This window comes from Talpa europaea (genome assembly GCF_964194135.1).
Source record: "Talpa europaea genome assembly, chromosome: 1".
Classification (NCBI taxonomy): domain Eukaryota; kingdom Metazoa; phylum Chordata; class Mammalia; order Eulipotyphla; family Talpidae; genus Talpa; species Talpa europaea.
In genome coordinates, this window is record NC_140073.1 from 130,384,455 (window position 1) to 130,528,633 (window position 144,179).

General features: G+C 42.6%; 2 protein-coding genes across 2 annotated transcripts; both read left to right on the top strand.

Annotated features, from left to right (window-relative positions):
- Positions 1-229: 229 nt before the first annotated feature.
- On the top strand, positions 230-14,382 carry SGO2 (shugoshin 2; the record flags this gene model as incomplete). The annotated part of the gene is made up of 7 exons (XM_084259428.1): positions 230-368; positions 2,149-2,324; positions 3,362-3,439; positions 5,968-6,053; positions 8,310-8,542; positions 10,003-13,170; positions 14,228-14,382. Exons 1-7 carry the CDS (start codon positions 236-238, stop codon positions 14,380-14,382), a joined length of 4,029 nt encoding a protein of 1,342 aa, XP_084115554.1. The 5' UTR covers positions 230-235.
- A 7,389-nt stretch (positions 14,383-21,771) lies between these two features.
- On the top strand, positions 21,772-94,676 carry AOX1 (aldehyde oxidase 1; the record flags this gene model as incomplete). Its single annotated transcript, XM_084259433.1, has 35 exons — positions 21,772-21,855; positions 28,525-28,582; positions 30,773-30,869; positions 33,331-33,439; positions 35,249-35,375; positions 37,112-37,173; positions 41,305-41,394; positions 42,056-42,136; positions 42,701-42,845; positions 43,811-43,903; positions 44,721-44,872; positions 45,049-45,142; positions 46,745-46,854; positions 47,850-48,034; positions 48,987-49,149; positions 50,781-50,873; positions 52,260-52,429; positions 52,751-52,877; positions 54,869-54,991; positions 58,864-58,960; positions 69,982-70,106; positions 71,517-71,650; positions 72,866-72,953; positions 76,936-77,022; positions 77,843-78,034; positions 79,678-79,905; positions 83,279-83,374; positions 85,511-85,639; positions 86,259-86,333; positions 87,721-87,773; positions 88,954-89,068; positions 90,752-90,817; positions 92,980-93,168; positions 93,581-93,748; positions 94,626-94,676. 35 exons carry the CDS (start codon positions 21,772-21,774, stop codon positions 94,674-94,676), a joined length of 4,056 nt encoding a protein of 1,351 aa, XP_084115559.1.
- Positions 94,677-144,179: the final 49,503 nt, after the last annotated feature.

Consider the following 144,179-nt stretch of genomic DNA (forward strand, 5'->3'; position numbering starts at 1 on the left):
TGCCTGGCACATCAATATAAAAATATAGTTTTAAGTGAAAAAACAAAGTTAATGTACCTTTTTTGGATTCTACTTTAGATCACTGGTGATTGCATTCATTCTTCCAATTTTTCACAAAAGGTTTTACAAATACTTATGTAGAATAAACATGATCGTTACTTTTTAGAATGTATTTTTCTGTTACGCCTTTTTATTAACACTAAGGTTTCTTTCTTTTCTTTTTTTTACTTCAGTGATGGAGTACCCAGCTATGGAAACTGGCTCACTTTTTACCTCAGGAATTAAAAGACATGTGAGAGACAAAAGAAATTCAAAGACTGCCAAGTTGAATGTTTCTCTTGCTTCAAAAATCAGAACAAAAATATTAAGTATGTGCCATTAGTTTTGAAGTATACTCACAATTTTAGTTTTCCTGGGGAATTGACATATTTAATACTTTCATCAAGTGTAAAAAATTACTTTGTTAACTGATACTTTTTCTCCATTTAGTCCTTCATAACTCCTACTCCAGTTAGTTGGGTAGTTTTGATGACTAATTCCTCAGCAGTGACAACTGAATTTTCAGCAGTAGGACTGAGGTAACCCAAAGCAGCTCCTATACAGCAAGAAAATACCAATGTGACGTGTCTGGAAAAAAGCTGGAAGATGTAACAGGTTGTTCTGGAATGCTGTAGCAATTGGATAATTGGTGACCTACATACAGTAGATGGTGTCTTAATGGGTGATTTTATATAAGCAAAGGTCAGCAAAGACATTGAGAAGTTTGGAGATGGGGTTTTATGAATTCAGAAACTAAGATATCAGAAAGGCAAAAGTAAGTGGAAAAACTCCCCAAGGATATTTCTCTTTAACTCTTGAAAATATCTTAATTGTTCATACCCATTTTAGCAAGAGCAGGAGAGGTCTCCTACTAACATAGCACCCGTGAAAGGTAATTGTGTATACCTTGTAAAATAGCTGAGCTTCCTGAGTATCTTTAAATCACAATGTTGTTTCTATCCAGATCCCGAGGACCACATTGTATGTGAGACTACCTCCTATAGTGGCTATTTTCTGTTCTCTTTGACAGGACCTCTGTACATCCACTGTTATTAAAGAATACACTGAGTTTGAGGAGTACAACAGGAAAATATTGTTATCTTTTAGCTTCTGGAAGACCTAAGTTGCTGCTTGTCTATTTCCACTTGCTCTGTCAAGCATGACTCTCTGAAACTACCTTCTCTGTGCCAAAGATAAAGTACTTTTTTGGCCCTATTTTTTTAGGTGCTCAGGCTTTCCTTGAGTTAAAAATATGAGTTTTATAAAACACATTTTACACATGCTATACTTTTATTCAGTGGAATATGTTATTGAATAGTGACATGTAAATCAAAATTATGAAAATATAATTATACTGTAAGTGTACCAAGGGAACATACTAAATTTAAACTGAACTTTTCCAATGAATTCACAATAAAATTCCTTTACTATCAAAAAAGCCTTTCTGGTTTAAATTATATTTACATAGTGCTTATAAAGAGATCAACATTAGATTGCTTTAAATGCCTAGAAGTAAAAGGTAGAATGTAGTGAAGGTAGTAGATCCCACAGAATTTAATAATCTACCCAACATCACACTAAGTGTGTTACTGTACTTGCTATACTAAAACCCTTTCACTCAAAGTTTTGAAAAATGGACTTGATCATTTGTTTAGTCACGGAGCCACAGAAGTTAGGTTTAAAATTTTCAGATTGTCTCTGCTGATTCCTTTGGGATACCCAGTTAGAACTGTGGGATCAGCTTTTTCATTCTACCTTCCAGTCAAAGGTAGGAAGGGGAAGGTAGGGCAACAAGCATCATGATTTAGCTTTTGTGACAACTTAATTGTCTAAAATATTGTGTCAATACTAGAGTCATTTCATTTGAACTCTGTATTCATAAACACTCTGTATTCTTCACAACTCTTATTCTTCATATTCTATATTTTTTATTTCTTTAATTCCAAACTTGGTATATATTTTTTCAAACTATGTCAGTGTTATTCTCTTTTCCTGCCTTCAGTTAAAACTTGTAAAGTGAAATACATTTTGTCTAAAATAGTTTTATAAAAGAATATGAACATTAACTGAAGTTTATGTTCAATACTAACTCTAAAAATTTTTTTACAGACAATTCTTCTATTTTCAAAATTTCTTTAAAACATAACAACAGAGCATTAGCTCAGGCTCTTAGTAGAGAGAAAGAAAATTCTCGAAGAATAACAACTGAAAAGATGTTATTGCAAAAAGAAGTGGAGAAACTGAATTTTGAGAACACATTTCTTCGCCTCAAGCTAAATAATTTGGTATGGAAGCTACATCATATTTGAAATCAAAATTAACTAAAATATTAGCTATTTTAGAGGTTCTGAAAATCTTTTTCAAATCTCCAATTATTATAAGAAATTACTGAGGGCCTCCCCAGTGGCGCAGTGGTTGAGCGCTGGGTTGCGAAGCTGCCCGGAGCTTCTGCAGCGCTGGTTCGATCCCCAGCCGCCGGGAGAGGGTCCCACATGGCACGCAGACCTCCCGTGCCGCCCGCTGCTCCCCTCAGCAGTGTACTTTGTCACTCTGCCTGTTCTGCTCTCCATTCAGGCTCTGGTGAATTCTCTCACCATCCCATGCCTCTGACTGTACCCAGTGCTTGTATAAATAAATAAATCTTTAAAAAAAAATTGCTTTAAAAAAAAAAATTACTGAAACTATGTGCCATATTAATGGGTAGATTATTCACAGATAGTAAAATAAGTATCTTGAATCTATGTTCTAAATTGTGCTTGTGTAGTGTAAAAGCATACTGTGGCTCAGAAAACCAGTATAATACCTCAAGCAACTTTGATTGTTTCTCATAAGCAAGACTTGGTATATGAATACATCTTAAGAAGATAGGCATAATTCCATCTAAGTTATAAACAGTTCTAGTGAATTGAAAGGAAAAGAGTCCCAGAGTGTTATTCTCTAATCTCAGCAATTCAATAACTGCGAGCCAAATAGAATAAGATATAGTTGTTTGCTTGTCCTCCCTTCTTCATATCTGTCAAGATAGTGCACTGCCGCTGCATAGCCAGGCTGCAACTACACATCTGACTTTAAAATGAGTAAGAAATTAATGTAAAATTGGGAAGTGACCTACATGAGAAAATAGAAAAATGTAAGAACATTTATGATTGATAGCTTAAAAGCTTTCAGAGTGAGAGAGAATAATGCTATTTGAATTTATAAGGTAGCACCTTTTTAGCTCTATGTGATTTCAGTTATTTTCTAAATCTTTTCAACTTACGATATTTGTAAATGTATGATCAGTCTCAATTGATTACAAGGGTTATTTATTTTACATATACAGAATAAGAAGCTTATAGAAATAGAAGCACTCATGAACAATAACTTGATAACTGCAATTGAAATGAGTACCCTTTCTGAGGTAAGTAGAATTTATGTGTAAGTAGGGTAATATTTTAGCATTGTTAAGGATGACAGATTAGTTATATAGCATCAAGGTTAGAGACTCATCTTTTAAACTTTGTACAAAGAAGTGATGATAATATCAGTTTTAACTGACTAATAATATATTCTAATTTGGTATAATTATTGAAATTATTAGATGTAAGTTAGATTTTGATTACAACTAACACAGGTTAGACAGTTCAGTAGAGCATAGTAGCCCCTAAGCAGACTCAGAAACAAAAGATATTAGTAGAAAGGTGGTATTTCAAATTAGGAAAGAATTTGTATGCTTAAAAAAAAAAAGGAGGAACACAAATAACTATGGGGGGATGAAAATAGAAACAGATCTTGCTTCTGTTTTGGAAATAAATTTTAAATGAATTTGAATGTAAAAAGGCAAATCATGTAAAATGAGAAGAAAATACAAATGAGTTCACATTAGGTTTGAGAAGCCTTTCTATACCTAGAAACAGAGATAGAAACCATAAAGAAGTTGGTGGATTTTCTTAGAAAAAAATTGTTAGATATCTAAAAGTAAAAAATAAAAGATAAATAGCAAACTGGGAAAATTAAGACTACATTCATTGTTTTCCAATCTCATCCATTGCCTGATACTTTCTAAAAAGTGAAACTCCTGTTCTTTTTCTCACCATACTACTACTTTCCTCCTCCTGCTCTTCAGTCTCTTCAACAAACAATGCTCCCTTCTCCTGTTCCTCAAATATAGGCCAGCTGCCACCTCTAGACCTCTGTACTTGTTCACTTGCTTCAAATCTTGACTCAAGTAACTCATTGAAGTCTTCCATGGCAACCCTGTATAAATCTAAATCCACCAGCACCCCTATCCCAACATTTTGTGTTCTGCTTCTGCTCTTTAATTTTTCTCTTTAGCACTTAACGCTATCACATACAATTTTATTGTTCTTCCCGTCAGAATATGTCCTTTTTGGATGAAGGATTTTTGTCTATGCCTGAATAATGTCTCAAACATAATAGAATGCAATAAATACTTATAAAATGTTGGATAGTGTTTTCCTATTAAGAATTTTTTTTAAGTGTGAGGTGTAGGTATTTATTCTGCAATATTTGTTATTGAACTTTTAAAATAAAAAAAATGTTAAATAATATGAAATCCTTTCTTTTTTGGCATCTGTGGTGATGATCAGTCCTATATAGTCTTTCTTTTTAGTTGATTTAGTAGCTTTCTAATTTTTAACTTCAGGAATAAATTGCACAAATGATTTATTGTTCTTTTAATGTGCTCCTGAATTCTTTTTGCTAGTATTTTGTTTGGGAACTTAATTGTTATCCAGAAGTGAGGTTTCCTTGAAGTTTTCTTTTTGTGCAGTCATTAGGTATTGATAAAAATGTTTTATGGCCTCTGCTAACACCAGGATGACAGGACTAATGATAGAGGAGAGATTGTTACCATTGAAAATCCTGGTTCTCTCTTAGATTCTTCTGTTATCATCCTAGAAGAGAGAGAAGAGCCTCTTTGTTAGCAAGTGAGAACAAATGTCCAGAGACACCACATGTTCTCCACAGACACTGCTTGCTGGGGGAGGGACTCATTACAGCTCTTCCCTCCACAGCTTCTGACAGCCCTTTAGGTTTAGAGGGGAGTATTGCTTGAGTGTGAAAGTCTAGTCTCCCTATTTGACTTTTGCTTCTTTGTCAAAAAGTAATTGACCAAATAGGTGAAGGTCTTTTTCTGGACTATTTCATTAATCTATTTTTCTGTCTTTATGCTAATACTATAATGCCTCAGTTACTATACACTTCCAACTTTGTTCTTTTTTTTTTTCTTCCAAAGTTGTTTTAGCTATGCTACGTCATTCACATTTCTGTGTGAATTTTAAAATCAACTTGTTAGTTTGGCCATACTCCTGTTAATGATACAGGCTAACATTGTAGTTGGAAGATATTGTTGTAAGGTGCCTAATTTTAGTCTTTGCTAAATAATTAAAACATGTTCAGAGACCATATCAGAAAATATAAAATATAGACAAGGAAAACCTAAAAGATTTTGAATTTTAAATGGCTTTTAAAAATATATATTTATTTATCTGAAGGGTGTGATCCTGTACTGCTATATCATATACAGTGTCTTAAACCAATGTTACCTCAGTTTAAAAAAATGTATTATAAAATCCAATAATATATTACATAACACTTACCTAGACATAAGCAAGGTATATGTATTTACAGAGATATTGTATATGTGTGGGTATATATATTTATATTTATTCCTAGACATAAAAGGATGGTTGGAAAATTATACTAAGATATTAGTGCTGACTGTCTTTGAATGGCATAATTAAGGATGAAATATGTTTAATATTATCACATTCTCATTCAACTATTGAAGTCTAATCTGCTTGAAGTCCAAGCAGATATTGTTCTATTACTCTTGGTTTCCTTATGTAATTTGGTACCTTAATAATATGATTTAATGAGATTAGAAGTTTTGTTGCTATTCATTTTCTTTGTTCTTTTCAAAAATAGTTTCATCAGAGTTCCTTCCTCCTGCCAACTAGCAGTAAGAAACGAGCTAGTGAACAGTGCAAATTGATGCATCTTCCATTTGCAAGGTGATTACATCAAAACTTGGTTAAAATAATGACTTGCATGATTCTACCTGACTCGAACTTTGAATAGTTGTTATGAAGAGAATCACGATATATGACATTTTGTAATTGACTTTTCTCTCTTTGCATAACATTTTGATTGTACATCCAGTTAGCATGTATTACTACTTCATTCCTTTTTATGACTGAATAATATTCTGACTGAATAATAGTCTTTTGTGTGGATATACTACATTTTGTTTATTCATCAGTTAGTGAACACGTTTCCACTTTTGTACTATTGTGAGCAGTGGTGCTATGAACATTCACATAAAATTCTGTATGCACATACTTTTCAGTTCTGTTGTTTGTATACCTACAAGTAGAATTGTGGAGTCATACGATAACTCTTATGTTGAACTTTTGGAATTTTCCAGAGTTGTTGCACCATTTTATATTACCACCAGTAAAGTATTGGTTCCAGTTTTCCACTTCTCCAACACTTGTTATTACCCATCCTTTTGGTTGTAGCTATCCTAGTTGATATGAAGTGATATCTCATTGTGATTTTGATTTGTATTTCCCCTATGATTAATGATACTGAGCATATATTCATGTGTTGATTGACCATTTTTTTAAGATTTATTTATTTGTGCATGCAAGAATTGGGGTACAGGCCAGAGGTGTAGGGTGTGAGAGGATTCATCAGAGACCGAGTGGGGAACAGAACAGTTGGGTTGACTGAAATGCACTGCTGAGGGGAGCAGCAGGCGAGGCAGGAGAGGTCTGCCGTGCCATTGGGGCTCGAACTCGTGCTGCAGTAGTTGCAGATAGCTTCATAGTGCTGACGATTAACCCCTTGAGCCACCAGGGAGGCCCAGATTGACCATATATATGTCAGGGTCATTCTCTTTTTCTCTTGAGTTGGAATCATGTTTTTCTGTTGCTTCATAGCTTGAATAATAATACGTGCATAATGCACATTGTAAATCCTATGTTCTAGAAAATCTGAACTCGATTTCCCCAAGTTTGATGTTTTTATTGTAGCAGATACCGTGCCTGAACTCAAACTTCTTACTTCCCTGTGATAAGCAACATATAAAATCTTGTTTTATTTCTTTTACCCTCACTTGATCTGTTCGGTATCTTCTGTGTGTGGGTGTGTGTGTAAGAGGGAGATTAATTCAGGGATCAGCAAGAGATTAGGAGGGATTTTTCACAATATTTGGGCCTTTTCTACCTCTCCTATTATTTCCCTGTTGTAGTTGTCTTTATTGGTTCTTGTTGAACTAATAAGACTGGATTTCTAACTTTTTGAAACGGTAGACCTGATTAAGGACAGTGGGAAATTAACCCTTCTAAGTGTCACCCCCGCCCTTCTGTATCCACTTGCTTTTTTGTTCACTCTCCAGAAATTTCAGGTAGTTTTTGTTGTTAGGTTATCTATGATTTGTTTGGCATGCAAGGCAAAAATCTTTATCATTGGGGTATAATACTCTTCATTCTTTGAATTTGAAAAGGTTAGTTTACCAAATTATTTCAGTGGGATTCCATCTTTTTCTCTCCTTAAATTTTTTTTAAAGATGTATTTATTTATGCATACAAGAGCTGGGGTGTAGGCCAGAGGTGTGGGGAGGGGTGGGTGAAAGCATTCACCAGAGAGAGAGAGTGGGGAGAAGAACAGGTATATCTACTGAAATACACTGCTGAGGGGAGCAGTGGGCAAGACAGGAGAGGTCTACTGCACCACGTGGGTTAGCTCCCTGGCCAGAGATCGAACTCATGCTGCAGTGGCTGGCGATAGCTTCACAGTGCTGAGATTTAACCCCTTGTGCCACCAGGGAGGCCCTTCTCTCCATAAATGCAACTACTCTAGGAATATGACTTTAGTCAAACTCTTCCACAGGAAGAGTTTTTTTGGCTTCCCACAGAATTAGTTATAGGAAAATTAACATTATATGTGAGTATATTAAGTATATTTGAACTTTATTCATTTCACTATTATTATCCTAATAACCCAACCAGTGATTGTATAAATTATCTATCTCCTTTTGGGACCCCTGAGGCTATGGAGTAAAAAAACATTCTTATTTTACTTTTAAGTTCTCTGTTGTTAGAAAGTGCCTATTTCCTATCTGATTGTCTTTATTGAATACAAAAAAGTACCAGAATGGATTTGTGGTTGGATCTTAAATAAATGAAATAGAGAAAGTACTATACTTGTAATTTTCTTAATAATTTTTATAAAATACAGAATTTTTCATTCCCTTTTATTGTTAGGGTTCCATTAACTTCAAATGATGATGATGATGATGATAAAGAGAAAATGCTGTGTGACAACAATGCCGTATCAAAGACATCACCTGATATTCCCTCTTCAGTGTCAACAAGACAATCTTTATCAACTCAGAACAATTTGGAGTTGTTATTTCTTAAAGAAAATAATCAGAATGTGTGTGAGTTAGATGACTCAGAACATATTTCTTCTTCTATTGTCGATATATTTCCCAAAGGTGAGTTTTTTTTAATTCATTTTTAATATCAAAGTTACATTCATCATATTTTCTTCTTGAGTTCAGTGGTGTATAAACAGTTAATAAATTGATCTCCTATGTTAGAGCTTTGCTGATTTCTACCATTTAAAACTCTTGGCAGGAAATCTAATAATTAGAAAATAAGCTGACCAATGTCAGGCCTACAGCAGTGTAATACTGTTATTTTGAAGGCAATATTTAGATGTGATGAATGGAAGGGTACCATATATTTATTTAGTTTCACCTTCTTTTCCCAGATGGCAAAAATTGGGGGCCTATAGAGGTGTAACGATTTTTTTCAAGAGCCTAACCAATTAGAGATAAAAGCAAAAACTTGAGTCCAGGTAATGATGGACCAAGAAAAAAAATAATGACACCTGTATTTTAAATTCATGATATTTCAAAATATTAATCCTGTGGTGTACTCTGGATTATGCATTTGTTACAGATTTTCAGACTGGTATATGGAGCCATAACTATAATGAATTATGGAGTTACACTTTTTTTTTTTTTTTAAGATTTATTTATACAAGCATTGGGTACAGTCAGAAGTGTGAAAGGTGAGAGAATCCACCAGAGCCAGAGGGGAGAGCAGAGCAGGCAGACTGACGAAGTACACTGCTTAGGGGAGCAACGGGCGGCAGGAGAGGTGTGTGCCCCTTGTGGGACCCTCACCCTGCGGCCGGGCATCGAACCAGTGCTGCAGAGGCTGTGGGCAGCTTTGCAACCCAACGCTCAACCGTTGCACCACCGGGGAGACCCTGGAATTACACTTTTTTAAAAAATAATTTTTAAATAATTTTTTTAAAGATTTATTTATTTTTATACAAGAGCTGGAGTACAGGCCAGAGGCACAAGAGGGTGAAAGGATTCACCAGAGATAGAGCGGAGAGCAGAACAGGCAGACTGACAAAATACACTGCTGAGGGGAGCAGCGGGCAAGACAGGAGATGTCTGCACAAGACAGGAGAGGTCTGCCACGCCATGTGGGATTCTCGCTGACTGGTTGGGATTGAACCTGCACTGCAGAGGCCGCGGAGAGCTTCACGGCACTGTGCTCAACACACTGCACCACCAGAGAGGCCTGGAGTTACACTTTTATTTGGGTTCATTTGCTGCTCTTCTCTCACTCTAGAAATATGTTAATGGCTCCATTTTACTTTCGGTATTAATGCAGAATGAATTATCAGTGTATGTTTTCCATAGATACAAATGGAAAAGATAACTTTTGAATGTTCTGATCATTTCTGCTTTATTTTTTATACTATTTTTATAAAGTATAGATTGTTTTTAATAAATAAAGTATAGGTTCTTTATAAATATGTAAACTACATTATCAGAAATCCTTTGTAAAATAACTTGATTTATTATCTAATTTGTTTAAAATAATAAATTCCTTGCTATTACTTATTTCTGAAAATTATTTCCCTTTATTGTAGAAAACCATTCTCACTCAGACCAAAGTTCCAAGATTTCGCTAATGAATGAGATGAAAAATGTCCAGCCTGTCAGCCACATAAAGGACAAACCATCTCTTAGTAATGTGACGAAAAGGAAGAAACGTGTATCATCTTGGGAGCCAAATAATCCTTCTGCAGATACTCCATGTGTCGCAGATTTACATGAACAACAGATTTCATGTCCAGAATTAAATTGGAATAATGAGATGAATAATCATACTAAGGAAATAAATGTAAGGATGCAAAGCAATAAACAGTGCCTTCCTGAGTCTTCTGAGCCTACAAGTGAACCTACCACAGAGGGCATGAATGAGGTTCAGGGTAGTGAGGACTTTCAATTGCAGAAAACCGTGTATGATGGGGACATGGATTTAACTGCTAGTGAAGTAAGCAAAATTATTGCAGTATCTACAGGAACTAAAAATAAAAGTAATAAAAAACTAAATGATTGTGGAGTGAAAACTTTTAGAAAAGTGAAAGATTCAAGCTCTGAAAAAAAGAAAGAAAGATCAAAGAGAGAAGTGAAAAATAGAACAGATGTGGATATTGAGACAACACTTGAAAATGAACAAGAAAGAAGATCTGTTGTCCTGGATGGCAAAGGGGATTCAGAAGATCTGAATTTTATGTTCCATACTGAACAGCAGGCTCAACAACCAAGTATGCTGAAGAAAATAACATTTCATAATGGCTTTTATAAGGATGACAGACAAAATACACAGTATCATAAAAAGAAGAAAATACATGCAACAAATGAGCAAGAAGAAACATACTCTTTCCCCCAAAGTGCAGATAAATGTCAGCAGGAGAGCAAATCTGATATGTGTCAGAATTCTCTAGCTTGTAAGAAAAGTAAGACTTCTAGAAAGACATTTGTGATTCAGACATTAGAGAAAGGTAACTTACTCCCAAATCTAAAGGATAAAGAAACCATTTCTGAAAACCTAAAAGTCACAAATAAATTTCAAACAGCTGATCTTCCCACCAAAGACAATGGGAATTTATGTGATTATGAGACCCAAAATACATTGGATATTAAAAAACATGTCACTGATGTGCAGTCTGCTCAGCAAAATGAATCAAAAATAAATAAGAAGCTTAGGCGGAAGGTAAATCGAAAGACAGAAATAATTTCTGAAATGAACCAAATACATGAGGACAATCCTGAAGATGTACATGGCCCAGGAAAAGGTAACTTTTCCCTTCAAATCCAAGAGGGTGAAGAAAACATTTCTGGAAACCTAAAAGTTTCAAATGAGTTTCAAAAACATACTCTTTCCATCAGTAGTAATGGAAACCTGTATAATTATGACACCCAAAATATGTTGGATTTGAAAAAGCATGTCACTTATATGCAACCTGCTCAGCAGAATGAATCAAAAATAAACAAGAAGCTTAAGCAAAAAGTAAATCGGAAGACAGAAATAATTTCTGAAGTGAATCGTTTAGATAATGACAAAAGTGTGTATTGCCCCAAAAGGAGTAACACTTTCTTTCTAATGCAGGATAAAGAAATCTCTGAAAGCTTAGAAGACCCTAGTGAGTTTCAAGCACTTGTTCATTCTACCAAAGATAGTGGAAATCTATATCATCTTGACACTCAAGATGTTTTGGGAATGAAAACGCCTGCCTATGATCTGGAACCTTCTTCTCAAAATAAATCAAAACGAGATAAAAAATCTAGGCAAAAGGTACATAGGAAGACAGAAATAATTTCTGAAGCCAACCAAATATTTGAGGATGACATGGGCATGCATGACTCAGAAAAAGGTGATTTATTTTCTCTAGCTCAAAAAGATAAAGGAATCCATAAAGACCTGAAAGACTCAAATGAGTTTCAAATTGTTGATCCTTCTTCCAGAGATAATAGGAACCTATGTAATTATGAGACTCAAAACGTTTTGGGAGTGAAAAAACATGTTACTGATATACCACCCGTAAAGCAAAATGAACCAAAAATAAATAAAAGGCTCAGGCAGAAAGTAAATCGGCAGGCAGAAGCAATTTTGGAAGGGAACCAAACAAATGAGTTTAATAACAAAGGTTTGCATGATCCTGAAAAAGTTAACTTCTTTCCCCTAATCCAAAAGGATAAAGAAACCATTTCTGAAAACCTAGAAGTTACAAATGAATTTCATACAGCTTATCTTTCTACTAAAGATAATGAAAGTTTATGTGATTTTGAGGCTCACAGTACGTTGGATTTGAAAAAACATGTCACTAATATGCAACCTACCCAGCAAATTGAATCAAAAAAAAAAAAGCTTCAGCAGACAGTAAATCGGAAGACAAGACTAATTTCTGAAATGAGCCAAATATATGAGGATAATACTAAAGATGTGCAAAGCCAAGAAAGCCATACAAAAGATCTTGATTTTAAAATAAATAAATCTAAACAAATGTTCGAATGTGTAGGTATTACCAGTGGATACAATATGAAAATCAGTAGTAGTGAAAAGGAAAATTGTGACCAAATTTCAAATCATTACAAACTGGATAAAAAACATGGGAAAAAATCACCAGGCAAAGCAAAGAACGTTTTGGCAGAAGGTAAAAATAAACCTAGTTTGAAGTCACCAAATTCTTCACAAACATCTATCTCAGAGTCAGACTTAAAACATAATACTGATGAAGCAGATTCTGATCGTGGAAACCAAATGAAACCACGTAAGAATCCAAAGCAAAGCGCTACAACTCTGACTAAAAAAGATACTCCCTTTGTGGAAGTGACAAAAGAAGACCAAAAAACAGATAAAGAGACATCCAAATCAAAGAGAAGGAAGACCTTCATAAATCCTACTCATAGACAGGAAGTATTGGAGATAATACCTGACACCATTCAGGGACTATCATTTCAATCAGAACAAACTGATAAAGAAAAAGCATTGGAAAGTGAGAAAATTATCAAAACAAAGCCAGACTTTTACACAAAGGTGTTTAAATCTTTATCTCAGATATATTCGCCTAATATACATGATTCTTCCTTTAACAGTGTTCATGAAGGTTCAATACCTTTGAGTATTTCTTCTAGTAAAAATATAATGAAAGAAAATTCTGCCCAGAACTCACCAGTCAGTGATGATGTAAATGAGAAGATGAAAGAAATGGATTTTAAAATCAACCAGAGAACACAAAAATCAGGAGTAGGTAGGTCAATACCTGAAGTGCTCAAGTTTTAAAAGTTATTTTTACTTAACCAATATTTTCTATTATAACTGATATTTTTATGAAATTTGAAATGGAGGAATTGAAAGAAAGTTTAGTATTTTAAGTAGAGTAAGAATATCTTGGGTATTCATAACCTAAAAAACTAATTTGACCTTTGCCATAAAGTGTTTCATACATTTGAAGAAAGTCGAGTATTTTGAATAATACTTAATAACCCTGGTTTGATTTTACAAAAGACAATTGCAGATTTCTTAAGAGTAGTACTCTCTCAAACAGCATATATTTAATGTGATCAAAACATTCTTCTAATTATCACCTGGTAGAACTGGTAGAACTGCAGTGAACTTTTGGCATATGGACTTGAATCTTTGGACATTATATACTTGAAATCATACTACACATAACATTACTTGTCCTATTTGTTTTTCTTAACATTCTCTCCTAATGGTATTAGAAATATTGTAACATCAGACATTCCCATGTCAGTTAATTTTCTACTAGGAGCCTATATGCAAACATTAGGCTCCCAGTTCATATATATATATATATATATATATATAGAATACCAGGAATTTGACGGACAAGGCTATTCCGGGTAAAAATATTGAAGCAAAAGAAATACAAAGATCTAAAGATGCAGAATATGATAGTGCACTCATGAGCAATATTTCATCTCTACACTTATGATGTTTTTCCACAGAATATGCAATTGATGACCTGTTGAATGAATGTGCTATAATTTGGGTGATTCAGTAAATGGCTTGAATTTTGCTCAGCCTATGTGTGATTTCAGAACTAAAATGTTGCAGGCTGCTTTCGTAGTTTGCTTCAAATTCTAAGACTCTTTCCTCTCAGTATCACTGGAAAGCAATTAAACTGATTTATAAATATTTTCAGTGCTACTGCTTAATATTTAAAAGTTATAACTTGATTCTGTTTAAAAATTGGCTGCCAGCAACTTGCAAACCACTATAGATCCCATATCTTTCCATCTATATATTTTGACAAATATTTATGAAAATAATTTTCTTTTCAGGTGATAGGACACTACAGGACTTGACAAATACCAGTTTTGTTTCAAATAACACTGCTAAATCTGAAAATAAGTCAGAAGACTTGTCATCAGAGCTGCCAAACCGAAGACGAAAGTGTGCTCCTCTCTGTTTTAAAGAGCCAAGTCTCAGAAAGTAAGTTTTCAGTGATAAATGCTCCAGCAAGGTGGAATCTTATCTAATGAAATGCAATCTCAGAATTAAGACACCACATCTCCTTGCCATATTCTATTGGTTAGATGCAAGTCACAGCTCCTATTCGTTCATACAGGGGGATGGACACCAGTAGACAGATCATTGGAGTGGTTTTTTCTTAAAGTCTGTGTGTCTTCCAGATCATTAATCTCAACAGAAAACTAAGGAATATATGCATATATACTAATCAATTCATACTCATTTATCTGTTTGTGTATAGAAAAAACCATACACTAAAACTTCTGATTCCAGTCCAACTCCCACAGGATTCATTTCAGCTTTGCTAATTCATTTCTTTCTCCATAAGTGAGAAGCTGGACATTCATTATCTGTAATATATTTTATTCAATTGTAGCATGCACATTGTTTTCAGAATTGCTAACCTATATCCTTGTGAGAAACAACATTTTAGTATGATCTTTTTGTCACAGGTTAATAATTTTCACACGCATCCCTTTCAACATAGTTAATCTGTAACTCAGGTACATTTATTATTGTTTGTATTCCATTTTCTTTTTTTTCACATCTTGGTAGGTTTGTTGTTTATTTTGGGGGGGGTTGATACATTTCTTGGGTTGTACAAGTTAAAGTTATATAAAATGGCATATGCAGAGAAGTTTCAAATACTTTCATCCCTGCTACCACATTCCCATTACCCCTTTCTGTCATATTTTCACCTATATCTTGTGGTTTTCTTTAGTTTCTGGTTTGTCATTCTTGTATTTCTTTTGCATAAATAAGAAGGTAGGTGTATATTCTCCTTTTCCTTGCATAAAGGTACTATACTGCAGCTACTCTATTGGACTTTGCTTTTTTTTAATTTAACAATATTTTCTGGAAATCACTCAATATCAATTCATTTTTCATCTCTGAAAAGTCAGATTTTTCTCTTTTATAACTAGATAATATTTAATTGTATATAGATGATGTACTGTAGTTTATTTAATCACATTCCCATATTTGCACATTTAGGTTATCGCCAATGTTTTGCAGTTATAAATAATACCATACTGAGTAGTCTTGGGCATATATCTTTTCATATTGTTGGGGAATTTAGATAAATTCCTAAAAGTGGGATTGCTGGGGTAAAAAATACATAAATAGTTTTATCGGATATTGCCACACTTCTTTCCAAAGACCTGTACCAGTTTACATTCCAAGTATCAGAAAAGTACCTACTGGAATTAATAGGAATGATCCTATTAATATAAAAGTCACACGTAGAAAAAAACCAAACAGTATGCTTTTTAGTTGTGCAACTGATCAATAGTAAAAACTATGAAGTGAAGCAAGAGAGTGATTAACAATAATCTAGTATTATGTGATTAACAACAATCTAGTATTATGTTCTTAGAGGTTTCTGGGGCACACAGGAAGCCTCAGAGTAGTAATATTTTCTTAACATTTGTCATAGGTGCTTTGGAATCTATTTGATTGTTCTTAAGTTGTACACCTTCATATATTACATGTATGCTAAAGTTAATAATGAAAAGGAAATATGTAGTAAAACATGCAGTATAAAATCTACATTGATTAATTTTCCTTAAACCTTATTTATAATCCCCACTGTTACAGTTTTTTTCAACATATGGCAAAGTTTATGGTTTGAGGAAACTGCTTCCTACTGGTAAGAGGCAGCAATTTTCTCCTCCATACTGAAGGACAAAAGCATTTAGTTTGGAGTTGTTATTATTGTTAATATTCCATTTTTTTCTACTTTGCAGGAAGATGAGGAGATGAGGTGAATTTATGGATTCTGGTTTTTCTGAATTCTCAAAACATAACGAGTCATTGCAGGGATCCAACTAGGATCAAACAGATGAAAAATGGAATGAAGAGTGTTGCATTTTTTTGTTTTGTTTTGTGCCTTCTCATGGAGTGCTGACTTATTCATGTTTAAATATATGTGCACAAAATTGCTATTTTGTAATACTAAATTTTTCAAGTCATTTTGGCCATGCTATAGCTTATCTTCCTGTTCATTTAAACTTCTTTCAACTTAACAGCCTTTAATTAAACAATAGCTGTTATCCTTTTAACCAAATAAAGTGTATTCTGAATATTTTTGATTATCTTGTTGCATACCTAGCTGCCTTGTTTTGTTTTAACTATTAATGTGAACACATCTATAAGAGTTTAAAAGTTGCCTCCTGCCCTGGCCAGTTTTCTCTCACACTTTATTCTTCTACTTTCAGAATGACTTGTTAGGTGTCCACCTATATATTACTTCTATTATATTGTGATCTGTTTAGTTGTCGGGGAGGGGGGTGGTTAACCTTTCAAACTCTTTGGATTGAGTTTTTGTGACTTTATTTTAAAGATTGCTTACTATTCCAGTAATAAGGAGTAAGTATATTAATATCTGAGATCACTGAACATGAAACCATGTTCAAAAAAGTTACCATAGTGAAATCCTATTATGCCTGATGAGAAAGCTTTCTTAGACAATACCTGACAAGTAAAAGGGTGGACCCAGAAATCTGCATTTTTAACAAACACTTCGGGTATTCTAATTCTGGGGCAAATTGTCCTAACTTTGAGAAACTGATGTAGTAATACAGAGTCCCTCAGAGCTTACTTATAATATTTGCAATTTTGGCTGAATGGAGGCTAGAATCTTTATTAAAAAGGAACACTTTACAGAGCAGTTAAGAGTTCAGTACTCTGAGATCAGGATAATAAATAATTAAAAAAACAAAAACAAAATTAACAGGTCACTATAAGTCAGAGACATTCTACAGAGGTGGGGGAGGGAGAAGTAAGAACCCAAGAGACTATGGTGGTGGTGTGCGGGTGGTTTGATGGTGGGAATTTTCTGGGGACTACACCTGAGAGGAAAAAGCAAATATTGTACAAAAATAAACGATGTAAAATATATACAAATAAATTTAATTTAAAAGAAGTTAAGTACCCTGATCATCTTTTTTGTATCCTTTCCTGTGCTTCCATTACTTTTAAGACTTTGGGCCTTTTAGAGTCATTCTCTGGTTATTATACTTTTGCTTCTATTGTTTATGTCTATTTTTCCTGCTTTCTATGAGACATCTTTTTATCCCCTTTGCCATGAAAATTATTTTTCATTATGTCCTCAAATTTATCAACATTTTCTTTTGCTGATGCTGAAAAATAGTCACAGTAAGAAACAATCTTTCTATTCCCAACTTATGTTTACCCATGATTTCATTTTGTTTTTACATTTATATTTCTTATTCATGTGGATTTTGTTGGGTGTGAGGTATAAATGTCTTTTGACCTTGTCCAGATAATTCCCCATTACTTAAAAAGCTCATGTTTTCCAGTACTGCCACCTTTTAAAATATATTTTCATATATAGTTAAAATTATAAATTATTATATACAGTTAATATTCTCTTCTGGTCTTTTTATGCCCTAATATACTTTTTCAAGTTATATAAACTTAAGGGAGTTTCAAAGTTTTCCCCCATAGATGTTTTGTATAGTGCTTGATTAATTTATGTGTAGGCATATTACCCTTTTTCTTGGTAATATAAAATGGAATCTTTCCTTCATCCTCTTCTACTTATTGTTTGCTTTTATGAAGTTTGCTGGTTTCTGTAACTTTAGTTACTAAACTGGTATTATTTGTAATATTTTCCAGGTATAACTCTTGAATACCAAGTTCTCTCTACCTCTTTTTCCCCAATTCTTACACTTCTCACTTCTTTCTTGTCTAATTGTATGGCTGCTATTTCAAGTGTTTTAAATGTAGTGGAAATAGTGCATATATTTTTTCTGTTCCTGATTTTCATGGTAATGCCTCTGGTTTTGCCCCATTGATGGCTGTTTTGAACTTGTTATTTATATTTCTAATCACATTAAAATATTTTATTGGGTGAGTTTTTAAAAAATTATGAATGGGTATTGAATTTTATCAAGTCACTTTTGGCATTGATGGAAATAGTATTAGCATCCAACCAAGAGACAGAAATTATTTTAGAAATTATTAACCATATTATTAACCATACACTGGAGAACTGAATAAGAACTAATAGACAAAAGGGACACATGTATCATAGAGGACATAACTACAGGAAGTACCTGCCACTTCTGAAGCTAACAGGAAAAGGATGGAATTACTGAAACTGACTTGGAAGAAACACTACAGGATTTTGGGGGACTGTGCAACAGGTTGGTGCTGTTTCCTTGCGGGCTATGACAAGACTGGTCTAAAGTAGAAAGGCTGTAAACTGTAATGTGGAAAAGGAGCCTACTGTTGCTATTGAAACCAATTTTTCTGATGGAGTAAACCATTTCTGTCATGATGCCAACAGGAACCATTTCTGTCATGATGCCAACAGGAATGAACAAATTTTTCCTTTCTCCTCCAGTTTGCATCTAGTACTTTTTTTTTTTTAAAGATTTATTTGTTTTTATTTATACAAGCACTGGGTACAGTCAGAAGCGCGGGAGGGTGAGAGAATTCACCAGAGCCAGAGTGGGGAGCAGAGCAGGCAGAAGGACCGAAATACACTGCTGAGGGGAGCAGCGGGAGGCAGGAGAGGTCTGCGCACCATGTGGGACCCTCCTCCGGTGGCCGGGGAGCAGCTGGAGAGCGAACCAGCACTTCAGAGGCTGCGGGCAGCTTCGCAACCCAGCGCTCAACCGCTGCGCCACCGGGGAGGCCCTGCATCTAGTACTTTCTATCACTAGAGATAAAAGGGAAACTGGCAGGGCCTGATTCCACCACTCTCAGCCTCCCCAGATGTTTAATGCATCCCAGCCTATCCTCTTCCTGCCCTTCAATCAAGACCTACCTTCTCTCATCCCCACTCCTCCAACTAAGCCAGAGTGCTGTGAGAACTCCTGTTTGCCTGCCTGGGAAGCCCCACACTTCTCAAGGTGGTGATGGCTGACTTTCGCTGTCAAAAAGTAGAGCTTATTTCAGTAAACAATTTTCACAGAAGTTATTAGTTCAGAGAGCAAATACAGCACTGACAAGAACAGGCGTGCACTGAGAAAAAACAATCAAAGGGAGTCAGGCAGAGGAGAAATGTGGTTTAAAGGACAGCTCTTAAAGTGGAGTAAATAAGTGTGGATCAGCACAAAGATGATAGATGGTGGTTCTCCTTCGATATATTGCTGTGGTGAACTATATAGATTTGTTGATACAGAAATTTGCTTATTTTTGTAGAGTAAATCCCACTTTTTACTGTATACTAGCTGCTCTCGCAATTGTTACATCCACCTCTATAGTTTGCTGTGTGATTCTGACCTCTGCAAATCACATTTTGCTAGCTGACTCCTTTATAGCTTCCGTCAGTAGGGGGCAGTAGAAGGAGACAGAAAATCATGAAGAAGGAAAAAGGGCTTTCCCATTCCCCTTAGCTTGTTTTCCTGTCAAAAGCACCTCAGCAGTAGTGCTTCACTTCGGGTAGCAGTTGGTTCCAGTTGTCAGTTAGCTTAGCATTCCTAGACCCAGCGCCAGTATGCCCCCTTGGAAGCACCAGCTGCAGCTGTCTTGTGCCCTCTCAGAGACCCCAGGCCTAGCTCCTTTTGCTACAGGCCATCCTTAGAGATCTGAGTTCCGACTCTTGGAAACCTTGCCCTAGCTCATAAGGTATTAACAGTGCCTGGGCAGCGCCCACCTCTCAAAGGTTTCCTCCAAGCTCGTTGGTTGTAATAATCCCAGCCTCTTAGTATTTTTTTTTTTTTAACCCCAGCTAGTCCCTGTACATTGCTGCAGGGAATGCAAAATGATACAATCTTCAAAGAAGATTTGGAGACTATCCAGCAAAATTACATATGCATATAAAGTCATCCGACCCAGCAATCTCACTTTTTGGAAAGTATACTAAAAATTTTCTTGAAAAAGAAAAAAATCTCACCTAACAGGAAAAAAGAAACAACGTAAGTAATCATCAACAGGGGCCAGCTAAGAATGCCACCTGAAATGAATGAAAATTACTTTGTCAAATTGGGAAGAAATACAGAGATACCTCGAGCTTAGAAAAAATAAATTTGTATCTTTAGTACAGCATACTCTCAGGAGTCTAAGCTTTCATTCACTAGCCTCATTGCTGCCATAATACTGATGTGATTTTTTTGAAATAGCTCTAAAACAGATTAAAGCAATTAAAGTTTCAGTACCAAGACTTTTGGGATAGGAGAAAAATGCAATTATAAAATCCAGGAAGGTTATAAAAAAAAAAAAACTGCAATCTTAAGTTTTAGTTAGAAATGTTAGTGTGAACTCATACTTTTTGCACTCTTTAAAAGTATGTCTTCTAGCTTAGTTCACTGAAAATGTCTAGAAATAATGATAACTGACTAGCAATGCCACCCAGCAATACAGAGGGACCTGCCTTTTCCTTCAGTGCCTCCTTTCCCTCTGTGAATGAGAGCAGTTTCAGGTTACACCTCAGTTGTGACCCAACAGTTTTCATACACACACACACACACACACACTAAAGTAGGAACAACGCAATACCTGAGATTGGCATTAAAATACTCCATTAAAAAACAAAGGAGTATTTTATAATAGGGACAGAATGTTCATTGCTGTGCTCTTCATGTTTATGTGGAAATTCTCGTAGTAAAATGTGCTTGCATAAATGAAATAACATCAGAAAGTGTTCTAGGAATGTTAAGTGAAAACAAATCTGGAAAACAATAAGTCCCATTTGAGTTTTTAAAAGATGTTACTGAGCAGATTTCAAAAATATAAAGATAGATCCAAAAAGCTAACAGAGGTAAATACTGGGTGATTTTAATTTTTATGATTTTCGGTATTTTCCGAGTATTACTTTTCATAGATGTTTTATGATTCCATTGATATTTATCAGGTAAAGTTTGTGGTTATTTAAAAATAGCTCATACCAAAGTGGCAATTGATTTTTTAAATAAACAGAAAGAATTTAATGCTGTCAGATAAAACTGCGAAACCATTCGCTGTCTTTAAGCTCCTGCACAGCTGAACTAAGTGTGGTTGTTTATTAGAGAACAAGGCTGCAGAGGGAGTGGTGGGAGCAGAGGTACAAAAAAGACCAGCGTTAGCAGGCTTCAACTCGAGCTGAAAAGCCTCTTCAAACGTACCATAAAAACTACCAAAGAGATGTCAACGAGCCTGCAGAGTTTGCCAGAAGGAAAGGGGGCGGGCACAGACGCCAAGCAGCACAGGGGAGGAGGAGAAGGGGTCTCGCCCGTAAGATCAGTCCACTCCCAGCGCGCCGGTGACGCCCTGATACCCGGGGGAAGAGTTTCCTGGCGAGGCGCTCGCGGAACTTCGGTTCTGACTCAGGACTTGCTCCACCGGGTGCGTGGACTTCAGGCTCGGCCGCCGCGCTCACTCTCGGGGCGAGCGTCTCCGGGACGCCATGCCGGCCGCTGCTCCCCAAGCCCCGCCGGGCGCCGGCCAGGACCGCGCGGCCGAGCTGCTCTTCTACGTGAACGGCCGCCAGGTGAGTGCACCTGCTGGAAGCGGACGGCGGGGAGCAGCCCCTGCGCGTCCCCTTCGTGCCTCGATGCTCATAATGCCCGCACCGGCATCGTTATTACTCTGCATTATTATTATATTACTGTGGCTGGGGAGAGATTTGCCTGTTGCGCCCGCACGTCCACCCTGGGGCAAGGTAGGATGAGTTTGAGGGGACTGTCCTGGATATTTGCTCCCACCCACCCACACACACACCTTCCTGGTACTCATTTCCCCTGTCCTTCCCAAACGCACAAGCTGGTTACCAAACTCACCTTACCCCTTAAATAAGAGAAATGGCTATTCTTACTTATCGAAGTCAGCACCCTCGAAGCTTTCCTTCCTCCGGCCCCATCGCTAAAGGGAACTTCTCTCAGTAGATTGCCCTCGCTTGGGCTGTTTAGAGGAAATGGGGAGCCCTGGACCATGGACACGGACCAGTTCAGATCACCCCTCTCATTTCGCAGGCAACATGTGTGACTTTACAGAGTCACACCTTGTTTCTGGGTAAGCTGAAGGAAAACTGAGTTCTGGGACTAAGGGTCTTGCTGGGTGTCCTGCTGGCCCTGCGTCTAACTTCTCAAAACTGGGCTTGGTCTGCTGAACCTCTGGGAGAGTTCCAGACAGTGTCCCCAAGTTTGGAGGCCCCCTTTAAAACCTCCTGAAGGTGGTCCTAGACTCTGCTCTTTCAACTTTACTCCAGCATTTTGGCACCACTTTGGGAGGGGAAAACAAGCAGGAAGGTTAAGGGGCTTCCTTTAGGGCAGACTCCCACACGAGGACTGGGCTACCTACCTTTGAGTGGTGCCAGCGCCAGTGGTTCCCCCCCACACACACCTAATGCCTGCTTCTGGGTCAGGGATAGCCACCTACCACACTTTCCTAACTGGCAGAACCTCACCAGATACCCTTCTCCACCCCCCCACAGTACAAGTTCTAGGCCCCCTGAAGCATTCCGTCTGCCCCTGCTGCCTGGGCTCCACGCAGCTTAATATGAGTTTGCTTTCCCTGATCTGTGCTGGGGACAATTAGGATCTCCCCTGTGTTAGACCACTCTGGAACCTCAGGTGAGGAGCTTAACATCACTAGCCTCAGTTTCCCCCTCTGCAAAGTGGGACTGTGAGCACTGTCATGTTCACACTGTGTCACTTTTCTTCTTTTGCATAACTGCATCGTACATACAACTCGGATCTTTCTCTTTAGACAAACAAGGATTCAATTCCAGCTCTGACCTCTCAGTGCTGTTCCCCTGTTAAAAGGGGGTAATGCTGTTTACTTCCCAAAGTGTGATGATAAGTGTGCCATCTGTGTATTTATTACGGGCTTGCTGTATGCCAGGCAACACTCTCAGGGGATACAACAGAATGTGAAAATGGCCCAGCCCCTGTTTGTGTGGAGTTTATTTGTGCTGAACAACCCAACCAATATAAATAAACAGAGTGTATAATGTCAGGCAGGGATAAATGCTAGGCCAAAAATAAATAAATAAATAAATAAATAAAGAGAAGGGTGGGGCCAGAGAGTGGGCAGGAGCTGACACTATAGTTGGGGTGGATGTTTTGTCCTCTTTAAAAGGGTGACATTGGAACAGTGACTGGTATGAAATGAGGAGCAAATAATGCACATTGGGGAGGAACATTCTAGATGGGGGATGGCAGGTGCAAATGTCCTCAGACACAAAGATTTCTATGTGCTCAGGGGGTAGCAAGGAGGTTGATGGGGTGGAGATGTGGCCATAGTCAAATTACTAGGACTTTGTTGGCCATGGTGGGCACTTTGCTTAAATGAGGAAACAGATATTTGAGTCTAGTTTGTCCCCTGCCCTCCCTTGCCTTGCTCCAACCAAACTAGTGGAATTTTTAACTTCATGGCCAGCAACAGTTAGTGCCCTATTGATTTTTAAAAATAGGTTAGCTGATTCTTATCTGTGGGCTTGTTTTATCTATGTTCCAAATACCTTGTGATCATTTAGAAAGTACACCCCAGAGATGTTGATTCAGTTTTTGCAATTACCCTGTAAAAAGAAATTGTGGCAGCCTTTCCCTTCCTCTACATGCACCCCACCCTTTCCCCTTCCAAATTCTGTTAAATGTGTGCCTCAGTCTTGGCGAGCATGCCTGATTGCTACACAAACAGAATTAGAACAAAGTCTCTGGGTCAGGGTAAAGGGCTGTTGGGAGATGTGAGAAAGAAAGACCACCAGGGAAGGAGATCTTCAACTCAAGCATGATCCCTAGGATTTCCAAAGAAGCTTGGAATCCAACTAGGAGCTGCTAGGTGATGGGACTAGTCTCTGGTCTGTGTTTTTTGCAAAAGTCCCCAGTCACCAAAAGGTGTCTTTAGTCGGGGGCTAAGGCCATGCAGAGGGAAGGCACATCTGTCAGAGATCTACTAGTAGAGAGATTTCTGATATTTTGCTTGCCTCAGAAGAACAGCTATCCAATTAACAAGGAGATTGAGGGAGGAAGAAGCCATGAATAAACAGTACCCTAGAGAACGCTCACTAAACTCAGGTCAGAGGCTAAAGCGTTTCATCTGTGAGACAGTGAGGCTTGGAGATGGGAGTGTAGGCTTTGGGCTAGTTAGGCATGGGCTTGAATCCTGAATCTTGCTCTGCCACTCAGCCACCCTGGGGCCTCAGGAAAGGTGCTGAACCTCAATTTCCCCCTCTGCGAAATAGGGCTAATAACCATTCCTTCTCCCATGGAATTGGGTGAGGATTAAACTCCATGAAGAGTGGTTGGCATAGTCAGTGCACAGTGCTTGGCACACAGTGAGCCCTGGATGTCTGAAAATGATTGTTGCTATCTGAACGGAAAGATAATACTGCTTCATGGCAGAAACAGAACCTGCCCACATAGTCAAGGAGGATGAAAAGTAGTCACCAAGGAATATTTGCTCAACAACACATCAGATTTTGATTTTGGTGTTATTATTGCAATCTAGAGTGAGCTATCCATTGGCTAGTGTTTCCTGGGGTCCTTGGTGTGCGGGGCTGAGAGAAGACAGTTCTGGGCTACTGGGACAGCTATAATGATTCAAAGAAAAGTGGAAGATTGGAGGTGCTTTGGCAGGAATAACTAATGATAAAATGAATTTAAAACAACCCAAATCTGAGGCAGAATTGTCCTTACTGGCTGTGCCCTCAGGCTTCCTCATCTGCTCTGGGACTGCTTGGGTTGTTGTTCTTTGCTACTGTATCCCACAGTATGGACCTCTCCCTTCCCTCTTCCACCTCTCAGCCGTGTCCTGTCACATGTACTTCTCTCCCTGCCTTAGTTTCCATTTTCTCACCCCTTTCTCTCCTTCTGATTGCCTTTCTTCTTCTTTCTTTCTGTCTCTGTTTTGGATTTGGCAAGTTCCCTTTGGCACTAGACACCACCCTTGCCCAGAAGAAAGTGATTTCTCAATCTTGTGCAATGTGAACTTGAAACCTCCCAAGGGACTGGTGGAGATACACAGAGAGAGAGCCTACCCTTGCAACACCTGAGTCTGTCCTGAGGTGGATCGTGCAGGGACCCTAACATGAGAATTGGCATCATCTCTTCAAATAAGAGTCAGTGAGAATAACTCTCCTCCACTACCTCCACATCCCCCACCCCGGTCAGCTTCTTAGCCCTGATCTCCCTGTTTCTCTCCAAGGCCAGCTAGGACAGTTTGCATGCAAGATTCCTGTTCCCTCTTCCCTCCTCCAAGTCAAGAAAAATAAATGCATTTCAAGTGAGTGACACTTTGATCAAGACCCCAGTCTCTTGAGACATCTGCTAGAACAAATACCAAACAAGCAAAATCTGTTTCCTCCATTGATTTCATTCCAAATCATATAAATGTACCTCAATACAAGCCTAAAATGCTACTCTTTACATTCTAGGCTACCCAGATCTGGTCTCTCCATTAAGCTGGGCTTCTGTGGATTCTTCATCATATGTATTAACTTAGTTTCAGCCGCAAATGGCACAAACTCGAACCAGTAGTGGTTCAAGCAAGTTACAAGTCATTTTTTCATAAAGGAGGTCTGGGGAAAGACAATGAGGGACTGATCCAGAAGCTTTGTGGTATCCCCTGGGACTTGGTTTCTTCTCTCTTTTTTCTCTTTTGCCATTAATGTGTTGTCTTATGGTCTAAAAGGGCTGCTGGAATTCTAACCATTTTATCTCTATTCCAGGCAGCAGGAAGAAAGGGAAAATGCATGCTGGGATAGACAACCAATAGTGTCTGCCTTTATTGGCACTTCTCTATATTTCTTTCTTTTCTTCTTCTGTTCAGATACCCCAGCCTGTGAGACATCATCCCTCTCTCCTCAGTATTCTCAGCAAATTGTACATATCATGTTCAGATCATTCCTTGAAGTTAATTCATATTTATTACATTTCTATGACATAGCCTCAGCACCTAGTTTAGCACTGGACACAAAGAATAAAGGTGAGTGGTTTTTATCAGGATCAAGAGACACACATACAGGCCTCCCCTGGTGGTGCAGCAGTTGAGCGCTGGGCTGCGAAGTTGCCTGCAGCCTCTGCAGCACGGGTTCGATTCCCGGCTGCCGGAGAGAGTCCCACATGGCATGCAGACCTCTCCTGTCTCGCCCGCTGCTCCCCTCAGCAGTGTATTTTGTCAGTCTGCCTGTTCTGTTCCCCGCTCTGGCTCTGGTGAATTCTCTCACCCTCCTGCACTTCTGACTGTACCCAGTGCTTGTATAAATAAACAAACAAACAAACAAACAAACAAACAAATAAATAAATCTTAAAAAAAAAGAAACACACATACTTGTTATGTGAAAGATGTGTGGAATTGGACTACGGAGACACAGAGGAGATTACTTAATTGGAGTAGAGAACAGGAAGGTATTCAATGGCAGCACCCACTACAGGGGAGAATATTTGAGCAGGGCTCTGAATGACATACAAGATTCTGGCAGGTAGAGAAGAGGACCTTCGGGAGAAAAGTAATCCTCCATGCAATGCAATGGAGGGTGTAAGTTCTTGTTCTGCTGGGCCTGGTACGTTCTCCCTTTTGACTGTGTTTCCAGATACATTGGTTGAATGACAGAAAATGTTGGGCAGTTTATCATTTAACTTGTGCATTTTGCCAAGAACTTGTGCATTTTGCCAAGGAGTTTGACTTTCTTCTTTTATTCTAGGAACTCTTTAATATAAAATTACCTAAGACCCACTTGGTGTGCTCTTTAAAGGTACACCTTTTCTGGTTCCCTCTCCCAGAAATCCTAATTCCATAGAAGTCTAATTTTAATAAGCTCCCTGAGTGATGCAGAAATGTGCAGCATGGCAGCCAGGAACCAATGTTGAATGTCAGCAGATGTAGGAAATGATCAGACTTGGTTTTAGAGCATTCCCTCTGCTGGTGTGTAGAGGGTAGTGTTGTGGGGGCCAGGAATGGAGTCAGAAGACCTGTTAGGAACAATGGGCATGGTTCAGGTGAGAGTCTCTAAGGGTTGACTCTGGGAGGTGACAGTAGATGTGAAGGGTGTTTAGAGAATCATTATGGAAGTGTAAGTGGCAGGACTTGGTGGCATTTGTTTTGGTGGATTGAAAGAAAGAAAGATTGAAAATTATTGATAACTAGGGTTTTTTTTAAACTTAGAAGACCTGACAGATGATGAGGCTTTTAAGCAAGCCAGGGAACTGAAGGGAGAAGTACATTTGAGAAGAGAAGAGCTCCACTTGAGCACCAATTAAGTTGGGGTGTTTGGGGCCCTCCACATTTTCCCTTGTATTACAAGATGTATGTGCACACACTATGCACACAATCACTTCTCCCTTGCTATATTGCAAACTCCTTTAGGGTGCAGACTTGACACTTATGATTGGTATTTGACCTCCTAAAATATAGGGTGAGATGGCATAGAATAAGCATATTACTTCTCCTCACTTACTTCCCAAAGAGAAGATTAGTATAACATAGTGAGAGATGAACCCTACTTGTGAAATTGTGAACTGAATAATGTTTCTATTTGCTCTGTGAATCTAGAAGAAATCCAAACCTTTAAACAGAATAAAGATGTGACCCCTTTATAAAACATAACCAATCATGACTTTTCAGTCAAACCTGCCTCAGGTGTTGCTGTTCTACTGCTACACTGCTCAGTTTCCCATATAAACTTGCTTCTTTCTTAACCATGTCCTTGCTTGTAAATCTTTTCAGCATTTGGCCAATACTCCTCTCTTTCTTTGATTTTGGCATCCTGGTTGGTTATAAAATGTTCCTTCTTTGAACATGATAAACAATTAAGTCTTAAAAAAACTTATCAATTTTCAGTGGATATTCATTCTAATGGATATCTATCCATCTGTCTATCTATTCTGGTCTATAGCTTTTTCCTCACCTGTTTCAGACTTCCTAGGAAAAGCTAAGCAGGTCCACAAGTGTCCTGTTGGAAACAACCACCGCTTGAGAGAACAGTGACAATTCAGGACCAAGGACAGTGACAATACGATGGTGGGACTCAAGGTTTAGACTTGCTGTCTATAAGAGAGAATTTGCCTATCACAGGTGCTCCATAAACATACATCAAGTTGAAAATATGAGAAGTTAATAAGCATTTTCTAAATTTAGCATAAGCTTTTCAATATAAATATCACGCTAGCTCTTTCAACTTTGTGTGCATTAATTAGCTATTATTTTCCTTCTACCACAGGTTACAGAAAAAAATGTTGATCCTGAAACAATGCTCTTACCATATCTGAGGAAGAAGCGTATCCTTTGCTTTGCTTTGAGTTTGTATGTATGTGTGTATAACTCTTATGTCTTCATCAAGTGATATTTCAAATATCGTTTTAAAACCACACTGAATCATTTTCCCGACGATTAAGGTTTTATGCTTATCTTTGAGAAAGTCCTACATCTTAGTTTTGTGGGCAGTGCTAACTGTGACTTATCAGAAGAACCAAGTACTTTGTAACCTGTGTCTCAGAACTAAATATATTGTACAAAATGAAGAAATAATGGGAATTAAAGCAATGGAAGTCAAATGAAGCTAATTAAACATCTTTCAGAATTAAGAGTCACAATATTGATATCCTGTCTTAAAGAACTAATCATCATGCCTATTAGAAAAAAGAGGGCCCAAAATTAACCTGAAATAAAAGTCAAGAACAATGGAGAAATTAAAAGCTTACCTTAGGAAAACTTTCTAAAAGTGTCATCTATGGAATGGATTCCTAGCCTCCTGTGCATGAACTCCAATTGGCTTCCTGAGATCTATAGACCCTACTAAATTATATGTAAAATTGCAAGGCTATCTGAGTTTGTACATTTTTTTTCTTCTTGGAGTGAAATTTCTAAAAGAGTACACAACTTAACAAGCATTAGTGCTATCTTCTGAAAGTCATTCATGATCTTTGGACATAAAAACAATGAAAACCAATTTCCTGGTTATCCTTGGTACCAATGGTATATTTAAGATTGTGTTCACTGGTAGGTGACAGAAGATACCAAATAGCAGTAAACAAGATAGAAGTTTATTTCTTTCTAACTTTGTTAGTTCAGGTTCTCTGGGAAGCAGACACCACAAGATGGGATTTAATGTGCAGTGTTTTATTAGGAAAAAAAAACCTGAGTGAAAAGAAATAGGAAGGGAGCCAGAGAAGGATCAGGGAGCCATTAGATCACAAAGCAAGTCTGACCTAGAAATGAGAAAGGGAGAGAGGGTTGAATGGAGGGAATCTTAGATTTCTGTACTGTCTATCACAAGTTCATCACATCCATCGGGCATGGTTGACAAGGATGCCCATATTTCCATGGCACAGAGCCATCATTTAGGAGCAGCCCACCCATAAGACATGGCCTTAATGACAAATGGAGTGATAGAAATCAAAGTGCAGCAGCTGTGGCTCTTGGCCAATTACCTTCCCTCTTGAAGGAGGTCTGTGAGGCATATTTTCTTGGCTGTCCTATTCATGTGTAGGTAGGTAGTAAATACTTGGAATACTTGTATCATATTATCCATGTCTGCCATATTTCTCTGCTTCCCAGTGACAGAATCTTCTAATTATTTCCCAATATCTGTTCATCTGTTCTCTCAATCTTAATAAAAGATTGTAAAGATAGCAAAGATAGTAAAGCACTATCACAACATTATAAGGGATGGAAGCTCATTCTATGTTGCTTCTCCACCCTCTCAGCATGCAACTTTCTTCTCATGATTCCAGATGACTGATTGAAGTCCAGACATCACATCTGAATTCTAGAAAATAGGAAGAAGGAAGTGATGAAGGGAACAACCCCTTCCTTTTGAGGACATTTCCCTTCTGAATTGCATGCACAATACTTATGCCCACATTAATCAAAATCGTTAATGACCCTGACCCCAACCAGCTGCAGAAGAGAGTGGGAAAATGTATTTTTTTTAAATTCTGCACAACTATGTATATAGCTAAAAATGGAGCTTTCTATACAAAGGAAGATTGAGAGAACAGATGAACAGATATTGGGAAATAATTAGAAGATTCTGTCACTGGGAAGCAGAGAAATATGGCAGACATGGATAATATGACACAAGTATTCCAAGAATTATTTGCAATCTGACATCTTTCCATGTATGTTATCAGAGTCACAGATAATGGTGAGAACAAGTATGCAATGTACTCACACTTCCAAATACTAAATCCCTTCCTTGCGGGGGGGGGGGGGTTTCCCTCTTTTTTGGCAACCTGGGGTCCAGGTTTTTTTTTGAAAGGGGAGAAATAAGTTATAACACAAAAATAGAAATCAAGAATTTACAAAATTCTAAATAATAGCAGTAAAGACATATACATCCTTTGATAACTATGGATTGAATTTAATCATATGTTTAAGAATCTTTGATGGTATTGTATCCTGAAGTCAGTTCTATTCTAGAAAGACAATTATGGAGAACACATTATCTTTAACTATGCATTTTCCAGTCCGACTCACAGGAACCAAGTATGGCTGCGGAGGAGGAGGCTGTGGTGCCTGCACAGTGATGATATCACGATATAACCCTATTACCAAGAAGATAAGGTACCTTGTAGCAAAATCCAGATCTGGTTGAATTTTTACAGTTTTGAACTTTGTTTTAAGCATCATCATTTGGTAAATATCCAACGAGCACCTACCATGTGGTAGGAATTGCGATAGCATTAGGAATACGATGATAAGCGAGACAGACAAGAATACGAATGGGTTAGGAAAAAAATGTCCTGTCAGTGAAGATAATATTTGGTCCAAGGATTCCCTCGTGAAAGTTGAAAGACTGTCTGACACCCTGTGCTGTCTGGGTAGGAAAGGGAGGACTGAAATGACAGCGGAGCTATCATCACACCAACATATTACTATCAAGCCTGCTAACTGATGCTGCTTTCACCCACCTCCCTACCCCTCAGAGTGCATTCTCTATTCTGTGTTATGAAGGCTATACTAATGGAATTTAGTTTGAGTTTCTTTACATACTCAGCATCTGATGAATTTTTAAAAAAGATTTATTTATTTGTTTATTTATTTATTTATTTTTATTTATTAATTATACAAGCACTGGGTACAGTCAGAAGTGCGGGAGGGTGAGAGAATTCACCAGAGCCAGAGCAGGGAGCAGAACAGGCAGAAGGACTGAAGTACACTGCTAATGAGGGGAGGAGCGGGCAGCAGGAGAGGTCTGCATGCCATGTAGGACCCTCCTCCGGTGGCCAGGGAGCAGCCGGGGATCAAACCAGCGCTGCAGAGGCTGCGGGCAGCTTCGCAACCCAGCACTCAACCGCTGCGCTACCAAGGAGGCCCTGATGAATTTTTTTAAAACTGTGGTTATGTAGTTTATATGGCTTGGTTTTAGAGTAAAGGTCTTTTATGACTTTCTACATTTGAACTGAGAGCTCTGTTATCTTTGAATCAATATTCAAACTTCTGACCCTTACCACTACCTACCTTGCTCCTGCCTGTCTCTCAACGTTGAATCCTACCACTCCCTTTGTACGGATTATGCTCCAGCCTTCCCGGTCTTCTTTTTGCCCTTCTTTCTGTCCCAAAGCTTATTCCTGCCTCAGGACCTATGCATGTATTGTCCCTCTACCTGTCCTTCTATTTCTTCTATAACTTTTCATATCCACCTCCTTGAAATCATTTAGGTTCAGCCAAAATGTCCCATTGTCAATCTTTCCTGATAACCTCCTATGTAACCATGTCTACCTCACTTCTGTAGCTCCCTATTCCCTTAGCCTATGTGAATTTATTCATAGCACTTCTCACATCGCAATTTATGTGTGTGTGAGTGTGTATGTGTGTGACATCTATGTGCATGAGTGTTGTCTCTCTTCCCTCAACTAGAATCAAGAATGTGTCTGCAAAGGCAGGGATTTTATTTACCTTATTTGCTAATGAATCTGAGCATGTGGAACTCTACCTGGCACATCGTACTCAATAAATATAATATTTACATTTATTTATAAATGAATAATATCCTTTCAATCTTTATTTTTTGTGTGTATTCATGTAGAAACATACTACCTATACCATTTAGGAACCTGTATATTTTGCTTAACTTCTCATGAATATTTTTCAAGTAACAAATATAAGTTTAATGATTGTGTACCTTCAGTGGTTCAGGTGTGTTAAACTGATCTACAAATAGTGGTCGCTTATTCTTAACTTTTCATTATCATCAATGTGGCAGTAGAATTCATGAATATATTTATGTCTGTTACTATTTCTTTATGACACATCTTTAAAGTTAGAATTGCAAGGTAAAAGAATATATGCATCCTAAAGATTCTTATGCATTCCAGTGAAATGTCTCACAGAAAAGTATTATCAATTTTTAGTTTTATCAGCATTATATGAGTTTCATTTTCCCAAACCTTTACTAAAAGTGGATACTATAATTTTAAAACATCTTTGTCATTTTCTTGATAAAAATGGTGTTGTTCTTCATTGCTTAATTTGAATCTCCTTTGATTGCTTTGGAAGCTGAACATTAGTTTCATGAATTTATTGATTATTTATCATTCTTGTGGCAAATGAGAACATTTTAGGAGTCATTTTAAGTTGGACATTTTCTAACAGTAGGCTCATGGGCTTGAGGAGTGCTCCAACACTATATTTCTTTTTCTGAAGCACAATCTGCTTCATTTTACTGCCCAGCCAAACCCTGACTCAGCATCAGCCTGGAAGATGGAATGTGCTCTAGGTAACTGGTCACATGTGACTGGAAAGGAAAATGCCAGGCCCTCACTCAAGAGGAAAAACAAAGACAGGGGAAACTGTTCTAGGGTTAGAATTGGGAGGCCTGAATTGAATCCCATCTCTGACACTCCAGCTGACTGAGCAAATCACTTTGAGTGTAGATCTTACTTCTCTAGAATGAGCTAAGGAGAAAGAAATCTGTGCCAGACCTGGGACATCATACATAGCCAAGTGTTGGAGGTGCTCAGTGAATGCTCTGCCCTTCCCCACTGGATACAATGTAATTTTTGCTTCCTTTGGCTTTTCAAAGGCATTATCCAGCCAATGCCTGTCTGACCCCTATCTGCTCTCTGTATGGGGCTGCCATCACCACCGTAGAAGGCATAGGAAGTACCAAGACCAGGATTCATCCTGTTCAGGTGAGAATGTACCTCTTCTTCACAAGGTTTCTGAAGAAATGGGGTATGGGATGCAAAAACCATTAATACATGGATGGAGCTGGAGGGGATTGATTATGCTAGCTCAAATAAGTTAGAAGGAAAAAGAAATATCAGCAGTTCTCACTAAACAAAAGTTCAAGAGAAAGCTAAAACTAGCAAGCTGACCATAGATCTGAGGCATACAGCAAGCAAGAGGGAGGGGGTCGGAATAGGGGAGGGAAGAACACAAGGGAATATGGTGATGGTTCACGGGTGATATGGTGGCAGGAGAACTGTGGGAACTACAACGATGTCGGAAAAAGATAATAAGAGAAAACATTATTAATGATGTGATGAGTTCCTGCTATTAACAGAGGGGAGTAGTCTGGCTCTGCTGCTTGGTTACTGCCAACAGATGAAGCTGTGCTGGGGGCCAAGGGTGAAAACTGGAATGTGTGGGTATTTGTGATTGATTCCTTGGAAAGATGCTTTTGGAAGATCAGAGGATTTTATCTTTATTAAGAAACCTAACAGCCACTGGGTCTGTTTTCTATGTTCTAATCAAACGGGATTTGTCTATCTCACCACTTCCAAACTCAAACAAAAGAGAATTACAGGCACCAAGGGATCTAATTTTGTTCATATATACGTACATATCTGTGTGTGTATAGTGTATATACATATGCATATATATTATATATATAATGGAAAACAACATGATTTTAAATCTGAACTGAAACCTCAGCTACTAAAAATATTTGTTAAATTCAAGGTTTATTCAAAGACAAATAATATGAGTTGTCAGTAAATGTTGAGGCTTAGCCAGCACCCTGTTATAGCTCTGCCTCAAGTGGATGGGCATTCAGACTCCTGACTCTTTAAATCCTGTATTCATTGCCCATAGAAATGTTACTGCTACTTGTTTTTATCGCTGTTAATGGGAGTCACTTGTAAGGAGAGTGGATGAGAGGGAATATGGGGGCAACATAGAAAATAGCTAAACTTCAGATTCTCTGGGCTTGAAGGAATCTTGGGTTATGTTTGTTTTTTTATGAAATCTTGCCTGTAAATCTTGTGAGTCTTCACTTTTCATAGGCATGAAAACACCTTTCATTAAGTACCCTCTGCTGAGCACCTATGGTGGCAACGTAGCCAGACAGCTTCCAAAATGGGGTTGTGCCTTTGAAGCCAGACTTCAAAGCACAAGTGCTGGGGAGTAGGGGAAGTTTAGAAGAGAAATAAAGGGAGTTTGTTGCCTCTGGATTGTTTTCTGAGGATCCTTTGGAAACAAACACCCATGTGCCAAAGCTGTAAGGCAGTAGCAGGCAGTGAGAAAGCACTGGGGAAATCATTGAAGTAGTTTTTTCTCTTTCTGAACTCAAGTTTAATTTGGTTCATTTCTCTGAAGAATTTCCAGGGAATAACCTTTGTCTCAGTGACTCCCATTCTGGACTATAAATTGAAACCACCTGGGAATTTTTTTTTAAACTTGTGTCTGTGCCCCGCTCCCAGAATTTCTAAGTCAATAGCTCTGGGGTGTTGCTTGGGCTCTAGAAATTTTAAAGTATCCCTGGTGGTTGTGAGGCTTAGAACTGTTAATGAAGTGCAAAAGCTGGGGAGGACCAGTATTTGCAATCCCCCAGCCCAAGAAAGAAAGACCACTAGCTTGAGAAGAATTTTCTGGGGCCTCTTCTCTAACCTTATTGTGTCTACACATCTCCTAGGGATTTTGTCTAAAGGGAGGTTCTGATTTAGTAGGTATGGGATGAAACCCAAGATTCTGCAGTGCTAAACTTTGTGTGCTTCCAGGAGAGAATCGCCAAGTGTCATGGCACGCAGTGTGGATTCTGCACCCCGGGGATGGTGATGTCCATTTACACCCTGTTGAGGAACCATCCGGAACCCACACTGAATCAGTTAACTGATGCCCTTGATGGTAAGATGTGTGTGTGTGTGTGCACGTGCATGCGCACGCTTACATTTATGATGATGATGCGAGGTAATTCTGGGCACCTACCACATTCCACAAACAGTTCTAAATGCTATAAAGATGATTTCCCTTACTCTTTACAATAAATGTATTGAGATAAGCAATATTCACATTTCAGAGATGGAAAACTCAGGTTAAGAAAGAGCAATTTGTCCATAGTTATCCCACCAATCAGCAGAGGAGTTGGTCAAATCAGGAATCAAGCAAGATCCACACATTTCATTTGGCTGATGTATTTCTTATGTCTTTGTCTGTAAGAATCTCGTTCATTTTTTATTGTTTGCTTAATTTTTGTAATCATTACAAAGCTAGTTTATTTACTCTTAGAGAGAATCCAGTTTTCTCCATGTGCTGCCCTTTCACCCTGCTCTCCCCTGTTGGGTGGCTCTTTTAGGACCATATTAATTATCAGAGGCTCTTGAATACAACGTGGAATCAAGCAGACTCAGGTCTTTTGGTGACAGTGTTTCAAAGAATTGTCTTTAGTGCTATTTTATCAAGTTCAGGAACTCAGTGTGTATGTGAGTACAGGAAAGCTCCATTAATAAGATTTTAAATAATGAAAAAAAATAACAGCCTACCTTCCAGGTCCTATTTCTGATTAAACCTTTCATGGCTCATTTTGTCTTCATCTCCTGCTTCTGCAGACCTCTCTCTGCTAGAGAACATGAGCCTAAAGCCCAGGTGTGCAGGTCCTCTGCAAAATCATTCCAGGGAAGACCAGAGAGACGCAGCATATAAACCACCTTCTGCCTGATTTCCTTTAGGTCTTATTATGCATTTGATTCCATGATTGCTTATCACACGAACAAGGGACAAAACACTCTCAAATTTGAGAGTGCTTGTTTTACATGGAGTGCTTGTAAAAAATGAAGATTTCTGGGGCTTAACTCCAGAGAGCTTGTTTCCAGTGGCTTTGTATTTTAAATATAATAAAGCATTTGGGAGTGGAAGGAGAATGTAACATTTGGGCCACTGTGAAAGAAACACTGGTCTTGTGATTTAAGTTGCATTTCAGTGCTTCCTAAGTTTAATAATTACCTTTCCTGTTATATAAGGCCTTTGATATCTCCATCAACTGAAAATTAGCAGTTGAATGTAACTCTAGACCAAGAATCTTGGGCTTGAAATCATTGTGTTCTTTGAGCACCTGTCACAGGACAGGATATGAAAACTTTCACAGAGAGAAAGTACAAGCAGTTGAGTTGTTAAGACTCTCAACCAACTATCCCAAGTTGCTGACCAAAAAATCTGACTTTAAACATTAGTTGAAGTAAAATATCAACAGGGGGCCTCCCCGGTGGCGCAGCGGTTGAGCGCTGGGTTGCGAAGCTGCCTGCAGCCTCTGCAGTGCCGGTTCAATCCCCGGCTGCTCCCCTGACACCAGAGGAGGGTCCCACATAGCACGCAGACCTCCCCTGCCACCCGCTGCTCCCCTCAGCAGTGTGCTTCAGTCCTTCTGCCTGCTCTGCTCCCCGCTCTGGCTCTGGTGAATTCTCTCGCCCTCCCGCGCTTCTGACTGTACCCAGTGCTTGTATAAACAAACAAACAAATAAATAAATAAATCTTTAAAATGTCAACAGGGCTTCCTTCTGGGACAGGTTCCTCTGTCCATCCTGCATTGGCAGGCTGTAAATCTCTCTAGCTTACGTGAGTAACAGAGATGGGTGTTTCTCCTGCAGGTAACCTGTGCCGTTGCACTGGATACAGGCCCATAATTGATGCCTGCAAGACTTTCTGTAAAGTAAGTAGAAAGGAACATGGTACTGAATGTACTTTCTCCCCCAGTGAAAGGAAACAGCACGGCTTGTCAGGTGTGATTATGGGAACTGTTGTTATTAATTAGAGGTCGGGCTTGTCCCAGGTCTGTAGTTCCTGCTGTTAGTTAATCTCGAGCAGGGCACTTACTCTCATGCACCAAACTTGCCCCTGAGCACCCAAGCTCCTTGACATTGGCTGTGATGCATTGTTCAGGGGGCCTTTCCTGAGCTGGGGTGCCCTGCCCCACTCTCCTGCAGCCCTTTGGTCACACTGTGGTATGGTGGTCCACTTGCTGTTCTGTCTCTTCGCCAGACAGCGAGATGCCAGACTGCAGAGGCAGTTCCTGTGCAGGGCTGGTCACCAGGCACAGAGGGAGCCGCGGCTTAATCAATATTGTTGAATGAATAGATGACAAACAACTTTGAGATGAGGGACATAAGATTGCCCTTTAGAAGTTAAACTATGAAATCAGCACATTAAAAATAAGAATAGAATAATGTAATGCTTGTTAATATTTATATGTTTATTGCTATGTTGCCAGACTTGCTATAAGATCTTTCATGTTAATTTATTTCATAACCACTGCTATTCAAAATTTTTCATAAGCTTAGATTTCTTTTTTTTAAAGATTTATTTATTTATGCATACAAGAACTGGGGTGTAAGCCAGAGGTGCGGCGGGGGGTGGGGGGTGAGGTTGAGAGGATTCACCAGAGACAGAGTGGGAAACAGAACAGGTGAGTTGACTGAAATACACTGCTGAGGGGAGCAGCTGGCGAGACAGGAGAGGTCTGCTGCACCATGTGGGTCACCTCTCTGGCTGGCTAGATGGAACACTTGACCTCAGTGACTGGTGATAGCTTGATAGCATTGAGACTTTAACCCCTGCACAACCAAGGAGACCCAAGCTTAGATTTCTTATTAGAAGTTAGTTTGGACATGGTTGAGTACATGTGGCTCTCTTTCATAACATTTAATAATACCTATTATATATTACATTTCAACTAATAGTCCACTGTTTAATGTAAAACTTAGTAGAAGGGATTTTGTTTCCTGGCTGGGCTCCAGCATTCATCTTCAGCTTCAGAAATCAGCCCTGAAGACAAGCTCCCTTCTGAGGCCAGACAAGCTGCCTTCCCAGCTAGGTGCCAGATGTGAATCAAGGCTTAGGCCAGAGGGGGATGACATCAACAGAATGGTGAGGTGGGAGTTTTACTTGCTTCTTCCTAAAGAATACCAATTTTGACAATCACCCATGGACGAGAGTGCCTGGAGAAAAGTCTGGGAAGCCAGTGAAGATGTTCTTGTGTGAAAAATCCAGCATTGGATGTTTTAGAAAGGTTAGTTTTCCTCTCCAAGGGGTAACAGCTTATGCCAAGAGGGACTTTGTCAGTCCATGATTTCTTCTACAGGAAACAGTGAGAGTATATGAGTGAGTTCCCAGTTTTCACCAGAGTGTGAAGATCGTGTCAGATAGGCCCATTTTTTCCCACCCCATCCAGATACTGAGGTGTGTTGTGTGACTATGGGGCAGGGAGGGACAGGGACAACAGCAGCCAGGGTTTGCACTGGGTGTCAAAGTGACATGGATCCTTCTCTGAGGACTCTCAGTCCACCCATGAGCTGTTGGGAACACCTTGCATGTAGATCCCTCTACTGGCCCATGGTACTGCCAATGCTCTGTGTACATCATTCTCACACACCCCTACCCAGTGACTGGTTTCCTGAGCCTGCCCTAGGGTAGTGAGTGCAGTTTGGCTATTAGCACTCACAGAAAGTTGCCAGACTTTCTTTGAGAGTAGCTTGAGCCTAAAGCAATGCCATATGGAAACAAGTAGGAAGCTGTCAGCACCTGGCAGGGCTTTGCAGAATCAAGGTGGGTGGGGGGCAGGAAAAGGAGGGATTGGGGTCAAAATAAGGGGGGTTACAATTGTATGGAGAATATAAAAATAAAATTAAAATTAAAAAAAAAATACCCATCTCCCCCGCCAAAAGAAGCAAGAAGTGTGGAGCAAGCATATCCAAAGAAAGGGTCTGAGGAGGCCTCAGGATCCCTAGTAGGGATGACAGAACATATTTTTCTCTGAAAGCTTCTCAATAAAGACTGAAGGGGATGATTGCCTCTTCAAATATGAAGAAAGTAATGAAAAACTTCAAAGAACATAAAAATCAAGGGAACATGATAGTACCAAAGGAACACAGTAGTTTTCCGGAAACAGGCTATAAAGAATTAGAGATCTGCTTTCCCCAACAACAAATTCGAAACAGCTGTTTTAAGGGAAGCTCAGAGAACAAGAAGACAACACTGAAAGACAGTTCAGTAAAATCAGGAAAACAATATCTGAACTTTTTTCAGAGAAAAATGGTACTAATTTAAAAAGAATCAAATAGAAATTCTGGAGCTGAACACAATGAATGAAATCTGGAACAAGATAAGGATGCTCATGGTCACCACTTTTGTTTAACACAGTACTGGAAGTTCTAGCCAACCAGTTAGGCAAGAAAAAGAAATAAAAGCTACCCAAACTAGAAAAAAGTGGTGAAATTGTTTCCATTTACAGATGACAATCATCTTATACATAAAAAACCCAAAAGACTTCAGAAAAAGAAAAAAAAATGTTAGACTTAATTCAGTAAAGTTGCAGGATACAAAATCAACATCCAAAAATCAATTGCAATTGTAGACATTTGACAACAAAACTATCAGGAAGAGAAATTAAGAAAAGAATCCCACTTACATCAAAAACAATACAATACTTAGGAATAAATTTAACCAAGGAGGTGAAAGTCAAAAGATAAGTGTTGGCAAGGACAGGAGTAAAGAGAGCCCCTATGCACTGTTGCTGGGTATAGGAATTGGTACAACCACTCTAGAAAACAGTATGGAAAATAGAAGTACCATAAAATCCAGCAATTCTATGTCTGGGAATATAGCTGAAGGAGAAGGAATCAGTACCTTGAAGAAATATCTGCATACACCCATGCTCATTACAGCTTTATTTATAATAATCAAGATATGGCAACAAACTAAGTATCTATTGACAGACTTAAATATTTCACATCATTATCCACCTGTGTGTGTATACTTATACATACAAACATATATATTATATATAAATATATAATATATTCGAGACAAAAGGAAATCCTGCCATTTGAAACAACTTGGATGAATCTACAGGACATTATGCTAAGTTGAAATTAGCCAGAGAATGACAAATACTGTATGATCTCACTTATGTGTGGCATCTAAAGAAGAAAAATTGGGCCTCCCTGGCGGTGCAGGGGTTAAAGTCTCAGCGCTATCAAGCTATTGCCAGCCACTGAGGCAAGTTTTCGATCCCTGCCCAGGAGGTGACCCACATGGTGCAGCAGACCTGCTCCCCTCAGCAGTGTATTTCAGTAGGTCTGCCTGTTCTGTACCCTACTCTGTCTCTGGTGAATCCTCTCCGTTCTTCTGGCCTACACCCCAACTCTTATATGCATAAATAAATAAAATAAATCTTTAAAAATAAATACATAAATAAGAAAAATTAAAGTTGAACTAATAGAAACAGAGAGTAGGATGGTGGTTACCAGAGACTGGTAACTATAGTTAATAATACCATGTGCTGAGAGGAAACCTCAGGTGTTCTCACCATAATGGTAACCAAGTGAGGTGATGGATTAACCTGATTGTGGTAGTCATTTATCCATGTATTTATTTTTTAAAGATTTATTTATTCATACAAGAACCAGCCAGATGTGTGGGAGGGTGAGAAGATTCACAGACAGAGTGGGGAGCAGAACAGGCAGATTGATGAAATACTCTGCTGAGGGGAGCAGTGGGGTGAGACAGGAGAGGTCTGCCGCACTCTGTGGGACCCTCGCCAGCTGGCCAGTATCAAAATGGAGATGCAGAGGCTGCGGACAGCTTCACAGTGCAGCGCTCAATCGCCTGTGCCACCAGGGGAGGCACTGATTGTGGTAGTCATTTAATAGAGTATATATATATATATGCCAAACATCACATTGTACACTATAAATATATACATTTTTTGTCCATTATACATCAATAAAACTGAAAGAAATGCTCAATATTAATTACCGGTTATTTGTTTTTTTTAACCTGTTAGACATCTGGCTGCTGTCAAAATAAAGTAAATGGAGGTTGCTGTTTAGATCAAGGGATGAATGGATTGCCAGAATTTGAAGAAGGAAATAAGGTCAGTGAAATGTTTTAGGTTATTAGCTTTTCTCAGGATATGAACATTGATCAGCTTACTCTTAGGAAGAATAAACAACTGACCAAGTTGACTAATTTGAAGGGTTTCAACATGTCCCTTCTTTCATTCTTACTCCATCTCCATTAAAAAAAATTGTATGTTAACAACTTCATTCCTCATCCCAGATATTCATCTCATTCAAATATATCCCTTTAGGAGAAAGACATTGATCCCTTAATGTCTCTGTTTAAAACAAACAAACAAACAAACAAACAAAAAAACCTTTTTCAAGGGTCAGAAGCAAAGCAGGATATATAGGGAAATAGAAGAACAGATGGAGGGAGCAGTGAGAGGAGACAGGCTTTCAGGAAAATAATCTTGCTTTTCCTTGTGCTGGTGCCACTGCCTGCCTCCTCCTCTTTCCCAGGCTCCAAAGAGGATGTGCAGAGAGTGAGGGCTTTCGGGGTCCATTGACATCTGCCCTTAGTCTCTAATGACCTGTCGTGTTAGAGACCTTGACTTTGAGCCCAGGGGTTGAAGTTGACCCCTTGACCTTTCTCAGTCTACCATCTATCCGTATTCTCCAATATCCTTTCACAATAGATTGAAAGTGGTAAGATCTGTCCAATAACAATAACTTCTGCTACTTTCTCTTTTAAAGATAAATGCAAAACTCTTCTCAGAAGAGGAGTTTCTGCCATTGGATCCTTCTCAGGAGCTGATATTTCCTCCTGAGCTAATGGTAAGTAAGGCCAAGTTGAGCTTGTCCTAGAGGAATTCATGGTGAAGTGTCAGGAAGCATATTTGTTTGGGGGTCTCTCAGGCGCTGACTAGTAAATAGGTAATACCCGAGGTCTAAAGACCATGGACTCAGGTAGGGATGGCGATGCGGGTGGGGTCACCACAGGGCTGTGGCTTGTAGCCAGCAGCAGGTGTCTATAGAAAGTCCTGAAATGACATCTCCACATTCTTAGATGTAAACATGTTTTTCTCCTTCCAGCTTTGCTGACATTTACTGTTCCTTAGACTGATTTGACAAAATTAAGCATGTAAAAATATGCTTAGGCAATACTGAATTCCTTTGAACTATAAAAGCACCACAGGGAGAGACATGGGAACAGTCTCCTGAGGAGTAGGCAATATTGTTATACTTTTGTCCTGATCTCTGGGCCCTCGTAACACTCTACTTTTAGGTCATTTTTATTTTTTAGAATGATCTCTATTTCCTTTCTCTATTCCTAGGAAGATAGAGCAGAAAAGGGAGGACATGTTGCCATGACTTAATATAGAATCTAATTTTCAACAGATAATGGCTGAGAAACAACCACCAAGGGCCAGAGTTTTCAATGGTGAGAGGATGACATGGATTTCCCCAGTGACTCTGAAGGAACTTCTAGAAACTAAAGTCCAGTATCCTCAGGCCCCTATTGTCATGGGGAACACTTCTGTGGGTATGTAGAACTGTAGGAACTTCTGAGGAAATGGAGAAATACTTTGGGAGGAAAGGACCTCATTTATGCATGTTCTCAGGAAAAGCAGCCAGAAATAGCATTCCTCATCATTTAGACCCGGCTTCCTGAGCATGGCTCAGGAGACTTTCACAACTTCCGTTACAAAAGTAAATACCTATTGCCCCTAATCAGAGCAGTACCAAGAGTTGCCCCCAGGAGTCCCTCTCTCTAACAAATCAGACAGCTGCCCTGGCTTTCCATGTGGAGATTGATCTGGGACTTATATTTAAAATTGCTCCCTGTTTCCTCCCTTACTGGTGTCTCAGTAGGTATATTATGTTTTCTTTTTTTTTTTTTTGGCGTTGAAGAACTGGGGTGTTGGCTAGAGGCACAAGGAGGTGAGAGGATTCACCAGCGACAGAGTGGGGAGGAGAATGGGCTGATTTACTGGAATACACTGCTAAGGGGAGCAGCAGGCGAGACAGGGGAGGTCTGCTGAGCTTTATGTGGGTCAGCTCCCTGCCTGGATATCTAAATCAGGCTGCTGTGGTGGGCCGTGGTGGTGATAGTACTGAGACTTAACCCCTAAGCCACCAGGGAGGCCCTATTATGTTTTCTTAAACGGAAGTTATAGGGTCTTTCTATTGTAGCTATTGTAAACTCACTTTGACTGCCTGCTACTTTGAGGAGCCACCTCAAGTCTCCCAAAAGAGAATTTTAAATACATTACAAGTTGTCTTGAACTCAACAGGCAAGTTTTCAGGCTTTTCAGGCGAAAAGCCTTCCACATCTAGTGAAAACCCATGTGGCCATTCTCTGTATGTGTGATTTGGCAGTGAACAGAGAGCTAGAAAGACTTGTAATTGTTATATATTTAAAGGCACTGGTTTTAATCACAATTTCAAAATGTAAAGGGTGGTTAGCCCCCTTTTATCCAAGTCTTATTTTTTTTTCTGATCATTTAGGGCCTCAAGTGAAATTTAAAGGTGTCTTTCACCCAGTTATAATTTCTCCTGATAGAATTGAAGAATTAAATGTTGTGGATTGTGCACATAATGGTGAGTCCTTAAGGGCCCTGTTTTCTTATTTTAAAAACATAAATCAGTTTGTTTCCTTTGAACAAAAGACAAAGAGTTATTCCTAATAAAAGTATACAGAGTTTTTTCTGTGTATTATAATGATAATCTAGAGGAGGGTCAGGGGAAAATTTTCTGTAGGTACAGAAACACCCATTGTCTAAACAGTTATAGTTTTATTGAAAAAAACTTTTATTTGCCATATCAGAGCAATGTAACAAGTACATATAAAGAGTACCCTCCTGCCCCCGATATAAGATAAAGAGGAGAAAAACTGCCTTTATGTATTAAACAGCTTGCAGACTGGCTTTTCCATTCTCATAGAGTAAATTCATTTAATGGCAATGATGAAAAGCAGTATAAATGTCAGTCTGGTATCTGCGGTCTAATTCTTGACAATATCATGTATTAGCTCCAAGGACTTAGAGAACTTATGTAACTGATTCTGTTTTTTCATCTGTAAAATGGGGCTTTTAATGTTTCAAAGCTTTGATAGGATCCCAGGAGACTCTGTGAAGTGTTCTACTCTGTAATTGACACAACGAGTGTTCAAAAATTGTAGCTCCATTGGCACCACCACTACCATCTCCATCACCATCACTGCTGCATATTCCTACCACCATTACCACCACCTCCTGCTATTCTCCATCGACATCTCCACCACCACCAACAACAACAAGCAGGGCAGCGTCCTGCTTCCTATTGAGCAGGAAGTTCCCCTATGTGTAACCTGTGTCCAGTGGACAAGTGTAAGTCAGCAGTGACCACATTACATTATTTACAAGTGATTGTATTTCAGGGCTGACCCTAGGTGCCGGCCTCAGCCTGGCTCAAGTGAAGGACATTCTGGCTGATGTGATCCAGAAGCTTCCAGAGGAGAAGACACAAACATACTGTGCTCTCTTGAAGCACTTGGGAACTCTGGCCGGGGCCCAGATCAGGAACATGGCTGTATGTATTAGATGGCTTTGGTGTCACCCTGGGGTGACTGTCCCGGACAAATTATGATATTTTTACTCTTTCTAATAGACATAAAGAATATTTCTCCAAAATAGTGCTTAATTCTTATTTTATCCCTTGTATTTTAATAATTACAACTGTTGTGCAAACAATTCACTATTTTATAGTCCTTAGGTGGCCACATCATGAGCAGGCATCTAGATTCAGATCTGAATCCCCTCCTGGCTGTGGGCAACTGCACCCTCAACGTGCTATCAAAAGGTAAGTGGTAATTCCTTGGGAGTTATGGAACCTGCTCATCTTTTTTTTTTTTTTTTTTAAAGATTTATTTATTTATTTATATAAGCACTGGGTCAGAAGCATGGGAGGGTGAGAGAATTCACCAGAGAGAGAGCGGGGAACAGAACAGGCAGACTGATGAAATACACTGCTGAAGGGAGCAGCAGGCGCCGCAGGAGAGGTCTGTCGCGCCATGTGGGACCCTCGCCAGCTGGCCAGGGATCAGACTGGTGCTGCAGAGGCTGCGGGCAGCTTTGCAGCCCAGCGCTCAACCACTGCGCCACCAGGGGAGGCCCAAAACCCGCTCATCTTATCTCTTGTCTCTGGAGACTCAGGAAGTCTAGTTTTGAGAATAGCTATTCCTTACAATAGTAACAGTTCTCTCTGCCTTTCTGGAGCCTGGAAAGTTCAGCAGTCTGGGTCTAATCCCACACACTCCCAATGTCTTCACCTCTTTCTCTTTGAAACTTGTGCTAGATATTTTCCTGAACTGGTCATCCAACATCAAACACACTTGTGTTGGTTAGTTGCTGTGTTGGTCAGTGTCCCAATGTGCCTGTAGGCTGTTGAGACGCTCTATGCCCTTTGGTACAGGACTTCCTCCAGGTGCAACAGGAGTGTTGTGACCCTATAACATGTCATGTACTCTACCCAGTCATTCATTGAAGGCGGCAGGTCCTTTTCTTTTTGATTGGGCTTCATTCTACATTTATTTACTTGCGTTTTGGTTTTGAAACTGAGTTCAGCAATTTTAATTTATTTCTTGCATTCCAACTTGGTCAACAATTACTAGAAAGTCCTATTTCATCCTCCATAATTTTTTCCCATTAAAAAATATGAACTAGCTTTCCATTACCTCCACTCTTAAATATCTGTTCTTTATATCATCTCAATCACAAAACTATTTTAAAGAGGAAAATTTGTATGCAGAGTTGTCAGTTTAGGAAACATCCCTTGAAAAAAATCATATAATGGCAAACAGTTTTGTGATGTGAAGATGAACATCAAAAGTTTCTTATCTTTCACCCCAAAGTCATATATCATTATAACCTTAATTCCTCACTCCCATATATTGATTAAAGAACAGAAATTCTTTAAGTGCTGAAAGAAGATATAAACAAATAAGACAGCACCTTATCATTATAAAAATTCATCAAAGGTAATTTACTTATTCATGATTGTACCTAATAATACTCCGGGTTAAACAATAAACATTTGTTGAATGAATTGATTAGCATATCAAAAGGGATATTAATAATACTCCATACTTATGAAGTTCAACATGAATTGTGTTGTTCATAAAGAAGACTGCTAAATCCTGTCCTTCCTGACCTCTGGGCTGTTTTGCTAGAAATTTTAATTTACAAGCAAACAAAGAAGACAAAAAAGTGGGACCTAACCTGGAGGAAAGAAAGTTGTAAGATGCTCTTAAAGGGTGAAAGATGTATTTAGCATAGGGAAAACAATTCTTTTCCTGAACAATTGATTTCCTCAGGTTTTTGGTAGAATTATTTCCCAAGCATTGGATTGTTTAATTGACAGAACAGATTCTATGGAAAGTGTCTTTTTTTTTTTTTTCAACAGAAGGAGGACGACAGATTCCTTTAAATGAGCAGTTTCTCAGAAAGTGCCCAGATGCAGATCTTAAGCCTGAAGAAATCTTGGTCTCAGTGAACATCCCCTACTCCAGGAAGGTAAGAATGTCCTAAAGTCCTTTCCACTTCCTGGTTTTACCTGTGAGCCCATGACTTGTTAATTCCAAGGTACAGTGAGTTAAGAAAAGGTGTTGAGTGTTTCAGTGGAAATGATGATGATGTGTGAATAGTCCGTTTTACTGGGGGTGTCCCTCTGCCATTCCTGGAATCAGAGCTCTCCTTCCTTCCTTCCTTCCCTCTCTCCTTTCCCCTCTGCCCTCCTTCCCTCTTTCTCCCTCGCTCTCTTCTCCTCACCCCAAACTTTAATGTTACTTTCTTATAGAGTTTTAAAAAGTCTTTGTTCCATTAGGCTTTTCCCTAAATAAGATTTGAAAAAATATATCTCTAGTTTTATCTGGGGGTGAGGTGTGTGTGTGAAAGTAGCTAAAAGAAAATACTTGGGCAATAGAATTTAGTGGGAAAAAGAAGGACTTCAGAGTAAGTATCAGGATTAAATCTTGCTTTCAAGATCTGAAATGACTCTCAACTAATTATGCTATCACTTCAAGACTGATCAAGTCTCCCCCACAGAAGCATCTGAGTTTGCTAAAGCTGCCATAAATCAGAGCCACAGATGGGGTGGCTTGAACAACAGACATTTACATCCTCATCATCTAGAAGCTAAGTCTGATATCAGGGTGTTGCCAGGGCCGGCTTGTGTTAAGGCTTCTCTCCTTGGCTTATAGCTGAGCGCATACTGTGTCTTCACACGGTCTTTGCTCTGTTCGTGTCTGTGTAAATTTCCCCTGTCTTGTTGATCTAACGCCTCTGTAATCACCTCATTTTACTGTCATTACCTGTTTAAAGACCTTTACCCCCAGTACAGTCACACTGTGAGGTTCTGGAGATGAGGACTTGTCATGCAATTTGAAAGGTTCACAATTGAGCCCATAACAGTGTGATGATGCTCAAAGCAGGCAACACCCATAAATGGCCCCTGCTAGTTTCACTCAGCGAGTGTGTGTCTACGTGTTCCTCTGAACTTCTGCTTTCAGTGGGAATTTGTGTCAGCTTTCCGACAAGCCCAGAGGCAACAGAATGCCCTCGCAACCGTCAATTCAGGAATGAGAGTCTTTTTTGGAGATGGAGACAGCATCATTAGAGAGTTGTCCATTTCCTACGGGGGTGTCGGTCCAACCACCATCTGTGCAGAGAAGGCCTGCCAGAAACTCATTGGAAGGTACAGCCTTGTGTCCTTACACTCAAGAAACTGAGCAGCTCTTTTTGGGGTGCCAGACTGTCACAGGAAGAAAAATGCCTACTACCTCCTTACTTAATGGCTTGGTATCCTAGCAAAATTTCATGGTTATTTCTGTATGTCTTGATTTTGCTGGATTCCGAAGTGAGTATCATACAGTCTGTGTGTGTGTGTGTGTGTGTGCGCGCGCGCGCGTGCGCGCGCGTGCATGAGAGAGAGAGAGAGAGAGAGAGAGAGAGAGTTCCCACCTCCGAATGTCATATAGACACAGTAAGCAAAATGAGTCAATTTGTATTCTTTATTGTGAGAGAATAATTTGCCACAATGAAAAATAGGCTATGAGAGTTGGTTTTATGATAAATTGCCAAATGCATTTGTTCACCTGGCTTTTCATTTCTAACGGTAATACTATAGCCAATATATCCTGAGCATTTGTTAGGTACTGGTTGCCATCTCAGAAGTAATAGAGAGTAATGATTAAAAGCATGAATTTGAGTCAGATGGCCGGGTCCGAATCTCAGTTCAACCCCTATTAGTATTAGTCAGCTTACTTAACCTGATGGTATCTCGGTTTCCTTGTCTGTCAAAGGGAGATGATCATCCTGGCCTCACAGGCCACTGGGAGGATTGAATGAGTGAACCCATAAAAGAGAACCACTTTTAATAAAGGGGTCAGTTAATCCTGGGCTGAGAACCTTACAGGAGTATCATTTCTTTCTTGTGACCATTGCATGACACGAGTTCTATTATGATCCTCCTTTTACAGATGAGGCACTGGGGGACCCAGACCAGGTATCCTGGGAGTGGTAGATTGTGACTTGAGCTTAGGTAGACTGACTCAAGTGTGCACTCATTCCTGCATGAGCTTGATGCTACTGACCTGTGAGGCAGTGAGTCCTGTGAGGCTAGGAGACTTCTCTTTCGACTCCCACAGGCCCTGGAATGAAAAGATGCTGGACGAGGCTTGCAGGCTGCTGCTGGACGAAGTCTCCCTTCCAGGCTCGGCTCCAGGTGGAAAGGTGGAGTTCAGGAGGACACTCATCATCAGCTTCCTCTTCAAGTTCTACCTGGAAGTGTCACAGATTTTGAAGAGAATGGTAAATGGATCTGAGCCGTAGTAGTCCATGTTACTGGCAGCTATAGTGATAGCTAACGCAGAGGCAACGGCCCCCTGCCAAGTGGTTATAGGACAGACAAGACCACCCAAACTACAGACATATAGGCTGGCTGGGCATATGGCAGGCTGTCCATTGATGCAGTGTAAGTTTGGAAAAGAATCACAAGTAGAGCACAGAATTATGAAGGTTTGGTTTAATATCACTTGGTTATTCTGTTTCTCACCTGTTGTCTAGATGGTTTACAGAAAACTTGTGAATAATTTGAATTATTCACAAGGTAAACAAAGAGAGAAAGCAAAGCACAGCATTTCTTCTGCTCGTTTACCTTCTTACATCTGGCTGTCTTCAGCTTCATTTCTCTCACCTATGAGATGATGATGGCAGCTGCTCTGCAAGGTTATTGTGAGCTGCATCATCGCAGGCGGAGGGCTTGCTCTGCTCTGAACAGCCCTAGAGCTTCAGAGGAATGTGATGAAGACCGTCTAGTGGAGGCTGCCCTAACAGCTGTCATCATGCAAGCATCACCCTGGTCTCCCTTTTGACAAAAGATTAGAGTCACAATTGTCGGCCAGGGAGGACATAAGTAAAGACATTTCTCAGAGAAAATTTGCTAAATCCAAAGGGGACTTAAACATATTGACTTCATAAATCCCATGCCACACCAGCTGACCAAATTAGGCCGGACATCAAGGACATCCTTCATGTGGCCTGGAAATCATTATGGTCACTTTAAATAGGAGACAAAAAGTTCTCTTATCACTCCTTCTGGGATGTCTTCTCATTATGCATGGGAACAATGGAGAACCAGAAGGGTGTATCAAATTTTGGAGAATGGAAACTTGATGTCAATATAAACAACATATTATCACCTGGTAAATAAAGAGAAAAAGTAAAGCCAATTGTAGACTCTTCCAATTAATAGTAAACTAGTAACAAATTTTGGGGGGTTAGTGAATCAAGTGGTTTAATTTTAAGCTTTCACCTTGTAGTCTGAAACCTTCCATTAAACTTCCTCTATTCAATATTCCTTGATAATTAAAGATAATGGCCCTTGTTAGCTTTGATTTCCTATTAAAATCTTTTTTACTTGGAGGTACATTTTTCTTACATCGTTGTTGAATTTTGGACAGTATAGAAGTGTAGTTCTCCCATCACTACAGCACCCATAGACCATCACCATAGTCCCTTGTCTCTTCTCCCCACCCCTGTTTTCACCCATCTCCAACCCCTTCCCTCCTGGATGCCTCATATCTATGGTTAGCTTTCAAAGTCTGTCTTTGACTCTTTATTTGGTTCCTCTATATTCCATCTCCTGCTTTGTAAGCCCTCAAATCATTGAGGAAAGCCTGAGAGAGACTCATAAGAAACATAGAGATGTTGGAAGTCAGCGACCTACTGTATTCACGCTGTTCTTCCAATGTGTACTGGGATGGGTGACTCTTGCACAGGGTGTGTCCTGGAGGGCGATTTGCTTGTGCTTCTAGACTTCTTGGGTGAATATTTAGTGAAAATCAGACTTCAGAGTAGAGCTACTTGCTAAGAACCATGTAGCATCCCTTCAAAGACCATTTAGGCACATTTAAAATATCTGCAATGGTTCTGTTTTTCAGGACCCTGTTTACTATCCTACTCTTGCAGACAAGTATGAGAGCGCTTTAGAAGATCTTCATTCCAGACATCGTGGGCGTCAATTAATGTACCAGGTTCGCAACTCTTTTTTTTAAACTAAAATATCTAGATTATGCCTCCTTCACCTGGACATACCACTTATTGCTTAGTGATTCTTATGCTATATATGGCTGAGTTCCCCTTCTGGTGAACTCAAAAACTCCTTTTGCATTCATTAAAATTCCAAAATCATTGAAGAATTGTGATTCAAAACAAAGCTAGCAATAATAATTTTTAAAAATGTGCTTTGCTCTTGAAGGCCCTGTGTTTTGTTGTGTGGCCTGTAGCATTGACACGAGCCAGCTGGCAACATACTCTATGTCCTTGGCCTCCTGGAAGGCAGAACACAACCAAAGGCGCATTTTGTCTCAAGGCCGTGGGGCTGCTGTGATTTCATCTCCAGAGGAGCAGAAAACACAGCCCCGGAGATAAGCTGTTCCTCAAACAGCGAGCCAAGCCCCCGAGCTGCCCTCTCCTTTTAGAGAATAGTCACAGGGCTTTTGGCTGGCAATTTTCCTGGAATTTGTACCTCCCACATTCCCACCACCAGCTGCCCCACCTGTGGCAGCCATAGTCTTCACCCCAGTCTCTGAGCTTGACCTATATCATTTCTCTTAACCCCTTCCTTCTTACCTTTAGTTCTTCTCTCAACAACAAGCTCAGAAAGCTAGCAACTCTCATATCTGAAATACTGGGAAATAGACTGTTTCTTAATTTCCACTTTAGTGAATGAGATATGTTTAAGGTATTTACAGAAACTTAAATGCTAGCAGGATGTCTTCCATATGTCTCCAAGAAAGCCTAGCTTAAGTGAAACATTACTCAGATCATTAATGAATACCATCATTATTTTTGTCTTCTTTCTTTATTAGGATTAATGAAATTATGAGTTTTACCAATTATTTCTTAGATATCATCATTCAAATTGTTTCTTAGATATCATCATTCAAATTATTACAAAAAATAGCTCTTCTGTTTAAAGTCATCCCCTCAATATTTTCTCTAAAATATAATCATGATGTATCATGCTCTTTTGCAAAATACATGTGCCATATATGATATAACTAAAATAATTTTTATAGTAAAATTTAAAGATATCCCTGAGCAGTATAAGGCAAGTGGGTATATTTTACATTATCAGGAAGAAAGGATTATATTCATTTACTTACACAGTTAGTATTTGCATTAGAGAAGCTTGTGGTCTATAGTAAAACAGTCAGGGAGAAATAAGAACACCATGGCTAAATATTCCAGTTTGGCTATTGCATTATTGAAATAGGCTTATTGCCCCAAGGTTACTGATAATACTGTTTTCATTTTCAAAATTGTTCTGATTTGCCTGTAAATTACACAGCCACCCTCTTATGGGAGACATGCATACTGTTATTATAAAAATCGTATGTTGGTTATTGGTCAAACAGAAGATAGACCCCAAGCAGCTTACTCAAGACCCAATTGGCCATCCCATCATGCATCTGTCTGGCATCAAGCACGCCACGGGAGAAGCTGTCTACTGTGACGACATGCCTGCTGTGGACCAGGAACTTTTCTTGACTTTTGTAACAAGTTCGAGAGCTCATGCTAAGATAGTGTAAGTGACGAAGTTCTCCCCCAGTGGACAGTAAGTCACATTAATGAAAAGTGATGGTGTGATGAGGGTAAGTTATTTGTTGGTGATGGCTAATGTGGATTAAAGGTGAAATGGAATGAAGATGGTTTGCTACCACTTGTCTTTCCAGAAAATAATGTTATCATCCCAGGAATTTCCCCCCAGTTTTCGAGGAGTGAACTGGTTGAGGCTTTTTGGATGAATCTTACCTGTCCCCTATTTGATTCTGCAAGTGAGCCCATTCTCCGGGTCCTGGGCACTGCAGCGGCTCTGCGAAGCCCTGCTCTGGGTGTTCCCTTCTAGGTCCATTGATGTGTCAGAAGCACTCAGCATGCCAGGTGTGGTGGATGTCATTGCTGAGAAACACCTTGAAGGAATAAACTGCTTCAGCTCTTTATCCCAACCGGAGAAACTTCTGGAGACAGAAGAGGTAGGTATTGCACTTTGGCATTCTGTCTTAAAAATAACTTCCTCAGTTAATGTGCTGCATCTTTTCTTAAATGTAACATCATGTTTGGCACATCATAAAGGATTTCAATACTCTTTGAATGCATATCTTTAAAAACTACATTCCCGATATTAAATAGACTCAAATAATTCATTATCCACATAGGTCAAGAAGTAGACTAGTTATAGAAAGGATGCTGTAGTGTTTTATATTTTCTAGTAGTAAGTTGGTGGATGTTAATATGAAAGGTAATATGAAAGGATCAATGAGAAGAGAAGAACCTTAACTTTATTTGCTCATTCTCACCAACACCTCAGGCTCAGAGTCCCAAGTTCAAGTCCAAGTTGAAATGGAATCTTCCTTACCCATGGATCCAGGAGTTCTTTCCCCTTCTTTGAACTCACTCTGACTCATTCATCCTGCCATGTGTCTAACAGATGTTTTTAAGTGATGCTTCTTATGGCAAATCAGCACAGCTGAATAAGACCCAGATGGTCTTGCCTTCACAGAGCTTGAAGTCTAGAGAAGCAGCAGAGTGGACCATTAGTGCACTTTCTACCTTAGTGAAGCTTATGTTTTTGTTTCTTCTCTCATATTTTTCCTCTGCTTAGTAGAATTCCTTGAGCAAGGGCCTGTATCTCATTAATTGTCTCGTCCACACTCTGCTTCGCCCGTAGCAGGGTAAATGAGTGGACAAACAATGATGCCTTGTCACTTGAAAATTATAGATGATTAAAATTTTGGCTACTGTATCTTGTCAGAAATTGCAGGAGGGCCGGGTCCAGCAGTGTCCTGCATACCTGAGTCTTCTCAGTCAGTGTTTACCCCCCAAAACTTCTTCATTTGGAACAGTCCCTCCTTCTGGCTCTTAATAGCAGACTGCGTTTTTATAAGTGAATGTTTGAGGACTGAGAGTCCGAAACCCAAGCTGAACCCCCCAAGGCTGGACTGTGTGGCACCAGCAAAAACCAATGAGAGTAGTGGCCTTTGCCTAAATGTTACGTAAATAAGCAAAGCCAGGCTGCGTGGTGGTGCCTGCTCTGTGCAGTGTGCATGCTGGCTGCAGGTGTCTTGGGGGCCACGTCCCTGCGCCAGGTCACCAGCCCAAACCAGGCATCCATAGAGCACAGCGAGCAGAGCTGCTGGGAATCACTGCTAGCATAATTGTTGTCATTCTAATTACATTTAATCAAATTATGTTTAATTAAACTAATGCTTGTTAGTTTAATTCTTTTTTTGCTACCATTTTCTTTTAAACGATAAAACTACCATATATATGCTCATTGTAGGAAAGACCTAACTGTCTAAAGTAATTTTGAAAAGTGAGTATGAAGTCCTAATTGGGATTGTGGCATAGATGGGAGAGAGAACTTAACAGTTGTGGTGACTTCTTCAAGTCCTATTTGTTTGACCTTTCTGGAGCCTTAATTTTGTTTTCTCCCTGCTCTGGTCCCTGTGTGAACCCTGTGGGCTGCTCACCCACCTGCGGGTGAGCTGAGGAAGGGGCTGCCCGACGTGTGGCATGTCTTCCAGAAGAGCCTATGATGCACCAATCTGGAGCAGAGATCTGCTCTCAGCAATGTTGTGCCCCCTGATGACATCCCTCCTCTCCAGAAGAGAGGAGCTGTGACCCCCTCTTCCTCTGTGTCCCTGAGGGCAGAGGCTGCCTCTCACCATGGCCCTGACGGTGCTAGGACAGCCACTGCTCATGCTAGTACTGGCTCTCCGAGGCCAGCTGGTGCTCAGCAGCCCAGTTACACAACATAAGGTCTCAAGCTCCCGGCAGCAGGCCCACTCTAACAAAGCTCTTTCCTGTGGGAGCCTTTGTTAAGCCAGGCACTGCCGTTGTAGAAAGACATGAAGGGTCATCCACCATGAGTCCAGCTTTGTGCTAGGAGGGAAGAGGAGCATGAGGGAAAGGAGAGGACCTGGTGCCGGGCCACCTGGAGATCAAAGGTCTTTCTGTGTTGTAGGTTTCCTGTGTGGGCCAGCTTGTCTGCGCCGTGGTTGCAGAATCTGAGGTTCAGGCAAAGCGAGCTGCAAAAAAAGTGAAGATTGTCTACCAAGATTTGGAGCCAGTGATCCTAACCATGGAGGTAATGATGGTCAGGGGTGTTCAGGGGTGTGCCAGAGAGCAGATGTCAGCGGTGTGTCAGTCAAAACGTGTTTGGCTACAGTAATAAGAAAGAGAATCTGATTCAAGGTGACTTCCAAAACACAGGAAATTTATTAACCCACACTGTATCAGTATCAGCAAGAACCTTGATTTTCTGCTTCTCCTCTCAGCTACCCACAGCACAAGCTTTGTGTCCCCTGTGATCACAGGATGACAGCAGGAGCCCCCAGCTCACTCCAAGAAGGCAGAGTACCATTGTCCCAGTGTTCCAAGCACTGAGTCCTGACTTGCTGTCTTACCAGGCCACTTAAGTGTCCTGTCACCTCTGAATTAATGACTGCTCAGAGGAATGGGAGAGCTGTCAGTTATTGTTGGGGGTGTCAGGTTCCTTTGAAGTGCACAAACTGTATGGGGGAGTGGTAGAGACCCCAACAGAAATCTGAATGCTGTCTGGAAAGGGACAGGTGAGAGGAATGCTAGGTGAGCAACCAGCAGTGTCCAGGAGAGTGGACACGCCCTACATCTCTGTATGACCTTCACCCAAAGGCCTCAAGGCACTCAGATGCCTCCAGGCACACAGTGAGAACCAGCATGATGCCCCCAGAAGCAAATAGTGGAGGCACAATTTTTAGACCCTTTAACTCACATCTTAAATGAGTATGAGAAATAGATCCTAAGGTGTCTGCAGGTACTTTGGCAACCTAAACAAATTGGAGAATTGCATTTCCTATGCTGTTTTCTAAAATGGACTTCAAAATTTATAAAGGTTATAAGTCATCTTCATGAAATGATAATGTCTCCTTCTGTACATGTTTCATTGGTTCTTATAACAATAAAAGCTTAAAAGTTGGAAGGCAGCCCTCTAGATTAGATTAAGTACATAGACGCAGGGTACTCTGGGGTTCACCTTCTCATGAGTACATTGTTCTGTGGTGGCTCTTATGCCCTGAGGCAGAAAATGAGGAAATGACTTTTCAAGACTATTGTATCCTGGAGAACTTGGCCTTGGGTGTGTTTCCTGTCCTGTAGCCAAAGAACAGAGAATTTGTTTCTAGACCATGTCCTCAGTTATTTTAAGACTAAAATCAGTACAAGAAGACAAACATTCTTTGATTTCAATGAAATCAAATCAGGATGACTTTTAATAAGAAATTATTTCCTGGGCCTCCCCTGGTGGCGCAGTGGTTGAGCACTGGGCTGCGAAGCTGCCCCCAGCCTCTGCAGTGCCGGTTGGATTCCCTGCCACCAGCGAGGGCCCCACATAGTGCGCAGACCTCTCCTGCAGTGCCCGCTGCTCCCCTCAGCAGTGTATTTCGTTGGTCTGCCTGTTCTGTTCTCCACTCTGGCTCTGGTAAATTCTCTCTTACCCTCCTGTGCTTCTGACTGTACCCAGTGCTTGTATAAATAAATAAATAAATCTTTAAAAAAAAAAAAGAAATTATTTCCTTTGTCCAATACCAGTGGCTAAATGTCTTCCCTTCCCTCCCACTCATCAGCCAAATAAAATTTCAAGTTTGTAAATAGATACCACTTTCTCCCTGCCCTCCTCCACACCAAACAGCAGATTAGTACTTGTCTGCCAAAGAACACCAACATCAAATGCCAAACTTTGACATTGTGGAGAAGACCCGCCTAGTCACAGGTTAAGCTCTCCGAAGTCAGTCAACTGGAACAGACTGGATCTAACCAAAGTTTAAAGCAGGGAAATCTGCCGGGTTAGTTCCCTGTACTTCAGAGTCTTTGGTCACTTTCCTGATCAAGAAGCATTCAGGAAATTGTCTCAAAGTTACTCAAAGAGCAACTAGCAAGTGAAATTGAAATCAAACTTTAAAAAATGAGATTTCTAAAACTTAACTTTGGTTTTCAACCAATAATATCTGAATCTTAGATTAATAAGAAATCATATGAATTTGGTTTCAGTAGGAAATAGGGTAAAGACAAATGTATGTCTGTCACTATCATGATGGCTTAATCTACCGTATGCTTTTTAGAGTTTCTGGTAGTTTAAATGGAGAAGCTCTTATCAAAACTCTTGAGGCCAGGCTGATGATATGGTGAAAAAAATATGTTCCTGGCCAGAATTCATCATTAGTCATCATGAACAGCACAGGACCAGAGCTAACACCTGCAGGGCACTCACTGTGGTCACGTGGCTCTAAACAGACTCCACACATTAACTCAGTGCTCACAGCTATCCAATGAGGCAAAAACTGTTACTATCCTCATTCTGATGAAGGATCTAAAGCACAGGATATCCAAGGTCATGCGGTCAGTCATCAAAGTAATTAACAAACACTCTAGCAAAGAACCTGGGCCCCATTGGTTTAAAAAAAATAAACCCCAAAACCCCAAAACACCTTTTTTTTTTAAACCACCCATTATGTCTTCAATGCTACAAATACCACAATGCTTCAAATACCACAAATTTTCAATCTTTTATTGCAATTTCATGTGTTACCAGGGTTCTGCTCATTTTCTTTTCCGTCTATTTTCTCTCTGATGTTCAGGTTAGGGAATTTCTGTTGTTCTATATTCTTGTTCACTCATTCTTCCCTCTGTTCTTTCTAGTCTGTTGTTAATTTTATTTTGGTTGCTGTATTTCTTAGTTGTAAAATAATAAATGATCAAGACAACCCTGTCTGTCAGCCCCATCCCCTCCTTCAAGAGGAGCACTGCATTTCATAGGGTGGCAAAGCACCTTGGGTCTCCAACCCTGAAAATAAGATCCTATTACAAGTCCAGTCTGGGCACCACAAGTCCTTTTATAATGTAGCTACAATAATCCAGGTTGATTTTTTAAAAAAATCTATTCCTAGAAATTTATCACACTATAATCCCTTGTCCACTAGCAAATAGGACTTGCTAACTCCTGCTATCATTATCTACCACAAAATGTTGTCCATGCATTAACTTTTAGCCTACTGGTAGTTGGGAATTCTCCTAACTCTGGTTCCCTCTGGCCACAAGTAGGTGTCTAGCTCTATCAAAATACCTTACAGAATATTCTGTTGGATTCTGCCATTTCCTACATTCAAAAAATGGGGTTTTTTTTATTTAATATGATTTTTTAAATAAATTTTATTTTTATATTCCCCATACAATTGCAACCCCCCCATTCTGACCCCAGCAGTCCCTCCCCTCCTGCCCCCCACTCCCCAAAAAGTGTCTCTGGTTCATAGTTTTTTGTTGATTTTGAAAAAAATGGGTTTTTTTTTTTTTTTAAGGTGGCTTTTTTGGTTTTGTTTTCAGCTAGCAATTATTGAGCACCTACTCAATAATTGCTGTGTAAACACTTTACCTTCCTCATTTCATTTTATCCTCACCAAAACCCTACTAAAGCTCTATGCACAATTATAACCTCCATTTTATAAAGGATGTTGACATGAAACCTGCTCAGTTTGAGGTGCCCCTTGGACAGGTGTGAGGGCAGGGATCCCAGAAATAGATACTGGGATGAGGGGCCTCTAGGAGAGATGAAGTAATAGACCCAAAGGGCGGGGTGAACTATTAAATGGAGTGAATAGCAAAACTGACTAAATCCAGAGCACAAGCTCTACTCTATGACTTTAGCTGCATAAAATGTGTTGTGGAATGAAAAGAATATGGGGCCACCGAGGTGCCAGATTTTTCCAAAGCATACTTGGTTTCTCTTGACTCCATGGACACATGCACGTGCTCCTTAGGGAGTCTCTGAAGCCTGGTTCTTAGCTCACTGTGGTCATCCTGAGAGCATAGGGTGTTCTAGATGAAGGGAAGAAATGCTGCCTTGACTAGCAAAACACACCCCTGCTGTGGCCACCGCCATGGGCTGGTCTCTCACCAGCCTGCCTCACTTTTCTGTTCTCTTTCTAGGAAGCTATAAAACACAACTCCTTCTTTGAAGGGGAAAAGAATCTGGAATGTGGAAATGTTGATGAAGCATTTAAAGTGGCTGATCAAACTCTAGAAGGTAAAGCTATCAGAAAAAAAAAAATGATGAGAGAGGAGCAACCCTAGAGCCTTCTAAACTTGTCTAGTTTCGTGTTTATTGTCTAGACATTGTCATACACAAACACACAGATAACACAATGTCCTCATGCCCCTAATTTTGTAGTTGTGCTAAACCTGAGGCCAATGGTGGACTTACTGAATAATCTCTTCTGGAAGCTATTGAAAAGATACCTTGTGCCATCACCCTGCCAGCATTCTTTAGTACCCTGGGCTCCTGGTTTCAAAAAACATGGGGAAAAAAAATACTGGCCTTGAAGATCCACTGTGAAGATTATAAAAGATAATGCATGTGTGCTTGGCACACAGTAAGAGATGCATGACTGTGAGCAATAGCTGATAAGTTTAGGTACTTTTGTTGTTCTCTGTAAAAGCTGTCTATTATTGGGTTAACACACTGTCAGGTATTCATTCATCAATCTCAGTGTCTCCCAGATTTTCTTACAAAAAGATGTTTATGGACCTGCCTAGAAGTTCCTGTGGAATTCCTGAGTTGGAGGATCCAGGGTAGCCCAGGAGTCTACACTATTTTTGACGAGTTTTAACAGTGCTCTAGGGGACTTTTAGGTTTAGTAAAATGTGGTAAATCCTAGAAGGATGGGTATGTTTTAGGGGCAGAATAGGAAAGAGCATTTTTAGCATAGCCAGTCCATGGTATGAGCATTTGGTAATATTTATGTTTGAGGGGGTTCCTCCCTTGGGTAAGTTCTTACCTCTGTTCTTGCTGTGTTATGGTTTTGTTTGAGAATTTAGTTATTTATATTTTTCTAGTTTGGTTCATTATTTAATTCAGTTAGGGAATTTGTTCAATCTCTTACTTGAATTTTAAATTAGAACCTGCACTATACCCTATTGATAAGCATACTAATGATACATAGGGCTTTAAAAGAGGCATTTATACTGTTTTTAAGTTATCATCTTGACTCACTAGTTCGGGTAATTTTTTTTTCCTTTCTCTGCAATTGACTTTTGAATTAAGAATTTTTGACTACTTATTTCAATGACAGGTCATTGGAGATAATAATCACAACAGCATTTTATCTGCCCCATAGGAAAATTGGTGCTCAAAGTTAAAAAAAAAAAAGAATATTTAAAAGATAAAATAACCAGAGCATTATATCATGTCTTAGAACTGTGTTCTCAAAAGACATGAGATCATGTGTTTCTACCCACTGTGAAGATTTATTTCAGCCCTCCCTAGCCATGGTGTCTGAGCACCAAGGGATATTAAAGATCACTGTTTACAAATGGAGCCAGCTGAGACCAGAGGGGCTTGTGATTGACGGAGAATCAAATCAAACTTTGCCAACTCTGACGTTCACATTCTCTCCTTTACATTATGCTGTTTCTCATCTATCTCTTTAAATTCTTCTAGTTGGAATGGGCTTTATAGTAGGGAGTGCAGATGACAATCTCTGTAGCAGGATTTGTAAGAGACCCAGGGAGCCCTGAAACTGAGATTATTTTCCCCACAAGCTGTTCTGCTGCACGTAAAACAGATAGACTCCTTCATATCTTAATAGCTTTTCAGTCTTTAAGGGCATCTTATTAAAATGCAAATATGTCTGGAGGAATCACTCCTAAACCCATAGTGGGATAAAATTTGATCTTGGGGATTAGCTGATCAAATTGGTTCCCAACCTAGAGAGTTGAGAGCAGCACCCTAGGGTGCAGAATGGGCACCAGGGTCATAGGGTCAACAGAATGAGCAGTGTCGTGTAACAGGTGCTAAATCTGCCCACCTGAAAGGTGAAGCAGGATGTCTTTTAGCTGTGTTTATTTGTTTGTTTGTTTGTTTTTGAGAATTGTAGCTTTGCTTTATTGATTTGTTTTTCTTACATTCTTGTTCATTTTTGTACAATATTTGTACCCTCAGGTGTTATCCCATAAAACTCCCACCACCACATCACCCATGAACAATCATCATAGTCCCTTGTTTAGCTCTATATTTTTTAATGAGGTAGATATTGAACAAATTAAATTCTGAGTGGGTGGGTGAAATTGCTAATCCTGCAAACCATGAATTTGAGCCTACTGACAAGTGGGCTTTTCAAAGTGCAGTCTTTGATAAAAATTAAGTTGATTAAATAATTGGGATCTGATCTGTTGGTGTTTTAATTTTTACATTTTATAGAAAAACAAGATCTGATCATTTTTCTATACTTTACTCAGATTTCAAATAAAATTGGAAGTCCAGACTACAAAGGATTTCCTTGGGAATCTCCTGCAAGCAATTTGCAAAATTTATTGGGTACATTTTTTAATTTTTGAAAGTTCTGCCATCTACCTAGTATATCTGATCATAATTTTATTCTGGTTTTTTTGTTTTTATTTTTTCTCTGGCTTCCTCAGTTACTTGAACATTTTTTTAAAAACTCCATGTAGTGGTTTTGAGTGTATCTATTTGTGTAGGTTTTTTTTTTTTTAGTAGTAATGCTAAGTGTTAAATTTTATATATCTGTGTGTGTGTGTGTGTGTGTGTGTGTGTGAACAGCATATTTTGTAGCAATATTAGTTTAAGTATAGAAACTTACTTCCATTGATCTCCTTTACCTGCCTTCATTTATAAATGGCTTTAAAATTTCCTCCAACTACACTGAGCACTGCACAAAGCAATGTTTTAATTTTGCATGCAATACAATTTATAAAACTTAAGAAGCAAAGGAAAGTCTATTGTAATTAGGTAATTTAATTCTTTCCATGTTGTCTCCTCCCTGCTGAGAGATTCCTTAAAAAAATATTTTTTTTTCTGTTTCCAAACTTCCTTAGCCATCATTTTAGAATAGAGTTGTTTAAGATACATCCTCTTTATTTTCCTTCATCTGAGAATGTCTTGAGGTTTCTTGTTTGTTTGTTTGGTTGGTTGGTAGGGTTTTTTTTTGAAGGATATTTTCACTAGGTATGTGATTCTTAGTCGCTAGATCTTTTATCTCTTGAAAAAGATGTTTATGTTCCTCTGGCCTCCATGGTTTCTGATGAGAAATCTACCCTTTTAGTATTTTTCCTCTATAGGTGAGGTGGTACTTTTCTCTTTCTGCTTTCAAGATATTTTGTTTTTAGGTTTCAGAAGCTTGGACTGTGATGTGTCTTGACATGGATTTGTTTGGATTTACTTTCCTTATTTTGAGTTCATTCAGCTTCTTGAAATCTGTAAGCTTATGCCTTTTGCCAAATTTTGGGAATTTTCAGCCATTATGTCTCCAAATACTTGAATTCCACAAATGTTCAATCTTTTATTACAATTTCATGGGTTATTAGGGGTCCATTCATTTTCTTTTCCATCTGTTTTCTCTATGATGTTCAGGTTAGGCAATTTGTTGTTCTGTATTCTTGTTCACTTATTATTCCCTCTGTTTTTCTATTCTGTTGTTAATTTCATCCATTGAGCACCTGAAATTTTGGTTGCTGTATTTTATAGTTGTAAAATTTCCATTTGTTTGCTGAGATTTTATATTTTTTCCACTTATTTGAAGTGTGTCTGTAATTGCTCAATGATGCATCTTTATGAGGGCTACTGTAAAATCTTGTCAAATAATTCCAGCACCTGTGTCATCTCAGTGGTGGCACCTTTTTAGTGTTTTTTCTCACTAAAATTCAGTTGTTAAGGCTAGTGATTATGGTATCCTGGTCATTTGGGGCATTATAAGACTTATTACCCAAATCTTATATTTTACCAGAACTTCCCTGACCCTGTATTGGTGGGGGAAAGGTGAGTTATATTATTGGCAGGTGGAGAGTAGAAGCCCTGGTTCCCCAGGGGATTTTCATTGATGTCACAGAAGTTCAGGATACCTCATTACTGCCTGACATGAGCAGAAGTCTAGGCTTCTCACTTAACTTTTACTAATAGGAATGGGGCCACATATTTTTCTGTAGAGTAGTGTGGTTGCCTATTGTATAAAAGTTTTCTGTCTTATTAGGTTTTCCCTTTCCTTGTGCTCTGGCTAAAGAAAGTAGGCTTTTCTGGGCCTTCTTTATTGTCTTTCCCTATTGGTATTTTTGGATTACTGGCTTCTCTGGTACCAAACCTGGGATATATGGAGCAATCAACACCACCAAAACCCACCAAACTCACTATATTATCCTTCCATGGACACCTGTGTCCTTAGCTGGCCTGCCTCCTTCTAGCTACCTTTAAGAATTTTTTTATGTTCTTTTATTTATTTTTTTTTTTTAATAAATTTTATTGTTATATTCCCCATACAATTGCAGCCCCCCATTCTGACCCCAATCCCTCCCCTCCCGCCCCCGCCCCCCTAAAAGTGTCTCTGGTTCATAGTTTTTTGTTGATTTTGATTTTCACTTTCTTATAGTTATTCATTTTCCTGGTCCCTTATTTAAGTTTTCTAGATTCCTGCTATGAGTGAGACCATCCGGTATTTTTCTTTTTCTTTTTGGCTTATTTCGCTGAGCATGATCCCTTCCAGCGCCATCCATGTTGCAGCAAATTGCATGTGTTTATCTTTTTTGAATGCTGAGTAATATTCCATGGTATATATGTACCACATCTTCTTGATCCAGTCATCTATTTTTGGGCATTTGGGTTGTTTCCAAAGCTTAGCTATTGTAAACAGTGCTGCTATAAACATAGGGGTGCAGGTGTTCTTTGGAATTGATGTTTCTGTGTCCTTTGGGTAAATACCTAGGAGTGGAATTGCTGGATCCTATGGAAGCTCTATGTTTAGTAGGTCCAGAAATCTCCACACAGCTTTCCACAGTGGTTGGACCAGTTTGCACTCCCACCAACAGTGCAGAAGAGTTCCTTTTTCTCCACACCCTCGCCAACATTTGTTGTTGCTAGTTTTTTTAATATGTGCCATTCTCACTGGTGTAAGATGGTATCTCATGGTAGTTTTGATTTGCATTTCCCTGATGACAAGTGATGTTGAACATTTTTTCATATGCCTGTTGGCCATTTGCATTTCCTCTTCAGAGAAGTTTCTTTTAAGCTCTTCTGCCCATTTTTTGACTGGATTATTTTCTTTGTTGTTGTTGAGTCTCATCAGCTCTTTGCAGATTTTTGTGATCAGTCCTTTATCATTAGTGTTGGGTGAAAAAATGTTCTCCCAGTTGGTGGGGTTTCTCTTTGTTTTTGTTATTGTCTCTTTTGCTGTGCAGAAGCTCTTTAATTTGATGTAGTCCCAGCTGTTTATCTTTGCCTTCACTATCACTGCTTTGGGTGATGTGTCTGTAAAGATGTCTTTGATGTGCAGATCACGTAGTGTTTCGCCTATATTTCCTTCTATATATTTTATGGTTTCAGGTCTTATGTCTAGTTCTTTAATCCATTTTGAGTTGATTTTTGTGTATGGTGTGAGGTGGTGGTCAAGCTTCATTCTTTTGCATGTAGCGACCCAGTTTTCCCAGCACCATTTATTGAACAAACTTTCTTTGCTCCAATGCATATTCTTTGCTCCTTTGTCAAAGATTAGTTGACCATAAATCTGTGGGTTTATTTCTGGATTTTCTATTCGATTCCATTGGTCTGTATGTCTGTTCTTGTTCCAATACCATGCAGTTTTGACGATTATGGCTTTGTAGTATAGTTTGAAGTCTGGGAGTCTGATGCCTCCATTCCCTTCTTTTTTTTTCAGGAGAGCTTTGGCTATTCGGGGTTTTTTGTGATTCCGTATGAATTTCATCAATAATTGTTCTATTTCTTTGAAGAATGACATTGAAATTTTGATTGGAATAGCATTGAATCTGTATATTGCTTTTGGAAGGATGGCCATTTTAATAATGTTTATTCTTCCAATCCATGAGCAGGGGATGTCTCTCCATTTCTTTGTGTCTTCTTCTATTTCTTTTAACAGTGTTTTATAGTTTTCTTTGTATAGGTCCTTTACCTCTTTTGTTAGATTTATTCCCAAATATTTGATTTTTTTTGTTTCAATAACAAAAGGGATGGTCTTTTTGATTTCTTCTTCTTCAGATTTATTGTTTGTGTATAGGAAGGCTACTGACTTTTGCGTGTTGATTTTGTATCCTGCCACTTTACTGAACTGATTGATGAGTTGAATTAGCTTTTCTGTGGAGTTTTTGGGGTTCTCTATGTATAATATCATATCGTCTGCAAATAGTGATAGTTTGACTTCTTCTTTTCCTATTTGGATTCCTTGGATGTCTTTCTCTTGTCTTATTGCCCTGGCTAGGACTTCCAGTATTATATTGAAAAGCAATGGTGAGAGTGGACATCCTTGTCTTGTTCCAGATCTTAATGGAATTGCTTTCAGCTTTTCACCATTGAGAATGATACTGGCTGTTGGCTTGTCATAGATGGCCTTTATGATGTTGAGGTATGTTCCTTGTATCCCAAGAATTTCAAGGGCTTTTATCATGAATGGGTGTTGCACTTTGTCGAAAGCTTTCTCAGCATCTATCGATATTATCATATGGTTTTTATATTTCTTTTTGTTGATGTGTTGGATAACGTTGATTGATTTTCGGATGTTAAACCATCCTTGTGCCCCTGGAATGAATCCAACTTGGTCATGGTGAATTATCTTATGGATACATTGTTGGATTCTGATAGCTAAAATTTTATTGAGGATTTTTGCATCAGTGTTCATTAGGGAGATTGGCCTGTAGTTTTCCTTTTTTGTGTTGTCCTTGTTCGGTTTTGGTATTAGTGTAATGTTGGCTTCATAAAACGTGTTTGGTATTGTCCCTTCCTTCTCAATTTTTTGCAAGAGTTTGTGAAGGATAGGCACTAATTCGTCTCTGAATGTTTGGTAGAATTCATTTGTAAATCCATCAGGTCCTGGGCTTTTGTTTTTGGGGAGGTTTTTGATTACCATTTCAATTTCGCTAATTGTAATTGGTCTGTTTAGGTGTTCTATTTCTTCTTTATCTAGCTTTGGGTGATTGTAGAGTTGTAGGAATTTGTCCATCTCCTCTAGATTGTTAAACTTGTTTCCATATAACTGTTCATAGTAGTTACTGATTATTCTTTTGATTTCTGCTGTGTCCGTTGTGATTTCTCCTCTTTCATTGATGATCCTGTTTATTTGTGCTTTCTCCCTTTTTTCCTTTGTGAGCCTGGCTAGGGGTTTGTCTATTTTATTGATTTTTTCAAAGAACCAGCTCTTGGTTTCATTGATCTTTTGGATTGTTTTTTTAGTTTCAATTTCATTTATTTCTGCTTTGGTTTTTATTATTTCTTTTCTTCTACTGGTTTTGGGGTTTTTTTTGTTGTTCTTTCTCTAGATCTTTGAGCTTCGAGATTAGGTTGTTTCTTTGCGTTCTTTCTTGTTTCTTGATGTGAGCTTCTATTGCTATATATTTTCCTCTTATTACTGCTTTTGCTGCATCCCATACATTTAGGATATTGGTGTCCTCCTTGTCGTTCAATTCAAAAAATTTTTTAATTTCTTCTTTGATCTCCTCATTAGTCCAATGGTCTTCCAGTAGTGTGGTTTTTAATCTCCATGAGGTAGGAAAGTTCCTTGCCTTCTTTTTATGGTTTATTTCTAGTTTGATGCCTTCATGGTCAGAAAAGATGGTTGATATGATTTCAATCTTGGTGTATCTGTTGATGTTTGTCTTGTGCCCCAGTATGTGATCGATCCTGGAGAATGATCCGTGTGCGCTTGAGAAAAATGTGTACTCTGTTTTTTTGGGGTTTAGTGTTCTATAGATGTCTGTTAAGCCCAATTGCTCTAGGTCTTTATTTAGAGCTTTGGTTTCTTTACTTATTTTTTGTCTTGTTGATCTATCCATTGTTGATAGTGGTGTGTTGAAGTCTCCCACTACGTATGTGTTTTCTCTGATGTCTGTTTTCAGAGAGGACAACAGTTGTCTGATATATTTTGGTGCTCCTTCATTTGGTGAGTATATGTTAATGAGTGTTATTTCTTCTTGAAGTATTGTCCCCTTGATCATAATGTAGTGACCATTGGGGTCTCTTTTTATCTTTTTGAGTTTGAAATCTGTTTTATCTGATATAAGTATAGCTGTTCCTGCTTTCTTTTTTGGTCCATTTGCTTGTAGGATTGTTTTCCATCCTTTAACTTTGAGCCTATTTTTATCTTTTGTAGCTAAATGTGTTTCCTGGAGACAGCAAAAGGTTGGGTTTTGTTTCTTAATCCAGGCTGCAACTCTTTGTCTTTTTATTGAAGAGTTTAGTCCATTTACATTTAGAGTTAATATTGATATGTTAACATCTGTATTTGCCATTGTGTTTGTCTTTCCTTTGATTTTATTTATTTATTCTTTTAATAACTTTTTTTTTTTTTGGCCTTCTTTCATTGTTATTCGTCGCTCTGAGGTTCTGGCTTTAGGACTCCTTGTAGTATTTTTTGGAGTGGGGGTTTAGTTGCAATGAAATTCCGGAGTTTCTGTTTGTCTGGGAAGGTCCATATTCTTTCTTCAAAGAGGAAGGAGAGCTTTGCGGGATAGAGTATTCTTGGTTGGCATCTGTTTTCTTGGAGTCTGTTGACTATGTCCCTCCACTCTCTCCTTGCCCGTAGTGTTTCTTCGGAGAAGTCTGATGTCAGCCTGATTGGTTTTCCTTTGAATGTTATCTGTTTCTTCCCTCTTGCCAGCTTCATTATTTTTTCCTTGTCCTGGATTCTTGGGAGCTTTACTATTATGTGTCTTGCTGTATTTTTTCTTTTGTCGTGGAAGTTTGGTGTTCTTCTTGCTTCTTGTATATCAATTTTCAGCTCCTTCTTCACATTTGGGAAGTTCTCTTCAATTATCTCTTTGAATATTTTCTCTGTTCCTACATCTCTCTCCTCTCCTTCTGGTATTCCTATAACTCTTATATTTCCTTTCCTCATGGAGTCAGATAGTTCCCGAAGTCTTTCTTCGTTTTTTTTCCTTCGTACTTCTCTTTCCTTTTCTGTTTTGGTTCTTTTTATTTCTGTGTCTTCAAGATTACTTATTCGTTCTTCCATTTCATCTATTCTGCTTTCATTGCTTTTCCCAGAATTCTTTAGTTCTTCCATTAATTCTTTGATCTCCTGCATTTCTTTTACTTCCCTCTTTAGGGACTCAATTTCTTTCTTCTGACCATTGTTTTCCCTCTCTAGGGACTCAATTGCATTCTTCTGATCGTTGATTATTTTTCCCTTATCATTGTTTTCCTTTATGACTTCTGTCAGTTTTTTAATCACGGCAATTTTAAATTCTCTTTCTGGAAGGCTCAGAAATTCTTCCAAGTTATTGTCGTTGCAATCTGGGGGCTGGCTTTCTTTTTGTGGTGTGCTTTTTCTCTGGAGAGTTGCTAGGTTGCGTGTGGTTCTTCTCCTCCCTACTGTCTGTTTTCTAATTTGCCGTATGCGTTGGGACACTGTGTTGTTGGGACTGGCCGGCATCTTGGGTGGGCTTCTCTGTTCCCCTCTGGTTCTTCCAGGAGTCATCTGTCAGTTTCAAGCAGCCTTTACTGGAGAAAGGTCCCTGTTCTAAAATGCCGATGTGGGGACACACTCCCCTGTGCGCCTGGTCTGCCCCGGCGGTGGGTTCCTGCTCCCCTCTGGGCTTGGACTGCAGGCCAGAGGGGGTCTGGCGTGGGCGAACTTCCCCCGCTCACCTCTGGCTCCTGAGGAAGCCTTCTGCAGGTAGTCTTTACTGAAGAAATGTCCCTGTTCTAAAATGGTGATGTGGGACACACTCCCTGCGCTTCTGGTCTCAGGCACACTCTTCTGCGCGCCTGGTCTGCCCCGGCTGTGGGTGCTCGCTCTCCCTGTGGGCTCAGACTACTTGTTCGGAAGGGGCCCGGTGTGGGCTAACTCCCCAGCTGGCCACTAGCTCCTTCAGTAGCCTGTGCTGGGGTCAAGTTGCTAGGTGGCGCCAGAGATCTCTCCTAGAGCCCTTGGGGAGCTGATTTTCCACCCCGTGGGACAGGGAGCAGGGCGGGGATGGTAGGGTACACCTCAACGGCTTTGGGGTGCTGTGTCTGCCTTGTGCCCCACCGTCGTGGGGAACCCACGCCCCTAATTTCGTGCCCCGGGTCTCAGTTCCAAAGCCCTCAGTTCCAGGACGCGGGCTGTAGCCCAGATCAGTGGCGCGGGAATGGCGCCTTTTGAATCCCGCTCCCCTGCCTGGGCACCTTGTTCCTGCTCACTCAGGGAGGGCCTCCGCCGTCTCCCCGCAAGCCTAGGTCGCAGGCGCGGGGACCTGGGCAGCTGCAATCCGAGCGCCGCTTTCGCGCAAGCTTACCGGGCGGCCGGGGCTGTGTGCTGGTGCTGGTCTCCTCCTGGGGGGCGGGGCTCTCTTTAATGGCGCCTGGAGCTCACCTCCGCGGCGGATCCTGCAGGGTTCGCCTCAGCTCCCGTTCACGGGGTGTGGTGGCTGAAATAGTTCCTTTCCACTCACAGTCCCACTTGCTGTGTCCGTTTTTCTTGTTGGCCGTTTTGGTTTGTTGTTTCCCTCCTCTCTGCTGGTCGGAGAGTGCCGACTTTGTGGGCGGGGGAGGGGAGCAGGGTTCTGCGCTTCCCTCCCTTCTCGTCCTCTTTTATGGCAACTTTCTTCTTTGGGCAGTTTGCTGGAGTCGTCCGTTTATCTTCCGTGTCCCAGTTATCACTGGGACCTGCCGCTTTTCCTCCCTATTAACTTTTTTTAATGGGAGATCTTACTCGCAGCGTCTCCTCGCCGCCATGTTGCTCCGCCCCCTCAATCTGTTCTTTTATATATAAGATCTAAGGTCATTAGCTACACTTTGCAGAAGGATTAGGGAGAAGTGCATTTATTCCATCTTGTCTAAGAGTTGGAAGTCTCTTTGCCATAGTATTTTGACTGTAGGAAGCCACATGTGTCTCCTGTGATCTTCTGTACTGCTAGCCATGATGGGTTCCCTTACAGAATTCGTCTTCAAATCTATAGGGGTAATGAAAGTTAAATGTGCTGTTTGTTGTCCTTAACCATGAAGACTGCTGTCCCAGAAGAAGCACCATCAGTGGAATTTCTATAAGAAGGTAATTGCAGGTCACTACCTGTTCTATCTGACAGCCTCGTTGACCCTGGTGTATTTTCGTCTCTCAGGTGAAATATATCTGGGAGGCCAAGAACATTTTTATATGGAAACTCAAAGCATGCTTGCTGTCCCCAAAGGAGAGGATCAAGAGATAGATATCTATGTGTCCACACAGTTTCCCAAATTCATACAGGTAACATGGGGCGTGTGTGTGTATGTGTTGGGGTGGGGGGTTCTGTCAATAAAATGTACCAAGAACAATTAGGGGCCAAACATGTCATTTCAGAAATAGAAAGAATTTGGAACACTAATAACCATACTCATTTTGGGTATTAGTAGCCATATCATTTCAAAGTTTTTAAGAGAATATTATGAAAACAGGAGCCTCCTGTGTGTGAATCTGTTTAACTCTCAAACCAGTTATGGAATCAGCAGGTCTCATGTAGTACTTTTGGTACCATTAAGAATACAATCAAAGAGGAAGAAGGCCTGCCCTCCAAAACTTACAGTATCTCTCTCACATGAAGAAGTCGGAATACAGTACAGGACAGATGTCACCAAGTGCTAGATCAGAACTTACACTGGTAGAAGAACTAAGGTAATGGAGAGCTTGTGGAGGGCTAGAATCATCCAAGAAGTCCCAGGAAGACCAAGTAACACTATGGATTTACAGTGAGGTGAAGTTTGTCTAGACGCTGAGGAGAGGTTATTTCTAGAGAATTCTACACTAAGATCAAATTCTACTCATTCATTCATTCACTCGTTGCTTCTGCAAATACTTTTTATCTGTTCTACATACCAGGCAGCTTACATGTAAGAAAAGAGGGATGGTAGAAAGACTGGCCAAGCTGGAATGGAGAATGCAATTAGGGGGGCTAGTTTAAGGCGAACAAAACAGAGGGGTCTTGATTCAGTAGATCATAAGGAGCCAGAGTCATTACTGAGCAAGTAGGAATGTTGGACTGTGAAGAATGTGCCTTTTAGAAGTTTGTATACGAGACGGGACAAGCTAACTCTACTCCCATTCTGCTCTACTCCATGGATGTGGGGCCCATCACTTCACCTCCCTTGGGCCCACCATCTCTGAAAATGAGTTGTTAAGATTAAATGACCTATAGATATTAGAGGAAGAAAAAGACCTGCCTTCAGAGAAGACCCACTGGCCAACTTTATAAGTAATCCAAATGAAAGGTGAAGGCCTCCTTGTCCAGTGAGACAGTAGAGTACAGAGAAAGACCCACTCAGAGATGTTTGGAAGGCCATGAAATCTCACAGCTTCACGAAACATGTCTTTAGGAATTAGTGTGAAAAGGATACTTTGGATGTAGATCATGGGGAAAATTTATTTTAATTTGTTATCACCTCTCATAAAAACCTCTCACTGATATTGAAAGGACTACTTAATATCAGTGACAGCTTTGGCAATGTCATTATGCCAGATACCACTGAGCTCAGCTACATGCCTAGGTTATTGAAAATCCTTCCATGATACTGCCTAATCACACAGCTTGCATATCATATACAACATTATAGAACCAAAATTTATAAAGGCTGTGCCACTGCACAGATGGGCCAGATTAATGTGAACTGCTGTCATTCACAGGACATGGTTTCTGTGACCTTGAAGATTCCAGCTAACAAAGTCATGTGTCACGTAAAACGTGTTGGTGGGGCATTCGGGGGGAAGGTGGTCAAGACCAGCATCTTAGCAGCCATCACAGCATTGGCTGCCAACAAGTAAGTGGAGAAAATCTGCTAAGTAGACTAAAAACTAAATGAAGTCATGCTGAAAATTCTCAATGTTGAGGTTGAGGAAGAATCTAGGTCAAGATTATTTAAAATGATATATAGAAACACAAAACAAGTTGCCAGCTTGTTAAAACTTTTTAACATTTTTTAATCTTACGTTGTCAAACTACATACTATAGGAACCAAAACAAGAATCAATTACTGAAAAAAGATAAAAGTCACAGAAATAATACCTGGAAAGCAGACAAAAGCAGGTCCTTGATGGGTGGGGCTTACTTGTCCTTAATACTTGTATGTATAGGGTTTCCCCGGTGGTGCAGCGGGTTGAGCACAGTGCTGTGAAGCTGTCCACAGCCTCTGCAGCGCAGGTTTGATTCCCTGCAGGCAAGGGAAATTCCCACATGGTGTGGCAGACCTCTCCTGTCTCTCCCACTGCTCCCCTCAGCAGTGGTTTAAGTCTGTCTGTCTGTTCTGCTCCCCACTCTGTCTCTGGTGAATCCTTTCACCCTCCTGCACCTCTGGCCTGTACCCCAGCTCTTGTATAAATAAAAAGTAAATCTTATAAAAAATTGTATGTACATACATATCCAACCTTTTGAAAATAATTCAGTCATATATATTTCCTTAAACAGAGACTTTGCTTTTGTTATGCTTACCTTTATTTATGTTATTTTTTCTTTGGAGGATCTCAAAACATTACCATAGGAAATTATCTTTAGAGCAAGCACATCTAGAAGGCTTAATTTCATTGCTGGGTAGTATGGGTCAGTTGCTCTAACACAGGCAGCAAAGACACCTTGATTTCAAATCTGTCCTATGAGGAAGCACTTGGCAATGAGACCCCACCTGAGCGCCTCCATGTGTATGCTTCCCATAACATGGCCATAACAGGGCCACTTGCCTACAGAGGAGGTGGTTAGCACAGTGGGAAATGCCTCCTAAGCAGTACTCTGAAGTCTTTGGCACGTAAGTAAGTACGTGCCTCCCATAAGTATGGGATGCCAGGCATTTCCCTGGCCCAAAAGGTGGGGAGACCACTGTGAATGCCTGAGATGAGCCCACTTGGGTGGAGGAGTAGTTCTGTTTTTCTGATGTAACTTGTGTGGACCCCACTACATTCTCACTAGGAGTTACACAAATCTCAGATAATACCTATTTGGTAAGAGTTTACCTGTCTTGCTTTTTTGGTTTTTTCTATTTTAGATATGGTCGTGCAGTCCGCTGTATCCTAGAACGAGGAGAAGACATGTTAATAACTGGAGGTCGCCACCCTTTCCTTGCAAAGTACAAGGTGAGTAGAATATATATGTAAATATATATGTAAATATATGTAACATATCACAAATGCAGAGGGAAGCTTGTGGACAGTCTCTAGTAGGGAATAACAATTAGAAGATCAACAAACTATGCTCCCATTTAACTTTCTGTTCCTAGTGTTGACTGGTTGCTGACTGGTTCAGGGAAACTTTTCTGCTTTGCTCAAAGATGTCATTTTGTGAAAAAATACTAACTGGTATTGGCTGCTACAGTAAATAGCTGGAAAACCTGAGAGTAGACCTGATAATCATAATATCTCCACCTGTATAAGACATAAAAATAGAATAATTCCCATGAAAATAGTCCTATGTGAATTTGCAATTGCCTGCCAAGAGTTTCCCATTTTTCAGTTTTCAAGGGCATTTTTGGAAAACTATGTTCTAGAAATTGCTTTCAAAATTTCCATAGCAGAAAATATTATTCTTTTGCTTTATGAGAAATAAGATTACATGTCAGAGTAGGCTAAGTTCTCTAAGAAACAACCAAAAGTCTCAGGGACATAAACCTTTATTGTTTCTTGCTCAAGTAACAGCCCTATGTAATCAGTGGGGGCTGGGAGGGGAATAGGAGAGGCCTCTGCTCTGCACAGTCATTCAGGAACTCAGACTTTTCCCACTGGGGAGCTTCATATCACCCCTTCAACTGCTTTGTCCAAAACAGAAGGCAATAGGCATATATTGCTCCTTAAATTTTCTAAATTAAATAAAATTTAAAATTCAAACCTCCATTATATTTCAAGTGCTCAGTAACCACATGTGACTAGAGGCTGTCATATTGGACATGGAGATAGAGAAGATAATCATCATCATAGAAAGTTCTACTAGCTAGCACTGCCCCCAGGCAGTCCTCCACTAAATTCTGCAGAGGGCAGAAGACAAAGTAGCAAAGGGAATGCAAAGTGTCATATGGGAGGTATTTTAGGCAACAGGCCTGTGGGTAATAGACCTTGCTTTTATCCACATGTTATTGGCCAGAATTTTTCCATCTAACTGCAAGGGAGACTGGGAAATGCAGTCTTTGTGCCCAAGATGAAAGACAACAGAAATTATTGAACACAGAGCATTGTCTCTACCACCTACAACTGGTGTACCTACATACATATTTTTAAAAGATAGTGAACATATCTATTTCAATTCGGTTACTCTAAGGTATATTTTGAATTTGGTTTAGTTCAACAAAGATTTATTAGAATTAACTTTGACCTAAAGGAGATTACATTTTGGGGGTTGAGAGGGAAGTAAAACTTTCAGATATGAAGTTATTATTAAACATAATAATCTCAGGTTAAAAGATGAGGCACACCTAGTAAAACTACAGGGGAAAGAGGAATATGTTAAGGGGTGTGTAGAGGAGACTTTTTACAGAAAGTGAAACATAAATGGCTTCAAGGATGGATAGACAGAAAGGCACAGCAGGTGGTGGAGATGTAAGAGCAAAGATGCAGAGGTAGAATGAACATGGCATAGTTGATGGGGCTGAAGTAAGGGGAGAGGGAGAATTAGAATACTGAAAGCTCACTGGAGAGAAGTGGAAAATAAGGTTGGTTGGGTTTGGGGACGTCAGACTAAGGGTCTAGAGTCCCAGGATGGAGAGTTTATCTTGATCCACAACAAAGAGTGAGACTGAATAGATCCCCTTCGACCAGTCAAGTGTCATAACCATACATGGGTGCTCTGAGAAGGATAATGGCCTGGACAGGATGACCTGTGAAGAAGAGAGGATGGATGTGGGCAGAACACTAGGTTGCCAGTGCCCTCAGACATGAAGCAACTGGGATCTGAGCTTTGATAATAAAATGTAGAAGAAGAGATGAATCTAAGAGCCATTATATTTTGGTGATGGCATATCACCAAAATAGGATTTGGTGAAAAACTTGACAAAATACAATGAACAATAAAGCCACAAATGTGATTTAAGAAACAGAAAAGTTGGAAGGAGGAGCCAATCTGGAAGAGAAATTATGTACATGTGTAAAAGTTGGGGAAGAGGTATCAAGGGCACTTAAGTAGAAATGTCCTTCTCCAATATGGGAATTTAGTGAAAGGTCTTGGTTATGGATATAAAAGCCAACAATGTAGTGATAATTAAAACCACGAGAATATAATGTTTTCTGATGGAAAGTGGCATGAGAACAGGAAGTAATATTAATGATATTAAAATAGTAAGCCTGAATTTGATCTCCAACCAGGGAGCTTACCCACAGATGGCACAGCAGACCTCTCCTGTCTCACCTGTTGCTCCCCTCAGCAGTGTATTTCAGTAGATCTGACTGTTCTGCTCCCCATTCTGTCTCTGGTGAATCCTCTCACCCCCACCCCACTCACCTCTGGCTTGCACCCCAGCTCTTGTAGGCATAAATAAAATAAATCTTTAAAAAAAAAGAATAAGAGGTCAAGAAATACGTTTTTATTTTTGCTTTTGAAGGAAGGAAAGGATCAGTAGTGATGTGCTGAATGGGACAAGTTTCATTTGTTTGTTTTGCTTTTATATCTTTTGCTGCTCTTCTTTTTTTTCCTCTTTAAATTATTGTTTTTAGTTGTGGAAAAATACACATCTCAATCATTTTTTCAAGGAACAAGTTCAGTGGCATGAAGTACATTCACAGTGCTATGTGACCATCATCACCTTCTTTCTCTGAATAGTTTTCATCTTGTAAAACTGAAACTCAAAGCCCATTAAGCGTAACTCCTCATCTTCCTTTTCCCAACAGCCACTGGCAACCACTGTTTTACTTTCTCTAAGATACATCCAATAAAAAGATTCATAAGGACTTGTTTGTATGTGTAATTGACTTATTTCACTTAATGGTATCCAAAGTTCATCCATGTTTGATATATGTCAGAAGTTTCTTCTTTCTGAAGGTTAAGAAATAGTTGTGTGTGTGTGTGTGTGCACTTGCGTGTATGTGACTGGCCTATTGTACTTAACATAATGACCTCAAAGTTCATCCATGTTGTGGCAGATGCTAGAATTTCCTTCTTTTTTAAGGCTGAAAAATATTCAGTTGCATGCATATTCCATATTTTATTTATCCACTCATCCATTTATGGTCACCTGGTTACCACTACCCCTTGGCACTGGTGCATAATGCTGCAGTGAGCACAGCTGTACAAATATCTCTTCAAGACTCTCTTCAGTTCTTTTAGGTAAACACCCAGAATTGGGATTACTGGAGCATGTGATAGTTCTATTTTTAATTTTTTGAGGGACTGCTGTACTGTTCTTACAGCAGCGGCACCACTTTGCATTCTCACAACAAGGTGGGATTCCAATGTCTCCAAATCCCCACCAGCACTTAGATTTGCTGTTTCTGTTGTTTTTTTAATACTGCCCTAATGGGTGTGCAGGTACTAGCTTGTAGTTTCAGCTTGCATTTCTGCAATCTTTCGTGACAAACATCTTTTCATGTGCTTATTATATAGTTTAACATCTTCTTTTGAGACAGTGTCTACTCAAGTCCCTTGTCCACTTTAATCAGGTTGTTTTATTGTTGTTGAGTTGCAGGAGTTCTCATAATTCCTAGATATTAGCCCTTTCTCAGATATATGATTTACAAACATTTTCTCCCATTTTTCTGGGTTGCCTTTTTTTTAAAAAAAGATTTATTTATTTATGCATATAAAAACTGGGGTACAGACCAGAGATGTGGGAGGTGAGAGGATTCACCAGATACAGAGTGGGGAACAGGACAGGCAAATCTCCTGACTCGCCTGCTGGGGTACCTTTTTAATCAGATGATTACGTCCTTGACTTATGGAAGTTTTTAATTTTAACATAGTCCAATCAATCTAATTTCTTCTTTTGTCACCAGTTCCATGGTGTTATATCCAAGAAGTCACTGCCAAATCCAATGTCATGAAACTTTTCATCTATGTGTAGAGAGTTGAGAAGGGACAAAGCACACAAGTGAGACTTGGCCCCGGCAGCAGCATCACGTGTCAATTCTCTTTCCCTAGGTTGGGTTCATGAATGATGGCAGAATCCTGGCCCTGGACATAGTGCATTATAACAACGGTGGTGCCTCCGCGGAGCTCTCCTTATTTGTGAGTGTTTGAAGGAGCACAGTCACAGCCTGGAAAGTATTGCGTAAAGTGACTTCATTCAGAAGATGTTCAATCATTACATAATATTTAGTTATAAAAGCAAAAAAACCCCTCACTAGTGGTAGCCATATGTTCCTTACCCACTGGACACCCCAGCAGAAGCCCAGAAATATCAGCTGAGTCTGCACATGTGTGTGAGCCCCACATTTCCTGTGCATAGAGCTTTTTTCTCAAATGCAAGCCTTAGCCCTCAACCTCAGCCCCATGGTTATTTTGGACTGGGTAGTTTTGGTTGTCACAGCTGCCCTGAGCATCAGAAGGCAGTTAGCAGCATCTTTGACAGCTGTCCAGGAGATGCCGCTGACTGCCCTTCAGTCTTCACCAGAAATGTCTCCAAACATTGCCACATGACTCAGTGGAGAGGATGTACAAAATTACCCTTGGCTAAAAGCCACATCACTAGACTAATCACTAAGCATCTTTTTTTCTGTTTTGTAGGATATTGTATTTATTACATCCTGTAAACTCGGTGTTTAAGGCCTATGAAAGCCTGAAAGGTTTTTGGATGGATTGGAAACTTAGGGAAAAAAAATGCATGGACTCTAAAATATGAAAGTTAAAAATAATGATTTCAAAAGGAAAATTATTCAAAACCTTTAAAGTTATTCTGAAGCAAATTAATTTGGGATCTGGGCCCATTTTAGTGTGTTTGGTGTGATGTGTCAGGCATTTCCCGCCTGATTTTGGTCTGAGGTGTCAGGACAGTAAAGCAGAAACAGCAGGACAAAGGTCTCACCGTGTCAACTCTGGCCACCCCCAGGTGCTAGAACAGGCACTTCTGAAAATGGACAATGCTTACAAGTTCCCGAACCTGCGCTGCCGAGGGCGGGCCTGCAAAACCAACCTTCCATCCAACACGGCTCTGCGTGGCTTCGGCTTTCCCCAGGCCGGGTTCATCACAGAATCCTGTATCACAGAAGTCGCAGCCAAATGCGGCTTGTCCCCCGAGGAGGTAACACTAAATTAGTCAGGAGTGGGAGGGCCGTGGGGGTCACCAGAGGACTGGGTAATACAGAGCTGGGAATCCAGATGTCAGCGATCCTTGCCTCACTCAGGCGCCCTCTCAAAAATCATGACAACAGGACACTTAAGACCATGGGGATATGATGAGGGAGCGCTGAGTTCTAACTGACCTAGTGAGACATCTCCATTGGTCGGAGATATAACTGCTGCCAGCAAGTTCTGTCAGTCCCTTCTTTACCCTGCTACCTTAACATCCCAGGATGTTATCATAAAATTTCAGTCATTTCAGCTACTAGTGACCTCCTTTCAATTCTTTAAGTCCTCAGCCCCAACTTCATCTGTTAACAAGCTCTGCCCTTCCTCATGCCTCTTCTACCCAAAGTCCTGTAGTGGAGTCAGGGTGGAGAGATGTGGGGTGTTCTCTCTCCCCTAACCTCCCCTCTGCCTTCTGTGGTGTTGGGCAGGAAAGAAAAAGAGGACCACCGCATATGGGCAGCTTCTCCCTCTGACTTCTCCCAGTGAGATCTCTGCCCGCTTTGTTAGATGTAGCCATTTCCCAAGTATGTGGTCTGTGAGCTCCAGCAATCTCAGAAAACAATAGTCCCCTGTGAGTGTGGGTTAAATCTCCATTCGACCATTAGCTGTCACATCACACAGCATTCTGTGATGCCCATGTCTTTATGTCCCATCAGGAGCAACCCTTGGAAAGCCCTAGTTCCCAATTCACCCACCCGGTATCAGACTCTGTAGCCATAGGCAGGAGCCACCTTCTTCATGTCTGTTGAACTTGGGAATAATCTTTGCCCCTCCCTTCCCGGCCATCTTGCCACAGTCTCTCTCTCTCCCAGGTATTCTGACACATTTGGTAGCAACAGGAAAGAAAACCTTTCCTGGGGACCCTGGAGAACAGCCATCCTTACTTAATATGCTGCCTTCCCCAAAATGACACAGCCCACTGTGGCATTTCTAGTCTTCCTGTGATAATGATCTGGAATTACTTTGGGGGGTTAGGGAGAGCATATGTCTGTATCATGGCCCCTGTCGACCTGGCCTGGCTGGCCACAACTGTTGAGAGTTCTTCAACTATGAATGTGGGGTGACTGGCACTTGTTCTCAGCCAGATTCATTAATCCTCAAATCAGGGAATTCAGAACCCTACTCATGGCACAGACATCCTCAGATAGAATCTTTTAATATGTTCTATTTCCTAGTTACAGGTTATATTTTAGCAAACCTTCGTATTTTCCTGTTTGGAAGTGAGTGGTTTTATCTTTCCATAGCATCTGAATAATCCAAATCATGTGGCCTGGAAATTAAATTCAAGATTACCTTTCAACAGATATTCATATATCCAACCAGAATGAAGTCTATAGTGTACCTGGGCTCTGTTAAATTATGTGTGAAATATGAGGAAAGGATTCCTTTCCTTGAACTTTCACAAGAGCATCTCAGAAAGCACAGTTCTCGTGCATTTGATAGAGGCTCAGAGCAGAGGGAGAGGACATTATGCCCTGGAAAGGGCTTCAAGAAGGAGTAAAAACTCAGTTTCAGCCATATAGGATGAGCAGAATTTGACTAAGCAGACAATGGATGGGCGGGGCCCTCTCTCTCTCTTAATCTTTTCTTTCATAGGTCCGAATGATAAACATGTACAAAGAAATAGATCAAACACCCTACAAACAAGAGATCGATGCCAAGAACCTGACCCAGTGTTGGAAGGAGTGTATGACCATGTCTTCCTACTCCTCAAGGAAAGCAGCTGCAGAAAAGTTCAACTCGGAGAATTATTGGAAGAAGAAAGGGCTGGCCATGGTCCCCCTGAAGTTTCCTGTTGGTGTTGAATCCCTTGCTGCTGGTCAGGTCAGTTTTCCAAACAAATAAACAAAGGAAACTTTCCACTAATTGATTAGCCACATGGCTGTACTACCTGATGGTTAACCTCTGCCAACACTGTGCTCAGTCAAGCCAGCTTTTCCCAGAGGGACAAGTGCTCCTTGGCCCAGGTCCCCAGGTTGGTAAAAAGCATTCTTGCCAGGGTATCAGGAGACCCAGTGTCTTCTCCCTGCCCTAGCATCAAGCAGCCGAATGAACCTGCTCTGGACCCTGGATCACTCAGTTTAAAGTAAGAGTATGGGACCCATGCCTGGCCTATTTCTGGTGGCAAAAACAACACCAAGCCATTTGCTCATCTGTGCACAATTTATTCAGATAAGAGAGTCAAGTGGCTATTGTGGAGGAATAAAAGCAAAAACAAGGTTATTTAAAAGAAGAAAGAGGAAAAGGGCTCATGAGCAGTGAATCTTAGCCCAAAATTTTGGGTAAAGTGATTAGAAGCAGCTGGTGAGGAAGTCATTCTGAGCTGTCTGTCCTTGAGCAGATGGGCCAAGGTCATTGGAGCAAGCAATGGCTATTGTTCAGGGATCTCTGGAATTAGTGTTTTTGTATTCTTCAGTTATACATGCAGAAGTGGGATAATAGAATGTGTGAATTTCTATTTTTAACTTTTTGAGAAGGCTTCATAATATTTTCCATGGCAACTGCACCAATTTATATTCCCACCAACAGCACGTGAGGCTTCCCTTCTCACCACATCCTCTGCAACACTTGTTTCTTGTCTTTTGGGTAATAGCCGTTCTCAGGTGCAAGATGGTATCTTATTGCAGTTTCCCTTTGCATTTACCTAATAATAAGAGATGATGATCATCTTGAGATGAGCTCTCCTATCCAAGCACATTTGGCCAGTGAGTGGCAGAACAAGGATTTGACTCCAAGACTGTCTGGCCATGTGATTTTCTCATTCCCTCCTGCCTCCTTGAGCAGAAGCAGACCCTACATCCCAAAGGGTCAAAGATACCTCATTATGTTACATTTAAACATGACTTTTTTTTTTAATTCTATTTTTTTTAAGATTTATTTATTTATTTATACAAGCACTGGGTACAGTCAGAAGCGTGGGAGGGTGAGAGAATTCACCAGAGCCAGAGCGGGGAGCAGAGCAGACAGAAGGACGGCAGGAGAGGTCTGTGCGCCATGTGGGACCCTCCTCTGGTGGCTGGGGAGCAGCCAGGGATCGAACCGGCGCCGCAGAGACTGCGGGCAGCTTCGCAACCCAGCACTCAACCGCTGCGCCACCGGGGAGGCCCAATTATGTTACATTTAATTCCTAGAGCAGGAACTCTGAAGGGCACATCATGTCTAATGAATGTCTGTATTCCAGTGTCTTAGTATAAAATCTGGTGCAGAGTGGGAACTCAGATGTTTGAATGACTGAGACATTTTGGGAATCTGTGGGACTAAAGCTAACTTCTCACCAGTACTAGCGATCATTGCTTGAAGATTTAAATTTCACAGACTAAGTCCCCAATTTATATCCAAGAACCATCTGTTCCAATGCTCCAGTTGTGCCAATTTCATAAATGAAGCTTTGTGGAATTATCTTTTGTGCCACTAACAATGAAACATCGGGTGGTGCCACTTAACTGAACCAAATTTGACATTTGAAATGGCCCGAGGAGATTGCAGCAGCACATGGAACAAATTACTCAGCAGTCTCTGATAGAAACGCTGCCCTGGACACACGGGCAGAGTGCTGCTGACAGTAGGGCCCCACCATGTGAGAAATGTACAGTCCACTCTAATCATAGCTCAGTTGCATGTGCCAGGACAAGCAACTACTGAATTGCTCAGAGCCATGGAGGCCAAATACAGAGTCTTCAAGATTAAGGAACAGATCAAATGGCTATGCTATTGCAAATTCCTTTATCAAACTTAGTACATGTGACACACCATGTTGTATTCCAGGGAGGCCTTAGGTTGTGGTGCTTCCTTCTAAGGGGCTCACATTCCAGCAGAGTACAATGAAGTGCCATATGATGGAGCCATTGCAGCTGGCATCTCCTGGCATATGACATGAATTCCCATGGCAGACAGCCTGGGTTCTCTGTAGAGGATGCTACTCCGTGTTCTTATTATTTTGAAAATAAATAGCTGGGAGCACAAGACAGTGTCCAGGAGTGATGTGTCGATAAGCAGTAAAACACATGTGCAGCCTCTTCAAAATTTCATGGCTGTCATGGCTAAGATGCCTTCCTCAAGGTTCTAAGACTCTTTGTTGGACTGTGAATGTGTGTACCTTTATCCTCAGAGAAGTGATCCCTCTGTCCGTGTTTCCCCAATTTATCCCTTCACCTGGCAAGTAGAGCCTATTTTCACTGTCAAGTGTCTTGGTTGGAATGATAGAGGTTTCTGCTTGCCATTCCTGGAGTTATGTAAACTTTTGGAGTCCTTAAAGAAGTGGTTCTCCGAGTGGCCTCAGCCCACAGGTAGCTAAGCGGGTCCTTCTGGTGGGCAGAAAATCAAACTAGGACACGTGTTCTTTGGGACCAATGATACTAATATCGTTTTTACACGGAAACTCGAAGTGAAGATGTCATCCTGGTTTTCTGCAGTCTCCTGGGATTGTTCCATTCCCCCTACTTTAGCGTGGAGAGACTTGCAGGAAGACACATTCTTGTTCATTGTAAAACATGTTGAGCTAAGAGCTTGGATGTTTCTGATTACAGCAGCCTTTTACTTCTGCTAGTAGTTTGGCTTGTCTGGGCTCCTGTGGGGAGCTGTACAGTTAGAAAAAAATACTTCCAAATTCTCTTCCAACTAAAAGTTCTGGGATTCTGTGCCAAGAAATTTTAGAATGGGTTTAGCTCATTTTGCAGCAAAAAATTAATGATTCTCTGCCCTGTCTTCTTTGGATTTTTATTTCTGCTTCTCTATAACACACTATGGGAACATGTGTACACTTAAGCAGTTCTCCCTCTGCCCCAATATATATTCATATTCAACTTGGCATCTTAAATCTGAAACCCCCCCCCCAAAAAAAAACAGCCAACAACAACATCAAATCCAGGATGTTATTCCCCTCTGGATAGGGGGTTGAGGAGTTGGGTTGAAGGTACCAGTATGCTGAATTGTCCTGATGAGGACAGAGTAGCTTAGGGAGCACAGGCCTGCCACAGACTGAAAGCACATGACCTCCTGCAGGGTGATCACAAGACAGCCCTCGCCCTGGCACTGCCCTTCCTCTGCTTGGTGCTCACAGGACAATGGGGAGCATGTCTGCATATTTCAGCAGGAGATAGAAAGGAGGGGATTGATTCCAGGGAAAATGTTTTCATGGACATGAACTGTGATAATGTTACAATGATCATGGAAACTGCTTTTCATCTTTTTCACATAGGCTTCTGCCCTGGTTCACATTTACCTAGATGGGTCTGTGCTGGTGACTCATGGTGGAATTGAAATGGGACAGGGGGTCCACACGAAAATGATTCAGGTAAGAATGCAAATAATTCAATTAAGTTGGATATGTGCTTGAGGCTATGTGTATGAGAGAGAAACTGTGAATGCACATTTTCTGTTCCAAAATAAAAAGGTCTTTTAGCTTTGGCAGCTAAGCTATTAGCCATGAGCAGAAACTGGGTAAACAAGTCAGTTCTGTAACTGACCCTCCAAAAAGATTGTGGCAGAAGAGCCTTAGGCTGTCTTACTGCTGAAGGTCATTTACTGTATTTCTTTCAAAATAGTAACATGTGAGTAGATTTTTTTTAACCTTTGCTGAGTAATAAAAAGATGCATAAATTCTGATCTATAACATTATTTCTTGCCCTTTTTATAGGGAGGTGTCTTAACAATTGACAATATAAAAATATAAAATATTTCCTAGATCTGACCAAATTTTACCAGTTTTCGTGTAGCACATTTACTTTGGTTATTTTTTATCTACTGTTTCTATTTTTTTCTAATCATAATAGCAATATTTTAGATCATAAAACATTGAAAGAGGTGGAAAAAAAAAACCCTACACAATTCTACCACTTAACAATAATCATTGTTTGGGGGCCTTTTTGCTTTGGTTTATTTTTCTTTTTTAAAAAACACTGACATGCTCCTCATATAATCTTATATCCTGTTTTTATTTTTAACCTAGTCTGATATAAAATGAGTACTCCCTCCTGTCATTAAGAATTCTTTGCTGATTTTTCATGGCTGTGTGTGTGCATAATTGAACCATCTCCAATCTTTGATAAACTTTGAAGAGCAGCAACTTTTGAAAGTTTTGATAAATATTTCTGTACATAAACTGCAATTAAATGAGTGATTTTTTTCCTTAAAATGGATTCCCAGAATGGTATCACAGAACTTACCCTAAGTCCCCAGATGCATGTCACCAAATTGTTTTCCAGGTGATCTCCATCTCATTGTACCGTTAACCGGCATTGCATGTTAGGGATTATTACATAATTTTAGATACCTTGATAGGTGAATGACAGTACTTCATTATTGCTTTAATTTTCACGTTCCTAATTGTAGATATGTGGGATAGATATTTTCTTCTATGTTATCAGCTACCCAAGAATTGTCTTGTCAGATTGTCCCCATTTGGGGTGAGACTTCAGTGATTTCCTAACTGGGCCACTAGACACCTTACTTCTAAGCCTGTGCACTATGTGCAGATGGTCTTCTGGAAGCCACACACATCAGAGGGCCCCATGTGCCCCCCATAGCAGTCTCAGGCTGACTATATCGAGCCATCCTGCCAGGGAAAGAGGAAATTTGTGGATCAGCTGAAGTCAGTATGTTTACCAGCAAAATCTCCCTTTTGTTTCTAAGACAATGCAGCCAACTAAGTCTTCACATTGGTCAGTGATCCCTTGTTGGTGCTGCTGCTTTTCCAAGACAATCGTCCTTTCTTATAAGAAGTGCTCTTTTTCTGGAGCAAATCCACAAATGTAGATGAGGCATATGCAGCTGATCTTATCAGATAAGATCAATGTGTGTGGGCATCCCCTGGTGGCACAGGCGGTTGAGCACAGTGCTGTGAAGCTGTCCGCAGCCTCTGCAGCACGGGTTTGATACCAGCCAGCTGGTGAGAAACCCACATGGTGCAGCAGACCTCTCCTGTCTTGCCCGCTGCTCCCCTCAGCAGTGTATTTCAATTAGTCTGCCTATTCTATTCCCCACTCTGTCTCTGGTGAATCCTCTCACCCTCCCCGCACATCGGCCTGTACCCCAGTTCTTGTATGCATGAATAAATAAATCTTAAAAAAAAAAAAAAGATCAAAGTGTGGTCACAGTGGAGGGTTCAGAGGTGTTGATTTCACAATGGTAAAGATAGAAAGTGTTTCTTCTTGCCTTGTCATGGAACCGAGCCTCCTTTTCCTGATGCTGATGTACAAAGAAAAGTCACAGAAAACAAAAGTGTGCAGGGCTTGAGTTCCACAACAGTTACAAGGCTTAGAAAAGAGGACATTTTTGTAGCTGAAGAAAGTCTTGGTTCTGCCCACCTGTTTGTTGTATGTATGAGGGCTTCAAGCATGCACTGCCATGTGGGCATGTGCTAGTATGTAACATGTGCAGGGGTCTGTGACTAACCAAGGTATGAGAAAAGAAACTTTCTTCTAAAATCCAGGTGGTCAGTCGCGAACTAAAAATGCCAATGTCCAACATCCATCTGCGTGGAACAAGCACAGAAACAGTCCCCAATGCAAATCCCTCTGGAGGTTCTGTGGTGGCGGATCTCAATGGGATGGCAGTAAAGGTAAAAATCATTGCAATACATCCAAATCATGAACATCGTCAGTGCCCAGTCCCTCTCCTTCCCATGCCTTCTCATTGCAAACTATGCTTCCCCGTGTCTCAGACTCAGAGCTACAGCACCCAGTGGCTGGAACACCCCCTCACCCTTGACATCCCTCTGGCCAGCAATGCATGTCAGTGCCACTTGGAAAATGCGTCTGTGTCTTTCTGCTTCCTGGTCAGGTCGTTCAAACATGTGCCTCTTGCCTCGGCCACTGCAGGGCCCTGTCTCTACCCCAGTTTCATTGCCTTTCACTCTGCTTGCACGTGGCCAGGGCAAGCTTTCCCATAAAGTAAATCTGACCATCCTGTGTTTAAAACAGCACCCAACAGGCTGCCAACATTTTTTGTTCTCTCCTGAGCTCTTAGCACAATCTGCAAAGCCCCCATCCCAGATGGTCCATCTTTGAGACCAGCTCATACTTCACCCACCCCTGGGAAACCTTTCACATCACCTCATGGGTTTGGTCTCTTTTTTCTCCATGTTCTCATGGGCCTCTTAAATAAAGCTATGTCATGCTAGCTCTTGTGTTGTTTGTATGAAATTATGACTCTAATTTTAATTTTAAAATAATCCCTAGGATGCTTGTCATACTCTTCTAAAACGCCTTGAACCCATCATCAGCAAGAATCCTCAAGGCACTTGGAAGGACTGGGTGAGAATCACTGTTTCTCTATGTTTTGTGTTAGGATAAGAAAAGGAGGGAATTAAATATCCATACAGTGGACACCTTAGAAGTTACTATGGTTACATAGTAATTTAACAGAGGCCCTTTGGCTCTTGGCCTGTGGAAACCCTTTAATAGAGCAGTGGGGGAACTCCTGCATTTGGGAAAATCACCTTATTAGAGAAAAAGGTGGCTTTTCTGCCCAGAACTCTTGGTTGTGAATAATAGTTAATTAACGTGTCTTCTTATGATCTAGGTACTTCCTAGATATTTGCCATAAATTTATTTGTTTTCTTTCTTTGGTTTCTACTGCCCCTGCAATGGGAAGTCAACACTAGATTTCTATAAAAATAAAAATCACATAAGTGATCATTTAGAAATAGGAAACCAAGCCCCTGGATATTTATTCAACCCCTGTGAGGCACTAAATTGTGGAAATATTCAATGACTTCCTTTGATCTAATTGCAATCTCATTAAAAGACACACACTCTAAAGTGAACTAGCAAACTTTTGAAGCAATGGGATACAAAACCCCAGATGGTGCGGAATGGATATCAGCAAAAGCGGGACATGTCCTGCTGACTGTTCCAAGATGCTACAGTCAAAGTGTTGGTCTGGGGGAAATAACATTTAGAAGTCCTACTTAGAAATTGCTCCTGCTACTCCTCAGAGTTAGGATTCATTCTATAATTCTTATTTATGGACGCTCTCAATCCTTTCTGGGCACATTCATTTCTGCCTTATGCTCTGTGCTGCCTGGGTCCAGAGGGCTGGGAGAATCTGATTAGGGAGAGGTGGTGAGTGAGTGCGGGAGAAACGGTCCTTCTCTGGCAGATTGCCGCCTCCTTGATTCTCTAATGATTGTACTTCTCCCCTTTTTCTTTCTCAGACTTGGGGACTTAGGCCTCACCTCCATTTTGCAGTATATTAACCAACTGTGCATTACAAACTCATGGACCATTAGCAAAGTTATACCCCTCTTCTAAGACTGTTATGGATACATGATATTCAAATTAAACCTCCAGCCACCCATTGTTTCCTGAAATGTGGCATGTTAATGGCTTGTCTTCCAGATGATGGAGTCAAGTCTTCTTAAGCAGATCATATGCTACCCACTGCAGTCCAGTCTATAAGTTCAGCATAGCCTGGCAGTCATTAATGTGGTCACATGCATTGAATAAATGCTGTTCCCCTAACAGTGCATTATAATTGCTTTGTGGAGCTGGAGAATGCTGAAAGAACTAAATTAATCTGGTCCTTCCTAATTATCACTCCTGATAGATTTATTTAACACATAGTAAATTAAAATTTAATTCTTGAATGATTCTTTCGTTAAATATCCTTACTGTGTCCTGCCATTCTCTTCTTTCACAGGCAGAGGCTGCTTTTAATGAAAGCATAAGTCTAACCGCTACTGGATACTTCAGGTAAATAATCCTTTCAGTCACACACTATGGAAAATAGCAGTGGTATCTAGAGGAAGACTTTTACTTGCGTTTGCAATTTTGGCAAAAATTGATGCTGTCCCTTCTAGTATTAACCACTGTTATTAAAAACACTTAACTGCTAGTTAATCCAAACGTCAAAAAAATAGTTTTATTGGGAAAAGTAAACAAACACACACACAAAATAGCTGAATTGATTATTCAAGTCATAATGGGTCTTATTTAGATCCTGGGTGGGTCTAGTGCTCAAACCCCACAACTGTGGTCAATCCTTTGTTCAAAACTCAGAGTATCCCATAAGATAAGACACGAAGGTGTGGAAGTGCATGTTAAAGCCATAATAAGAGAAAAACATTTCACACCTATGTTGGCAAGAAATAAGAAATTCGACAATAGCCATATAGTGCAAGATATGGAACAACTGAACTCATGTACTTTGGAAAACAATCAAATTACTTTAATGGACGTCACCACTGAGCAAGATGGTATAGAGAGACTTACCTGATTTTGTCATTTTGTCAGTTACCTCGGGAGGCCCAGAGCATGGAGTGGCTTTCAGAAATAGGCAGTAGAAAAGTTTTCATGACCACCTCCACTTAATGGCTAGAGAGAAGGCTAGAAAGTCCTATAAGCTACTCTTTTACATGGCCCATGCTTCTCTTTTACATGACACTTATGCCTCTACCAGAATAGCAACAGAGAACAAGGGCCATGGACGCTTCACATAGAAAGCTGAATTCTGGAGCCAGAAAGATAGGTGAACAGACACAGGTGCAACTTCAAAGCAACATTTAGTGTAAATTGCAGGTTGAATTCTCCAAGTCTGGTGACAATAGGATTAGATGATTGAACATTAACTAAAACAATAGGATGGATAACCACACACTCAGCAGCTAACATCCAGGCATAAGGAGACTTTGGTCAGGAGAGATGGGATTTATTATCATACAAAGCAAATTTAATAAGAAATAGGTAAATAGTTATTTATTAACAGGTTTATCACCTGCCTTATGTGCTGGCACATCATTGTACAAGTGTGCGCCTCTATTTCATTGTACATACAACACTGAGTACAGTTCCTAATGGGTCTGCATAATCATCAGGGTCAGGGATTAGGGGATATGACCCCTTAACAACTCCTCAAAGATTCTTTTTCCTCCAGGGGTTATGAGTCAAACATGAACTGGGAAACAAGCGAAGGCCATCCTTTCGAATATTTTGTTTATGGAGCTGCCTGTTCCGAGGTTGAAATAGACTGCCTAACAGGTGATCATAAGGTCGGTATCAAAAGGTCTCCCAGTTGCACTGAGATACATCAAATGTTTTCCATCTGTCTGAGCACCACAGACGTGCCATGTATTGGCCTGAGAGTAATTTCTCTACACTACCAGAAAAAAATAGAAATTCAACAATGGCACTGGTAATATGGTTGCTTCCATGGAAAAAACTGGTAGTCTCGTCTTTATTTTCTTTAGCCTCTTTTAATTAGGAAAGAAACCATTGCAGGGAAAAAACACAGCCTTAAGAAGGTTTCTGTGTAGGGCCTCCCCAGTGGCACAGCGGTTGAGCGCTGGTTGCGAAGCTGCCCGCAGCCTCTGCAGCGCTGGTTCGATCCCCGGCTGCTCCCCGGCCACAGGAGGAGGGTCCCACATGGCGCGCAGACCTCTCCTGCCGCCCGCTGCTCCCCTCAGCAGTGTACTTCGGTCCTTCTGCCTGCTCTGCTCCCCGCTCTGGCTCTGGTGAATTCTCTCACCCTCCCGTGCTTCTAACTGTACCCAGTGCTTGTATAAATAAATAAATTTAAAAATATAAATAAATAAATCTTTAAAAAAAAAAAAGAAGGTTTCTGTGTAGACTGTAGGCACAGCCAATGTGCCAACCTCTTCTGTGAAATGCCAATGCTAGATAAAAATGTGAAAGCCAGGAGTGGGAACCCTGCCTTAAGGGTTATGTAAGCAGGCTAGCACAACTGAAACCACTCTTTTCAGACTTATCCAAAGACATGACAAACAGCAGGAGTTCCAAAGTTTTGAAAGAAAAACCTTCACTATGCTGTACCTCTCCTCTCCTCCAATTGAGGCCACTTGTCTCCTGGAAGACCAGCCTGCTAACTGGTGTTAAGCAGTTTTGCATTGCATTGTGTTTTCAAGGAGGCAAGTGCCTGAAGTTTTACTGCAGTAAAGCATTCTTGATCACTATCTAATTGCTTTAAGAAAAATGTCTGATGGAAGGCCCAGATCAAATAGTCTGAGGTTTGCTTTGTTCCATTAACAGTCATCAGTAGACTGTCTGTCATGGCAAAGACCATCACATCACATAAAGAATGGTCAGGCTCACCGGAGAGCAAAGGTGTCGCTGCTTGGCCAGCTCTGTTCCTCTTCATTTGTAGGTTAGCAGAGAACTTTTGCTCACTAAGTTGTAGTCAGATTTACTCTCTTATCTGCTTTCCTGTAAAAATGAAATAGCTACAATCAAATAATGAAATGTCAAGAACAGCAAGTGACAGCTGAAAGACTTTTTGTTAATGTGCCATAAACTCTTTGCTTCAGTAAACATCACCCAGCCAAGTTGGACTCTGGCTGCTGGGTTGTGTGGTAGACACAAAGTGTTGCTCAATGAGTGTCATGGAGGTTTTGTGTGTCACATGTTGTGTCTGTCATGGTGGATAACTCAATATGTTACTTCACTCAGCTGGAAGCAAAGACAAGTAAATATTTTTCTCTCTTATTGTTTCCAAGAAAAAAACAGTGCTTAAACTAGTTAAGAATGCTTGTATAACTTTGGATTACATGTAATAAGTTTGGTGGCATCATAAAAATCTTTGTTGCTTCTTTCTACTAAAATATAAGGTAGCCCAAAGAGAGGTTCTATACACATGCCATCCTGGCAGGAACTGTTTCTCACCTTTCTGTAAGTTGTAATCACTTAAATAAACATTTTTGCTTTATTTTTATTGCTAGAACCTCAGAACGGACATTGTCATGGATGTTGGCTACAGTATCAATCCAGCCCTTGACATAGGCCAGGTATGCATAATTGATTTGCCTTACTGCCTGTTTGTAAAAGCCAGAAATATTACAGTCATCTGCAGAGAAAACATTCCATCCTGCTCAGTCAGAATCTTGTTTTTCTACCCTCTTTGTCAGAATCTTATTCAGGTCACCCACAGAATTCAAATTTCTTATTTCTTTAAAAAGGGAAAGAGACAAAGCTGCTTTAGGTAGTTTTTGAACAAATACAATCTGTGACTGGGGAACTTGAATGAAGCAAGATGAAGCCTTGTCATGGCAAAATAAGCCACAACTCTAGGACTGAAGTAAAATGCAGGCTGAGTGTCAAGCCTTGGGCACTGATGGCTCTAGCTCCAAGGAATTTGAAGGTTGGATTGGGATAACAAATATCAAGTAACCACAGCAGTAGCTGTCAGTAGGTAACCTGTTTTTCACAGAGATATTTTAATATAAATTTAAAATAATTGACAAGATTGGAAAATCACAAACTATTTTCATAAATATTCAAATGTTTAACATGTATTAAAAAAAAATTTGCCAACTCTGTTGTTTCATTTCCACCAAGGAAAGTCAGTTAGTTGCCTCTTTAGAGAGTCATGCTCACAGGGCCCACTGGAAGCTTCCTCGTGGGCAGTTCAGCTCACTACTTCCAATTGAGAACATAACTTGTGGTATCTCCAGTCATGACGTTGCTTGGAGAACAGAGAGAATACATGAATTGAGAAGTCAAAGGCTTCAGGGAGGAAGTGGGTGTGGAGGAGAGAGTCAGGGAAAGAATAGAAGGAGGCATGCAGGTTGGGTGGAGAGTAGAGAAAATCAGCCTCTAGGAAGACATGAAATTCGCTGGCTACAAGGTGAGGCAATGACACTGGGGAGCACCTGCTTCAGAGGAGCAGGCCCTGAGGCAGGAGGTAACGAATGAAGAGGGCCAGGTTGGCAGAGGACCTCCAAAGACAGAGCTTAGCTTGGCCTTGGGATCTAGTCTGGAGTTACAGGAAGTTTCGTCTAACATGGTGGTAGAGAACAACAGCAAAAGTGAGGATGACCTGCTAAAGATGGAGCTTCCATATGATCCAGCAATTCCACTCCTAGGTATTTACCCAAAGGACACAGACTCATTCATTCAAAAGGGTACCTGCACCCCTATGTTTATAGCAGCACTATTTACAATAGCTAAGCTATGGAAACAACCCAAATGCCCAAAAATAGATGACTGGATATGGTACATATACACAATGGAATATTACTCAGCAATCAAAAAAGATAAACTCATGCAATTTGCAGCAACATGGATGGAGTTGGAAGGGATCATGCTCAGTGAAACAAGACAGAAAGAAAAAGAAAAATACCAGATGGTCTCACTCATAGCAGGAATTTAGAAATAAGGGACCAGGAAAAAGACTAATTATAATAAAGCAAAAATTAAAATCAATAAGCAACTATAAACCAGAGATGCACTACGGGGGGGGGGTTGGGAGTAGGAGGGATTATGGTCAAAATAAGGGGGGCGGGAATTGTATGGGGACTATAACCAAGATGAAAATGCATACATTGTACAAAAATGAAAAATGATGTAAAAAAATATAAAATTATATATATATAAAGTGAGGATGGAGAACCTAACTAGCATCACAAGAAGGAAGCACATAAAGAAAGATCCAGGAATCAGAAACATGTGTGGAAAGGTCATTTTGCCCATGTGTTGATAGCTAAGAAATGGAGTATCTTAAGGAGCGAGCCCTCAGTTCAAACCTTCATGTTATAAGTGAGGAAACTGAGTCCAGAGATACAGGGGTACCCCACTCATGAGTGAGAGTGACGAGATGAGATATCAGATGCTCAAGCCTTTGGAGCCGTGTCTGTGAACATAGTCAGAGAGGGCTTCATCTACTTCATAGGTGGAAGTAGTGTGGGCCCTGGGGCTACAGAGGCTCTGAGGCCTCTTCCAGAGCTATAATTTTAACAGCCAAACTACAATCCTTTACTAGCACTAAATAAGAATTTTTAGAAATGCTTTTAGGTGAATTTTTAAGTAAATTTTCAGAAACATGCTCCAAGGCGCAATGAAAATCCTCTTAAACTGTATTTCCAAACTTCAGACAAGCTGAAGAATGAACTTGAAATGCTATTGTTGACTGTATTTTCTCATATGTGGAAATTCTTTTTCCCCCTCTCAGATTGAAGGTGCCTTTATTCAAGGCATGGGACTTTACACAATGGAGGAGCTGAATTATTCTCCTCAGGGTGTCCTGTATACTCGTGGTCCAAACCAATATAAAATCCCTGCCATCTGCGACATCCCCACAGAGTTGTATATTTCTTTGCTGCCTCCATCTGAAAACTCAAATACCCTATATTCATCTAAGGTAAGCCGTGTTCTGTGACTGAAAGCATGTCAGTGTGTTATCTGTGTAGTGGGGGGCAACATTCTTCTCTTAGTTATTCGGGGGTTCTAGTAAACATTTTCTGTATTAGGAAATTTAATAACATTAAAATTTTCAAGAAATATATTCCAAATTGGGAGCCTGTCTTCTGTTGCTGTTAGGTTATATCTGACTTTTCATCTGGCCATAGTCATCTTCAGGCCTCTGCTATCTCTGCTTTCTCCGTGGGGATCCCCTCCTTGAAAGGCTATAATCCTAAGAATAGACATACTAAAATATTTACTTTTTTAAATGAAAAAGTTGCAAATAAAATCTTCAACACGTGCACATATGCATGTTGCTACCTGTATATGAGAAGAGAGTCATCAATCTGGTTAATCTGTTTCCGCTCCAGGGTCTGGGAGAGTCTGGTGTCTTCCTGGGGTGTTCGGTGTTTTTTGCCATCCGTGATGCCGTGAATGCAGCACGTCGGGAGAGAGGCCTAACTGGGCACCTGAAGCTCAACAGTCCACTCACCGCAGAGAAGATTAGAATGGCCTGTGAGGACAAGTTCACAAAAATGGTGTGTTCTGAGCATAAAACTCTCAATTCTTGTCTCCTGTTCTTTTGATGACGTTTCATTAATCCACCACAGGGCTTCTCCCTGGAAGGACAAGTGACAGGAATCCTGAGGGCCCTGGCCAGGAAAGCAAGTGCCCTTGGACTGTGTCTTCTCATCACCTGGCCCTGCCTGCCTGTAGAGTCTCAGTTCTATATCACTCCTCAGTTATATCTCCACCCCCTCCCCGCCGCCCTTGTTCTGTTCCCTTCCTAGGATACTTTATTCTGGAATAGAATTGAGGGAGTATGTCCTGAACCTAGGATACCAGGCCAAGAATACAGGCCACTCCCACAGTCTATCTCTCTGTACCCCAGCCAGGCCCCAGCCAGGTTATGCAAGTGCCTGTTTTGAACCATAGCGTGGGAAGGGTCCTTCTGGCCCCAACCCATTCAATACCAAGACTTTCTCCTTCAACACCGCTGCTAAGCAAACATCTCAGCTTTCCTAGGTCATTTTCAGTGATGGGGTTTTGAATTGCAGGAGGAAGTTCACAGTGACTCCTCTGACTATACACAAATTATTCCTATACCAAGGGGAGGGCCCCCTCCTGTCCTCTCTCGCCAGCTTGTTGTGTAAACTCCACACATCACTTCACAGAGACTGACTCCACTTTTCTCTCGTCCCTCTCAAGCCTGAGATGATGATTCTTAGAGATGTCTGTCCTGACCCTTTATCCTCTCTGACTTGCTCCCCATTTCTCCTGCTAAAACTCCAATGCCTTCCCGTGCTGGCCATCCTCTGGGTGGTTTTATCCTATTTTATATTTTGCTATTTTTTTTACCACCTGTCACAAGTATGCTCCATGTTACAAATAACCAAATTTGTATTTTAATTCTAGATTCCAAGAGATGAACCTGGATCCTATGTTCCTTGGAATGTACCCGTATGAATCAAATATAAACTTCTGGAGAAAACAGGGTGATTCTTCCAACACAGAAATGTATCCAATTTCTATAGTCAAAGATGCTAGGAATGAAAGACAGATTTTTACAGCTCAGAAATCATTTCACAAAGCACTGCTTCTATATGACACTGATTTTAAATGTTCCATTTAGATTTTCATAGATGCACATAAGTAGTTTATAAATCATATTTTAAATGGTATAAATACTAACTGGTTTCCTCTAAATTGATATTCTCCATTATTCTATCCCTTATATATATTCAACTGAATGGAATAGATGATTATTTGTATGTGATTCATACATAGCTGGCTTATATCTACCAACAGAAATTATATTGTCTAGTGAAAGGCAATTTCTAAATAATTTTGCTAGTAGTATAAACTGTAAAGTTGTCATTTTCTCATTTGTCTCTAATTTCTACCACCCTCCTTTTCTTGTCAGAGTGGATCCAGGCACTGTATCTAAAGAATCTGTAGGACTACAGTAAAAAATTAATAAATTAGACTTTATCAAAACTAAAAGCACTTGTGATTCAAAAGACACTATAAAAAAACAAAAAGGCAAACCACAGCCTGGGAGAAAATTTTGCAAAGCATGTATCTGATAAAGATTTAGCATGCAGAATGTGTAAAAATCTCTTACAGCTCAACAATAAAAAGATAAATAACCCAGTTTTAAAATGAATGAATGAATTGAACAGACATTTCTCCAAAGAAGGTTACATAAATGGTCAATAAGCACATGAAAAGGTGCTCAACTCATTAGTCATTAAGGAAATGCAAATCAAAACCACCATGAGAGCCATTTCACACACATTGGTGACTGCAATCAAAATGATGAATAGTGAGTATTGGTAAGGAGGTAGTGAAATTGGAACCCTTATCCATCACTGGGGACAATGAAAATACTGCGGATGCAGTGGGGAAAAGTTTGGCAGGTCCTCAAAAAGTCAATGTGGAATTGCCACATGACCACTCCTAGGTTCTCCCAAGAGAACTGAAAACATATCCTTGCGCAAAAACTTGCACACAAACGTTCATAGCATTATTCATAATGGCCAAGAATAACCTCACTCTGGCCAAGAGTGGCCTCAGACTGGTCGTGACTGATAACAAAATACTGTAAACATAATGTGGCTTATTTGCACGAGGGGATGTCATTCAGCCATCCAAAAGAAGGAAGGGCTGATACCTGCCACCACGTGGCCAAAAAAGACATTATCTAAGGGAAGGTAGTCAGACACGAAAGGCCACACATTGCATGATGCCATCTATGCGAAGTGTCCGGAACAGGCAAACTCATAGCGACAGGAAGTTGGTGAAGGGTTGCCAAGGACTGAGGGGAGAAAGGAATGGGGAGGTGACAGCTAGTGGGTATGGAGTTTCTTTTGGGATGACGAAAATATCCTGGAAGTAGATAGTGACGATGGTTGCACAGCCTGTGAATATACTGAACACCAAGGAATTGTAGACTAAGAGAGTGAGTTTTATGGTATATGAATTACATCTCAATTTAAAAAAATGCAGAGAAATGAAAAACATGAGAAAGAATGAGCAGTTGTGAGAATCATAAAAAATTTACTGCCATGATCTTTCCTGACAAATCTCAAAGGGAGCAAAACAGCAAGACTTAATTACTGAAAATATGTATATATACCCAAAAAAAAAAAAATGCTAGGAAAGGCTCTGAGTTCATGCGTTTTACCTTTTTGGTGGGATCCCTGGTTTCATAATAGATGTAATGACTCACTTTAAAAAGAAGAAGAATTCCATTTCCATCAATGGCAGAGACAAGTTCTACACTGAGGTAGAAAGTACCTGAGACTAATATATATCTTCTTCCAGTCACACTTTCACCAAAGACTTTTGTCCCAGGGCCAGGTTAAGAGGGCATAGGTTCTTAATGGCCTCTGACTGACGACTAAGGTATTCTTGTTATTGGTTACATGGGTTTCTCCCATTAAAGAGGAAATTTTCTCACTAATGTCACAAATATTTTAGAGCACCTACTATGTGTTAGGTACTGTTCCAGTCACTTAGGATATAACTGTAAGCAAAATCAATAGAGACCCCTGCCCTCGTGCAGATTATATTCTGGTCAGACAGAACACTATAAATAAATAAGTAAATTATGGAGTAGAACTGATGTCAATGAGGGGACAAGTAAGAGCAGAGCAGGTTAAAGTCAATGAAGAGTGAGGAGGGTAGGAGCAGGTTGCTCTTGAAAGGGGTAGAGAATGAAGGTGGTGAGGAACAGTCAGCCAAGGAGTGGGCACTTGGGACAAAGTCCCTCTGGCAGGGGGTGTGCTCAGCCTGTTTGTAGCTGGTGAGAGGGCTTGTGTGACTGAAGTAGAGAGGGGGGAGGGGACAAAAATCTAGAGCTTTGAAACTGTTGCAGGGCCTTAGGCTTTTAATCTGAGTGGGTGCGGAGCAAGAAGGAACATGAACTGACACATTTTAAGGCTGACCCTCCTACAGATCATAGGAGGACATCACTTACGTTCCCAACTTAATCTTTCCCAAGTTGTCCCTTTCTTTTGCTTTCTCCCCATCTCTTTGGTGTGTGTGCCCTTTTTGCCCTTTGCCTCTTGCTCCTCCAGCCCGTGTTGGAATTCCCAAAGAGGCTGAGGGTCCTTGTTTCACCTTGTCACACGCCTTCTCCCAGGAGGTGCCCCTCACTTCCATGACTGGGGAGTCCTCCTGAATCTCTACAGCTCAGGCCTCTGAGCTATAGGTTTCCAGTTTGGAAAACCTAGCACATGCCTTTGCTTGCCACTGGTATGTCACAAAGTCACCTCAAACATAAGTGGCCCAAACAGATCTGTGAGGATGGCCATCGGGAGTTTCCAAGCCAGAACTGGGGGTGGGGGACCCAAGATATTCCGTCCCCTGAGTGCACACACTTCTTCAGGGATGAATTCCTGTCAGTCCCGCCTCAGAGAGAGGTCTGAAGGCTGCCTCGCACTCTCTCACTCCCATGGCTACTCAAGCTCCTGTTCCTCCACCCCGGCGGCTGCAGTGTTCTCCTTTAGGACTGCCCTGCTTTCCGGCTTCTCTTCCAAACCATTCTCCACATTGAAGCCAAAGTGACATATAAATTTATGGACACACACACGCGCACACACACACACACACAATATGATCATTTGCACCCTTGCCTAACACCCTTGAATGGCTTCCTATTCATCCCCCTGGAAGATTGTTCCAAATCCCTAAGATGGCAAGTGTGTCCTCTGTGATCTGGTCCGTGCCTATCTCTCCAGCATGATCGCCCTCTCTTTTACAATCTGTATTTCCCTTCTCTATTTGGATGTCTTTGTCTTTGTCCTCTACCTGAAGGCCCTGTCACTTCCATCCCTCCTCTTGTCTGTCTGCTACTGAAATTTTAATATGCACATAATAAAGAGCTTGAGCATTTTGTTAAAATGCAATCAAGCAAGCTCAGAGCAACAAGGTAAGATGGAAGAGGAGCACCTAGAGTCAAGCACCAGCAGGCGGAGAAGGAAGAAGCAAGCGCATGAGAGGGTGGCCACAGCCCAGCCATGCACCGCTGCCGCCTCAGCTTCCCTCCCTAGCTCACGCCTGAGTTGCCTGGGCGAGAAGCAGCTCCTGGTGGAGAAGGGAAAACAAGCTCTGTGTGTGCGAGCAGCCAGCTACGCTCAGGGTCTGCGCTACTACTCACTCAGAGGGTGATGGGGACGGTCTCCCAACCATGCTGCCCTTGGTTGTCCACTTTGAGTGGAAAAGTGACCTGGGGTGAGAAGACAGTGGACTCACAGGTCGTGGTGAATGGTTTGGGCAGCTGGGCAGGATCTGGAAGAGGAAAGATTAGAAGACAAAGCAACAGAAATGAGTATCCAGGAGAGGCACAATATGTGATTTTCCTGTCAAATGTTAAAGATGCAAACTGTTCTTGACATAAATTTAAATGTTACAATGTGGAAAATTTTACCTTTCTTCTAGTCACAAAGAAAACAAATTCATCCACCTCCTTAAAATGAGTCTTTTTGCCTAATTAATTGACTGAAAGTTGTGAAGTTGTAGGCAAAGTAGCCGCTGTGTGTTCCCTGAGAGACTGACCTGAGATCTACCCCTGGGGGGTGGACAGCTGGACACGGGGCAGCCCCCAGGGGCGAATTTGATCTGTTCTCTGAGTTATTCCTCTAATCAAATCCTGTCTCTCTAATTTCCCTGCCTCCCTCTTCTATCCCCACTTTCTTCCTCCCTTAAGTCAGGTTGGAGATGAATTTCCATCTAGGTCTCACATAGATCACACTCTTCCCTGCCCTGGGGTGACCAGATTTTCTAAGATAATGGCGAGAAACAAACTGATAGAAAGGAGATACTAGGCTCAAGCAGCCAGTGTGTGAGCTGGTGATTAGCTGGTAACTAGACAGTCTGTATCTGCAGTTGTCTGGGGAGCAGGGAGGAAAGAAAGAGGTGGGGGAGGGAGAAAGTACGAGATAATAAGATTCCTAGATGAAAAGCACTTGATTATATTGATGTCTTCAGACCACATTCCGTAATTGCATTTGTACGCTTCTAAGTATTTGGTATCGACTTCTCTTTATTACAACCTTTTGCTTCCCTCTTCCTCCCCACCACTTCCTCTCCTGCCTCCTTCAACCACCATCACCAACACAAACACACACACACACATTTGGAGTCTAAAATCTTCAAGGCTAAAATCCGTTGCCAATATTTTTAAAACTTTCAACCAGCAAGAACAGACATCATAGCAGAAAGCTAAGGACACATTTCCCCAGTCCGTTTACATTTTAACACTTTACTCCTTTAAACAAGGATGCTCAGATCACTAAAGAAAGTGGGCCAAATAATTTTCCAGCCCCACTTTTGAGCTCTTGAGCTTTAGCTGAGATATAATTCATGAAAGGAATGTGCTCTTTGATTTTCACTGTCCTGTGGTGCCTGCCGGGCGGCTTGGTATCATTGCTCTCAGCGCCATGGGCAAAGGCAAGGCAGTCAAGGTTGAGCTGAGGGGTGTAGCCCAGTGTGGCTAATCACACTCTACCCGGGCTGTGCAAGGATACGACGCCAGGTACCCACAGTCAGACAGGCAGAAGAGGGGTCTTGCTCCCCATCTGTCTGGTCCCAGAGCCCCCTGCTCTTTCCCCACGCGGGTTCCCTCTCCTAGGAGGTGGCAAACAGCCTTCACTAACACAGTGGGTTGTGTGGATGTTTTCCTGCGGCTGCTGAAATAATGCTATTTGTCTACAATTGCCAAGGTCTTGTTAACTTTTCAAATATGAGTGAAGAACTAAGAACAGGGTATATGTTTTGCACATAGTGATGAGAATAAAAAGCCTTTTATTCAAGAAATTTAAATGTTTATAGCTATTTAACCTATCCTAACCTCTTACATTTTTCTGAAACCAGTGTTATGTTGAAGGCTTATCTGTGGTTACCCTCTGAAACAGCCAAACATTTGTCTGGCTTAAACAACGCCAAGTACAATACAGTTACATAATTTTCTAACTGCAAAGGGTAGTGTTAGTTCAATCAGACAACAACATATTCCAGATGACTCTTCCTATTCAGCTATATGGGTTGCGGGAAAGCTGCCTTAATCTACATACCCATGTCCTCTGCACACATCACAGTGAGGATATCAGACCCTGGAGTAAACTCATTGTTCTACCTGAGAAAAAACTGTATCTTTGTTTGGGAAGCCAAGGAAATAAGAAAGTCTGGAAACTTTTCCATTTCTTTTGCATTTGTAGAACTTTTTTCCTTCTATCATGCTTCATTACAAGCATTTGGATTGTATTGATATGTAGGGTTGGAGTGAAGTGCCTTGTCTCCAAATGGAATGGTGTATGGCAGTGGGCCATAACTTGCAGTTTCAGAGGACAAAGATGACAGGGGAAGGTCCCTGTCCCTTTTCCAGGAAGAAATGTTACCCTTTTCTACTTCTTTTCTCCTTCTGCAGGTTTCTTTACTGTTTGAAATTTATTACATTTCCCCGAAACCTCAGGGGAAGCAGGTGCAGAGGGGGGACACCCTACCTGAGTAACTGGGATCATCTCACTGCCCCAGGGAGGAACCCTCCCTCCAGGGAGACTTTGGACCCTCTGTACTAAGACATGGAAAGGGAATAATTCACATGTATCTTGGGTCCTAGGATAAACTGAGAAAAACAAGGAAGTATAGTATATGGTTGGTTTGTGTAAATACCTACGCTGCTCTTTCCAGCCAGGAAAAAAAAATACTTTTGTGATTTGGATAAAGGAATTTAGCACTTGTTGCCGTGAATAGTCTTTACTCACAACTACATAGGTTGAATATCCCCAACCTAAGTTATAGACACTTTGGGGGCAAGGATTACATCTCATTCTAAAAATGCCTTCCCATACCACACAGAAATGGTGTGCCACTGAGGATGCTGGAAGGTCACTGAGTCTAAGACCGGGTAGAAAAACACATCACTACCTGTTTGTCATTCTGTATTCTGTATCCATGCTATAAGAGGCACAAAGCTAAGTATAAGCCTAAAAGCCAAGTATTTATAGGATTTATTAACACAATTACTGAAGATGCATTAGTAAAATATCTCAAGAAGTGAATGAAACACCAGATAGCCTTCCAATGTCAGAACAGGAAGTAAGAAATAGAAAAGCTGGAGAAAACTACATTATGAACAGAAAACTACACTAAATCCCCCCAATCCAAATTCATTTTTCCTCCACCAACTGATAGAAGAAGGAGGGAAATACAAAATAAAAGCAGATAATGTCACTTTCTGTGGTCTTCAATGGAACGTCTTCCCAGAAAGTTTCTCTAGGCCTCTCACTAGTGTCCCTTAGCACTTCTGGTTGATACCTGACAGGTCTGTGCCTACCTTTACCTGTACCAATTATAAGCCTAGATTTCATTTCTGAGCGCTTCCTACCCATACACTTTCAGGCTGGATTTGCTGTGTTCTTTGTTCAGAAAAGGGTTCTTAAGGCCACAGTGCCCTGGGCAGGGTCTGCACCTCAGGCCTGGCGGTGAGTGTCCACACTCCTAAGGAAACACCCGGAGCCCCCCACGGAGCAGTTCATGGCAACTGTGGGTGATGTGCTTGAACCTCTCACACCGTGGGACAAGTGTTATCCTCGGCAAGAGATGCGGGGTGCTTGAACAATCTCCCCCAAGGGATTAGACCAAGTCGCTGGACAGAGATTTATTTGTTGCTCTTTATGGTCCGCACCTCTCAAGCAGCGTTAACAAATATTCATCCCTCTTTTGCAGGAGTGGAAACTGAGGCAACCAGCCAGAGAAAGCGAAGTGAATTTTGCACATGACTCTTGCATTCTTGGCACCATGTCAATTGTTTCTGATCATTTAAGTGTAATGTATGTTTGGGTAGCATATGCTTATTGAAACAGTCTTTGCGTGGGTGATTTTGATGCAATTGCAATGTTATTGGAATGGTGTTTGGAAATATGATGACTTTAAAAATCTTTTCATTATGTACTTAGAGTTAGCCAAAAGAAGCAGTGACCTTTTGGTTTGTTTTTATTTTTTGTTGTGGCTGTTGCTGTTGCAGTTGCTATTTAAGTATTATTAATGCTTATGAAATCATAGACTCTTAGGAATTAGAGGAAAATCACTTATGACTCATAAACTCATAACTCACACTCAACTGAAATGCCTCAAGACTTTTAAAGCAGTATTTCCCCTTTTCATCCTTTTGGAAAATTTGTTGTTCTTATTAAATTTCATGGAGGCATTCCACCCTGTCAAGGTACCTTTAAACTTTTATTATTTGCAAAGCTGATAAATATTGCCTTCATCTTTATGTAAATCATCACTTTAAAAAATATTGAACAAAATAAGCCAAGCAGAGAAGTATGAGAAAATTAATCAACACCGTTAACATTGAGTTGCTGTTGAGTCAAGTACAAACCTTTCTGTAATAACATTCTTTGCATGTCTCCAACTCCTCACAGAGGGAACCCAGTGGCTCTTAAATGCTAGGGGGACGCCCACGCACTCTGTCTGCAGTGCTGAGAAGAAGTCTTATCTCAAGAGAGAACAAGCCTGGCTCTCTTGAGTGCCCAGTCTCCTCCTGTGGACCACTGCTGAAGCCAGTTCATCAAGAATCCAGTCCAGAATAGATCCAGAGAGTTGCCTGAGTACAAAATTAACCTCAGCTAAATCCAACTTTTTGGGTACCAGGATCAACGGCTGCCTGTCTTCTGTAGTTTAATACTGATTGCCTGTGATGTCTCAAATAGATTACCTGCCACAGTTTCTCAGTCTCATCTACAAATTATTTCAGGGTCAAGGGACACAATTCACTTTGATCTATCTGACCACTTAAAGAAATTTAAAGAAGCTAAATTTTCTGTTAAAGTCTCCACCTATCTTGGTCTTCAAGTCTTTTTTCACTGTGCATGCTGATGCTCCTTTGCTGAGAAACAGGAAAGCAAAATTGGGAATGAAATAGTTCTGCCTTCTCTGTGACATCAGTTACTGTGACTCTATCTTCATCGGGCGGTGCATTTTTGACTCTGCTTAATACATTTTATTGTCGATAATATTTCCACAAAATCAATCGCTGTCTAATGCTTAGCCAACTTGACACAGCTCTGGATCACCCTTTGGCCTTCATTATCATTTTACCCTTCTGTCCATTGTTTGTTAGCGTCCTTTCTTTGTCTTTGCTAATCAAGCCATCTGGTTATAATGTGTTCCTCCCATCCCCATCACCTTATTTCTTCCTCATTTACCATTACATCCTCCAAATTTCATTTCTGAGAATTTCCTACACTTTTCATGCTGTGTTTCTGGTAAATGGGAGAAGGTTCATCAATACCCTGTACTTTCTGGAATTGACTTTTCATAAGGCTGTGGCCCCGAATATTAGACATTATTTACTTCTCTTGTTCTGAACCCACAGATTCTCTCCCTCAACATTCTTCATATCACAGGGCTTTGTGGGCATCATGGCAGCACTTCCCCTCACATATTCTTCTCACTTTTGGAGCATGTAAGATCTATTTGGCTCCTGTTCTTCTGGAAGTGAATTTCTCACACCTGAGTAATTGACAGAACCTCTGCAGACATATCCTTCCTCTGTTCCAGTTTTATAATTTGCTTTAGGGAAGCCAAGTCCATACTTTGGTTGGACCAAGGGGTCTGTGTTGTTCAGGAGTTTGAAGTTGGTTTAATTGGCAGGATGGAGTTGGAGGTACAGAGAGAGACCACACTTAGACTGCCAAAGATGCTGAAACTAGGTGTTCAGATGGAGGAATCCAGGTTTATAAACCAGAAGCAGAATTCTCAGCACTTTTTCAAAAACTTGAGACAGATAAGGAAAGCCAAAGAAGATCAGCCATCAGAAGTTAAAAAAACAAACAAAAACAAAAAAACAAAAAAATGTTAGTCAGGAAACAAGAAGGGTGAATCTGGGAGTGACCTTAAACAAACACTGTGGCCCATGGAGTGATGAATGAGAGAGCTTCAGGCTCATTTCCTCTGTTTCTTTGCGTGTGTGTGTGTGTGTGTGTGTGTGTGTGTGTGTGTGTGTGTGTGTAAGAACTGGGGCTAGGCCAGAGGTGTGGAGGGTGAGAGGATTCACCAGAGACAGAGTGGGGAGCAGAACAGGTGCTAAGGGAACCAGTGGGTGAGACAGGAGAGGTCTGCTGAGCCATGTGTGGATTAGCTTCCCAGCTTGGAATTAAACTCAGGCCATCACGGTGATAGCACTGAAACTTAATCCTTAGGCCACCAGGAAGTCCCCCTCTGTTTCTTTTTAAACTTCTATCAAAAAAGGGCCTCCCCAGTGGCGCAGCGGTTGAGCGCTGGGTTGCGAAGCTTCCCGCAGCCTCTGCAGTGCCAGTTCGATCCCCGGCTGCTCCCCGGCCACCAGAGGAGGGTCCCACATGGCGCGCAGACCTCTCCTGCCACCCGCTGCTCCCCTCAGCAGTGTACTTCGGTTCTTCTGCCTGCTCTGCTCCCCGCTCTGACTCTGGTGAATTCTCTCACCCTCCCGCGCTTCTGACTGTACCCAGTGCTTGTATAAATAAAAATAAATCTTTAAAAAAAAAATAAACTTCTATCAAAATGGACTCACCTACTCTTTCCTGTGAGGATCCTGGATTTCCACTTCACTTTATATTTATGATACTATGGTACCTACCTCCTTTATTAGTTTTCTTTTTAAACTTCACCACGTTTCATTAGTGGATCTCATCCCCCCAGTTTTAATGCTGCTTATTAAGCAACAATAACATCACTGCAACAAAACCACAGATCATCTTCATCTAGCTGTGCTTTGATAGCTAGATTCCACCACGGTAACTAACTTTTATTGACTACTTTCTATGGGCTGAGCACTATTTTATGGTTGAAATGATGCCAACTGTGGAAATGATGAGACTGAACTACAGAGGAGGTAGGTATAGACTGCCCAAGATCACATTACTAGCTAGTCAAAGAGTCAGGATTTGAACCCAGGTATTCTGGCTGTAGAATCCATGTTCTTAATCACCTTGTCTGTATCTGTATATTTTCTTGAGACCATTTCCCTCATGATATTTTCCCTAGAAAATCACCAGGGTTTTCTTTCTTTATTATTTTATCTCCAATATAACTAGAGTCCTCTTTGGTTCATACTTTAGAGTGCCATTTATGTAAACTTTTTAGTCTTCTGATTTATTTATTTTGTTCTCTAATTTATTCATGTGCCCTTCTAGAAGCATTTGAGTGCCTATTGAGTTATGAGCAGTATTCCTATGGTTCTTATCCTTAGAGGGAATCAGTCCAGATGAAAGGTTCATATTAGGGCTAATTAATGTTTTTAAGAATCCACAAATGTGCAAAATGAGTGACTACTTACATGTGATTTTGAGGATATATTCACAGAACAGAACTGTCAGCAGATTTCTCAGTCTCTATCCACCTCCCATAAAAGTGAAATCACTGGTCTAAAGATGTGCAGAAACAATGCATACAGTGACATCCTGATTAGATCCAAGAAACTTGCCCCCAAGAGTGCTTTCCCAACCCTTGTAAAAGACATTCCCTCTAGGTTAGGCCAAATTCTAAGATTTTTAATACCATCTAGTGGTGCTAAAGGGTGTAAGATTTTACACTAGATACAAGCTGAGAAATTAGCCTGACAAGGTTGACAGATGCTAGCCGAAGACAAGACTCCTGGGTCAGAGACAAAGGGCTTACTCTTCAGATAATTGTTTAGCTACAGTGTTAGCATTTATGCCAGCTCCCTGAATCTCAGTTCCCATAAAGCAGTGTGGAGAGGGTCAGTTGATAACTTCGATATGCAATGTTTGTGTTATAGGCAAGGAGCACAAGTCTTATAATAGGCATTAATCCTTCTAGAAGGTGGTGTTATCTCTATCACATGGGACAGTGAGCATCCCTGTTAGTTCCTTTACAGGGAGACACTGTCTTCCAAGACATCTTCTAAGACTGTTCACAACATCAACACATTTGCAAACGTAGCTGGAACGAGAGTCATTGTCTCTTTGCTCGGGATGTACACACAATCCAGCCGTGTGACTTACACCTGTGTGTGCTTCTTTTTTCTCCACTGATTTCCCAGTCTGCACCTGTCCACAGAGTGCTTTCCAGAAATATGCCCTACAGTCTTCTGATGACTCTGGTTAAATCTAGAAAAGCTACTGGGATTTCATCTATGATTCTTTTTGAAGGCAGAAAGGAGTCCTAGTTGTGAATGAGGAAGACAATGCCAAGGACAGAAGAGTTGCCTTTGGGTAGAAACATTATGTATTTTCTTTTCCCTGGGTAATTTATGTTTCTGGACTAGATACAGTCCCATTGCGGAAAAGTGTTAGTCCTGTGAGTTTGAAACAGCAACTGATTGTTGCTGAGCCAGCACTTCTGGGTTAAATAGAAAATATCACACTCATTATGTGGAACTGGTTTTCAAGGAAAACACAATATTGTGCTTTAGAGACTCTGAGGTTTACCATTTTGCCCATCTCAGTGAGGATAACTAGATATTTTTCTCAGAAATACAGACAGGGAGAGCCATAATGGCTTTTTTTGAAGGGAGGTTTATAAAATAGTATATTCTAAGTGAAAACAGATTAGGCCATCTTCCTAACATCTGGCTTTGTGATAGGGAAAAACAGAGAAGAATCTATTTCTCATACTGTCATTTCATTTCATGGAGTCACAGCCAAAGTGAAACATTTTTGTGAAATAAATGCCTATGTCCTCTCTAAATGTGATTCCATCTTTGACTGGCACTAATGCTCTATGGGGAGAGAGGAGAAACCATTTCCATCTTTCACTTTGCATGGAATCAATAGCCACTAAGCAACCTGTAACATCTCTAGAGAATTGGTTTCAAACCCTCCTCTGCCCACCACACACACACACATACTCACACACACACTCACACACATGCATGCATGCATGCACACATATCATTATGGTGAGTAGGTAGAAAGACTATATGGAATCATTAATTTTTAAATTATAATCATTTTCTTGCAAAGATACACCTTATAAACTGCAGAAGCTATATATCTCCAGAAATATTTGGTACCTAAATTGTTTAAAGAATGTAGAAAAATGAGAAAGAGTTAAGATGATGCCAAAAGAGGATATGCAAGGCAATGTCTAAAAGAAAGATTAAAAGGGAGACTAGAGAGCTATATAAACAAAATTGACATGAATAATCCACATAAAACATTTTTTATGGTGCCTCGAAGTTATAAATATTAGTGTTACTATTCACCTGAGCTGGAAAAGCAAGACAAGTTGCGGTAAAACCTATTTGTTTATTTGTTCATTCATTTTTAAATTTTCATTCATTATTTATTTGAAATTATGTGTTAAAGAAACTCGGTACCTGCGACTGTCATATGTATTTCTGATTTGGTTTCCTCGGGGGTTTAAATATCATTTGATTAACTTAATGAGCTAGAACACTGGGTCAAATAAGCAGAGAAAAGACTGGGCCAGATTTCCAGGGTGAAATGGATGGAGGGGTCATAGCTTGAGCTGCAGAAGGAGGAACCCCTCACTGGAGCCAATCCTGGGGTCTGGGTGGTGGCCTGCTGGCACTGTTCTAACTTGGGCCTCCATGCCATTTAGTCCTGCCTCAGGCAGCCTGCTCCCCACTCCTCTCTCTGGAAGGGTTGTTTTGAGAATGAAATGCCTTCATGAATTAGATGCACTGAACTGTGGTGGACAATCCCTAAACTGAGGGGAGCAGAGGGCGAGACAGGAGAGGTCTGCTGTGCCATGTGCGTCAACTCCCTGGCCGGGGATTAAACTCTTACCACAGTGGCTGGCAATATCTTTATAGCCCTGTGTCTTTAACCCCTGTGCCACCAGGGAGGACCCCAAAATTGTAATTATTATTAATCACTACAGGCAATACAAAATTTCATTTTATACATTTGAGCTCCAATATCAGAATGCATAGCTTCAAATTACAATTGTGCTGTTTTTTAGTTATAATCTAATAAATAACTTCATTTTTCCAAGCCTCTGTCTCCTTATCAGTGAAAGAAGATTATGATCATGAAACTAAATTCTATTCACATTGGTCAATTAGAAAAACCTCGCTGAGTGCACGCTGACAGCTAGTGAAACCCCTGCTGCAGCAACACAACCACGGCTCCCACCACACCACCAGCACAGGCTCCTGCAGTATCTCAGGATTCTAGGACTCCTGCTCTTTACCTCCATGCTTCACCCATGGTCTCACCTTGCTATTGAAGGAATGGGGATGCCAAGGGTTGCTTGGATCAGGAAGAAAAGAAACCTTGAGAACAAAGCTTCTGTGTTTTTCTTTCTTTCCTCTTTTATCTGCATATTCTCATATTTGACCTCAGTGCATTCCACTAACTGATCATGATGAACTTGACTGACAGGGCTTGGCGGGGCTGGTGGAGAGGGTGTGGAAAAGATCTAGAAGCACTTGTCTCCTAGTTCTTCTATCCCTTTCCTCCTACAACCCTCAACCACCTCAAATGCAAGTCTTCCTGGGAAGAAAAGGATACCCTGTGCCGGGATTGCAGGAAGTAGTAGCTAAGCAAAGATAGAATCAGCTTGGTGACTCTGACTTTGGCAAGAAAGGACCCAGCTCTAGTCCCAGCCTTGTACCTTTCCAGCTAATTTATCCCCCCTGCAGTATAATTGGAATAGTAATTCAAAGATATTGTTGGGAAGGTTGAATGATACTCATAAATGATGTACAGAAAGTCCTAAGCACAAAGCGTTTGCTTAGTAATTGCCAGTTTTTCCTAATAACTGAGTTCACATCTCCCTTAGAAACAGTCTTGGCAAGAGACAGCTCACAAAGGCAATTCAAATCGGTGCCCAGGGAATGAAACACTTCCTTGGACATGCTTTTTGGGCCAGCAATTCCACTGCCAAGAACCTGCCCCAGGGAAATAATTAGAGGCAGGCCAGAGGTTTATCATGTGTAGGGATACTTGTCATAATGCTATTTTATTATAACCAAAATTAGAAATAACCTAAGTGTTCAACACAGGGGATTGGTTAAATAAATCATGGTCTACTCATACCTTGAAGAATCTCTTTATGAGTAATATTCAAAGGAATTAAAATGAAAACGATTTTTAAGTGGAAAAAAATTTTAAATGGAGTGATCTGACACCAAATTGTTGGAAGAAAATTGTATATACAATGTAAATATATATAGAGAGAAGACAGAACCAAAATGAAAAGGAGGGACACATATTGATGGTTGGGTTATGAAGTAATTTTATTTTCTTTTCTAGACTTTATAGTAATTCTGTGATTTTTATATGAACATGCATTAATTTTATAATCCCACATAGAAAAAAGTTTAAACAAAAAGTGGTTTCTGCAAATGGTTTAATAATTACAGCAGAAACATAATTCTCTCTAAAAGTCAAGTTTGCTTGATTTAAAATTTTGATTTAAAAGGGAGGGGCGGAGCCTCCCTGGTGGCACAAGAGGTTAAGCACAGCACTATGAAGCAATCCACAGCCTCTGCAGCACGAGTTCAATCCCGGACGGCCAGTGAGCTACCCACATGGCAAGGCAGATCTCTCCTATCTCGCCCACTGCTCCCCTCAGCAGTGTCTTTCAGTCAATCTGCCTGTTCCGTTCCCCGCTCTGTCTCTGGTGAATCCTTTCACCCCCCACATCTCTGGCCTGTACCCCAACTCTTGTATGCATAAATAAATAAATCTTTAAAAAAAGAAAAAGAAATATACTCTATTGAAATAAATAAATAAAAGGGAGGGGCAAACTTTAAAGGCAGGCCTGACTGCTTAGCTATCAATTATCACTGTCTGGGGCACACCTGCTGCCCCGGCATTTGCAAGGTTTAAACCTTCCCAGCTCTGTGCTCCATCGATGCCATCACAGTCCAGACACCCAGCTCACAGGTCATCCTACTAACAGCTGCCCCTTGGCCACCACTCAGGCCTAGAGATAAGCTCCTTTGTTCCATGTCAGCCCTTTCTGGAAAGAGGGACTAGAACAGAAACCTGCATGAGTCTTGGAACTGGGTTTGGTTCTATGGGGCAGGGAATCCTGAGGTTTTGGGTGCCCACGGTTTGTGGCTAGAAGATGGAGTCCTGGCTTCAAGTGGACTGTCCCTTGGATCTGAGAATTCCTGGCCTCTCATGAAAGAGTGTGGCAAGAAGGGGCCGAGGGGACCCAGAACAAAGTCCTAATGACCTCAGGCCTAAGGTTGATATTGGGAATAGACTCCTTGAATCCACATCTGGTATTTCTGACATCAATAGAAGTATAAATAAGAATGAAATCCAGGATGGCAGTTTGCAAAAAAATAACGCTTCTCACATGTATATTAAAAAAAAAAAACTTTACAGACAATGTAATAGAGCATTTAATCTAAGTATTATTCACTCTTCAGCTATTATTTTCCCTATATCATCTCCCTCCCAAGTGTCAACTAATCATGTTTAGTTCCCACTAGAACTGCTAAACTTCTCAGTGGTAAATTTCCTTGGAATTGTAATAGCTGATGGAGAGTGATCCTGGGCCCAGCTCTGCCTGGAAGTCATTTCTTGTTTGATTTGAGATCTGCTTTCCTGTAACTTCCACATGTGGGATAACACCGAGCAGCCTGTGCTTCCTCTGAGACAGTCTTATATACATGTAGGGGGCCCCGGCTTGCCCCAATTTCTTTCTTTCTCATCCTCCTTGCCTCCTTTCTGAGTAAGTCCTTTACATGCACTTTCTTCACCTAATCACATCTGATCCTGAGATTCCAGGTTACGTCACCATCAGTAATTCCTGAATCCCCACCTGTACTCTCCCAACCCCACCCTCACATACCAAACCTCAGTCCATTTCGACCCCATTGTTAGGCCACTAATTGGTCTCTCCTGGCTTCCACATTTAGGTCAGTAGCACCGCCATTATTTGTCTTTTCACCCCCAGTAACAAGGTCTGATGATTCTGGCGGGCACTGGCACTCAGACCCACCTGTGCCTTTCCTCTGCACGCACACTGCCTGGTCCAGGCCCTTCCCATGACGCTGAGATTGTTGGGCAAGGTCAGCAGCTGACTGCTTTCCTTCTGACACCTCCCCCATCTGTCCCAGCTTGAAGCAGGACACCCATCCCTCTCAGAGTTCCTCAGGAAGCTTTTTCAAAATGGAATTGAAATTGCGATGTCCCTCCACCTGCTGGATGGGAATCCCTCATGGTCAGATGGCCCAGGAGCAGTTCTGAATTTTTACAAAACATTTCAGAGGCCAAAGGCAACTGCCTGCATGTCTGGAATTGGGACCACTGCATACCTTAATCCAATTATTCTCAGAAATATTGACTCAGAATTGCTGAGGGGGCCCACAGTCCCTCAACACCATCCACATCTGAAGCTCTTTAAAGACTCTGCAGCAGCTGGACCTGCCTCTCCAGCCAGCTCATTCTTGTCTCTCTCTGGCCCTTAGGGTGAGCTGTGTGATTTCCTTCCAAACCCTCATGAGCAGCCTCCCATATGAATCTGTGCCCCTCTTCCAGAAGCTCCTGCACCCTAACCCCCTGGGAATGTTCTCTTTGTACCATTCTTTTGACAACTCAGCTTCAACTACTCCTATAGCGAGCTCATCTTTCTCCAGCTCAGTACAGCATGGGACCCAGAGCAGATCCTTAACAGCTTTCGGTTTCCTTCCCCCCTCCTTGCCCCCAGCTTCTCCAGACAGAGTAAAACTAAGGGGTCAGGCTCCCTGAAGCCTCGTGTCCCCAGTCGCCAGCCAGGAAAAACTCAATTACTGGTTTTTCATGACCAAGATCCTGATCGACCTTTGACTTTGTTTTTCCCAAAAGGCTAAAACATTAATTGCTTTAAAGGTTTGTACCAAATTAGATAAAATTTAGCCCGTGGGCCCAGCCCAGGCTTGCATATTTCCACTTAAACTAATGGCATAGTCTTTCTCCTGATCTGCTTCTCTTTTTATGCTGAGAACAAACAGTCTCATCGGCTCATCCCCAGCTGATACTTTTCAGTATATTTTTCTCAGATATCTTAACCTGAATGTCACAAGGAAAATGTAAAACATCTTCATAGCAGGCCTCCCCTGGTGGCGCAGCGGTTGAGCGCTGGGCTGCGAGGCTGCCACAGCCTCTGTAGCACTGGTTCGATCCCCGGTTGCCGGCAAGGGTCCCGCATGGTGCACAGACCTCTCCTGCCATGCCCGCTGCTCCCCTCAGCAGTGTATTTCATCAGTCTGCCTGTTCTGTTCCCTGCTCTGGCTCTGGTGAATTCTCTCACCCTCCTGTGCTTCTGACTGTACACGGTGCTTGTATAAATAAATAAAAATTTTTAAAAAATCTCATAGCAAAGTACACTCTTCCTTATGGCTTGTTTCTTTAGTTTTCTTTCCATAAATATAAAACCAAGGTGAAAAAAGATTTAGTATTGATCATCACAAATTTCACTTAAAATTTTAAGCGGCTTGGTATCTGTTTGCCCCATGGTGCTGCTGTACTGTGGTCACCCTCAGGAGTCCCTGAAAGGCATGTTCCCTCCTGGCCCTAGTCCCTTGTCAACTTGTCCCTCTCATCTAATGGAACTCCTCAACCTTTGTGCCTAGGGCAGGAATCACACAAGCAAATTTACTAAAATCCAAGAAAAATCCAGGGTACAAACACTAAGCAGTTACCAGCTTTCTTGCTCACCCAGCAGCTTAACGCAGGTTTAAAGTATTTATTGTCTCCTTTGATTTTATTTATTTTTACTTGTTCCTGCAGGCATTTCATGAACTTCTCTTGGGAGGCTCCGAAACATTAACACTCTTGGGAGACAAAAATGACAAATGGCCTGTCCCTCTGGAGTCCACAGTCAATTGGAGGAGTCAGACAGTTGTGTCAATAACAATTAACAATAGAATATGAAGAGGATTATAAATGAGACCTGTGAAGTAAGACCTAGGAGTGGAGCAGGTAGCAAGAGATGAAATAAATCAGTGGGATATTCAGAGGGACTTTTCCAAAGAGCCAAGCTTTGACTAGATCTTGAATTATAAATACAAGCCATTAGGAAGGGGGAAACAAAATGAATGGGACACGGAAATGGAGATCTACTTAGAGCAAAAATCAAGTGCATTGCTTTGCAGAAACTTTCAGGAAAAACAAGCAATTCCAAATGACGAGGACATGGCGTATTGGAATAATTATTGCAATTCCCATCCCTCTCCCACAGTATGAGTCTAAAACAGAAGAGAGGCCAAATCCTGAAGAATCTTTAATGTAGATTTAAAGAATCTTAATTTTTTGTACAGGTAATGAAGAACCACTAAAGGATTTCAATAAAGGATTTTGATAAAGACTATTTACAATTTGAAAGACATTCTGACTATTGTATGGAGAAAAGATTGGAAGGGGTCACAAGTGAATGCAGGATTCCAGGTGAGTACGTGCAGCCCAGTAGAGGGACAATGGCAGCTGACATTAATGTGCTGGTAGAGAATATGAATAGCAGGGGGTTTGGTGGTGGATTAGTATTAATGGGACTTGGTGGTAGATTGAATATGGAAGGGTGACAGAGGAGAGTCAGTTGTGATTCTGAGGCTTTCAATCTGTACAACGATGCCCAGTGAAGGATGTTGTAAAATCACCTTTGACAGAACAGATCATAAATTTGAATTTTCATATTCTAGTTTGAGATCCTTTTTACAAAATCCAAAGGGGCCTGACTGAATACGGAAGCAGATATGCAAATCCAGTTATCTTTTTTTCAGCTAGAGGAAAGAGAGTTAACAATAATTGTAAAACAATGCCTCTCTTCTCACGGATTTTTATTTGGAAAAATATAGCTATTCTTATGATAAAGAAATTTTCCTTTAGACTTTATTGTTCTTCTCCATTGATTTAGTCAGCTTAGCAGCCTCTAACATGACATTTGTTCCATGCTGAAATTATTCATTATGAAATGATTTGTGAAAACATGGAAATTCCACCAAAAGATCTGCCCTTTTGATGGTTCCCACAGAGAACAAAGCAGTTTCACATAAAATATTTTTTTAATTTTTTTTAAAGATTTATTTATTTATTTATACAAGCACTGAGTACAGTCAGAAGCATGGGAGGGTGAGAGAATTCACCAGAGTCAGAGCAGGGAGCAGAACAGGTAGAAGGACTGAAGTACACTGCTGAGGGGAGCAGCGGGCGGCAGGAGAGGTCTGCATGCCATGTGGGACCCTCGCCCTGCGGCAGGGGATCGAACCAGCGCTGCAGAGGCTGCGGGCAGCTTTGCAACCCAGCGCTCAAGCACTGTGCCACCGGGGAGGCCCCACATAAAATATTTTTAAGAGAGTATCATCAATTTTAATTTCAAACAAATTAAGCAATTTGCTTCTTTGAAGATGTGGTTCCCCTGTTTAATATTAAGGAACAAAAATTGTTTAAACCATGCTTCATCCACATGCATGGAGCCATTTCAATCTCAGTGGACTCTGGGCAAGGAGCCAGAGGGTTCATGACCACGTTGGCATTAACCGTCTGAGTCACCTTGACCAGGTAGCTTCTCCTCTTTGCACTTTAATGTTATTTTCTTTTATAAAACTAGATCATTGTTTTCCAGATTTACCCATCTGAATGGGGCAATTTTAAGGGCTTTTCTTTAAATTCCTTTGTTGACAGGGGAGGGAAGAACACAAGAGAATATGGTGATGGTTCATAGGTGACATGGTGGTGGGAGAACTATGGTGACTACAAGGATTAAGAAAAAATTAATAAAAAGGGGGAAAATGCTTTGTTGATTCTCATAAGATAGTAGTAAATTTAATTAGATCAAGTATAACAGGAACAATTTCACACCTAGAAAATATAACTGTATTATATTATTCCTGTACTGACCAAAACTGGGATCACAGAAACCCATTTAAAATGAGGGAGGAGGGGTCTCCCTTGTGGCACAAGGGCTTAAGCACCACACTATGAAGCAATCCGCAGCCTCTGCAGCTGAAGTTCGATCCCCATCCGGCCAAGGAGCAGCCCATGTGGCACAGCAGACCTCTCCTGTCTCACCCGCTGCTCCCCTCAGCAGTGTATTTCAGTCAGTCTGCCTGTTCTGTTCCCCATTCTGTCTCTGGTGAATCCTCTCACCCTCCCACGCATCTGGCCTGTACCCCAGCTCTTGTATGCATAAATAAATAAATAAAGTTTTTTAAAAATAAAAAAAAGAGGAAGGAGGAAAAGGAGAGGAAGGGGAGAGGGAGAAAAGAAAAGAAAAAGGTCACCGATTAGACAAGGTCAATTATTTGCAAATTACCCTCATATTTATTTTCTAGCTGTTCATTCTATCTTATTGTCAGCTATCCCTTATGGAACACCATTGGTTTTGGAAAAATGGATGGAGAAAAAAATTTAAGGGAATTGTGCCCTTTGAATACTTCTGATAATTGAGAAACGTCCAGTTTTCAACTTTAGCTGTGAAACCTGTCAGCCTATCATGGGAAACAACAATGGTGGGTGACAGGAAGATTCTCCACTGACTTTACAAAGTCTAACATTTGATACTTTTACCATATTTCTGCTGTTCAACAAAATAACCCGCCTTGTCTCACAAAAGTATAGCCTAAGAACCAAAAGAATTTCTGATCAAATCCCTGAATGGCAGATGAAACAAAGCCAGGCCTGGTGAGGTCTGGGCTTTCCTGAATTCCCCTGACAACTAAGTGGCCAGGCTGGGCTTAGAACCAGAGTCTCCTGTTTCCCAGAGTACTCAGTGTTTTTCCACTTGACAAGCTTGCCTCATAATAAACAGCACAACCCCCCCACCACCACCAATGCCGCATAGTTAATTCCCTGTTGATGTTCTATCATAATTTATAACTTAGCCAACAATTATTTCTTCAGTTGAGAATTTGACATTAGAAATCTCATCCTGGCACATAAGATTCTTGTTTGTTTATAAGTTAAGATTTAATTAAAATCCACTTAGTTTTTTGGTTGTTTTTTTTTTTTCCCCCCACTAGAAGAGATGAAAATATAAATATGCAAAGCAGTGGATTTAATTCTGAATTAATTAGTTCTCCATTCTCTAAGTATCTGTCTTTGTTTTGTTATCCATGGCCAGTTTCAATCATCCTTGTTCAGTTTGTGAGCTGTAACGACGTCCATGTATGTGCTGTTGATGTTTCTATTGTGGAGAGTGACAGCAGATCCAAAAAGAAATTTCTGACTTTCCATGGGGAGAGGACTAGCTGGATCACACTAGGGTCCCTAAATGACCTTCTGGAACTAAAGGTGAAGTACCCCAAAACCACTTTTCTGTAGGGACACCTCGGCAGGAGCCAAGAGGCCACAGTTCCCAGTTTCCATATTTGAAAATGAAATTAGTGGAAGATATGAATTGTAGCATCTGTTCACAAATCAAAATGCTTCCCTGCTGATTCAAGTTCACCCCTTAGCCCAACTATTAACCAGCTTCTTATATAGTTAATATTTGGGGCTCCAAATATTTCTGGTTCCTCTCACTCCAACTTAGAATGCAGTTAGATTTTTCTAAGGTTAAAATTTCCCTTCTTTTCAACATCAGTAAATAGTCAAACAGATGTTTTGCTCCGGTTCCAGAGTGAAGAAATCTGCAGATGGGTTTACTGCTTGGGTCAGAGTAGCTCGACTCAAATGTGGGAGAGATTGGTGAGGAGGAAAACAAGCTCATTTGTCATCATTCTATTTTACTTTGTTTAGCAGGCCTATAATAATTGCTTTAATCGTTATGTTATTTGCAACACAAAATCTACCTGGCATCTTTGCCACAAATGGTAATTCTTCTTCCTTTTAGGGTCTGATATGAAGGTTAAAGATGTTTTCTTTCCAATTATTATCTCTTCTGCGAGGATTTTGAAATTACTTATAGTCTAACACAGCTGTGTTCTCATTTCTTATAATAAGGTCCTTCTGTTGTAGATGGCTCTACTAAAGAAAGCTAAAGCTATTTCACACTAATCAAATCACAGGATCATGTGGATGAAGGAAGCTGTATTTTGCACTGTAATGATGACTCATATCTGGTCTATTGAAAATATCTCCCAGATTCAGAAAACCCTGGTAAAGATTGTGCGTTCTCTCAAGACTCAATTTTGTGCATGTATCTGAAACTCAACAAATGTTTGTTGGTTCACCCAGAAAGCTCATTCAACTATCTCTGACTACCTCTATTATTCAAGGAGTTTGTTTCTTCCCTCCGGAAGTGGTTGAGAACAGCCACTTTCTCTGTTAAAGAGCCCAGGGCATTTTCACAGGCCAAACTGTCACCCAGGTCTCTTTCAGTGTTTTCTTCTCCAACTCTGCAGAACCAATTTCAGTGATTGTCCCAAAAGTATCCAACAAGGAGAGGCATGTATTTTTTTTTCACAGTTTACCTCTCAATTCTTTAATTTTTTTAAAGATTTATTTATGCATACAAATGTTGGGGTATAGGCCAGTGTTGCGGGGGAGGGGCTAGTGGGGGTGGGTGTGTGTAACATGAGCAGATTCACCAGAGACAGAGTGGTGAGCAGAACAGGCATATCTACTGAAATACACTTCTGAGGGGAGCAGCGGGTGAGAGACAGGAGAGGTCTGCTGTGCCATGTTGGTTAGCTCCCTGGCCAGGGATCAAACTTGTGTTGCAATGGCTGCCAATAGCTTCATAGTGCTGAGACTTAACCCTTTGCACCACCAGGGAGGCCCCTACCTCTCAATTCTTTAAATAGTATTATTCTATGAAAGGTACAAGTAGAATAAAATCACTTTGAACAATCATTATTAGTTATGAAACTACCCTATGTCAGGTGCTGGGCTGCACCAGTAGAATCAGTAGAATCTTCCTCTACAATCTGAGGAATGCTTTCAAAATTGTTCTCTTTTGGGATTAGGCCAAGTACAGTGATATTTAAATAAGAAGAATTTGGGTTTTTTGAGGAATGAAAAGACAAAAATTAAATACCCATGTAAAACGCCTCAAACATTAATTCTAAAAATAGATAAAAAGTTGCAAGCACAAAGTAAAATAAATCTTTTATTTTAATACTCTTCTTTACACATTTTCCTGCATTTTCTATTAACAAAACTGACTTTGATAATAAGGGAAAATTGAAGTTTTTAAAAAAATGTTGGTATCTTATAGCAACATACTAATTAGATATGTGTAATAATGGCATGGGTGATGCTATGGAAACTTCTAGCTAACATATCCTTTGCTGTCATAATTAAAGGACAACAAGAAAACTGTAGTTTCACACAAAAAACTCCATTCTGTTAGTGTTGCTGATTTCACCTGTGGCTTCAGTACTGCTAAGTCATCTTGTTTGTTCTGCCTCTTTATCTGAGAGATTAATTCATTCTCAGTTTTATTTACTGTGTCTTTGAACTTGGATCGTGTTGTTGAAAACATCTTTTAAAGTCTAAGTAAATACCGTTTTATAATCCCAAAGGTCAGAGACCTCTCTTGCAATATCAAGTGTTCAATATAAAATCAGGGTCACATGAAAAGAAATCAACAAATTTATACCCTGAGTTCACAATGCAATATAAAAAAGAGGAAAACATAGGTAGATGGAGTGTCGATGGTTTCTTCTTTCTAGATGACTCTTTAGACTCCCGAGTGGGGAAACCTATTCTACTAGGTTAGCCGTTTTGTAGGCAAAACAGAATCTCACTGAAAAAAATTCTGCCCCTCAAATTCATCAGTCACATCTATTTATGCAGAGGAAAATCAAACCATTCCTAATCAAATGGTCTTAGTGCCAAGAAGTACTAAACAGAAATCTTTATAATTTGGATAATTTCTGAATATAGATTTTGTTACTATTGTGAATATTTTGTTTTCTATAATTTGACTAAACAGAAATCTTACTTAAAAAGAGAGTCACAAATTTTATCTCAGGTTTGTTATTTGCTGTCTTCCCAACTTCCAAAATTAAAGCATGAGCTCCCTCTGTTGAGTGAATAATGTATGTCATGAAACAGAAGCTAAAACATTTGTGCACTGCCTAGAAGGTCATGATGTTTTAAGAAACACAAGCAATTATGAATTATAAACATTTTTTCTTCTTTTTAGATCATAATTATAGAGGAGGAGGGAGAGGAATCAGAGGGAGGGAGGGAGGAGCACAGGGGACTGAGGTGATGGTGCACGGGTGCATTGGTGAAGGAAACTCTGTGGGGACTACATGGGGGGGTGGGGGGAGCAAACAGTGTTTAAAAATGAACAATAATGTAAAAATATATAGATAAAAGTAAAATTTAAAAAATAAGTGATTATAATGTGGAGTGGAATGGAAAGAAGGAGAAAAGTCATTTACAAGGCAGAGATTTATAAGACTTCTGCTGAGATCAGAGGGTAAGTGGGAGAGACCAGATAAAGGGCAGAGCAGTGTGGACAAAGTGCCAGAGGGGAAAGGAATTGTGGCTGGAGCTTTGAGGGAGAAGGACCTCACAGCCAGGGAGGGAGCTGCCCAACCCAGGGAACTGCTGGAGCCAGGGACAGAACTGGCTCTAATGGTTTCCAGAGAGTTAGAGGAACTTTAAGTTATTTTTACTCTCCTCTCCCTACTTGTCTATAGGATGCTCTACAATGTGCTGCTTTAATAATAACAATAATAATAATAAAGGACATATTTATGAAAGAGAAAGGTGGCATTATATGCCTCTGGATAGTCTTCTTTCCTTGCTAACCTTTTTCTTTTCTAGGTTTTCAGAATATTAGTGAAGGCATCTCACGGTCAGGGCTGAGATTAGGTGCTGGCCTCAGCTGGGCCCAAGCACAGGACCACCCCAAACCTCCCAAGGCACAAGATACAGACAATTCATCCAAGAACCCTGGCTAGACAACGAATCAGAACATGGCAGCAAGTCCTAAAATTTTAGTGATTTGCATGTGTTTGTGTGTGTGTGACCAGAAATATGCCATAGAAACTTAACTGTTGTTTCTGTCAACCAACCTGTGGTAAAATTTGTTTTGTTATACATCATTTATACATGAAATCACAGTTTCCAAGGACTAGTGGATGCCATACTAGGGTGAGAAAAGGCATCATTCAGTGTTCCTGCTGTGTTCCTGCTAGATCCATCTGTGTTTTCACATGACTGACTCAGATGGATTACCAGTGCCAAGGCCCGGTGGCATGAGCTATTTTTTAAAAGATTTATTTATTTATGTATACAAGAACTGAGGGTACAGGCCAGAGGTGCGGGGGGGTGAGTGGATTCACCAGAGACAGAGCAGAGAAGAGAACAGACAGACTAACTGAAATACACTGCTGAGGGGAGCAGTGGGCCAGACAGGAGAGGTCTGCTGAACCATGTGTGTTGCTCCCTGGCCAGCCGGGGAACTCATGCTGCAGTGGCTGAAGATAGCTTCACAGTGCTGTGCTTAACCCCTTGAGCCACCAGGGAGGGTTTTAATGGGGGTTTGTGCTGACAGCGTGTGCTGACTCCTGGTCCCTCTACCTGTGTGTGGCCTGAATTATTGAGTGCTGTGGCTTTGTGTTTCCGCCGGCCTACTCTGGACCCTGTGATGTTTGCATTAGAATGATTGCATCTCAATGAGGGCCCTTAACCAGCAAGGGTAATCACAGTCATTCTATCTGCAATCTTAACTCAAAGTGAATTCCTCAAAGGTGAAATCTTCACCAGTCACCTTTCCCAGGAGGCAGCTTTGCCAGCAAGAGGGTGGTGACTGTCTTAGCCACACACCATCTCCCCTCAGCCCCCATCACACCAGGACCAGCTGTAACAAAAAACCAAATCTGACTGTTCTGAGCCTGGAAATTCAAGATCCTGGTGTGAGTATGTCACATTGTGGTGAAAGCTGTTTTCCTGGTTGATACGGGCATCTCCTTGCTGTGTCCTCATATGAATTAAAGGACTGGAGAGCTCTCTGGAGCCTCTTTTGTAAGGTACCTGTCCTGTTCATGAGGACTCCACCTGATGACCAAACACCTCCTAAAGGCCCCACCTCCAAATACTATCATCTTTGGGGGTTAGAATATCAACAGATGAATGTCACAGGGACACATTTAGATCATAACACCCCACCCACCCTTACCCACCCACCCACTACCCACCTTTCTATTCCCACCCCATTGCAAGCACCCAAGATTACTCTGTTTAACCATTTGGGATCATCACGCAAGCTACATATGCATAGTTTCAGAATGAATTCTTCCACATAAATCATAATTGCAGTCTCTTCCATGTTAGAAATTAGAAGGGGATAGCATTGAAGTAATTTCCACTATTTGTCTTCAAGATTTGTTTTGTAAATAAGTAAAGGGATTTGTGTGATTTCTGTAAAACATTTTAGAACTTTCAAGAAAATCATTTGTGCTGGCTTTTTTTAACTCCTAGTTAGGCTTTAAAAAAAAATGCCATTCTCTGTTTAATTCAGCATTCACAATAAGAGCACAAGGTTGCTGGTTAACCTTTCTTTTAATCCTTTAGTAAGCCATATTATGAGCAGACTTCTACTTCTCCCTAACCCTTTTCTGGGAGTAGGTAATTGCAACCTCAACTTGATTGAAAAGGGGAGCCGCTGAACCCCCTCATTAGTACTGATGTCGGTTGAATAAACATAATGAATACAGAATTATGGGATAAACTGTACCCACATTTATGTCATTGTGTGCAGAGCCAGTTTTTCAGTTGCTGCTGACAGAACTTAAAAAAATGCACACATGGGAAGATTGTAGGGAGATGAGGCTCTGGGTGATCAGGACAGCCAGTGAAAGCAGCTCAACTTCTCTTCTATCTATTCACGATTCAGAGATAAAAATCTTTGCAACTGAAATCAGCTTATGATTAGTGTTAAATAACAGGATTGCAATGTAATGGAGCATAGAGTTTTTATTTTAGAGGCAGATTTATTGAATAACTATATGGCTTACTTTCTGTCCTGGACTTAGGTGTTTAGGATTGAAAAAGATCATTTACATTTTTTTTAATTTATTATTTTTTTAAAAGATTTATTTATTTATTTATACAAGCACTGGGTACAGTCAGAAGAACGGGAGGGTGAGAGAATTCACCAGAGCCAGAGTGGGGAGCAGAGTAGGCAGAAGGACCGAAGTACACTGCTGAGGGGAGCAGCGGGTGGCAGGAGAGGCCTGCGCGCCATGTGGGACCCTCCTCCAGTGGCCAGGGAGCAGCTGGGAATCGAACCAGCGCTGCAGAGGCTGCGGGCAGCTTCGCAACCCAGCGCTCCACCGCTGTGCCACCAGGGAGGCCCGAGATCATTTACATTGTTAGAAGTTTATATGTTGAAATTTATGGGGAAATGTACCATTATACAAGATAGATTTATTAAGATTACAAGACTTCTCCCATGGTGTCAAGGACTTATTAAATGTAAAACATTCAATTTTATTTTATTTTTTAAAGATTTATTTAATTATGCATACAAGAGCTGGGGTACAGGCCAGAGGTGCAGGGAGTGAGAGGATTCACCAGAGACAGAGTGGGGAGCAGAATAGGTAGACTGAGATACACTGCTGAGAGGAGTAGCAGGCAAAACAGGAAAGGTCTGCAGTGCCATGTGGATAGCTCCCTGGCCAGGGATCAAACGCATGCTGCAGTAGCTATGGATAGCTTCATAGTGCTGCGTCTTAACCCCTTGTGCCACCAGGGAGGCCCTAAAACATTCAATTTTAGACTGACCTTACCAGGCAAATTAATTTGAAAACATATTCCCAATGAGACCAGCTAGGGGGAAGTGGACCCTCTGTGTTGAGATGGAAGCAAATCGGAACAATTCTTGGTTCACAAACTAGACATCAAAATTAGTCTCTTTTACCTTTGACTTTAGATCAAAAACTGCATTAGGTAATAGAACCCATTGCCTTCTCTATCAAGCTAGCTCCTAAATTTCCTTCTTACCAGGAAGCAAATCCACCCTCCATGGCCTCACCATGGAGGCCACAAGCTCTGAATAAACATCCCCCGAAAGAGTTCCCAAATATCTGGGGAGGACAGCACTGCTGGAACAGAAGTGTGCTCTCTCCAAGGAGAGTGCCTGCGGGAGTGACAGGCCATGTCCAGGTTTCAGGATTTGGACTGAAAATAAGTGCACCGCTTTACGGCCATCTTTTATTTGTTGGTGCTACTGTTGTCACTTACATTTCCCTTGTTGTCACCATTCTTGTAACCTCTCTCACAGGTTCTGGGTTTGGCTGCCTGCCACCAAAAATGCAAACAAAAGGAACTTTGGTGCAGCAAAAAAAAAGAAAAAATTCAACTTATTCTAGCCAACAGGGTAGAGGCAGAGGGAGTAAGTCCAATTACTACCAATGATGGAGTTGCTGCTATAGAAGCCACCAAGGTGCTGCAGAGGCCTACCGCTGCTGTGTTGGGGGGCTTTCCTGTCTGGGGGGAAGGGGAACCTGCTGCCTTCTGCAACACCTCCTATGAGAAAGAGCCAGTCCACATGCCTTGCTCCCTTTCAAGGACTCCCCCCAAAAATAATGACTCACTCCAACTCCTTCCCAACAGCCCCCTGCTCAGGACCTAATGGGGGGAGTTCAGACCACCCCACTACACACAAGCCCCAACATTAGGAGGCAGAGTTGGGACCCTCCTCTTGGCAGGCACATTCTGTGCCCCGCCCAGGAACCCTAAGGGAATGCAGGGCTCAGCCGCCCCAGGCTGCCCCAATATTTGCTTGAGTGATGTGTATCTGGGTTTACCCCTGTGCCTCTTGAGATATCTCATCTCTAAACGCACCCACATGCTCTCTGTGTCTGTCACAACACACCCATCTGTCTGCCTTTGTCACATACTAACCTACTTATTCAGATGCTTGTCTTAGAAAGCACACACCTTGGCAGACTGAGTCCCATAAGCTGAAGGAATTCTGCTCTGTGGGCACAGGGTAAAGCTGTTTTTCCAAAGCCGGGTCCCAGGTGCATCTGGAGAGAGGCCTGACATTCTATGTAGCTGTTTTTCAATTTCATTTTAACTTTAGAATGCATTCCTTGAATACTGCTGGATTTCATAAAATACAGTTTCAGTGACACTACTAAATGAAATGTATTACCTTTAAGTAAAATGCTTTCTTATTTCCTAACAAGAGGAACTCAGCAAATTTATTTTTTAATTAATATTTTATTTTATATAATTCTTACATCATTTTTCATTTTTGCACAATGTATGCATTTTCATTTTGGTTATATTCCCCATACAATTGCACCTCCCCCCTTTTTGATTCTAGTCCTTCCTTTCCCTGCCGCTCAGCCCCCAATGTGTCTCTGGTTTATAGTTGCTTGTTGATTTTGATTTTCATTTTATATTAATTAGTCTTTTTCCTGGTCCCTTATTTAGGTTTTCTAAATTCCTGCTATGAGTGAGACCATCCTGTATTTTTCTTTTTCTTTCTGATTTATTTCGCTGAGCATGATCCCTACTAGCTCCATCCATGTTGCTGCAAACTGCATGTGTTTATCTTTTTTGAATGCTGAGTAATATTCCATTGTGTCTATGTACCGCATCTTCTTGATCCAGTCATCTATTTTTGGGCATTTAGGTTGTTTCCATAGCTTAGCTATTGTAAATAGTCTCAGCAAATTTCTTTAGATGATCATTTTCCTACCATAGCAACCAACATAAGGCTAAATCCTGTTTTCATTCCTAGCTCCAGAGAGATACAAGATTATGATGTTTATGGTGTCCACATTCATCTGTTCAGTTTTTGCGACTTTCTTTTTATTTTGAATTATATTCAACATAATAAAAACACAGTTTGCATTTTAACGTTTTGATATCCCTAGATGCAAACAATAAAAGCAGGCTAACTGTTGATCTACTTCACTAGAGAACATCAGAACAGTGCACTATTTTCTAATTGAAGGGACACAGGGGAGAATTTCCCCGGCTTTCTGAGTTCTTCTCAGGCCGGTTGCACAAATAGATTAACATCAAAAAGATTAGTAGGAGAAAAGGATCAAATTTAATTATATATATATACGTAGAATTTACATGGCTTTAAATTCTACATTAAACGAGGTAGGCTGAGGGTTTTTATCCTGAGTTAAGACATGGGAGGAACCTGGAGCATCAAGGAGAGAGGGGGCAAGGAGGCTTGACATGACAAGGAGGAGGGGTAACTTCATAGGACAAAACCTTGTCTCTAGATGTTTTTCTTGCCTTAAGATAAATTTCTCCAATAAAAAGATTATTTCTACAGATGACCCTTAGTCTAGGTAATCTGTATTCTCTAAGGTAATGGTTACAGTTTCTTCTGAGAACTACAGAGTCTAGATTGACCTTAGTCTCACACACCAAGGTGACAGCCATTGGAAAATTCCTTCTCTGGCCAGCTTATCAAAGGCCTCTCTGAACATGTTGGGAGAAACCCATCCTACATTATCCTTTCCAAAAGGTCAAAAAAAATGGGGGGCCACCCCATTGGTGCAAGGGGATTAGTCTCAGCACTATGAAGCAATCCACACCCACTGCAGCATGAGTTAGATCCCCAGCCAGGGAGTCGACCCACATGGCAGAGCAGACCTCTCCTGACTCGCCTGCTGCTCCCCTCAGCAGTGTATTTCAATAATCTGGCTGTTCTGCTCCCCACTCTGTCTCTGGTGAATCCTCTCACCCCCGCACCTATGACCTATACCCCAGCTCTTGTATGCATAAATAAACAAAATAAATCTTTTTAAAAAAAGATCAAATAGGGCCTCCCTGGTGGTGCAGTGGGTTGAGTGCCATGCTGTGAAGCTGTCCACAGCCTCTGCAGTACAGGTTTGACTCCCAGCCAGGGAGATTCCCACATGGTGAGACAGACCTCTCCTGTCTCGCCCACTGCTACCCTCAGCAGTGTCTTCAGTCCATCTGCCTGTTCTGCTCCCCTCCCTGTCTCTGGTGAATACTCTCACCCTCCCACACCTCTGGCCTGTACCCCAGTTCGTGTATAAATAAAAATAAGTCTAAAAAAATCAAATAACCTAGGATCCTTAGAATCACAAATCGTATCATTGAAAGAGACTAATAAACTCATTAAATAGGTAAGGAGGTTGAGGTCCAAAAAAATGTAATTATTTGAAAAATGCTTCACAGTGAGTAATAGCAGAACCAAGACCAAAACTCATGTATAGCAAAAAATACTGAAGCCAAACAGCCTTCTATTTTTCTAACATTTAGGGTTAACAAGAGTCCACCAATATGGGGCAGCAGAGATCGCCTCGCCTGCCTCCTGCTAATCTCTTTCAATTTTAAGAAAGTGCTTTCTCTTGGATGCCATTTCTGAGGTGACAGAGCGCAATAAGCAGGCAGATGTATAGTCAGGTCTTGTCATCCCCCTGGAGGCAGTAAGTAATCAGGTGGAGGCCGACTAGATGGCATTTCTGGGGCCTTCTCTCCAGGTCAGAGTATGTCTATCCCCCTCAGAGCCCAGTGGGGGCCCAGCTTGGCTCTAAATCCCACAGCTGTCTTAGCAGGAAACTGCCATTTAAGGCACTGGAGCTCAAGTCTGAATTTTAGCTCAAGTCTAAAATTTCTTTCCACTAGTCAATAAATTAGGCAAAGGAAAGTGGTGAAACTAGGACACTGCCAAACATTCTCATTTTCATTTCTAAGCAAACACCAAGCAGCAACCATATTCTGCATTATCTGCAAGGCTTTGGGATTGAAAACGAGGAAAGGCTGGGAGGGAAGATGGAGGATGAAATCGGGGTGTGAGCTCAAAAGCCCAGGCTGTGAACCAGTCCCTGGCCGGAGTGGGGTACCAGGTCCTGACCACCTTCCTTTTTCCCAGGCCACTGCCCCTTTCCTCTCTAGCTCCCCTCTGCCCTCTCAGGCTGCCTCATCCCTCAGGGAACTCACACTGCAGTTTCCATCAGTGAAGGGGGTTCCCTTTCAGATGCTTGTCCTCGGCTTCCACCAAGGAAGCCAGTTCTCTGCCCACCTCGGCTGGCTGTGGAAATGGATTTGTCAGTCTTTTTTTTTTTTTTTTAAATAATAAATTTTATTTTTATATTCCCCCATACAATTGCAAACGCCCCATAAAGCAGTCAGGATGGCCAAACGGTCTAAGGCGCTGCGTTCAGGATTTGTCAGTCTTAACCCTGCACTTATCCAGCAGGGCAGATGAGTCTCAGGCTGCATAATAACACCCTTTCTGTCTGCTGGAGTCAGTCTGCCCCATCAGCTGCCAGACCACTTTCAGAAATGGGGGGGCGGTGGTTGGGGTACTTCACAGGGCTTGGGTCAAGAGAGGCATGGACTGGGAATTTAATGAGGAAAGCGTGTGCGCACATATACACACACATTTGCATTTTCTTATTAGAAAAGTGAAACTTGTCTTTTAACGGACTCTTGGCAAATGTCTAAAGACTATAAAGAAGAAAGTGGAAATCTCCTGTAACCCATTGTTAAGCAAATACAGTCACTGTCAAAGTATTTTGAAAATATTAAAAACGCAATACCCACACAAATCTAAAGCAAGCACATGTCAAAGATTCATTCAGCTCAACTAATGAGGGAACAAGCAAGATGATCAAGGTGAATGAGTGACTATGAGGGGCTGAGTATACAGATTGGGAAGGGACAATGAAAGGGGACTAGTCTAGATACTAGACCAGTTACTGTCTTACAGAGAATTAAACTGTAACCTTGGCCAGGAGAAATAGTTTAATTTGCAACAGAGGGAAAAATAGTCCAGGTGTTACGGTGTAACTTCACAGCCCCTAGAGTCTGCTCAATAGTAACTCCAACGTAAAGAAATGCTCCCCTAGGTGATCAGACAGTCATGGGATGGGCCTGCTGAGCTGCTCCAATGTGACTTGGGAAGGTCATGCAGTCCCTCTATTTGCCCTTTCCCTGACTATGCATTTTTTAAAAAACAAATAGATGTGCTAGAACTTATTTAACCACACCCATCTCCCTGCATTGTTGGGAGCAAATTACATTATAGGGAATATTCTAGTACATAAATCTTCATACATATCCTTAATTAGATCCAATCCCAATTGTTCTTACAAATGGAGTTGCTTTTCACATTACTTTAAAGGTTGTTTAAATTTACACTCTCAGGAACTGGGTATAATTACACCCATTTTATCCCACCCTTAGTCTTTGACAATTTATTTTTTTAAAGATTTATTTATTTATACAAGCACTGGATACAGTCAGAAGTGCGGGAGGGTGAGAGAATTCACCAGAGCCAGAGCAGGGAGCAGAGCAGGCAGAAGGACCGAAGTACACTGCTGAGGGGAGCAGCGGGTGGCAGGAGAGGCCTGTGCGCCATGTGGGACCCTTGCCAGCGGCCGGGGATCCAACTGGTGCTGCAGAGGCTGCAGGCAGCTTTGCAGCCGAATGCTCAACCTCTGTGCCACCAGGGTGGCCCTAGTCTTTGACAATTCATAAAAAAATGGGATGTTGTTATTTTTAATCAAAATTACTTTAATGATTACTTGGATTATTAGTGAATTTATACCTTTTTCCCCCCAGACGTTTACTGGTCATCTTAGTTTTGTCATGTTTTTTGTGCCAATGAACCCTCATAAAAATGAACACAAAAGATGGACTTAAAAGAACAGAAATGTAGTAAAATTGCAGCTGGAAGCCTGGGCATATGTGGGGGGAAAGGAGTTTGTCTCTGACCCCTGTAGCTGGAAGGACAAAGAGGATGACTGTAAGTACCATGGATGTGACACTCAGGGTCCCAGGCTAAGCACCTGCTATACACCCAGACATCAGGAAAGAGAGAATGGAGCAATGGTCAGATTTGTTTCCTAGATCACACAGCCTGGTTCTCCCACTGGGACTGATTGATCGGCTGTAGCTAGCTTGGCTGTTGGTCCGTGTAGGTTTACCAGATGGCAGAGAAGAATGTCATTTGAGAACTGCCTGGTTGGTATTCATCCCCAAGAATACCAGAAGACATCTGCCAGGGCCCGGAGTGCTCACTGTAACTCCGGTTACACAGAATCACAGATAGAAGAACTGACACCTTTTAAGGATCTTCTTTAACAAGTTGTCCCATTTGCCTGAATGGCACTATCCTCACTCCACCTCCAAATTCAGAGTCACAGATGAAGTCATCAACAATAGTGTCTAAGATTCTTACAGCATTTTAATAATGGCAATTGCTATTCCCTGCTACTACTTCCAGGCCATAAACATGCAATCCTCCTAACAACCTTAGATTATTTATATTACCCCTTATCTCAGAACAAATTTAAGGCATTTGATCATCCTGTCAAACTGGCACAGGTGTCTCCATTGTAAGATGAAGTCACTGGGGCATAGAGAGTTCTAGTAAATTGGCTGAGGTCCTGAAACTGGTGGGGGCAGGAACAGTATTCAAAGCCAGGTCCAGGCCCTACCCTACAAGTAATCTCACAAGTATCATTCCAGGGTGTGTCTCCCACAGCTGCTGGGGAGATTGCGTGGGTGCATTTTGATGTTACTTAATCTGTTCCTCCTGCGGGTCATTTGCGTGGGTCCTGTTATCTGCACTGAGTCTCCTGGTTTAAATTCTCATCCCCATTGGGCTACAAAACAAAGGTGAAGATTGTGAACCAAGACTGGAGCCTGACATTGTGGCATTTGTCAGAATTCAGTTGGTCGTTTGGTTCTGAATGAGTGCTGAAGCATGTTATTACCACACGTTGTTACCAGACTGGAAAACTTAATTTCTCCTAAAAATTTCAGTCTATTGCTCTTTCTATTTCCACTCTCTAAAAATGCATCTTCTCAGCTTCAACATATCCTGAAATGTACCCACTGCTGTAACATACACCTGACATGTCCTGGTTTTCCTAATGTGAAACCACTGAAGAAAGGCCCACATTCCAAATTTAACATTCAAATCTCAGAAAGTTTAAACACTTGCCTTTTAACATTTTTTTATTTTTAAATTTTTACCCTTAGATCCTGTCCCATATTGCAACTGTCCCAGTTCTTCATCTCCTGTTGCTTTCTCTTGCTCTCCGAGGAACTGACTTACTCACCACTGAATGTGCAGAGGATGCTTTTTTCCCTGGGATTTTCAGTACTTTTTTCCAGTTTCCAAGTAAAGCTGCACTGACTCCTTTTGTGGATTCCTGATAGATCCACTGAAGGGAGAGAAACTTAGAGGAAGTGTTACAGGGAAGCCCCGATATAAAATGGGTTGCCTAACAGTGGGTCCTCACCTGTGCGTTGAATTAGCTTAGGACATCTTTCCCCCTAACAGAAGGACTGTGATCAGAATTCTTTGCATGACACTGGCCAGGCTGGCAGCCTACTAGACACCCCCTGCTCCCTTCCCTAAGGGCAGAAACTGAAGATTCATTCACAAATGAACACAGAATAATCAAATCACACTTGGAATCAGGTTCTACATGAAAATCAAAGCTGAGCAAAAGGATCCTTAGCATACCACACCACTACATCAAGATAAAACAGATTAAAAACTAAAATGGGGGGTGTTCCCGGTGGTGCAGCGGTTGAGCACTGGGTTGCAAAGCTGCCCGCAGCCTCTGCAGTGCCAGTTTGATCCCCAGCCACCAGGCGAGGGTCCCACATGTGCGCAGACCTCTCCTGCCATGCCTGCTGCTCCCCTCAGCAGTGTATTTCGTCACTCTGCCTGTTCTACTCTCCATTCTGGCTCTGGTGAATCCTCTCACCCTCCCACGTTTCTGACTGTACCCAGTGCTTGTATAAATAAATAAGTCTTTAAAAAAAAAACTAAAATGCCAGGAATGAAATCCAAAGAGCATAAGAAGAAACTGTGGGAGAATTCCTTTATAGTATTTCTAACTATAACTCAAACTCTAAATGCTATAAAAGGTGTGTACGTGCATAATTATGTAAAATAACACACTTTTGCAAATGAAAATTAAGCAGACTTCAAAGATAAGCATCAACTGGGAAAAGTAGTGGAAAATCAAGTCACAGAGAACCTAACTCTCTCAATATGTAAGAATCTCCTGCACAGTGAGAAGGAAAGGCAGAAAAGTGGGCAAATTGTCCATAAAGTCCAGAACATAAGGATTAATACATATGACCAGGCTCCCTAAGATTTATGCAGATTAAAGTTTGAGAATGACTTCATTAAAATAAGCAGTAAAGGTTTAGTTGCTATTCAGGTGTCAGAGTATTGAAATCATTCTCCTTAACATACTTATCAAAACCTGGTAAGAGTGGGAGGAAAATTCTAAAAAGCACCTTCTTGACTGTAGAGATTAGACTAACCTAATAACAAGCTTCCAAATTAGGTCTGTTTGTTGTGAAGGTCACAGATCAATGAATTCTTCCCTTGATGGGCCTCCATCATGTGGTGGCCAGGTTGGGGTGTATGGTCTGAGAAGTGATGTTCCCAACGAGGCACTGGGATATCATGTCTGAAATCTGTGCTGGCCTAGAGAATTCTAGGGGTGATGGTTAACATGATGTAGAATTGTTAGGGGGAAAGAAGTCCTGAGCTAATTCCATACAGGCTTTGTGGACACCACCCCCACTCCAGACCAAAACTGTCAAGACATTGGGAAAGACAAATCCCGTCACCACCAAAGGGAGGGTGGCTGGGACCTGATGGTGGAGTTGGGCAGCCAAGTTGGATATAAAAACCAAACACGTGGGCCTTGGGATGGCTCGCTGTCACTCGCTTCCTGGCTTGCTGTCGCTCGCCTCCTGGCTTCACGGCTCCTGGCTTGCAGCCAGCTCTCAGAGTGCCATTTGGGATTCCAGATCGGCGGATTGGGTAGGACTCATTTAAAACTTTGTCTCCCACTTTTGTCCCTGAGCTGTACATTTCCTCATTTGCCCTTCCCTTGTAAATAAACCTTTTATTAACCTTTCGCGTGTGCCTGCAGTAGAGCATTGATAAGTCCTTTTAAGCGCGCGGTGAGGACCCACAGTCAGGCACCCCGTTTTGTATCAGGGTTGCTCTACAACAACTTCTCAGAGAAGAGACCCCATCTCTGTAGACCTGGGCAGACACTTTGCCATCAGGATTCTAGGAAGACTAAAGTGAACCACGGGAGAGGAGCCCCAGTGCCGTGAGGGGCCCAGGAGAGAACCCTCCATAACTCCTGAAATGCAGCAGCGGGCGGGCCCCGTGGGCAACAGCTGAGCTGACCCCACACACCTCCCAGTGTGAACACGGGCCTGGGAAACAAGGATGCCCAGCCCAGAAGCACAGGAGGGGGCGCCGGATCGTGGACGGAGTGACCTCTGCTCTGGGGCCCAGGGTCGGAGATTCTGGCTCTTTTGGACACTTCTAACTTGGGGCAGCTCTTGGGCTTCAGTGGCCCTGCTTTGGGACAACCCTATTGGGCTGAGCCTTTCCCCGCATGGGGGCAGGGGGGGAATGGGGAACTCTGGGTGCTGGATTTGGAAGCCATATCTGTCCCATTTTCTTCATTGCACACTAATTGTATTAAAGTTCCTTTCCACGAAAGGCCTCACACACTAGCAGATGTCTTGTCTCAATGCGCTGGTTGGCAGAACCTATTGAGAACGGGCAGGTTTGGGGGTGATGGGGTGTCCTCACCCTGCCCTCCAACACTTTGTTGGAAAGCAAGTGAGAATGACAAAGACAAATACCCTCGTTGACTTGTTAGGGGGAAAGGATGTTCTGAGTTAATCCCATACAGGCTTTGTGGACACCACCCCCACTCCAGACCAAAGTCATCAAGACATTGGGAAAGACAAATCCCATCACCATCAAAGGGAAGGTGGCTGAGACCTGAGGATGGAGTTAAGCAGCCAGGTTGGGTATAAAAACCAAACACGTGGGCCTTGGGGCTCTCGCTCTGTCGCTCGCCTCCTGGCTTCACAGCTCCTGGCTTGCGGCCAGCTCTCAGAGTGCCATTTAGGATTCCAGATCGGCGGATCGGGTAGGACTCATTTAAAACTTCGTCTCCCACTTTTCTCCCTGAGCTGTACATTTCTTCATTTGCCCTTCCCTTGTAAATAAACCTTTTATTAACTTTTCGCGTGTGCCTGCAGTAGAGTATTGATAAGTCCTTTTAAGTGCGCACGTGAGGACTCACAGTCAGGCACCCCGTTTTGTATTGGGGCTGCCCTATAACAATAAGAAGACAGCGAGGTTGCTGAGGGGCAGAGGAAAGGGGAGAGAGGACAGGCCAAAGGGAAAACTGTCAGGGACTAACAGGTATTGGGAAGGAAAGGTCAGGAAAATAGATGGAGGTTACAAGGGTGCTATTGATGTCATTTTTGGAGTGAGTGCGGGGTCCTTGGGTTCACTCTGGGAAAGGTTTCACCAGAGCTCCCATTTCAGCATCACGCAGCGAGTTTCCCAGGTGAGTTTCTCCATGAGACAGAGAGGTAAAGAAGAGGTTTATTAGGGAAAGGGAAAGGGACAGGTTTGCTGAGAGAGGCCTGCATGGTTGCAGGCGGGCGGCCTTGAGGAGAGCGGCCTCCACTGGGGGAGGTCAGTGGAGAGAAGTCCTGGCAGGTACAGGTCACGGGCAGGCAGGAGGCTGCTGCCCTGCAGAGGGAGAGAGTTGGTGAAAAGAAACACCTGCATAGTCACAGGTGGGCAGTGGGAGTGCTGCCTGGAGCTTGTGCAGCGCCTGCACTGATACATACTCTTCTGTTTGGGAGGGGTCACTCCTCTGTGGAGTGGCCTGTTTGTTGCTGAACCCAGGAAGGGACCAGAGATTCCAGGGTGAGCCCAACCTCCATATCTTTACCCTCAGGTCTGTGCTCCACTCCCTGTAGCATCTGATCCTGCTGGGGTCTCATGCCTTGTGATAAGGCACTGGTGCCAGAGGGTCACAACCTCTATAGCTGGATTAATGGTCATGTTATTTTTCTTGACCCCCACCTCCTTGTGTCAGTCAGATTTTTGTCTTGTGAGGCTTCCTTTCCAGTTTTTCTATTCTTGTCCTCCGTCACTATTACAGTGTGATCCTGGAGGGGGGGGTTTCCTCTGAGGAGCGATTGCTTGACAATGACGTCAATGCAGTGACACAGTGGGGCTTCCAGCAGAGGGAACCTCCCCTGCAAAAGTCCAACGCGGAAAATGTGGTCATTGTCAGCGAAGTTAATAGGGCCTCTGTGTGCATGGGGGCTGGGGCGCGGAGAGTGGAATGAAAGCTGACATCCGCCCTGTTTTAGTCCTGGAGATTGGATAACCCGCCATAGAAATGGTAATTTGATTTGCCCATTGGAGGAACACCACCTGGAAGTCAGCCCTAAGTCTGGGGAAACAAACTGATCAGCAGCCACGAGGGAAATAAATAAATGCACAGACGTGAAATCCAAAGAGTAAGTGTCAAGAGCAAAACCCACACGGGGCCCCCCTGGGGGAGCGGGGGTGAAAGAAAGCGCAGTCAAGCTCTGGCCAGCCACTGCAGCAAGAGAGGGATCCCCCGCAGGCCAGAAGCAGCGCGCAGGGCGCAGCAGACCTCTCCCGTCTCACCCCCTGCCCCCCTCACCAGGCTATTTCAGCAGATCCGCCTGTGCTGTCCGCCACTCTCTCTGGTGCATCCTCTGCCCCCGGAGAGGAGAGTCGGGGTGGCCTTAAGCGGCCTGGGGGCGGGGGGTTCTCCGCAGAAGGCGGGAGAGTCTCAAAACGCCGCTCAGACCAGCCAAGGCGGGCCCCGAGGCCCGAGCCCTGCCCGTGGGGGACGAGCAGCGGGGCTCCCGGAGCAGCTGCCCCTCCTCGCGGCACCTGTGGGTGAGGCCCGCGAGCTGGAGCGGGAGGGTGAGGGCGCAGGAGCCTCCGGGGCGGGTGGGGACGTGGCCTGTCTGGGCCCCCGCGGTGGAGCCGGCCAGAGCGGCCCGCAGGGAGCCGGTCTCCAGGGCCTGGCGCAGGGGCCACCGGTTTTAGGGGGATGACCTGGGGCGGCGGGGATGGCAGTGAGTACCCCTGGGGCTGGGCGGTCACCCCAAGAGAGCTGAGCGTCTCAGACCTCAGAGTGCGGGCAGCGAGGGGTGGGGGTGGCTGGCGCTGAGCCCGCAGCCCCAGAGGCCAGAGCCAGACGCCGGCGCACAGGACAGCAGAGGCCGCCCAGACTGAGCGGTGGTTCTGTTAGGGGGAAAGGATGTCCTGTGCTAATCCCATGCAGGCTTTGTGGACTCCACCCCCACTCCAGACCAAAGCCATCAAGACATTGGGAAAGACAAATCCCGTCACCACCAAAGGGAGGGGGGCTGGGACCTGAGGGTGGAGTTGGGCAGCCAGGTTGGATATGAAAAACCAAACACGTGGGCCTTGCTGGCTCTCTCTGGCTCGCGATCGCTCGCCTCCGGCTTCACGGCTCCTGGCTCGCAGCCAGCTCTCAGAGCGCCATTTTGGGATTCCTGATCGGCGGATCGGGTAGGACTCATTTAAAACTTCGTCTCCCACTTTTCTCCCTGAGCTGTACATTTCCTCATCTCCCCTTCCCTTGTAAATAAACCTTTTAGTAACCTTTCGCGTGTGCCTGCAGTAGAGCATTGGTAGAGCGTTGATCAGTCCTTTTAAGCGCGCAGGTGAGGACCCACAGTCAGGCACCCCGTTTTGTATCGGGGTTGCTCTGCAACAGTTCCCCTGCGGGGAGCGGGGCTGTGGGGGGCAGTCGGGAGCGACCATCGGGGGGCCTGCAAAAGGGCTCCTCGTTCCGCCCTCGGGGGCGCCCTGTCTGGAAGGAGCGGGTGTCGCGCTGTCTGCGGTGATGTGGTGCTCCGTTGCGCCGCTCAGCTGCGCGGGTCATGGCTGCCCGTTCGGTGGCCCAGAGAAACCAGGAGGGGACGGTCCAGACACAGCAAAAGGAGGGGAAAGGGAAGATTGCTTCCTTTTGGGGTTTGCGCCGAACGCCTCTGTGGCAACCGGCAGCTGGGGAAACCGGGGGCCTGTCGGGAGTGTGGGCTTCGCGTCGGCTGCCTGCGGGCGGGCACCTGAGGAAGGGGTGGGCATGCTGACGCGGCACACCTGAGGCTGGGGGCTGAGAAAATAAAGGCTGCAGCAGAGAGCAGGGAGGAGAAGAGGAACAACCAGAGCATCGCCGCTGGAAATAAGGTGCCGGGAATGTGGAACGGGAGTAGCGGGTAGGGGGTCCAGGGGGTTTCTGGCGCCCCTAGCGGCGGTTCCGAAGGTGCTGCTTTTGCGCATGCGCAGTCGGGGCGGGGTCTGGCTCACCTGGGGCGGCGCCTGGGGTTTCTCAGCTCTGCTGGGGCAGGTGCAGGCTTTTCCCCATCGGGGACGCGGGTTGCCTTGGGCTTGCGCGCGCAGTGGGGAGTCTCGAGGGGTCTATTTGCGTTTTCTGGCAGGGGGCGCGGTCACCGTCTGCCTCTGGCTAGAGGGGTGTGTCATCCCTGACAGTGACCTGGCCCCTCCGCCCAGGGCGTCCTTGAGGCACAGGCTGCTTCTGGGGGTGTCAGTGCGAGCAGAGGGTACAGGTGACTCTCTAGCCGCCAGCGAGTGTGGCCAGGGCCAGGGGGTGCTAGGAGGGCTCGGGGAGTCCTAGGGATGCAGCAGCTGGCGTTCCGGGGGCGCCGGGCGGGGTGCGTGCGCCCCTGCTCTGCTTGGCGCCCCCCTGGCGTCTCAAGGTCACGGGCCTGGCAGGGCCTTGAGCAGCGCCTCCTCTGCTGAGGGCGGGCGGGCAGGCAGACAGGGCCTGGCTGGGGGCGGCACCGGGTTGGGCCGGCAGCCGCTGCCCTCGCTGGGGGGAGCTGGGCGTCAGGAGCCCCCGCACCGTCCCTGGGGCAGGAGGACGCTACCCTGAGCTCGGTCTCTCCATCGTGATCCCCATGGCGGCGCCGTCTCTCCTGCAGCTCAGGTCATGCTGAGCTGAGCACTTCAATTACCCGTGAGAACTGGGGACCATTTCAGGTCACGACATGGTCCTCCCGAGGGGCAGGGGGTGCAGATGGAGATCCCCAGCTCTGGCCAGACCCTGCAGGACGAGTTCCCCGCCCCTACCTCCTCCCCCCCCCCCGCGGGCCAGGAGCAGCCCACTGGGTTCAGCAGACCTCCCCCTCTCCCCGCTGGCCCCCTCAGCTGTGGATTTCAGTCCATCCCCCTGTTCTGCTCCCCAGTCTGTCTGTGGTGACTCCTCTCACCCCCTGCACCTCTGCCCTAGACCCCAGTTCTTGTTTACATAAAAATAAATACATCTTTTTAAAACATAAGAATTAGCTTACTTTCTTCCTCATAATTTCCATTATTTTGAACCGTGAACTATAACACCCGTGTGTAAGGGCAGAGACTATACACGTCGAAATTCTGAGTTACAAAATGAACTCCCATTAACTGGGTGAAGAATCCTAAGACCACACTATATCATAATCTTCCCGCCAAGTAAGCAGGAATATGTGGCTGTCATCATAACTATTTCCCTTGCCCTTCATGACAGTTCATCACCTAAGTGTGTATCACTAAGTGCATACATCACACGTGATTTCCATTTTGCCTGGTATTTAAAATTTAAATCAATCCTATTATGTTCACTTTATATCTGGAATAATGAATGCTAAGCCTACAATTTTATATCTTTCCTCCTTCATTTATTATAACACAAGTATTTTCCAAGTCATGTAAAACTATTCAGAATGACTGTGCCTCATTGCTACATTTGTTTCATGTACATAGTGCTACATATGTCACTGTTTCCTGGAGTTGACTTGGATGGTTTCCAGTATTTGTAAGTATGAGAAAATGCTGGTTAGCATGTTTACAAATAAAGATTTGGGGGGGGGGAGGGTCAAAGCGTCTCCTTAGGTCATGTCTCAAAATCCGACATGTCATGTCTCAAAAACCTGTATTTCTTTTAATACAGACACACAACACCCCAAATACTGGCAGCTAAATTCAGAGTCCCCGCGGAAGGGCGACACCACCTTGTTCTCCTCCCCAAATGCGTGAGAACCCCTATTTCAGCGGGTTCTTGCCTGCACGTTATTCTGTCTCCCCACTTCAGGGCTCTGACGTCACACTCCTGCTTCCTGCCCCCCCCCCCCGCGCGGGCCCCCGACCCCACCCCACCCCACCCCGCATGACTCTCCAGGCTGCGTCCCCCCTCGCCCGGCCGACTCGCCCCTCGGCCCCGGCTGCGTTCAGCCTGCGCCTCCCACTGCCCCGGCGCCTCCGCCCGCCCGTGTCCCGCCTCGGCTGCACCGCCCCTCCGCGCCACCAGGCGGCGCGCGCCGCTGCTCCGACCCTGGTTTCCCCCGCGAGCCTCTCCTTCCTTGGCGTTTCCCCGCCCCCTGCGTGTTGACGCCACAGTGCTGCGTGCTGACGCGAGAGTGGCGGCGGGAGCGGAAGTGGAGGAGACGCGGAACCCCGGAGCGCGGGCCCACGGGCCGAGGAAAGAGACGCCCTGGGGGCAAAGCACAGGAGGGGGGAGCGCGCGCCGCCTGGTGGTGAGGCGGGGAAATGCGACCTCGCGGGGAATCATGAGGCGGCGCCGGGGCGGGCGGCCTCTCTGGGGGGGGGCAGCGGGTTTGGGGGTCCCTCTGTGGCCGCGGGTCAGTGTCCCCCCGCGTGTCTGTAATGCACATGGACACGATCTGCTGTTTTAATGGCTGCGGAAATTTTAGGTTAATAGTATTTTCAGAGATGTGGGCTCTTCGCCTCCGTTTCCGTTTGATTTTCTAAACTTCAGCCGCGGCGGGACGTGCGGGGGCGCCCCCGTGAGCACCCCAGGGCTTTCCCGCTTGCCCCCGGCCCTGGAGCGCCCCCCCTACACCCGCACCTGCAGCCCCGCCCCGGCTCCTGCCGCCCCTGCCCCTGCCCTGGGGGGAATGCGCCACAAGCCGCCTTTGGCCGGGTCCTCTACAGGCCCCGACGCGCTGTCCACGCAGAATAAGCCGCAGCAAACACCGAGGCAGAGCTGAGGGGGCAGCACTCGCCGTCGGGCCCGCGGAGCGGCCATTTCTCTTGGCGGCTACGGGTCCGGCCAGCGGAGGCCAAGCTGTGGCCCCGCAGGTGTCCCCTCTGGACGCCCCCCAGGCCAGGGGAGGGTTTGCCCGGCCCTTCCGCTGGGGGACCCGCCCCCGGGAGCTGGCTGAGCCCCTCCTGCCCGCGCCCCCGTCCCGACTTCCCCGGCTCAGCCTTTTCCTTTTTATCAAGAGACTCGCAGACCGCAGACCTCGGCCGCGCCCGCACTTCAGACTCGTGGCTGCTGGGAGGCAGTTTTCTGTGTCCATTTGGCGGGGGAACCGGGCTGGCCGCTTTCTACGGGGAAGGGGAGTTTGGCTGCGCCGAACAGCCGGGGCGGGCGCAGCTGAGGCGCCCGGGCAGGTCTGGGGCTCGGGCTCCCACCCCCCACCCCCGGACCGTCCGGCAGCGGGACGGGGACGCCGCTTCCGCGGCCCCCGCCCGAGTCAGCTCCGGGAAGAGCCGCGTCAGGGGCGGGCGGGCAGGCGACAGGAAACGCTGCCGGATACTGAGGCGCCCCAGCGCGCGCCCCGGGCTGTCTGCTGGGGTTGGGGGGGTCACTGCAGACTGTTCCAAGCCGCTCCCGGCCGTTTCATCAACGCCACCGACGTGCCCGGAACAGTCGTTTCAAGCAAAAGCGGATGTTTCTCGCGGATCCACGAGGCCGTGTCCCCCTCTGCCAATGTGACCCGCTTCCCTCGATGGGCGCAGCCTCGGCCGAGCTTTCTTGGTCGCCTGGAAATGTTTTTCACGGCAGGTTCCTTTAACCTGTCCCCCGTGGCCCCTGCATCCGCGCGCACCGCCCCCGACACCCCCTGGAACCCCTCCCTCCCCTCCCGATGAGCCTCCAGCGCGCGACACCCCTAGGCGTCTGTGGGGGCGCCCGGAGGTGACCCCAGGAGAGCAGGGGGCCGCGTCTCTGGCACCTGGAGGTGCCGGTCCGCGGGGGCGCGGCGAGCGTTTGCCGAATGACCAAATGTTGCTCCGTCCTCAGGTTCTGAACCCGCCCTGGGGCCAGGGAGCCAGCTCGGGCGCCCGCCCGCCTTGCAGAACCTCGGGCCCGACCTGACGCTCGCGCTGCTGGAGCCCGAGCGCGCCCAGACGCCGCTTCCCCGGCGACGGCAGCCCGGGACTGGGGGGCCGTGGAGGCGGCGGCCCCCAGCGACGAAGGCGAGGAGAAAGGTGAGGGGCCCGCGGGGCGTGAAGATGGCGGCGCCCCCCCACCGTCCAGTGCGCGAACATTGTGGGGGCCGTGTCGGCGGCTTCGCTGTGTAAGGAGTCACCCCAGACCTAGTGGCTTCAAGCAGCGCCCTGCTCCTGCGTCTGCCGGCCATTGTGGGGGCCAGGCCCCTGGCCCTCGTGCGGCGTCCGGGCCTAGCTTACCCGTGGCTCCAGCCAGGAGCGCACCCCTGCGCCCTCGACGCGGCCCGGCCTGACGGGCGCACGGGGCTGTACTGACGCTGCTGCCTCGTGGGCGGGGCCGGAGCCCTGAGCGCCGGGCGGGAGCCGGGACTGATGGCGGGACGGGCCGCGGAGCTGGGGAAGCGGCCGGAGCGTGGGGGGCGAGCCGCGGGGCGTCCTCGGGCAGCGAGGTGGGGGCCACGCTCCCGGAGCCGCCCACGCCCCGGGGTCCCGGGAGATGGCGGGGGAGGGGGGCACGGAGGGGTGGGGTCTGCGGCCCACAGAGGTCGTGGTTTGCGCGCTGGGAACCCGGAGGCGTCTGAGGGAGGAACAGGCTCCCCTGTTTCAGACTCTGGTTGGGCGGCCCCGCTGGGCCCATTTCAGCCTTCCCGGAACTGGGGAGACGTCTGGGGAGTTTTTGGGTTTTTTTTTTTTTTTTTGCGGACAGGGGTGTCCGCGTCTCTGCGGGACGCTGCTGCCCCCTGGCGGTCAGGGGTGGCGGAGCGCGCGCGTCCTCCCAGGCTGCGGCTTCGTGGCTCCGGAGGGTGGCGGGTAAGTGGACCCGAGAAGCAGGGTCCCCCGGCAACCTCTGATGGGCCTGCGGGCCGAGGCCGCTCGCAGGGCGCCGCCCCACACGAGGGCAGCGCCACTTGCGCTGCCCGGGGCCCATCAGCCGCAGGGGCGGCGGGGTCCATCTTAGGAGGGGCGTGAGCGTGGGGAGTCCCCATGGCCCGACCCCGTCCCGCGCAGGCCTGCAGGGTCACAGGCTCTGGCTGTGGGGAGTCTCCGGGAGCCGGGAGGCCCCCGCATCGCCGAGGTGTCCCGAGGCCTCCTTCTGCCGCTCAGGTGTGCTGGGGGCACGGTGCGGCAGGGAGGGACTGTCTTCGGAGGTGAGGGGCAGGCATGAGGACACCCAGGCCCCCCGCACTCCTCCCAGCCTGAAACTTGCAAGGGGGCAGCAGGGGAGAGTGGGTCGAGCACGGCTAGCCGACTGGTCACTCACGGCCTCTCTCTGTGCTCCCAGACCTGTCTGCTCTGGATACTACATTCCCCTAGGCCAGGCGCACCGTGGAGGAAGACGCCAGGCCCGCCGGAGGACTCCCAGGTAAGGGGGCTTCCTCCCCTCGGCAGACGCCCTGCCCTGGAAACCCCACCCCATCTGCCCAGGGCTGGCCTAGGAGGCCCCCATGGGACAGGACTACAACTCTGGTCACCCATGGCTGATGCAGCGGCCTCTTCCATCCCCCAGCCCTCACCCATGAGGCCACAGCACAGTAGCCCCCATTGTAGCCCGTCATCTGTGCACTGGTCCCTCACCCCAACCTCCTGCTCCCCCCCACACACACAGTGTGGATCCAGTTTCTCCTTAGCCATCCAATTGTCAAGGGCTCTCAGCCCGCCCACTGCCTGCTCACCCACTCACCTGTGCACCTTTGCTGACTGTGGTGAGGCGCCACCAATCATGCTCTCAAGACTGTCTTGGGGCCACAAGCCTGGGGTGTGAGGCCGGGACGGGCTGCCCACAGGCGCGTGTCCACCCCCTGCACCAGAGGCTGTGGCCACTTGCCCAGTGCAAGCATCCACCCACCTCTTGCTGGACCCGACTCTGATGGTTCAAGTCAGAAAGGGACTTGGGGGGAGGAAAGGCAGGCCATAGGCTTGTTCTGGGGCCTCCCAGAGAGGCCCAAGTAGGCGGGGGTGGGGTGGGAGGAGTGCAGGCGGAAGTGTGGGCACCGGGGGCTGGAGAGGGGGGGGCTAATGAGTGTGGGTCTTCTTGGCGCTGAAACGGTGGCCTTTGCTGCAGGAGGACCATGAGGGTCACGGGCAACAAGAGTTGTCCTGGCTGCTGCTTCCATGGGCCCCTCTCTGCCTCCTGTGCATGCGGTGGGCACAGGAGGGAGCAGGTTGAGGTGGCTCGGGTGAGGAGCACGGGCTGGATGAGGTGGGGGGAGAGTGCCAGGGCCATTACCTCTGAGCTCTGAGGGGTGAGCGGCCCCAGTGCACCCCACCCCACATAGGTGGGCGCAGTAGGGGCAGTGTCGGCCCCATGAGGTTTGGTCACCCGCTCCATGCACCGGCCCAAGACATAGTCACCCACTGCAGGCAGCCTCCATAAATCTGTGGCCATCCAAGGCAGGGTGGGTTCTTCATGGATTCAGACCCCTGGGAAGAGAATCTCGGAGCCCGATGTCACCCCGCAGGTCAGGGACAGAGGCTGGCAGGGAGTCTCTGCCAAGCTCTGCGCCCCGCCTCTCGTGGCCACTCGTGGCCACCCTGTGTCCTGTCTGTGTGCCCAGGCACCCACCTGGCCCACCCCACCACACCCTGGGCTCCACCACCACCACACCCACACCACCTGCATGCGCCAGAACACAGAGTTGAGAGTGGGGGAGCTAGGCAGCCTTGGGGTGTGGTGAGGGGGTAGAGGTAGGTGGCAGGTGGAGCACGGCCTGGAAGGGCCCAAAGCAGAGACAAGGAGATGTTGTGGGGAGCTTTAGGGATGGGGTGGGGGGATTTTGGGCTACTTGGGCTTCGTAAATGGCAAGAAACCCATTAAATCTGTGGGGAGAGATGGGAGACAGATGGAGCTCAGGAGAGGGTTTGGTGAAGAAACTTGGAGTCAAAACGGCCTCTAGCACCGCGAGCCTTGCTGGTGGGGAACACGTGGAGCTGCCATCTCAGGGACAGTCTCACCTTCCCTCTACCCGGGCATGGACCATGGGGTGACCCTTGGCCCCCAGAGCAGTGTGGGTGTGGCAGGACCATGAGACCACACCCTCTGCCGGGCACCCTGGACATGGCTTGTGTATTTATGTCACCCAGTTGTGCCCTCCTACAGCTGAAATCGCAATCGGCACTGCGAGGCTGAGCCATCCCTGGGCCTAAAGCCCTCCTCCTGCAAGCAGCCCCCCTTGCTGCACCTCCCCCTGCAGTGACCTTTAGGGCTAACCGTCCCTAGGTCTGGCTGGGCAACCAGCGCGCAGGGGGAGAACAGCAAAACCCTACCTGCTGCACCTCCCCCCGCAGTGATCTTTAGGAATGGCTTTCGCCACGTTCCCTAGATCCAGCTGGGCAACCAGCGCGGGGGGGGGGGGGGGGGGGGGGGGGGAGGAGAACAGCCTGAAGCAGAGAAAGTGCAGCGGAAGTTCCCTGAAAAGGCAGAAGCTTATCAAAAGACAACTACCACCAAGAACCACTACAAGAATGCTAAAAATCTTATCCCGTCTTCCTAGAACTACAAACTTTAATCCCTTATCTGTCTTTCTGAACTTCCTCCTTTCTTCTATAATGGTCATTGCTTGTTATGTAGATCACCTCCCTGATAGTGATAGACTGAGCCAGGGAGCAAGCTAATTTCTTTGATATTCATTCCTGTGCTTTTAGAAAACATACATATACTAGTCACAAACTTAAAGAAAATTACACTCAGATTTTCACTCTTGAAGTGTGTCTGTTTGTCATTTCTTTCGCCGACGCCCTGACCACCCTGCACGCTTCTCTCAACCCTGAGGTGGCCTCATCGTCTACTGCTGTGCTGGTCTGCGGCACCCCCTAGCCGCTGTCACCCCCTCTTTTGTCTCAGGTGGCCCACAGCGCCCCAGCAAACGACCATCATCCTGGTGGTGTGAGTGCTCTTCCTGTTCCTGGTGTTGACTGAGATGCCCACGGCGCTTTTCCTCTGACTACAGTGCCGTGACTGGGCTAGCAGCAGGAGAGGTGACTGATGCTGACCAAGTGCCCTCCCAGCATCCATCGGTACATTTGTTGCATTTAACCTTTGGTGAGGCTTTGCACCTATGACCCTGAAGGAAG